This window comes from Scyliorhinus torazame, chromosome 2 (genome assembly GCF_047496885.1).
Source record: "Scyliorhinus torazame isolate Kashiwa2021f chromosome 2, sScyTor2.1, whole genome shotgun sequence".
NCBI lineage: Eukaryota > Metazoa > Chordata > Chondrichthyes > Carcharhiniformes > Scyliorhinidae > Scyliorhinus > Scyliorhinus torazame.
The window spans coordinates 310,701,613-310,845,791 of record NC_092708.1 but is presented as its reverse complement, the minus strand read 5'-3'; positions in this window follow the sequence as shown (position 1 = coordinate 310,845,791).

The window sequence follows — 144,179 nt, the reverse complement described above, 5'->3', positions numbered from 1 at the left end:
GCCACCCTATCCCCATAACCCAGTAACCCCACCCAACACTAAGGGCAATTTTGGACACTAAGGGCAATTTATCATGGCCAATCCACCTAACCTGCACATCTTTGGACTGTGGGAGGAAACCGGAGCACCCGGAGGAAACCCACGCACACACGGGGAGGATATGCAGACCCCGCACAGACAGTGACCCAAGCTGGAATCGAACCTGGGACCCTGGAGCTGTGAAGCAATTGTGCTATCCACAAGGCTACCGTGCTGCCCAAGAATTGCAGTAGAATTTTCTCTTTCGTTTCAGATTTTAGCATCCGCAGTAATTTGCTTTTAAAGAGATTTGTAGTATATATCTGAAACCTATGATGATAAAACATCTGCCTTGCACTGAAGACAGTTCCCCTTTTCTTCTTACTTAGGTTCACCCAAATTGAGCACTGAAACCTTAGGCTCGGATTTCCGAGCCCAGTTGTGGAGGGACCCATTGCAGGAGATCTGATGACCCAGTCGAAAGTCTTCCTGTGGGACCCGCTGATCTGGGCAGTGGGCAGGTTGGAAAACCCAACCTTAAGTTTTATTTCATTCTGTTCCTCCATTTGAATAACTCAATATTAGCGTGTCACAGATGATGCTCAGTAAATTATACCTTCAAGATCTCATGTTGATCTGTTTTTTTCCCCCTGTGATTCTTCTGCAACCAAGAAAACTAGAAACATTTCTTAAATGTCTTTAACAGCCTGGCAAGACATCACCTCTTATGTTTCTGTTGGGTAACATCTTTTAACCTAATTAATAAGCTCCTTGGTACAGTTTGCCTGGTTGTTCCAGATGACATTAATCTTTCAAGAACAGAACTGAGCAGCGGGATATATGTTGATTTTGGACATGCACAAAGATAATCGAGAAACTTTGAACCCTTCACCAACAGCAAGGAGAATTCTGTGATATTGAATTACTGCTGAGCATTCAATATGAATCAATTTTTTAAAAATCTGGAATTAGGTCTAATTGTGACCGTGAACTAAAAACCCATTTGGTTCACGAATGTCCTTCATGGAAGAAAATCTGCTGTTCTTACCCAGTCTGGCCTACACATGACTCCAGACCCACACAGCGATGCGGTTGACTCTTAACTCCTCCTCCTCCCCCCCCCCCCCCCCCCCCCCCACTGAAATTGTCCAGCAAGCCATTCGGTTCAAGAGCAATTAGGGATGGGCAACAAATGCTGGCCCAGCCAGGGCGGCCACATCCCAAGAACACATTTTTAAAAACATATCCCCCCCCCCCCCCGTCGTTTGTTGTTATTTAAGATATTTACTGTGATACTAAAGCAGTCAGTCAAAATATAAATGTTGCATTCTTACTTAGGGACTGTGCCCCAAGATGTATGAGATAATAATTTTCTTTTAGATAGTGTCACCTACATGTCATGATATTCAAACACACACATCATGATGGACACACTAACAGGCAAATCAGAGTACACAACACCACAACCAATCACAGACAAGAACACCAACCACATAAAAAGCACGAGCACGACACCTGGTGGTCAGTAGGTCTGGAGAGAAGGGAACAAGAAAGAGCTGTTAAAACATCACAAGCAGGGAACCCCCACGTGCAGAGTGCAAAGACCAAACTGTAAATAGTAAGTTTAAATAAAATAGCGTTGTACCATATGCAACCGTGTTGGCTCATCTGTGTGTCAGAACACCCAACACCACATGGTACAGGAGTGGATCGATACCTGCCTACTAACCTGCCATTCTGGACATGGACCACACCGACAAACCGCAGCCGATGCAAGTCGCGGGGAACCTAGGTACCAACTGGAAGCTCTACAGGCAGCGATTTGACCTGTACATCCGTGCCACCGAAAAACAGAATGCCTCGGATGACACGAAGATTGCAATGCTCCTCTTCTACGCAGGTCAGCACGCCACCAACGTCTTCAACTCACTGGTGTTCGAAGAAGGCGAAAACCAAGCCAAATATGACACGGTCATCCTCAAACTGGACCAGCACTTTCAAGTTGAAGTAAATGAAAGTTTTGAAAGATACCTCTTTCAGCAATGCCTGCAAGGTAAGGAGGAGCTTTTTCAACCCTTCTTGACGCACCTCCGGATTCTAGCGCAGTCCTGCGGTTACGGCACCACCACAGAGTCCATGATCAGGGACCAGATTGTTTTTGGCGTTGCCTCTAGTGGCCTACGCCAGCAGCTTCTTAAAATGAAAAGCCTCACCTTAGCGTCTGCTGTGGAAGCCTGTGTCCTCCACGAAAATGCTACCTGCCGTTTTGCCCGATTTCAGGCGTCCGAGTTGGCACGGAGGGGGTCCCCAGCCGTCGAATCGGCAAGCCAGGCCGCCCACGACGTCGAACGCATCCAGGCCGTCGATTACTTCCCGACCCACGGCCCGGACGACAGCGGCCGCTTCCCGCGCTTTTCGCGGTCTCCCGCGCAGGTGCGCGCCAAAAATAACGGCCACAACGAGGGACGCACTGCGCAGGCGCGCCCACCGCAAGATCGCACTGCGCATGCGCAGTGGCGCAACGAACGCCGTGACGTCATGACGTGCGGCAATTGTGGAGCTCTACATTTAAAAGGGCAATGTCCTGCAAAAAACCGACAGTGCCTCAGATGTGGCAAGATGGGCCACTACGCAGCCCACTGTCGTTCGGCTCAACCCATGGATCCGGCGCATCCTCGACAATCTCGCAGACAAGTCAGGACCGTCCAGCCCACGCATCAAGACTTCCAGTTAAGTGATGCAGATGACCAGGATGCCTTCCGCGTTTCCGTCATTGATGTCAACAAGGTCAATGCCATCAATCCAGCCGATGAGTGGTGTGCCACCCTGACGGTCAACCGATCGCGCGTCGCCTTCCGTCTGGACACCGGCGCATCCGCCAACCTGATTGCTTACTCTGCAGTCCAGGCCATGAAGGTCAAACCACCCATCACGCCATCCCGGCTCAAGATGGTTGACTATAACGGGAACGTCATCCCGTCCATAGGATCTTGCCAGCTACAGGTGACTCACAAGATGTACACGGCCACACTCCCCTTCGAAGTTGTCGGCTCATCAAAGGACTCGTTACTGGGCGCACAGGCGTGTAAGGTCCTTCACCTGGTACAGCGCATTATGTCTCTCTCTCCAGATGAGATATCCGACTTCCCGGATGCTGAGTGCCACGCAAATCTCCATTCCCTCCTTGCTCACAACCAGGAGGTTTTTGAAGGCCTGGGGACATTGCCATACACGTACAAGATTCGACTCAGACCGGACGCCATCCCTGTCGTTCACGCACCTCGCAGGGTTCCTGCGCCACTCAAAGACCGCCTCAAGGCACAACTGCAGATTCTTCAGGACCAAGGGGTCCTATCCAGGGTCACGGAGCCCACGCCATGGGTCAGCTCCATGGTCTGTGTAAAGAAGCCCTCTGGCGAGCTCCGTATATGTATAGATCCTAAAGATCTGAATAACAACATCATGCGGGAACACTATCCCATCCCGAAACGAGAAGACCTCACCAGCGAGATGGCGCGAGCCAAAATATTCACTAAATTGGATGCGTCCAAAGGATTCTGGCAGATCCAACTGGACCCGGCCAGCCGAAGACTATGCACATTCAACACCCCTTTTGGCAGATTCTGCTACAACCGGATGCCATTCGGCATCATTTCAGCATCTGAAGTTTTCCACCGCATTATGGAGCAGATGATGGAAGGCATCGAAGGGGTACGTGTATATGTGGACGACATCATCATTTGGTCCACCACTCCGCAGGAACACATGCATCGTCTACGACGTGTCTTTACCCGCATACGACAAAATGGCCTGCGTCTCAACCGTGCGAAGTGTGCCTTCGGCCAGACGGAGCTGAAATTCCTCGGGGACCACATCTCAAGGTCAGGGGTCCGTCCCGATGCAGACAAGGTTAGCGCCATCACAGCCATGCCACGACCGGCTGACAAGAAGGCTGTCTTAAGATTCCTGGGCATGGTCAACTTCCTTGGGAAGTTCATTCCCAACCTGGCTTCTCATACAACAAATATGCGCCATCTCGTAAAAAAATCGACAGAATTCAACTGGCACCAATCGCATCAGCGGGAATGGGAGGAGCTCAAGCACAAACTGGTCACGGCACCAGTGCTGGCCTTCTTTGACACGACTCGCCCTACAAAGATCTCAACAGACGCCAGCCAATCTGGTATTGGAGCGGTACTCCTGCAAAAAGACAGCACGTCGTCATGGGCCCCGGTTGCATATGCCTCACGAGCCATGACCCCTACCGAACAGCGCTACGCGCAAATCGAAAAAGAATGCCTGGGCTTGTTAACTGGACTGGACAAGTTCCACGACTATGTGTATGGCCTGCCACGATTTACGGTCGAAACTGACCACCGCCCCCTGGTCAACATCATTAACAAAGACCTGAACGACATGACTCCTCGCCTCCAGCGCATCTTACTTAAACTCAGGAGGTACGATTTTGAACTGATCTACACTCCGGGGAAGGAGCTCATCGTGGCGGACACTCTTTCCCCGAGCAGTGAGCACACCACCAGATGCGGAGGGGTTCGTGCGTCAAATTGAGGCACACGTAACTCTGACAGCAGCAAATCTGCCAGCTGATGATCCTAGTCTGGCCCACATACGCGCAGAGACGGCGACTGACCCCCTTCTGCAGCGAGTGATGCGCTACATGACGGAAGGGTGGCTAAAAGGGCAGTGCCCCCAGTTTTATAATGTGCGAGATGATCTCACCAACATAGACGGGGTCCTTATGAAATCACACAGGATCGTTATTCCGCACAGCGTGCGCCAGATGATTCTTCATCAACTACACGAAGGCCACTTGGGCGTCGAAAAATGCAGACGAAGGGCCCGGGAGGCGGTATATTGGCCGGGTATTAATGAAGACATAGCCAACATGGTGCTCAACTGCACAACCTGTCAGAGGTTTCAGCCGGCGCAACCTCCGGAAACACTTCTACCACACGAGATGGTGACGTCCCCCTGGGCGAAGGTGGGTGTTGACCTATTTCACGCGCTCGGCAGAGATTACATCGTTATTATAGACTACTTCTCAAACTACCCGGAAGTCATGCCTCTCCATGATCTGACGTCGTCCGCAGTCATTGGGGCCTGCAAGGAAACATTTGCTCGCTATGGCATTCCAAGGACTGTCATGTCAGACAATGGACCCTGTTTCGCCAGCCGTGAATGGTCGTCCTTTGCCGCAGCATATGGTTTCACTCATGTGACATCCAGCCCTCTGCATCCACAATCGAACGGGAAGGCTGAAAAGGGTGTCCACATCGCCAAGCGGCTCCTGTGCAAGGCGGCTGCTGCCGGATCGGACTTTAACCTTGCCTTGCTGGCCTATCGATCGGCCCCGCTATCCACGGGTCTCTCGCCAGCGCAGCTACTAATGGGTCGCTCCCTCAGGACGACGGTACCTTCCATCCTGGCACCAACAACAGACCATGAGGCGGTTCTTCGGAACATGCAACTGCAGCGTGATCGCCAGAAAAGTCGGTACGACACACGAGCGACGGACCTGCCCCCCCTGTCCTCCGGAGACAAAGTACGCGTCCATCAACCGTATGGTGGCTGGTCAGCACCGGCCGAAGTCCTCCGACAAGTGGCTCCCCGCTCGTTCCTGGTTCGCATGCCGGATGGTTCCGTGCGTCGCCGCAATCGGCGCGCCCTTCGCCGACTTCCACTCTCACAGCCACACAGTACGCACACGCCAGATCCTCAACAGGCTTCCGAGGATGACTTTGTGGAGCTGCCGCACATCACGCCCTTTCCATCGCCACCCATGGCCATGCCTGCACAGCAGCCGGTGGTTCTTGATCCACCCTTGAGGCGGCCAACCCGAACTCGTCGCAAGCCCATTAGACTGGACTTATAATACCGTTCATATGTTTAACAAGTTGCACAATTTTACCTGATAACCTGTTGTTGTTTATCGTTCCAGATGTCGTCTGACTGGACAACTGTTCAAGTTTTTTTTTTTTTTTTTTCTTCTTCTCTCGTTAGCATTTATGTTATGTTATGTTATGGTACAACTTGGTTCATGTGACGCACCCGACATCGCCCCATGTACATAGTTCCGTCATATGCATATGCTGCACACGACACACACACACTCTTAGATGCACTCACGACACGATCATATTTATTACCACGTAGGCACATATCTTTGTAAAAAGGGGGGATGTCATGATATTCAAACACACACATCATGATGGACACACTAACAGGCAAATCAGAGTACACAACACCACAACCAATCACAGACAAGAACACCAACCACATAAAAAGCACGAGCACGACACCTGGTGGTCAGTAGGTCTGGGGAGAAGGGAACAAGAAAGAGCTGTTAAAACATCACAAGCAGGGAACCCCCACGTGCAGAGTGCAAAGACCAAACTGTAAATAGTAAGTTTAAATAAAATAGCGTTGTACCATATGCAACCGTGTTGGCTCATCTATGTGTCAGAACACCCAACACCACACTACATTCACAAAATCATTATCAGCACATCTCACATGGTCACTCATCCATAATATATTCGGGGTAATTTAAACCTTTTCAGTGGGTACGCTGAGTTTCTGAGACATTCAAAATAATATACATGGGGAACCACAATATTGTTTTTTTTAAGGCAACACGACACTGTCAAGATAATTAGAAGTGGGAGGAACACTATTTTAGGTTTGAAATTATGACAATGAAAAATCTATTCCATTGACCCAAGGTGACTTGGGTCGAGGACACCTGTAAAGCTAAACTGAAAAATTGTGCATATCATCAGCGCAATCTTTTGTGAGATGTAAACAATGAACTTCAACGTAATAATTTAACAAGTATGACATTATTAATTAAGCTTAAATAATGGAGATTCAAAACAAAGATGCTTTACTGTTGGGATAGCCCATAGGTCCAAAAAAAACAAGCTCAATGCATTACCAAATGATCAGGAAAATCAGCAAAAATCATGAGTGTTGTAAGCAGCTTCTATTCTGCTTTTATAAATAATCTTACCTTCACAATTCTCTGGCTCTGAGGGGCTCCCTGCTCAGTAGTAATTGAAAGTAATCACAGAATTCTCCTTGCTGTTGATGATGAGTTCAAAAGTTTCTCTATTATCTTTGTGCACGTCGTTAACATCAAGATCAACACATATCCCGCTGCTCAGTTCTGTTCTCGAAAGATAAATGCCATCTGGAACAACCAGGAAAACTGTACCAAGGAGCTTATTAATTAGGTTAAAATATGTTACCTAACAGAAACATAAGAGGTGATAGCCTGCCAGGCTGTGAAAGGCATTTATGAAATGTTTCTAGTTTTCTTGGTTGCAGAAGAAAGATGGGGGAAAGAACAGATGAACATGAGATCCTGATAATATAATTCAATGAGTATCATCTGGGACACTATAATATTGAGTTATTGTTCAAATGGAAGAACAGAATGAGATAAAACTTAAGGTGAGATTTTCCAGCCCTGCTCATTGCCCACATCAGCGGGTTCCACAGGAAGACTGGGTCATCAGATCTCCTGCAACAGGTCCCTCCACAACTGGGCTCGGAAATCCCAGCCTAAAGTTTCAGTGCTCAATTTGGGTGAAACTGAGTAAGAAGAAGAGAGAAACTGTCTCCAGTCCAAGGCAGATGTTTTATCGTCATAGATTACAGCTAAGTACTGAAATTCTATTTCAGCTTTCAGGTATAGTTATCTCTTTCTGTTTAGTTAAGTCATCAGGTTTTATTAAGTGGTTAACAGTTGAAATCATTTCATTTTATTGCTTTCCTGACAGTTCTAATGGATAAAATTCTCAAGTAGAAGATAGCACTGAGATTATCACGATATTTTCATTCTATGGGTGGCCACTGGTGACATACTTTCATGCAGGTACTCATTCAGATGAATGTATACAAGGATATATTTGTTTATATCTGTTGTGTATCAGAGTAACACGATTGCTGGTGTAATGTCAATGTGTTATGTAATGTCGGCATTGGAGCATTTCACATGCTTTTGTGGCATTCAACATTGTACCCTGTTTGAGCAGCACCTTGTAAATAAACCCCTTGCATTGTGTCATACAACCTCGACATGTGCCATCTTCCATTCTTTTTCTTTGCAGTTGCAACAAAGAACATAACAATCTCTATGAGAATGAACTAGGCCTAGTGGTACAAAGGGATGGATAGTGTGCAGATCAGAGGCCTGGCCTGACAGACAAAGCTTCAGTGATTTGTACATAGTCACCTGAACAGCACCTTCTTATTCTAAATTAGGTCTGCAAACTCATCTCCATTGTAGTGCGAGCTGTGGTCATAATGCAAAACTGGTCAGTCGGTATGCTAAACTAGCCAGAGTGGGGAACAATGTCAATGGGAAAAGGAAAGTGGGAGTGTGGGATTTATCTTGCAGTAGCCTCTGGCATTGCTGTGAAATTAGGAGATGTAATCCCATTCCTCCTGCCTCCACACCAAAGTTAATGAAAAACAGAAACTTAATTGATCTTCACTATCTTCAAGTTGTCTCTTGTAGACTCAAAGAAACCGAATAAAACATGCAATGCGTATGTTCTACCTAGCTTTTGTTCAGTTGACATCAAGATGCTGTTACTTGTGATAAAGCCCAGATTAATTTAGTGAAGGGCTTTAACAGCTCAACCCAGCTCAGCTTCCTGGACAGACATCGGCTCCTGACATTACCTGAGCCTGAAAGAAGCTGTATGTGATTAAAGTTTCCATTTTTATTCTTGAGTATTATTGATTTCTTGACCATTTCTGTAGCCTTTGGCCCTGCTGACCACATAATTTTCCTCCAAACGTTCTCCTCCGCCGTCCAGCTGTGTGAGACTAAACTCGCTGGTTCAATGATTATCATGTAATCAGAGCCAGAAAAAGCCTGTATTAAATTCTCTTGCCCTACCTACATTAGAACCTCAGGAGTTCTGCAAGGATCGAGCCTTGACTCCCCTCCTCGTTCCCATCTACATGCTGCCCTTCAGCGACATCATCCAAAAACATGTCAGGTTCCAACATTCAATTTTGACCTTATCACCACCTCTCTTCCATTGTCTCCTAATGATCAGACAGCTTGTAGGTAAGCAGGAATTCCCAATATTGAATGAGATGAGGAAGTACAAGATCATTGGGCGAGATTTCCAGGGCCAGATAGCCATGGGTTCAAATCCTGCAATGTCCGCTAAATATCACGAGAGGCCGAAAACAGGATTTGCATCGGCGATATTTCAGATAGTAATGTTTCCAGACCCTCCCCGATGACACAATCAGGTTCACATCAAGGAAGGGAGTGAACCCGATTTACATCAATTTGAATCCATTATGATATACTGAGTGAGAATAACGATGCATCCTCACACTTCATTGAATCTCCCCACCCACCCGACGTGATGTCACACGGGCATGAATTACTGCTGACTTTTAATAAGGGAAATCAGGTTCCATGATCTCCAAGAGGGAGGAAGGAGTTGAGCACCACTGCCTCCATCTAATACCAGGGAGTCCAAGCGGACAGAGCTCGTTCCACAGAGGGGTGAGGGGGGTTCAATCGGAATGAGGTTGTGGATGATGTGGAGGATCCTGAATCCTGCTTCCTGGTTTTTCTTTTTAAGTTCTTGGGGTATGAGCTGGCCACATGTACAGCCCACATGGCATGAGGGGGTAGGGTCTGATGAGAGTGAAGGATGTGGGCCTAAAGGGCTGTGTGACTGAAACCCAGAAAGTGGTTCCCAGTCTGGGGAGGGGGTGTGTGGCAAAAAAATATGGAATGTTTGTCCAGGAGTCTTAAATATAAAGGCCTGACAGGAATGAGGTCTCGGAAGTATGCAGCCTGAGTGAGAAGGGTGCCAATTAGCTTTGCATATCCCTGAAGCAGAAAGTAATTGTGCCCTCTAATATTCCTTAGACTCATATTTGTCAAACTAATTGGCCATCAAGAGTTAACCTTTACCAATGTCAGCTGCCCACAGTCTCAAAGTCAAGGAATGGGCTGAAAACTCATGGTTCAAGGAAAAATGCTTCGGTACACATGATATTTGCTTATGTACTGGACCCCAGCACCTGCCATTGAGGATCCACTGGTCCCAAATGTGGACATCACTGTACAGTGAACCCTGCTCATGAGGGATGGGTGACCATTGTAATCTCCAGTCAAATATTGAGAAAAAGGGAGGGGAGAATCAGATAGGAGGATAAACCATTTCTGATAAAGCCAGTCATGTGATGGAGATTGGAGGGCACCTGTGATATGAGTGAGTATTAGGCATCGAGTAAGTTGTGTGTCTGGCTGCTTCCAGGTCTGGGAGGTCAACGGGTATGAGGAATTGCAGTTGTTAAGCGGAAGCAATCTCAACCTTACTGTGATTCAGCGACACCAACCTGGCTTTCCTCCTTATCACTGTAGTGGAGGAGGCACTCAGGGAACACGCAGCAGCAGCAGACCAGTGGGGCTCAGGGCAGGCCCAGGGACCGGGAGACGCGCCAGCTGAACAGGGAGTGTCATGATATTCAGATAAACATATCATGGTGCAAACACACACACACACTGATGGACAGATCAACAGACCAATCAACACACACGCAGCATCACCGCCAATCACCAGTGAGAGCACACGCACTATAAAACGGGCAACACCACAGTTCCCGCTCATTCCAGCAGGAGACAGTTCAGAGCACAGAGCTCACAGCGCGCCACTCAGACATACACCATGTGCTGAGTGCCTCTCTAAGATAGTGCTAGGGCTGGGTCCACAGGTTAAAGGGTAAAGTATGAACCACAGTCATAAGTTTACAGATGTTGTTATCAAGATTAAGAAAACAGAGTTGTACCATCTACAACCGTGTTGGTTCGTTTGTGTAGCGGAACACCCAACACGACATAGTACCAGGATTGGAACCCAGCAACTGTGAGACCTACCTGCACATCTTCAGGGATCTGCCATCCTGCGCCATGGACACCATCAGCCCGCCACAGCCGCTCCAAATCGCTGGAAATCTCGGCATCAACTGGAAGCTGTTTAAACAGCGCTTCCAGTTCTTCCTAGAAGCCACAGAAAGGGAGAATGCATCCGACACCAGGAAAATCGCCTTCCTCCTCTCCACGGCAGGGCAACACGCCATCCACATCTACAACTCCCTGGTGTTCGCGGAAGGTGAGGACAAGACGAAGTACAAGACGGTCCTTCTAAAACTTGAGCAACACTTCAGCGTCGAGGTGAATGAGAGCTTCGAGAGGTACCTCTTCCAGCAGACCCCAAAATGTTTTTTGACACACCTCCGTATCCTTGCGCAGTCCTGCGGCTATGAGGCCACCTCCGATTCCATGATTCGGGACCAGATAGTTTTTAGGGTCACCTCGGGCACCCTACGCCAACAGCTCCTCAAAATTAAGAGCCTCACCCTAGGCACCGCCATTGAAGCCTGCGTCCTCCATGAAAACGCGACCAGCCGGTACTCCCAATTCCAGGCGGCCGAATCGGCATGGCAGGGGACCTATGAGGCCGGGCGGGTCCAGTCAATCGAGTTCCTCCCGGTCCGCGGCCCGGACGAGGGCGGCCATTTTGTGCGCTTTCCGCAGCCTCCCACGCTTGTACGCGCCAAAAGAGACGTTGACGCAGAGTGACGTGACACGCAGGCGCGCTCTACACAGGACCGAACTGCGCATGCGCGGTGGCGCAACGAACGCCATGACGTCACGACATGCGGCAACTGTGGATCCGCACATTTCAAGTGGCAATGTCCAGCAAAGAATCGACAGTGCCTCCGCTGTGGCAAGATGGGCCACTACGCTGCCTGCTGTCGAGCAGCTCAACCTGCCAATGCTCCCCAATTCCGCCAGCCTCGCAGGGACGTGCGAGCCATTCAGCCTCCATACACCGAGTCATACCCTGACGACGTACAGACCGGTGATACCGACGACCGGGAAGCCTTCCACGTTGCGGTCATTGACAGGAATCAGATGTCCCCAAGTAGGACCCACCAGCCGATGCCAGTGAACAGCGTTAATCCGGGTGATGAATGGTGTGTCACCCTAACGGTCAACCGATCACCAATCACATTCCGTTTAGACACTGGTGTCTCCGCCAACCTTATTGCATGGTCAGCCTTCTACGCCTTGAAGGTAAAACCACCGATTCGGCCATCCCGCTGTCAGATGGTTGATTACAACAAAAATGTTATCCTGGCCATGGGATCCTGCCAGCTCGAGGTTACACACAATGCATACACAGCATCACTGTCCTTTGAGATAGTTGGATCATCAAAGGACTCCCTGCTAGGTGCATAAGTGTGCAAGGTTCTCCACCTCGTTCAGCGGGTACACACTCTGTCTCCAGAAGGCACGTCCGACTTCCCGGATGCAGACTTTAGGGCACAGCTTCAATCGCTCCTCGCCCACAACCAGGAGGCTTTCGAGGGCATGGGCACACTGCCCTACACCTACAGAATACGGCTCAAACCGGACGCCACCCCGGTCATTCACGCACCTCAGAGAGTCCCAGCACCACTCAAAGACCGCCTCAAGCAGCAGCTGCAGGATCTCCAGGACCAAGGAGTGCTTTCCCGGGTCACGGAGCCCACGCCATGGGTCAGCTCCATGGTGTGCGTAAAAAAGCCCTCTGGCGAACTCCAGATCCGCATCGACCCGAAAGACCTGGACAACAACATCATGAGGGAACACTACCCCATACCCAAACGGGAGATCACGAGCGAAATGGCCCGGGCTAAAATTTTCACAAAGCTTGATGCCTCAAAGGGTTTTTGGCAGATTCAACTGGATCTGTCCAGCAGGAAGCTGTGCACCTTCAACACTCCCTTTGGCAGGTACTGCTACAATAGGATGCCGTTTGGCATCATCTCGGCATCCGAGGTGTTTCATCGAATCATGGAACAGATGATGGAGGGCATTGAAAGGGTGCGCGTCTATGTTGATGACGTCATCATCTGGTCCACCACACCGCAGGAGCACATCAGTCGTCTCCAGCGCATCTTTGCTCGGATACGAGAACACGGCCTGCGCTTCAACCGAGCCAAGTGTTCTTTTGGCCAAACTGAGCTAAAGTTTCTGGGGGACCACATATCCCGGTCAGGAGTGCGTCCGGATGCAGACAAAGTGACAGCTATTACAGCCATGCTGCAGCCGGCAGACAAGAAGGCAGTGCTACGCTTTCTCGGGATGGTCAACTTCCTGGGGAAGTTCATTCCCAACCTTGCCTCCCACACAACGGCTCTTCGCCACCTAGTGAAGAAGACTACGGAGTTCCAGTGGCTGCCCGCACACCAGAAAGAATGGGAGGAGCTCAAGATCAAGCTCACCACATCACCGGTATTGGCGTTCTTCGACACTTCTCGAGATACGAAGATCTCGACTGATGCCAGCCAGTCCGGCATTGGGGCGGTACTCCTGCAACGGGACGACACTGCATTATGGGCCCCGGTCGCCTATGCCTCGCGGACCATGATCCCCACAGAACAGCGCTATGCGCAGATCGAGAAGGAGTGCCTGGGTTTGTTAACCGGCATAGATAAGTTCCACGACTACGTGTATGGTCTCCCTCAGTTCACCGTGGAAACTGACCATCGCCCCCTGGTCGGCATCGTACAAAAGGACCTGAATGAGATGACCCGTCGCCTCCAGGGCATTCTGCTCAAGCTCCGGAGGTACGACTTCCAACTGGTCTACACCCCGGGAAAGGACCTCATCATCGCGGATGCCCTGTCCAGAGCAGTGAGCACACCGCCCGAATCGGGGGGGTTTGTATGTCAGGTCGAAGCGCATGTGGCTTTCACTTCGGCCAATCTGCCAGCTAATGATGCAAGTCTGGCCCGTATTCGCCGGGAGACTGCGGCTGACCCCCTTCTACAACGTGTGATGCGCCACATGACGGAAGGGTGGCTCAAAGGACAGTGCCCACAATTCTACAATGTCCGGGACGACTTGGCCGTCATTGACGGTGTCCTCCTAAAGTTGGACCGGATTGTGATTCCACACAGCATGCACAGGCTGGTCCTCGAACAATTACACGAAGGCCATCTCGGGGTCGAGATGTGCAGGCGGAGGGCCCGAGACACTGTATACTGGCTGGGCATCAGCGACGACATTGCCAACATGATGCTCAACTGCCCCACCTGCCAAAGGTTTCAGCCGGTGCAACCCCTTGAGATGCTTCATCCCCATGAGTTGATAATGTCCCCCTGGGCAAAGGTGGGTATGGACCTTTTTCATGCGCTCGGCAGGGACTACGTCATCATAATTGATTATTTTTCAAATTATCCAGGGGTCATACGCCTGCACGATTTGACATCGTCAGCTGTCACCAGGGCATGCAAGGAAACCTTCGCTTGCCATGGCATTCCGCTTACCGTCATGTCGGACAATGGGCCCTGTTTCGCAAGCCAAGAATGGTCTTCTTTTGCCGCTTCGTATGGCTTCACACACGTGACGTCCAGCCCTCTGCATCCCCAGTCAAATGGCAAGGCGGAAAAGGGCATCCATATCGTCAAGCGGCTCCTCTGCAAGGCTGCTGATGCTGGATCGGATTTCTGTTTAGCCCTGCTGGCCTATCGCTCGGCCCCACTGTCCACTGGCCTCTCACCAGCCCAGCTGTTGATGGGTCGCACCCTCAGGACCACTGTACCATCCATTCATGTTCCTAAACCCGGCCATGCTCCAGTACTGCAAAGGATGCGACGGCAGCGTGCTCAGCAGAAGGTGGCACATGACGTCGGGCAACTGATCTTCCTGCCTTGGCGCCTGGAGACAACGTCCGCATCCACCTACCAGAGGGCGGCTGGTCAGCAACTGCCGAAGTTCTCCGCCGCGTGGCTCCCCGCTCGTTCCTGGTTCGCATGCCTGATGGCTCCATTCGCCGACATAATCGGCAGGCTCTTCGGCTGCTTCCGCGCTCGCTACGTGATCATGCACCGGTTCCATGCCCTCCTGTTGTCCCTGATGTCGACTTCGCGGAGCTTCCTGCCACTATGCCTATTCCTCTATCGCCTGTGGCCAGGCCCATTCCTCAGCCGGTGGATCCTCACCCACCCTTGCGGCAGTCAACCCAAATTCGTCGCCCACCTACTAGGCTGGACTTATGAGCCTGTTTGCACATTGGACTCACTAAAGTGTCATGCCACAATGTTAATGTGCTTCTCTTTTTGTCGTTACAGGAGTTTGCTTTCGATGTTTGATGATTGCACTTGTTTTGTTTATGGTACAACCTTGTTGCTATGTTGCACCTGACACCTTCCCATGTATATAGTTTAGCCTCATGTACATGTTGTAGATATTGCACATACATATTCAGCTGCACTCAGTACACACGAATATTTATTACCACATCGGCACATATTCTTGTAAAAAAGGGGATGTCATGATATTCAGATAAACATATCATGGTGCAAACAGACATACACACTGATGGACAGATCAACGGACCAATCAACACACACGCAACATCACAGCCAACCACCAGTGAGAGCACACGTACTATAAAACGGGGAACACCACAGCTTCATTCCAGCAGGAGACAGCTCAGGGCACAGAGCACACAGCGTGCCACTCAGACATACACCATGTGCTGAGTGCCTCTCTAAGATAGTGTTAGGGCTGGGTCCACAGGTTAAAGGGTAAAGTACGAACCACAGTCATAAGTTGACAGATGTTGTTATCAAGAGTAATAAAACAGAGTTGTACCATCTACAACCGTGTTGGTATGTTTGTGTAGAGGAACACCCAACACGACAGGGAGCACAAAGGCGCAGAAGGAAACCGAGGTCATATAGGACCCAAGTTTTCTTGATGGAGATATTATACAACATGTGCTGTAGGAGACTCCACCGGACCAGGGAGGCTGTACAGTACCTGTACCACATTCTTTCCAACTTTGCCCCACTTGGATGCAGAGGACACCCTCTGCCTGTGGCCATGAAGCTCACAGCAGCCTTCAGCTTTTATGCGACCGGAGACTTGTGTGTCATTTCACAGGCATCCATCCATAAGTGCATCCATGAGGTCATGAATCATTCTCTGCAAGGGCCTCGGACTTCATTAATTTTGCCCTGAGCCAGGCCCAGCATGACGAGAGGGCTACTGAATTCGGCACAATAGTTGGTCTGACACAGGCTAACTGATAAAAGACAGAGTTGGGATAAGAGGAGCTTTTTCACAACAGCTAACTGTAACTAATGGAGTAACACAGGGATCAGTGCTGGGACCACAATTATTGACGGTATATATTAACCAGTTGGACAAGGGAAGTGAAATCACCATTGCCAAGTTTGCAGAAGACATAAAAATAGGTGGGAAGTAAAATGGTGAGGATGACACAGAGGCGCGGTTTTCCCACCATGTTGTGGTTACCGCTAATCTCAGTGCATTGGCAGAAGCTCAAATCAGGCTTCACACCGGGTGCAAAATGACGCACGAGGCACCAACCTGCGGTGCCCGGCGTGATCTGGATTACGCCCTAGCTGACCATGATCCAGATATTCATATTTAAATGATCCATTAGGATAACCACATTCTCCCAGTTCCCGGGAGTCCCCAGCTGCGCTGGTGGTGCCTCGACTGGGCGTCAGTGAGTATTGATCTCCTCAAGCGGAGACCAGGCATCATGACAACTCCTAGGGTCTCAGAGGCCATTGGAGCCCCTTGGTTATGGGAGGCAGGGCAATACCTTGCTTGGGTATTGGCACTCAAGCAATACCCATCTCTTGTGATGGGCCGACCAAGGCTTCAGAACTTCTGGGTCTCTGGACCAACTGCATCGGGAAGGTGATGGACATGTTCCAAAAATGAACGCTCTCTGACAATCATAGGAAAAATCCAGACCTCAAGTCCTACACCATACAGAGCTGACAGTATAGAATGGAGTTCTATTGTGGGGAATCCGTATGTTTATTCCTCCATGCTTGCATTGTACAGTCCCTGACCCACTGAATGAGGGACATCCTATTGGTGGTTAGGATTAGACGCTCAAATTGAAGAGAAAGTTGGGAAATGTCAGTCTTGTGCAAAATTCAGGAACACTCCACTATGAAACATTACACCCATGGGAATGGCTGCCACAAAACTGGTAGAAAATTTGCATTGATTATGCTGGTCCACTGGAGGGTCACTTGCTCTTGGGGTTTGTGGATGCGCACTCAAAATGGCCCCAAGTTGCAATAATGAATCAACGATGACTGAGCAAGCCATTGAGAATTTGTACAATCTGGAACACCAGAGCAGATTGTCAGTGAAAATGGCACTCGATTTACGTTGAAGAAGTTTGAGGACTACTTGGTGGGGAACGGTATGCACCACATCAAGTCAGCTCCATATTATCCAGCAACAAATGGATTGGCTGAACATTGTGCGCAATCATTAAAGTATTCTATCAAAGCATCAAAGGACTAGGGGACTTTAGCAGAAGAATAAACAAATTCCAATTGTCTTATCGGAGCACAGCACATACTACTATGCAATGTTCACCGACAATGCTGTTGTTCAAGAAGAAACTAAAAACACAGTTTGATTTGTTAATTCCACCTGATACTTCAGAAGTTGTCAAATTAAAACAACAAGCAATAATTGTTATGGGGAGGCAAAACTCTAAAAAGCAAGTATTCAACCAGGGAGTGTGTGTGTTAGCAGACATGCACCATGAACAAGAAACGGGGTAGCACTTATGATCCTAGCAAAGACAGGTCCAATATCATACAACGTACAAACAGATGATGAAAGAATTTGGCAACATTAAGCTGATCAGTTACTTGTTTCATGAAGTGAGTTTGCACAAACTTCTCAAGAGGTTCCGCCTTTGGAAAATCTAGAAAGCAAGGTTTGCAATGGAGACCAGAGATAGTGACGAGTTGGGTTTCTGTTTCTGAGAACTTTTCAATGCCTATCATGACAGATACTGAAATACCGACTCAAGAATTGCCATCGACAGAAAGGAATGAGGACACTTCTGAGGCCTCAAGCAGCCAAATATATGTGTAGAAATAACATCAAGGGTTGTATAAATGTTATTCATAAAGGCGGAGGGTTGTTATGTACCTAGGAATACATTCCTGCTGCTTATGCTCAACATGATGTGTAGTGATATTAGCAGAGTTTTTGTGCAGGCTTTGGGTGGGTCACCATCTTTGATTGTCAGAACAACATCCTTAATAAGCATCTCATTGTGTTTTACAAGAATCCAAAGTGTGGGTACATCCATACCTTTTGTCTTTGCGGCAACAACAACATAGAAAAATTAGGCAAGACAAAGAACTGCTGTTACTTTAATGAAGATACACCAGGTGACTCCAGAACACTTCCACTCTGAGGTGGAGATCTAAAAGAAAGGTCCCAAAACAGCCTTCTTTCTGAAAACAAAGGCTATTCCGGCTTGACTGGATGGCTGCTTCAAATTCACAATTTTCTCACCTTCTCTCAGCACAGATTTGGTCTCAAGACATTTTACCCCATGCCTCAACTCAGTTGAGCATATTTCCTTAAGTATCCCTTTTTTTCCGTTTCATCTCAGAATCCACTGTCCTCAAACACCTCTTTGAACTCAACTTTTTCAAACATAATAATTTTTCATGTTTTCCTATTGCTTCCATTTTTGGGTCAACACAATTTAATATAGCTTCCTTTGATAACTTCTGAAACCTTTGTTGTAAAAGTCCATTGTCACTTCAGAACTTCCATTTGAAATTCAAAGCTGAAAAATCAAGTCTCTACATATCTCATAATACAAATTTAAAAATAAATCTATTTTTATATAATAATAATCTTTATTATTGTCACAAGTAGGCTTACATTAACACTGCAATGAAGTTACTGTAAAACGCTCCTAGTTGCCACATTCCGGCGCATGTTCGGGTGCACAGAGGGAGAATTCAGAATGTCCAAATTACCTAACAGCACGTCTTTTGGGAATTTACTTGTGAATCCTTTCACCATAATCTCTCATTACAAATACATGGACCTAACACCTTCACTCTGTTATCTCTTACTGCCCACAGAGAATCTGTCTCTATGAACTGTCCTCCAGTTTCATTAATCATGTTCACAAAGAGATACACACACATTTCTTTACAGAACACCACCATATTCCAAAAAATATTCAAACATACATCCATCATTACAATGCTCATATGTTTGATTCCTGAACCTGGAATACATAAATAGAAAAAGAAATAATCTGGAATATTGTATCTGAAAATAATGATCTCTCCTGCTGACACAAAGTCTGACAAAGCTGAGGAAGCAATTAATTGATTCATGGGAAATTGGTGGAATAAACGTCTCTTTCACCCAAGGCTGGTCTTGCTTGAGCAACGTAGAGGTGAGGCCGGTGCTTGTACATAGATACAGAGATACATAGAAGATCAGGAGGAGGCCTTTTGGCCCTTCGAGCCTGCTCTGCCATTCATCATAATCATGGCTGATCACCCAACTCAATAGCTTAATCTTGCTTTCTCCCCAATAAATCATAGAATGCGATGTACAGCCTCTTTGTTTGGAATGTTCTCTGAAAAAATACTTGATTTTGAGATATTGCCCAATCCGAATGAGAAAATCAGAAAAATAAAACCATGGATAAAATATTGTGTGGGATTTTCCTCTCCATTTGTAGAGTGTTCTGCAGCAGCCAAAAGCATCTCACCAATAGCCGGTGGTGGAACGTTCTGGTCCTGCCGTTACCAATGGGGTTACCCATTGAGCGCACTCCTCTTCACCGAGAAGCCCACGGGAGGGGTGCGCTGTTGGTGAGATCCCACCAGTGTGAATGGCCAAAAAATCCTGCCCAAGATAACCAAACGTAGTACAATAGCATAATGGATGTTTACTGCTGCGTTGCCAAAAGAAGATCATGTAAGACAAGCACTTCTTGTCAACTGAAGAAATATGGCATGAATTTCAGCGGGGGTTTGGAAAATTCCTGACTCAGCCCACCCACCTCAAGGGAAATTGCGTGTAAAGGTGATACCTTCAGTACTGGGGTGCGGTTATGGGTTGCGTTCGAGCCAGCCAACATGAGAAAATGTTTGGAGACAGCCAGAGGGGGTGCCAGGTGCCAAGACAAGCTGTTTCAAAGGCCCACCTCAGCACTTGGTCCCAGTTAAAATAAAAACGCAAAGGCACTCTGGACCTCACCCTTCATAGCTCCTCACACATTCCCCAAGACCCTTTCATGCCACTTCATGCTCCCATACCCGGCTTTGACCCCCATCCACCCCACATGATCCCACTTGCCCCCTATAGCAAGCTATGGCACACCCTTCACCTCCCCATGGTCCACATACCCCCAATTCCAAGTTATACCACTCCACCCATACCCATGGCGCCTTGTACCCAATATGTCAAGCTCTGGTACTCCACTCAACCTTATGGTTCCTCATACCCCTTGTGGAAATCAATGGCACCACATCCATCTGCCCATGCCTCATCATACCTACTTTGACAAGCTACGGTACACCATCCACCCGCTGTGTCCTAATACCCCCTGTACCATATGGAATGCCATAGCTTGGCCATGGGGGTGAGTAGGGGGCCTTATCTTGGCATGGGGACAGAAAGTGGACCGTTGAAACATCACCTTTGAAAGGCTCTCCTTGTGCAGACTAGAGTTCATGCCTCCTCTGGGGGGTCTGTGAACCGTGACTCTTAAAAAACCTGACCTGACCAGTCGATTTCAGCGGGAGCAGTGGGCAAGTGATTTCTGGGAGGTAAGTGTATCCTTTAAAAACTCTTACCTTCACAGGAGCAGGCCAGTCGATTTCAGCGGGAGCGGTGGGCAAGTGATTTCTGGGAGGTAAGTGTATCCTTTAAAAACTCTTACCTTCACAGGAGCAGGCCAGTCGATTTCAGCGGGAGCGGTGGGCAAGTGATTTCTGGGAGGTAAGTGTATCCTTTTAAAAAAAACACTTCTTTTCTGTTTTATTTTTTTCGACCCACGGACTTCTGGGAAGACCCCCCCCCCCCAACCAATAAATTCTGGTGGAGAGGAAACCCGAGACACTACACGTGTAGTGTCTCCTACCCGCACTCCTCCTCTAACTTAATAATAAGACCCATTGGTGTGAGGTAAGTGCCATATTATATTATTATTATATTATATTATTAGCATTGTGCGGGTCAAGGTTCGGAGGTGGAGGAGCAGTCTCTGTCAGGGAGAGAACCTGAGAACATCTAAGACACTCAGAAGGTAAGAAGGTAATTAAGTGATTTTTACTCATTTTTACTTTTATACCTTTTTCAAATTGTGTGTGTCGGGGGAAACTGAAGTGACATCACAGAAAAGCTGTGACCTGAGTGGCTGGTTGGGAATCTACACTTAATTAAAAAAATTAAGCATTGGTAACTAATTAAACATAATTACTTAATTATAATTTAGAGGGGTATCTGAGCCAGAGATCGGAGAGTACTATATTTAGCTTTAGAAATCTAGTGCTAGGGAACAGGTAGTTAGCAGTAACTTTGAAATTAAAAAAAATATATATATTAAAAAAAAATTGACGCAATGTCAGTTAGAGGGGTGCAGTGCTCTGACTGTGAGATGTAGCAGGTCCGGGAGGCTTCCAGCGTCCCGGATGGCTTCATCTGCAGAAAGTGCACCCAACTGGAGCTCCTCACAGACCGCATGGTTCGGTTGGAGCAGCAATTGGATGCACTTAGGTGCATACAGGTGGCGGAAAGCGTCATAGATCACAGTTATGTAAATGTGGTCACACCCAAGGTGCAGGCAGAGAAATGGGTGACCACCAGAAAGGGCAGGCAGTCAGTGCAGGAATCCCCTGTGGTTGTCCCCCTCTCGAACAGGTATACCCCTTTGGATACTGTCGGGGGGGGTAGCCTATCAGGGGAAAACAGCAGCAGCCAGAGCAGTGGCACCACGGCTGGCTCTGATGTTCAGAAGGGAGGGTCAAAGTGCAGAAGAGCAATAGCAATAGGGGACTCTATAGTCAGGGGCACAGATAGGCGCTTCTGTGGACGTGAAAGAGACTCCAGGATGGTATGTTGCCTCCCTGGTGCCAGGGTCCAGGATGTCTCCGAGCGGGTAGAGGGCATCCTGAAGGGGGAGGGCAAACAGGCAGAGGTCGTTGTACATATTGGTACTAACGACATAGGCAGGAAGGGGCATGAGGTCCTGCAGCAGGAGTTCAGGGAGCTAGGAGAAAGTTAAAAGACAGGACCTCTAGGGTTGTACTCTCAGGATTACTCCCTGTGCCACGTGCCAGTGAGGCTAGAAATAGGAAGATAGAGCAGCTAAACACGTGGCTAAACAGCTGTGTAAGAGGGAGGGTTTCCGTTATCTGGACCACTGGGAGCTCTTCCGGGGCAGGTGTGACCTATATAAGAAGGACGGGTTGCATCTAAACCGGAGAGGAAAAATATCCTGGCCGCGAGGTTTGCTAGTGTCACACGGGAGGGTTTAAACTAGTATGGCAAGGGGGTGGGCACGGGAGCAATAGGTCAGAAGGTGAGAGCATTGAGGGAGAACTAGGGAATAGGGACAGTGGGGCTCTGAGGCAGAGCAGACAGGGAGAAGTTGCTGAACACAGTGGGTCTGGTGGCCTGAAGTGCATATGTTTTAATGCAAGAAGTATTACGGGTAAGGCAGATGAACTTAGAGCTTGGATTAGTACTTGGAACTATGATGTTGTTGCCATTACAGAGACCTGGTTGAGGGAAGGGCAGGATTGGCAGCTAAACGTTCCAGGATTTAGATGTTTCAGGCGGGATAGAGGGGGATGTAAAAGGGGAGGCGGAGTTGCGCTACTGGTTCGGGAGAATATCACAGCTGTACTGCGGGAGGACACCTCAGAGGGCAGTGAGGCTATATGGGTAGAGATCAGGAATAAGAAGGGTGCAGTCACAATGTTGGGGGTTTACTACAGGCCTCCCAACAGCCAACGGGAGATAGAGGAGCAGATAGGTAGACAGATTTTGGAAAAGAGTAAAAACAACAGGGTTGTGGTGATGGGAGACTTCAACTTCCCCAATATTGACTGGGACTCACTTAGTGCCAGGGGCTTAGACGGGGCGGAGTTTGTAAGGAGCATCCAGGAGGGCTTCTTAAAACAATATGTAGACAGTCCAACTAGGGAAGGGGCTGTACTGGACCTGGTATTGGGGAATGAGCCCGGCCAGGTGGTAGATGTTTCAATAGGGGAGCATTTCGGTAACAGTGACCACAATTCAGTAAGTTTTAAAGTACTGGTGGACAAGGATAAGAGTGGTCCTAGGATGAATGTGCTAAATTGGGGGAAGGCTAATTATAACAATATTAGGTGGGAACTGAAGAACATAGATTGGGGGCGGATGTTTGAGGGCAAATCAACATCTGACATGTGGGAGGTTTTCAAATGTCAGTTGAAAGGAATTCAGGACCGGCATGTCCCTGTGAGGAAGAAGGATAAATACGGCAATTTTCGGGAACCTTGGATAACGAGAGATATTGTAGGCCTCGTCAAAAAGAAAAAGGAGGCATTTGTCAGGGCTAAAAGGCTAGGAACAGAGAAAGCCTGCGTGGAATAGAAGGAAAGTAGGAAGGAACTTAAGCAAGGAGTCAGGAGGGCTAGAAGGGGTCACGAAAAGTCATTGGCAAATAGGGTTAAGGAAAATCCCAAGGCTTTTTACACGTACATAAAAAGCAAGAGGGTAGCCAGGGAAAGGGTTGGCCCACTGAAGGATAGGCAAGGGAATCTATGTGTGGAGCCAGAGGAAATGGGCGAGGTACTAAATGAATACTTTGCATCAGTATTCACCAAAGAGAAGAAATTGGTAGATGTTGAGTCTGGAGAAGGGTGTGTAGATAGCCTGGGTCACATTGAGATCCAAAAAGACGAGGTGTTGGGTGTCTTAAAAAATATTAAGGTAGATAAGTCACCAGGGCCTGATGGGATCTACCCCAGAATACTGAAGGAGGCTGGAGAGGAAATTGCTGAGACCTTGACAGAAATCTTTGGATCCTCACTGTCTTCAGGGGATGTCCCGGAGGACTGGGGAATAGCCAATGTTGTTCCTCTGTTTAAGAAGAGTAGCAAGGATAATCCAGGGAACTACAGGCCGGTGAGCCTTACTTCAGTGGTAGGGAAATTACTGGAGAGAATTCTTCGAGACAGGATCTACTCCCATTTGGAAGCAAATGGACGTATTAGTGAGAGGCAGCATGGTTTTGTGAAGGGGAGGTCGTGTCTCACTAACTTGATAGAGTTTTTCGAGGAGGTCACTAAGATGGTGGATGCAGGTAGGGCAGTGGATGTTGTCTATATGGACTTCAGTAAGGCCTTTGACAAGGTCCCTCATGGTAGACTAGTACAAAAGGTGAAGTCACACGGGATCAGGGGTGAGCTGGCAAGGTGGATACAGAACTGGCTAGGTCATAGAAGGCAGAGAGTAGCAATGGAAGGATGCTTTTCTAATTGGAGGGCTGTGACCAGTGGTGTTCCACAGGGATCAGCGCTGGGACCTTTGCTCTTTGTAGTATATATAAATGATTTGGAGGAAAATGTAACTGGTCTGATTAATAAGTTTGCAGACGACACAAAGGTTGGTGGAATTGCGGATAGCGATGAGGACTGTCAGAGGATACAGCAGGATTTAGATTGTTTGGAGACTTGGGCGGCGAGATGGCAGATGGAGTTTAATCCGGACAAATGTGAGGTAATGCATTTTGGAAGGTCTAATGCAGGTCGGGAATATACAGTGAATGGTAGAACCCTCAAGAGTATTGAAAGTCAAAGAGATCTAGGAGTACAGGTCCACAGGTCATTGAAAGGGGCAACACAGATGGAGAAGGTAGTCAAGAAGGCATACGGCATGCTTGCCTTCATTGGCCGGGGCATTGAGTATAAGAATTGGCAAGTCATGTTGCAGCTGGATAGAACCTTAGTTGGGCCACACTTGGAGTATAGTGTTCAATTCTGGTCGCCACACTACCAGAAGGACGTGGAGGCTTTAGATAGGGTGCAGAAGAGATTTACCAGAATGTTGCCTGGTATGGAGGGCATTAGCTATGAGGAGCGGTTGAATAAACCTGGTTTGTTCTCACTGGAACGAAGGAGGTTGAGGGGAGACCTGATAGAGGTCTATAAAATTATGAGGGGCATAGACAGAGTGGATAGTCAGAGGCTTTTCCCCAGGGTAGAGGGGTCAATTACTAGGGGGCATAGGTTTAAGGTGAGAGGGGCAAGGTTTAGAGTAGATGTACGAGGCAAGTTTTTTACGCAGAGGGTAGTGGGTGCCTGGAACTCGCTACCGGAGGAGGTGGTGGAAGCAGGGACGATAGTGACATTTAAGGGGCATCTTGACAAATACATGAATAGGATGAGAATAGAGGGATACGGACCCAGGAAGTGTAGAAGATTGTAGTTTAGTCGGGCAGCATGGTCGGCACGGGCTTGGAGGGCCGAAGGGCCTGTTCCTGTGCTGTACATTTCTTTGTTCTTTGTTCTGATCCCATGTAAATTGGGATAGGACATGCCGATCTCCTCATTAGAGACAGCCGTGTTTGGAGTGCTGGGTGCACGCTTTTGACAGGAACCAGTCTTTAATTGCACTCCCACAAATCAGACAGCCTGAGAATGTTGTCAGCAATCTCGGAATCGGGGCCTGCCTGTCATTTTGAAATGGTGGTCCTTTTTAAAGCCACCTCGGCTCGGCAAAAAGCCATCCCACATTACTGAAAATAAGATTATCAGCATATCACTGCAAATTGAAAGGATGTGTTCTCAGGACACACCCACCTACAATAAGTCTGTTGCTTTCAAAAAGAGATAACTAGTTGCATTCTCAACTTTGACTTGATAATCCCCAGAACAATCACCTGTGTATGTGAACAGCTTTAGAAGAACAGAGTACAATACCTGACAGATGGCTGGATGCAACTTAAACGGTCTATGAGAAATTATTATTTTTTAAATCACAGTATTGGGAAGAGCAAAGTAGCGTCACTGAAAAATGTTGAGTCAGCAATTATGATGGCAATGACTTTTTTGATCATTCTGTTCGGAGGAAAAAAACGGACTGGATTATTCGGTCCACGAGCCATGTTTTCCGCCTGTTGAGGCATGTCAGAAACGAGGGGCTGGATTCTCAGATTCTGCGGCTATGTCCGCAAGATCCGTCTGGTCTTACAACCAAAAAGTCGGCGCCCCCTCACCGATGCTTCGCCCAGTGGGGGGCTAGCAGCCACGCCAAATAAAGTCCCCGGCATTACCTGCCAATAGGGACGCAGAATTGCTGGGTCCGTGACCGCGCATGCGCATGGTGACAGCCTGCCAGAAACTGTTCCCCTATAACCCCCTCGCCACACCTGGACTACCCCACCAGCCTCTCCTGTTGTGTTACTGGGTTGAAGTAATATATGTCGTTACTGGTTGCTGATGATCCTGAAGAATACGCGAGTCTTCGGTGTAAAGCAAACAAATTTAGTAAGTAACGATAAAACTAATAAATCAGTTTGACACTCTACTGAACCATCTCTAGAAATAAAGTAATGAAATATAACTACATAAATTCTGTCTGAACTACACGTGCTGTCTAAGCTGTGATCTATCTATACTACTCTACTGCTGTCTAGCTACTCCTGTGTGGAAAGAGACCAAGATCCTCTGGGAGCTAGTATGTATAGTGGGATCTTGTGATGCCTTCTAGTGGTAGTGCCAGAGCTAAATGTTGTGATTAACCCTTTAGTTACATATCATTACACCCACAGCCCCCACCGAAGCCACTCTTGCTTGTGGAATGGCTCCCCCCCCCCCCCCCCCCCCCCCCCCCCCCAGTGGCGGCGCTGCTCACAGTCCATAGCCACCACGTGATGTCCCCGAAAGGTTTGAGGACACGCGCCCCATGCATTTGGGTCTCGGCCCATCGGGGCGGAACATCGGGGTGATGTCCTCGAGTACGCCATTTTCGAGGGGCGGAGCATCGGAAAAACAGCGCCACCCCCAATTCTGGCATAAAAATGGATTCTCTGGCCGATCGCTGAACGCGATTCCGGCGTCGGCGATCGGAGAATTCCGCCCGCCATCTCTGAACGATGCAACCTGAGTAAGAAGGGTACCTATTAGGTCTGCCTCTGCTCTTAACAGAGAGCAATTGTGCCCTCTAACATTCCAGGTACTCATGCTTGTCAAACTAATTGACTATCAAGAGTTAACCCTTAACAATGTCAGCTGCCCACAGGTTCAAACTCAAGGGATGGGATGAATGCTCTGGGTTCAAGGCTCAATGCTTGGGTACCTGGAATCGAGAGACAATGGGCTTGCTTATATGTCGGATCCCAACGACTGCCAGTGAGGATTAATTCACTCCCAAAGTAGACACCACTGTGTCCTTTTGGGATGTGCGAGCATGTAAGCCTCCTGACAGAACCCACAGTGATACAGAGAAAAAGGGAGGGGGGAATGAGATGTGAGGCGAAAGGCAACCCTGTCTAGATGAGGGAATAGGCTGAGACCAGTCATGCTAAGGAGATTGGAGGGTACATGAGCGGTAGCTGCGGACATGTTGTGGGACTGGATGCTTCCAAGTCCAGGAAGCCAATGGGTCAGGGGAGGTACTGATGTTATGTGGCTGTGGCACCAACCAGACTGTCTCTCCCCTTTTATCTCTCTCTCCTCTCTCTTTTTCTCTCTCTCTCTTTCATTCCCCCGCAGTGTATCGAGCGATATTAGTATGGAGCCAATGGAGTTGGCTATTCTTCTTATCACTGTGCTGGAGGAACACAGACTGAAGAAGCAATGAGCAGCAGCACCCAGGGAGGACCCAGCAGCAGGAGGCAAGGAGGGCACAGAGCAAGCTTAAGGGCCAGAGGCTGCACCAGTCATACAGGGGCTCGAAGGCAAAGACCAAGGTGTGCAGGATCCGAATGTCCTCCATGGAGCTATCGGACATCATGTGCTATAGGAGACTCCACCTCACCAGGGAGACTGTGCAGTACTTGTGCCACATCCCTGTAGAGCTGGCGCCATGTGACGATGGAGGACACCTGTTCACTGTGGCCGCGGAGTTTTATGCAACCCTCAATTTTTATGCAATAGGGCAGTTCCTAGACTCCACGGGTGAACAGTGCGGCATCTCACAGGCATCTACCCATAAGTGTTGGGACGGCACGGTGGCATAGTGGTTAGCACTGCTGCCTCACAGCACCGAGGACATTATCACCATGTTTGCCTGAGTCTCACCCCCACAAACCAAAGATGTGCAAAATAGGTGCATTGGTCATACTAAATTGCCTTAATTGAAAAAATGAATTAAGCGCTCTAAATTTATAAAAGAAAAAAAATCTTTCCGTAAGTACATCCATGAGGTCACGGATGCAATCTATGCAAGGGCTTTGAACTTTATTTATTTTGACCTGGACCAATTCAGCAAGATGAATGTCTTCCAGATTCAGCACCATAGCTGGTCACCACAGGTGCAGGGGGCGACCAACTGCGCCCATGTCACTCTTGGTACCCCGTGGCATCAGGGAGTCCTCTTCATGAAGAGTAAATGGTTCCACTCGCTCAATGTTCATCTGATGACTGACTACCAGATGAGGTTCATGCACATGTGTGCATGTTTTCCAGGGAGCGTGCATGAGAGCAACATTCTCAGCCATTCACAAATACCTGGAATTTTCGAGGGACACTCCAGGCTGCAGAGATGGCTCATTTGACACAAGGCTATCGCTGAGGTTTTGGCTGATGATACCAATGCCGAGCCTAGAGACTGAGACAGAAACCCAACACAACGAGGTTCACAGTCCCATCTGTGTTAGAGCAATGCCTCGGGCTCCTCACAATGTGCTTCCACTGCCTCAACAGGTCCAATGGAGCCATTCAGTACAGTCCCAGAGGGCCCATGCATCATGGTGGTCTGCTGTGCCCTACATAATCTGGCTGAGCTGCAGGGCGACGATCTTGCTGAAGAAGATTTGGAGGAGGGTCACATTTCCTCAGATGAGCAGGAAGTCCTGCAGGGAGCAGATAGGAAGCCGATGATGTGCTGGAGGCCAGGCAGAGGAGAGGGGACTCCTGGACTGGGCAGGGGGACTAGGGACACCCCCATTGATTCCCGCTCATGCAGTAAGACCAGCATGTTGTCTGACAACTCAACAACGCCCCCCCCCCCCCCCGCCCCCCACTCCTCCTCTTCAACTTCAGAGATAGTCAGGTAACAACATCAGACACAGAGGTTTTGACCGTGGGGAATGGGAAATTACACCTCAGATGAACAATGGACTCCAAAACATGTTCAATTTCATATACTGCGCAAACTGATGATGAACGAATTTGGCATCGACACGCTGACCAATTATTGTGGAATATGTTATGACAGCATTATCCACACAATCAGAGACAATTCCTGAGTTGGTTTCATCAGATATAACGCTGACCAGAGTACAGGACAACACTTCCAGTACTCGACAAGCCAAGTTCCTGAATGTCGGGTTCTGCCAAAATGAGACAGACATCCACCCAAGAGACTGTCTCACTAATGTATCCGTAACATAACAATGTTAGTTATGGCAATTATGTATTGGATCTGTATTAAAATGTTTGATTGAGTAAAAATGCCGGGGACACTAAAGCAATAAAGAGGGAGGGGTGTTTTGTATCAGAGTAACACCATTGGCTGGTGTAATGTCATGTGTTACACAACGATGCCATTGGAGCATTTTGCAGGCTTTTCTGGAGTTCACCACCATACCCTGTTTGAGCAGCATCTTGCACTATGTTATATGAACTCAACGTGCACTGCCTCTGATTTTTCTCTCTTTGCGATAACACAATCAAAATCAGAGATCCTCAGTCGGCCACAATTAGATGAGTGCAGATATCCACTATTCTGTGTACACGTCCTGCAACAGTTTGCCAACACTGTACCTTCAAGCATCTTTGAGTTACTCCTCAGTACATGGACCACTTTAAGTGTGGCCAGAGCCCTTTAAAGACTTCTGGAAGTGAATATCCTGATCTGTGCCCTCGCTGTGCTGCCTATTCATCATCCAGTAAGTGCTGGAGAATCAGGATATTTTTCTGATCTTTCTTCAGTCAGAGGCAGATTCTCAGCATGGCAGGTGCACTGAGTGCTCAAAGAGAAGCGATTTCTTTGTCATTGTTGGCTGCCCCTCAATTTGCGGATGATGTCCATAAGACCATAAGACCGTAAGGCATAGGAGCAGAGTTCGGCCACTCGGCCCATCGAGTCTGCTCCGCCATTCAATCATGGATGATATTTTTCTCATCCGCATTCTCCTGCCTTCTCCCCATAACCCCTGATCCCCTTATTAATCAAAAACCTATCTATCTCTGTCTTAAAGACACTCAGTGATTTGGCCTCCACAGCCTTCTGCGGGCGGCAAACAGTTCCACAGATTCACCACTCTCTGGCTGAAGAAATTCTCTGTTTTAAAGGATCGTCCCTACTCAGTGTCATAGGTTTCTGCCATGGATTTTCATACAGGCCAACTCTTAACTCACAGATCTTTGGGCATGTGGGGCAGGAGGTAGCAGAATCAGGAGCGCACAAATTGCTTCATGGATTCATAGAATTTACAGTGCAGAAGGAGGCCATTCGGCCCATCGATTCTGCACCGGCTCTTGAAAAGAGCACCCTACCCAAGGTCCACACCTCCAGCCTATCCCCATAACCCAGTAACCCCACCCAACACTAAGGGCAATTTTGGACACTAAGGGCAATTTATCATGGCCAATCCACCTAACCTGCACATCTTTGGACTGTGGGAGGAAACCGGAGCACCCGGAGGAAACCCACGCACACACGGGGAGGGTGTGCAGACTCATCACAGACAGTGCCAAGCCGGAATCGAACCTGGGACCCTGGAGCTGTGAAGCAATTGTGCTATCCACAATGCTACCGTGCTGCCGTGCTTCCTTTCCTTCCTCTGCTGTCACTCTACCTCATCATTAGGACAGTGTGACTCAGGGAATGATGTAGCTTGGGAGACAAATTGTCCCCATTTTGAATGATTGGTAGCAAGTTCCACCTAGTCATCAATGCCAATGCTTCTGTGCTTAAAGGAGAACTTCAGATTGTCTTGGAAATATTTTGTCTGTCCGCTCCTGGAACATTGGTCACTTGAGAGTTGACAAAATAGGACCAGGAGATGGAGATGATTTGGTATCCATTCCATTGAAATTGATTTTTCAGGAGTTTTTGCCTGAATGCTTGTGGGACTGGCATCAAGAAGGACACGAGCATTTGTTTGATAGTCCTACCATTGAACCCGGAATATGCAGCAGAGGCATTGTTGATGGAGGTTCTCTATGCGTCACTGAAACACAATGTAGGACTGTGGGATGACAACTGCCCCGTACACTAGGCCTTTCATGGACTTATGAAGATCTTTGTTGTGATACAATTGCAATTGTCTCGAGTGGACGATCTAAAAAAGTCACCTTCAAAATCCAAAATGATGTCAGACAATGCTGCGTGTTAGCTCTCATAGTATGTAGAATCTTCTTGACAGTGGCTATTCCACTTCCCTCTGGTGTCAGTGTTAAATACTGCCAAGCTGGAAAACTTTTTAACCTCCGTCGTCTCTGAGCCAAAACTTAACAGGCCATCATATATATACATTGATCTACAGTCTGTGGATGACTGTGCAACCTTTGCCCACTTTGCATCTGATTTGCAACCTAATTTCGATGTCTTCAATTCTGCATCTAAATATCTTGGCCTGCCTTTGAATGTTTCCAAAACAAAACTCATATACCGACCCACACCTTGTCAGCCAAATATTGCCCCCCCCCACCTTTATATTGAAGGAAAGAAAGACTCTGGTACATCATAGAATCGTATACAGTGCAGAAGGTAGCCATTCAGCCCTTTAAGTCTGCAACAGCCCACTGAAAGAGCACTCCACCCAAACCCACTCCGCTGCCCTATTCCAATAACCACTTAGCCTAATACACACATCTTTGGACACTTCAGGGCAATTTAGCAAGACCAAACCATCTAACCACATCTTTGTTCAACACTTCCCATACCTTGGCAGCCAACACTCTCAAAAAGCCCACCATTAACAAGGAGATAAAACATATGATCAGCTCAGTCTTCGACAAACTATGGCAGCGATCCCTTCATCAATGCAATGAAAATTGCACCCTCCTCCATAATCCACGCTCAGATCTTTGAGAGCAGCAATCATCGCCGGATGCTGCTTCCCATTTCTTGCTGGCTCTTCCACGTCCAGCTTTCCCTGAAAGGTGGAGCACATAATTTCTCGGAGAACTCCACTGCAGCACAGTAGAGTCGGGAGAAGACAGGACTCATCCGTACCACAGATGAGATGAGATGAGCACTTGAAACACCTTAGCATACAAAACCACAGACCAAGTCTGGAAAATGGGATCAGAACAGATAGGTGACTGATGGCCAGCACAGACACAATGGAACAAAGGGCCTCTTTCTGGACAGCACAACTCTATGTCCTCCATTTTCAAAGGATTTACTGTGCAGAAGGAGGTCATTTGGCCCATCGAGTCTGCACCGGCTCTTGGAAAGAGCACCCCACTTAAGCCCACGCTTCCAACCTAACCCTGTAACCCAGCAACCCCACCAAACCTTTTTGGACACTCAGGGCAATTTAGCCTAGCCAATCCACCTAACCTGCACACCTTTGGACTGTGGGAGGAAATCGGAGCACCCGGAGGAAACCCACGCACACACGGGGAGAACGTGCAGACTCCGCACAGACAGTGACCCAAGCCGGGAATTGAACCTGGGACCCTGGAGCTGTGAAGCAACTGTGGTAACCACTGTGCTATCGTGCTGCCCACTACAGCATCAGCTGCTGTATAGTCAGTTTAAAAGTTCTGTTTGAATGTTGAATGTGGATGGATGGATGGATGGATGGTTGGATGGACGGACGGAAGGACGGAATATGATTCTATGGTATTCATTTGACTAGCATTTCAGACTGCATGTAGCCTAGCATTTTGTAGAGATGCAAAGTGGTTTTCAGTTGTGCATCAATTCAGAAGGAGCTGTATGGTTCAGGAATCAGGTCCTGTTACAATATCGCCTCAGATTAAAGCAAAATAATATCAAAGTCATTTCACACTACTCAGGCAGCACGACCTGTGGAATACAGAGTTCTCCAGTTTATGCAGCACAGAAACAGTTCCAGTAGACCAAAGAGCCCAGGCCTACATTTATACTCCACTTGAGTCTCCTCTCATTCTTCCTCATCTAACTCGATCAGCATCACTCTCCATTCCTTTCTCCCTCATCTAGCTTCACCTTAATTGACCTATACTATTGCCCTCAACTATTCCCTATTCCTGTCATAACAGGTTCTACTTTCTCATTCCTCCCCGAGTAAAGACATTTCTTCTGAATTCTGGATTTAATTTCTTGCTGGTTTTCTTATATTTATAGTTTCTGGCTTTTTGCTTCACCACAGTGGAAACATTCTCTCTGTGCAAACTCTGTCAAACTCTCAGAATTTTACAGACCTCTATTAGGTCACACCCCACCCCAACCCTTCAAGTGTAAAGAGACACAGCCTTTCCTTTCCAGTATAACCTTGGGTGGCCAATACCAATCTTGTAAATCTTTCTTGTACCCTCTCTAATGCATCATGGCCGGAATTCTCTGGCCGTTCATTGGCGATGGGATTCTCTGGTCCTGCCATCAGCAGGTTTCCTGGTGGCGTGGGGTGACTTCAATGAGAATTCCCATTGACAGCGACGAGAGCAGAGAATCCCCGCCAGCTAACGGTGTGCCGCCTCCCGTTGCCGAGAAATACCCGACTGGAAGGCCGGAGAATCCCGTCTCATATCTTTTTGTAAAGAGAAACCTAAACACTTCATATTACTCCAAGTGTCGCCGAACCAAGGTTCGAGACAAGTTTACCATAACATCTCTATTTTTCATAATCCTCATCTGATAAAAAGCTAGGTTTTGAAAAGTGTTTATAAAATCCATTGATTTTCCAAACATTTGATAAAAGCTTTTTATTGAATATGTTTAATATTCTTAGAACCAGATGCGTCTGCATTTCCTTCTGACACTGACAGTAATTGGAGGGGGACAGGAGATTTGCATTCATTTCTTGTGACCTCTGGATTGCATATACTGTATAACTCTGACCATTGTGTTTGATGCGCTTCAGCATCAGATTGGTCATGAAATATAACTGCAGCCTTTGATCGTAGCAGCAGCTATGTAAGCAGTATACATTTGCCACACAAACAGTGGAAAATTTGCCATATTCATGCTCCTAGCATGTATCCCTGGCACATATCATGGGCGTCATTCTCCGACCCCCCGCCGGGTCGGAGAATGGCCGTTGGCCGCCGTGAATCCCGCCCCCGCCCCCGCCGAAGTCTCCGGTACCAGAGATTGGGCGGGGGCGGGAATCGGGCCGCGCCGGTTGGCGGGACCCCCCGCTCAATTCTCCGGCCCGGATGGGCCGAAGTCCCAACCAGAAATTGCCTGTCCCGCCGGCGTAAATCAAAGCTGGTATTTACCGGCGGGACCAGGCGGCGTGGGCAGGCTCCGGGGTCCTGCGGGGTGGGCGCGGGGCGATCTGACCCCGGGGGTGCCCCCACGGTGGCCTGGCCCGCGATCGGGGCCCACCGATCCGCGGGCGGGCCTGTGCCGTGGAATCACTCTTTCCCTTCCGCCTCCGCCACGGCCTCCACCATGGCGGAGGCGGAAGAGACACTCCCCACTGCGCATGCGCGGGAAACTGTCGGCGGCCGCTGACGCTCCCGCGTATGCGCCGCATTTCCGCGCCAGCTGGCGGGGCAACAAACGCCATTTCCGCCAGCTGGCGGGGCAACAAACGCCATTTCCGCCAGTTGGCGGGGCGGAAATCCCTCCGGCGCCGTCCTAGCCCCTCAATGTTGGGGCTCGGCCCCCAAAGATGCGGAGCATTCCGCACCTTTGGGCCGGCACGATGCCCGTCTGATTGGCGCCGTTTTTGGCGCCAGTCGGCGGACATCGCGCTGTTGGGGGAGAATTTCGCCCCATGAAATTAGATGCTGACAGATTCTGATTTTCCACCCACTAAAATGAAAGAATTGAAAATTGTAACTGGTTGATTGCCTGATATGTGTTCTTGACATCAATGGACATGTGTTGAGAGAACTTAAGGAGAACTTTTCCCCAAGGATCTCTTCTATATGTACTATGGCCAGAATCCTGATGCTCAGGAACAAAAAGGGTACATCACATTGCTTGCTGTAATTTACAGATCACCAACTAGTGAGAAGGATGTAGAAGAAGAAATCTGAGGGAAATTACAGGGAAATAATGTGCAACCATTATAGAGCAGTTATGATGGGGGACTTTAATTACCCGAATGTAGGCTGGGACAGTGGTCGTGTAAAGGATGGAGAGGGGCAAATGTCCTTAGATTGAGTTCTGGAAAACTTTTTACAGCAGTATGTTTCTAGCCCAATTAGAAAGGATATACTGATGGGCCTGGATCATGGAACTGAGGTGGGTCAAATAGATCAAGGGTCAGTGGGGGAACATTTAGGAAAAAGTGATCATTGTCTTGAAAGGTTTAGGATGATGACAGAAAACGATAATGGGTAATCCAGAGTAAAAATAATTAACTGATGGAGAACCGATTTCAATTGGGCATTAACGGATCTGGGCTGGTTAAACTGGAATGAAAGGTTGGTAGGATAGGTGAGAGCTGGACAGTGGCCAGCTTCCAAACAGTCAAGGCATGATTCCCTTAAAAAAGAATGGTAGGCCAAACAAATCCAGAGCTCCCTGAATGGAAAAGGAGCTAAGATGAGGAAGAAAACATATGCTTATGACAGTTTCAGGTTGACAATATAATTGAGGACCAGGAGGAATACAGAAGACTCAGAGGAGACGTGAACAAGCACACCAGAGAAACAAAGATGATTTATGAGAAAAGATTGACATTCAGCACAAAGGAAAATCACAAAGTCTTATACAGGCAGAGGAATAGTAAAAGGATGGCAAAAGGAGGAGTGAGGCAGATTCGGGATCAACAAGGGAATTTATGCATGGAGGCTGTGGACATGGCTGAGGTATGAAATGAATACTCGCATCCATCTTTACCAAGGAGATAGATCCTACTAGTGTAGCCATCTAAGATGGCCACCTGCAAAGGACCATGGGAATTATGGCCAACCCAGGACTCAGACAGATACAGAACCTACGTGTATCTGAAACACAGGTAACCAGACCTGATCGAAACCCCCACTCGTTTGTATTTTAATGGCCCATTTTCCCTGGACAATAGAACTCCAATCAAGCAACGACTGATCGGCCCCACTTCCCTTACTCAGAAAGCCCAACTGCCAAGGTCAATGACCGCTAAGGACCCTCCCAGCCACGAAGGCACCCGCCCCTTTATTGGCCAAAATCGAAGACAGTGATCAGAGCCCTGTCGAACTATTGGGTCCAAGGTTAAGGACCACCCCAAAGAGCGTGAAATCCCAGAGGGATAAAAGAGAGCACAGTCATGTATTCTGTCTGTTTTGGATCCGGCCTGTGCCAACCCAATCGTAGCAGGAACAGCCAGTCAACGATTGCTGCCTGACAGATGAGCCCAGCAGAGACAGAGCCACTTTCTTCGAACCAGCCAAGTGAAATCCAGATAAAGGCCTTATCCATTTGCACAGTGCCGGTCGCCCTGAAGTTAAGTATAGGTTATTGTTGCTGATAGGTGTAGTTTAACTTGTAGTAGATATTGTGTTTGCAAGTCGAGATAACTTTTGTGTATGTAAATAAATCGTCTTTTGAACTAACTAACTGGTTGTGTGGTCATTTGATCGATATAAGGGAAGGCTTGTGGTTCACCAACATTATTAATAGAACAACATTATTGGCGACCTCTAACGGGACTCGATTAGAAGTGACTTTGTCACTCTGAAAGAACCCACAAACTTTGAATCCAATTGCGAGAAAGAGAAAGAACCACAAGTGCAAGTCCCGTATCGACCAAATAACCAAATTTCGGAAGTGTGTACGAACCCCCATGTGTACCTAACAGGAAGAGTAAGGTAAACTCATTAGAATTGTGTACAACTATCAAGGGATTGTGAGCCGGAAAATAGTTTAAACCATACCCTCTGTTCAAATCGCCGCCTGATTCCCCTGTCCCAAATTAAAAGCAGAGAAAGAGATAAGCGAAGTAATGGCTACTAAAGCAATGGAAATATTGATGAATCCACAGGAACTCGAGGTCGCAGCGACCAACAGAGCAGAGGAATGCCCCATATGGGAGGAAGAGTTAAGGAAATACTTAAAGGGGAAAGGATGGCCCCTATGGTCGAATTTTTGCACTCGTAATGAGTCAGTTCCAGGAAAGATAGGACAAACTTGGTGGGAGAACCTAAGCGAGGTCAACAAGAAAAATGTAGGGAAAGTCAGAAAGCCGATGGCAATAGTGTCCTGTTTGGCACAGAGGAGGTGTGTAGACGCTCCATAGGCTGAGAAGGAAGAAAAGAACGAGGGAAACAATAACGAAACCGAAAAGATAATTGAGCAACTCCGGGAACAGTTAGCAGCTAAGGATAAGGAAATGGCCAATGTAAAACATGCACATCAATCTTGTCTAGTTCACCTTAGTAGCTTCCAGACCCAGTACGATAAAACCTACCAAGATGCACAGCGCGCAGTCCTGGTAAGAGAGGAAACAGAACAACAGGTCACCCAGCTAACTAGCAAAGGCGCAGATTTAAAAGTAGCTTTGAGAGCGCTCCACAGCTCCACTAAGGAACAGAGGCAGAGTACTGTTGACCATGCTAAATGCCAACAGAGGATAGAAAAGTTACAGTCACTACTCTCAGTACAGAATGGCTTCAGGTACACTTTCGGGCAGGATTTAGATGAGGAAGATGCTCCCGATTGGCAAGAGTTAAACAAATGCGCCCAAAGATACGTAGAGGACATGGGAAATCAAAATCGAGCCCCACATGCCCAAAAAGAAAAGCACCTGCAGCACCGAATGCACAGGCAGCACACACCCCCACTCACAATTCGAACCCCATGAATCCGGTTACCACACAACGCAAGTCATCGGATCAGTATGAGCCTGATATCGTTTACACCACCCCACTATCCATAACCCAATTAAGAGAAGCTTGCACGAAAATTAGTCCATTCCAGCTCACCGCAGACCCACACAGCCTCTTTGAGGAGGCGAGCTAACACAAAGTTATGTACAGCCTAGATGAGAGGGAGGAAGTAAAGCTAGTAGTTATGAGCCTTAGCCAGTCCATAAGCTCAGCTTTGCCAGAACCCCAAAATGTAGCAGGAGGAACCCTACAGGAAATGAAAACAGCCATATTAGATGCCATCGGGTATAACAAAGGAGAATCAGTCGAGGGTTTTCATCACTGCAGGCAAAAGAAGGGAGAACATCTGACCGCATTTTCTGGTTGCCTATGGATTCAATTCACGGCAGTCTATGGACAATTGAACCACGCACACCTAAATGAGGAGGACACCACGCACCTTAGTCTCGCGTGCCACAGACGCAGGTTAAAAGGCTTGTGTAAACTACGACCCCGCAGACCACAAACACAATGAAGTTTGGGTATTGAAACGACTTTCTAGAGCATGGAAACAAACTCTACACCGACAGACAGATCAGGACGAGATAGAAGCAAACATGCACCCAGTTAGGACAAGCCAGGACACAGCATGGATAAACGAGGATAGACACAAGGACAGCACCCCAGAGCACAGACACCATGAGGTTGTTACAATTGCGGCCACATGGGACATTACTCCCGTGATTGCCGACAAAACCCCCCCGAACCAGCAACGATACCAACCACCAAACCCCCCACCTAGGAACAATATTAGGCCCATGCATAATGTTAGCCCGTTCAGACGACTTAGCATTTAACTCCACAAATTGACGGTTTTGGGCTCCCCAACCTAGGTCTGTGACACACTCTGGGACAAATCAGGCAGACCAGTAGTTACAGGCACAGTCCGGGGACATACAGTCAATTTCCTTTGGGACACAGGAGGATCGCGCACCACCTTAAACTTCTCCACCATGTTTCAACAGGACAAATGGCCCACCACAGACACCGTCACCCTGAGTGGATTCACAGGCCAAATACAACAAGGATATATCACAGCTCCCGTACCCATTCAGATAGGGAACATTAGCATCAAACACCCCGTCGTTTTAGTTGACTTACCCCAAACCGCAGAGCACATTTTAGGCATTGATTTTATGAGCTCCCAAAACCTTTTGTTTGACCCAGTAAACAAATGTGTCTGGCGAATGGCTTAAACAGCTAGGGCTCCCGCTACGCTCACAGTAGGGGATTATGAAAACAGGATTTGCTCAGTAGGGGACTATTGGTATAATCCGCAAACAATTAGTGCAGACCAGATGATTAGAGAGGTCCTCAGGAATCACAAAGCTTTGTTTGCACAACACAAACATGACTGTGGGAAGATCCCATGTACTGTAAAGATTTCAGGTCTCGTCCAAAGCCGCAAAAGCAATACGGTTTCCCACAGCAAGCCGAGGGTGAGATTTTGAAGGTTATTAGCTTGTTCGACCAAGTAGTTATTCGACCTGTTGCGTCCACAAATAATGCCCTAATTTAGCCCGTAAAAAAGCCTGATGGTTCATGAAGACTAACGATCGACTACCGAGAACTTAATAAGGTAACCCCTTTAGCAGCCCCCACTGTTGCCACGCGTCCCGCAACCATGCTCAAACAGGGAGTACAAGCCAAATATTTCACAGTGCTGGACATCAGCAATGGCTTTTGGTCCATCCCATTAGACAGGGCCTGCCAGTATAAGTTTGCATTACGTTTCAAGGGCAGCAGTACCCGTGGCCATGCCTCCCACAAGGATTCCATAACTCCCCCTCCATTTTCCACTGACAATTGGCCAACGGACTTTCTAAATTTTCCCGACCCGAATGCCTACTACAATATGTAGACGATCTGCTCTTGCAAATGGATACAAAAGAGGAAAATGTAGGGCTCTTGTCGGAATTACTAGGCCTACTGCAATCAATCGGATGTAAGGTACACCCCAAAAAGGCCCAAATTTTAAAGGAAAAAGTTCTTTATTTAGGCACCATCATTACCCATGGGAAGAGAGAAATTGAGCAAAAGCGGATCGAGTCAATTGTTAAATTGCCCCTGCCCGAGAATGTCACTGCACACCGTTCATTTCTAGGTTTGGTAGGATATTACAGAAATTATATAGATGGTTTTGCCACCAAAGCAGCCCCACTCCCAGAGCTCCTTAAAAAGAACGCCCCATGGGAATGGCTTCCACAGCACACAGGCGCCATTGATGATTTAAAACGTGCCCTCGGCACAGCCCCCGCTTTACAATTACAGACCCTGACTTGCCCTATGCCATCGAAGTAGCAACCATCGACTGAACCCTATCAGCAGTACTCATGGAAGAATGACACGATCACTTAGGATCCGTAGCCTATGCCTCAAGAAGATTAGACCCATTGGGCAAGGATTCTCAGCCTGCGAACGGCACTTGCTTGCAGTCTTTTGGGCAGAACAGTACTTTGCATACATCACAGGCCTCAACCCAGTAATGATCTTGACCGAGCACACCCCACGCGACGATTACTAGACGGTAGATTAAAGGACGGTTCAGTCAGCCAAATCAGAGCAGCTCACTGGACACTACTGTTACAAGGACATTACGGTAAAACACACCAAAACCCACACATTTCTGGCCAATAATCTCCAATATGCAGGGACCCCACATGAGTGCCAGATCATAGCACCCAACACCACACAGGACCCTTCATCCCAAAGTCACGACACCCATGAGCAGGCAGTAAGCCACAGGATTCCCAAACTACAGGGAATACTTAAAAAATTTATGTAGATGGTTCTTCCACAGTCAAAAATGGGGTTAGAATTACTGGTTGCGGAATTTACGTGGCAGACGCGAAGGGACGCCCACTAGAAGAGATCTCTTTGAAAATTCCCCCCCACCTAGGTTCACAAGCAGAACTCGCAGCCATAGCCTATGTAATTCAGCACCCCGACTCTTTTCCAACCCCCGCAGACATACACTCAGACAGCCTGTATGTGTGCAACAGCTTAACAGAATTCCTGCCCTGGTGGGAATCTCAAAGTTTTGTTTCAGCCGATGGAAAACCCCTATATTCTGCCCCGTTGTTAAAGCACATTCTCAAGACAGCCTCAGATCGCACATAAAGTATTATTAGAGTAAGAAGTCATCATCGCTCCTCCCCACCCGGGAATGTTAAGGCAGACGCCTTAGCCAAAGCAGGATCACACCATGGTCACTTCTGGCAGCCACCCGAAAGCAAACCGATACATCAGTCCAGGTTTCCCAGACCAATATTGAGGATCTATCTCAAGCCCAAAAAGCAGACAACACCCTCAATCAATCAGGTTTTTTGACGGCACCTTCCCAGCCCCCTATTATAAATGGAAGGACGCACTGACTGTACAGGACAGCATAGTTTTAAAAAACGGAATCTATGTGGTCCCCATCCAGGACAGAAACCAGCTCATTGACCAATTTCAGGACGGACACGGACATCAGGGGACAGACAATACCATTGCCTATTTAAGACCTTTGTGTTGGTGGCCCGATTTAAAAAGCGATGTAACCCATTATGTCGAGAATTGCCTTATCTGTGTTCAAAACAATCCTGAACATTACTCAAAGAAAGGACAATTACGTCACACCCGACCTGTGAATGGCCCTTGGACAAATTTGCAACTCGATTACATTGGCCCCCTTTCAGAAACGGTTTCAAGTACGTGCTGGTTGTAATCGACACCTTCACTAAATGTGTAGAAGCATTTCCCTCACGGACAAACACAGCAAAGGCCACCGCTAAAATTTTGACCCAACAGATATTCACACGCTGGGGTCTCCTCCGCAGCATTGAACCAGACCAAGGTTCCCACTTCACCGGCAGAGTCATGCAAAATGTTTTAACAATTTTGGGGATCAGGCAGAAATTCCAAATCGCATATCACCCCCAATCCAGTGTCATTGTCGAGAGAATGAATCGAACTCTAAAAGCAACCATTAGGAAGGTGGTGCAACAGGACAATACCACGTGGGACACCGTCCTCCCATTTGCTCTCATGTTTATTCGGGACACCGTTTCCAGTTCAACAGGTTTCATCCCCCACACTTTCATGACCGGACGGCCCATGAAGTGCATTGAATATTTATTAGGCCTCGATCTGGCAAGCCCTACAGTAACCGCCCTCACCGACGAAAAAGCAGTCCAACAGGTTACAGATAGCATTAAAGTGGCACAACTCGCTGCAGCTGTCCGCTTAGGCGCTAGAAGGAAGCAAAGTAAAGCCTGCTTTGACAAAACCGTCCACCCCGTAGAGTACACAGTCGGTCAGCAAGTAATGGTTTCACTTTACAACCCCAGTTCTTTCCTCTCCCCCAAATTTGCAGGACCCTACTCCATTTCTGCCAAAGTGAGCCCCTCCATGTACAAGGTAATGTACCCCAATGATAAAACTGGTTGGTTCCACAGCAACCAACTCAAAGTCTACGGATCACAATGTAGCCACTCCCACCACATCTCTCTGGCAATAGGAGACGATCACGCCCCGCCCATCGACAATCTAATCCGACCCCTACGCCAACCCTCCCCCAGCCATGCCGGCATTTAACCCTTGTCCACGCCCACAGACCCGAATTTGTCTCCGCCACAGGTACAGACTTTCACTTTGAACTTGACTCCGACGACAGCGAGAGCCTCCCGGATTTGATTACAATCCCTGAACACTGGCACAATCTCGCTGCCCTCAGTCACCCCAGCCCCCGGAACCACGACTTAGATATTTTTGACCCCCTATATGCCCTCCCACAGCCACAGCCACAGCCACTGCCTGACCACAGTAACTTGCCCTCCACTCCCACTGCCCCTACGCCTCACGACAAACAAGCCCCTCTTTGGCACCACGACAACTCTTGCATGACTAGTAAGGCACGATGATTCGGATTATCCAACAGCCCACGTGGTCAAGGCACAGAAACGAGTCTGGCAACCGGGAGATGGTGATGATTCAGATACTGACTCTCGTTTCGGTAATGCTTTTACAACACTGTTTGGTACAGAACCCTGAGGTGTCCAGATGATGAGAAAGAGACACCGCCTAAGTATTAAGGTATCCAAAGTTCTGATGGAGCCTGCCCTCCTTTTTCCTTCTTCTTTTTTCTACTACATGGTTTTAATTCATGTCGCCCGACACACAATTACTCTTCTGATTCAAGGGTACGATACCCAATGTTAGCTATAGGCACAAGTTTGTTGAGAAACAGATCACTGTTCTCCCAGTCTTTATGACAAGTTTCCACATGACTATAAACTCTTACCGTCTACCCAAGTCACCCAGGTAGGGAGTAACGGCACTGATCCCCGCCCTACCTAAGGACCCCAAACTTATCAGGTCAGTTAAGTGCGGGTAGTGGAGCAACGGCACTAACCCCTGCCCTACCTGGGGATTCCACCCATACATATCCCGCAGCGGCCCACACGCACCTCATGTTCCCTTCACTTCATACGCTCTGGAATGGTTCTCTATACTCTGCATTGCCTTTGGCAGGCCTTAGTTTCACCTTCTCTACTCTCTCTTTGGTTGTGGTATAAAGAATGCATTTTGCCACGTTCCGTACGCTCACCCCTTCTTTTCTTCACCTCCCACGGCCCCCTGGTTGCTCCCCACCTGCTGTTTACACATATGACACAATTGGTTGCTATATTGGCTGCTACACGCGAACTACCTCTGAACCCTGGGACGAATCTCTATAAAGCTGGCCGCCCTGAAATTCGTCTGGTTAAGATAAGCCTCAACCACCACTGGTTGCAAGTAAAGAAAAGACTGGTAGAAGAAATTGTCCGCCCACTCCCCGCATCGACCACAAGCTGCGAGAGTCTCTGTACTAAACATTTTTGCATTTCTTGTCTCTCCAAAATGGTATTTCGAAAAAAAAAATGAGGGAGTCATACATGGTGACAACCATAACGGGTAATTGGAGTAAGGAGAGAAAGACTAATAAAATGAGATATTAACCAAAGATAATAACAGATACTATGCTTGCACCCCCAGGATTACCCGGAATACAGAAAGCACAGGATGAAGCAAGGACTGCTGACATGCATTTGGATCATCGCTGGACTCCTGTAACTGCGCGCGCAATGGACTGTTTTAACAAACCCCACACCAGACCCGAACACAACCACACAACAGGCCACCACCAGCCCGGACACTACACCACACATAAAAACAGACATCGAAATCCCCACTTGGTGCGAAAACATTGCCAAATGGAACCCCCTTTCATACATAGTAGAGGCCCTTCTAGTAATTGCAAAAATCTGCAGTGTCATTCAGATACTTCTACTCCATAAATGGTGAGCAAAAGCCTCTCGCTCCCTGATATATACAGTCCGATCCCCCTTCTTTGGAATTCAACAAAATTAAACTCATGTCACAATCGCTGCTAAAAATAAACCATGTACCTCATTAACTTTATTATGATTGAGTAGAAATGTGATGCTGCTGTTTTAAATTTTGTACTGTATATAAGTTCTTTGATATTCACCGGCAGCATGGGAGAAGCTTAGATAGTGTCAGCTAGAGATCAACTGTGCGGATAAATTAAGTGTTTTATAGTGACCAGAATTAGAGTAACCATTCGAGATGAATTAATTTATGAATGTATTAATGAAATATTAGGTAAATGTCCCAAACCATAAGATAGAGTAGAGTAGAACCTTGCCTTGACCAAGGGTAACCGGGCCACCAAGGATGAACAGGGATCAATAGTGTGATCCACCACGCTTTGCATTCAGGATCAAGAGGACGGAATGTAGCCATCTAAGATGACCACTTGGAAAGGACCATGGGAATTATGGCTAACAAGGCACCCGCCCCTTTATTGGCCAAAATCGAAGACAGTAATCAGAGCCTTGTCGGACTATTGGGTCCAAGGTTAAGGATCGCCCCAAAGAGCGCAAAATCCCAGAGGGATAAAAGAGAGCACAGCCATGTGTTGTGTCTCTTTGGGATCCGGCCTGTGCCAACCCAATCGTTGCAGGAACAGCCAGCAAAGTTCAAGATGAACGATCGCTACCTGATGGATGAGCCCAGCAGAGACAGAGCCACTTTCTTCGAACCAGCCAAGTCAAATCCAGATAAAGGCCTTATCCATTTGCACAGTGCCGGTCGCCCTGAAGTTAAGTATAGGTTATTGTTGCTGATAGGTGTAGTTTAACTTGTAGTAGATATTGTGTTTGCATGTCGAGATAACTCTTGTGTATGTAAATAAACCATCTTTTGAACTAACTAACTGGTTGTGTGGTCATTTGATCGATATAAGGGAAGGCTTGTGGTTCACCAACATTATTAATAGAGCAACACCAGGACATGGTGACAGATGAGGAAACCCTAGAAGGGTTAAAACTTGATGATGAGAAAGTCTTGAGTAGACTGTTGGTACTTTAAGTTGACAAAGCACCGGGATGAGATGCATTCAAGGATATTGAAGGAAGTGATAATCAAAATTGCAGGTGAGCAGGCCATAATCTTCCAGTTATCTCTATGCGGAGGTGCCAGAGTATTGCAGAATTGCAAATGGTACACCCTATTTCAAAAAAGGTTACAAGGTTAGTCCCACCAATTACCGACCTGTCAGTTTAATATCAGTGGTGGGCAAACATCTTTAAACAATTATTCAGGATAGAATTAGCAGTAACATGGAAAAATGTGGGGTGACTAGGAAGAGGCAACATGGATTTTTAAAGGCGAAATTGTGTTTAGCTAATTTGCTAGGAATTTTTGAGGAAGTAAGAGAAATGGCCGATGAGGATAATGCTGTTGATATGATGTACATGGACTTTCAAAAGACATTCGATGCTGTGTCACACAATAGGCTTATGAGAAAGGTTACAGCTCATGGAATAATGGACAGTAGCAACACAGATGCAAAATTGGCTGAAAAATAGGAAGCAGAGAGTAACGGTCAATGAATATTATTCGGGCTGGCAGAAGTTTTGTAGTAGTGTTCCCCAGGGATCAGTATTGGAACACTTGTTGGGCGGGATTCGCTCGGCCCAGGTTGGACAGAGAATCACCGGGATGGGCGGGAATCGTGCAATGTCTGCCGATTCTCCGGAGAGGGGAGAATCGGCGATATTGGCGTCAGCGCGGTTTACGTGGCACCAGTCGGGGGCCGCTCTATCCCCCCCTCCGCCCGCCCCCCCCCGCCCCCTCCCCCCCACCCCCCCACCCCCCCTCCCCCCCACCCGCCCCCCCGCCCCCTCCCCCCACCCCCCCCACCCCCCCCCACCCCCCCTCCCCCCCACCCCCTCCCCCCTCCCCCCCACCCCCTCCTCTCCCCCCCCACCCCCTCCCCCCGGCGATTCTCAGCCCGGGATGGCCAAGCAGAAAAAGCCGAGTCCTGCCGGCGCCGTTCACACCTGGCCTTACCCGGCGGGACCTTGGCGTGCATGCACCCAGAGATGGCCTGGTGGGGGGGGGGAGGGGGGTCCGACCCCGGGGCCCCCCCCCCCGCTGTGGCCTGGCCCGCGATCGGGGCTTACCGATCGGCAGGCCGTCCTCTCGGGCTGGGGGCCTCTTTTGTTCCGTGCCGACCCCTGTAGCCCTACGCCATGTTCCATTGGGGCCAACGAGGAGAAGGGAGCCACTGTGCATGTGCACATTGGCGCCGGTCCCACTGCGTGTGCGCGCATTGGCGCTGGTCTCACTGCACATGCGCAGACCTGCGGCACCCATCTGATGCCGAGTTCGGCAGCTGGAGCGGCGTGAGTCAGAATCGCTGCTCCTGAGGCCATGTTGACGTCGTCGAGAAACGCGAAGGCATTTACAACGGCGTCAACACTTAGCGAATCCCGCCTGTTTTTCCTGATATATATTAACAATCTAGGTTTAGGTGTGACAATTTCAAAGTTTGCAGATGACACAAAACTTGGGAGTACTGTAAACTGTGAAGAGGACAGTGTAGAACTTCAAAAGGATATAGACTCGTAGGTGGATTGGACATATAGGTGGCAGATGATGTTCAATATGGAGAACTGTGAGGTGATGCATTTTGGTAGGGAGAACAGGGAGAAACAATATAAAATGAGGGGTAAAATTCTTCAGGGGTGCAGGAGTATAGGAACCTGGGTGTACATGTGCATAAATCATTGAAGATGGCAGGACAGGTGGAGAGAACAGTAAATAAAGCATATGGTACTCTGGGCTTTCCTAATAGGGGCAAAGAGTACGCGAGCAAGGAGGTTATACTGAACTCATACAAAATACCAGTTAGACCTCAACTGGAATACTGTATATAGTTCTCGGTGCCCCATTGTAGGAAGGATGTGAACACATTGGAGAGAGTGTAGAAGAGGTTTACAAGACTGGTTCAAGGGATGAGAACCTTCAATTATGAGGATAGAGTGGAGAGGTTGGAACTGTTCTAGTTGGAGAGAAGAAGGCGAAAAGGAGATGTGATAGAGATTTTTTAAATCATGAAGAGACTGGACAAAGAGGGAGAAACTGTGCCTGCGCATAACAGGATCAAGAAAGAGAAATTGAAAGTGATTTACAAAAGAAGCAAATGTGATGTTAGAAGAAACGTTTTAATGCAACAAGTGGTTTGGGTCTGGAATGCATTGCTTGGAAGTGTGGAAGAGGCATTAAAGAGGGCATTAGATGATTATTGAATAGAAACAATGTGCAGAGGTATAGGGAAATGTAGGAGAATGGCACTAAGTCCCAGTACCATTTTGAGAACTGGTGCAGACATGGTGGGCCAACTGTCCTCCTTCTGTGCTGTAACAATTCTGTTATTCTGTGGCGGGGAGTCTTGCCTGCTGGCTGGAGAGCTGGTGAGTGACTCATATTTACTCTTTTCGGAAACACCCATTGAATCATTGCAAATTAGACTGTGGCGATGCCACCGGTGGGCCCATTCCCTGGAATCATGACCATGGGGTTAGACGTCCCACCTGTTCTGTTCTGTGACTTTGTCTTTGCAATGATTCTGCAGAACTGCTGGTGACTTAACTAGAATGATGATTTATTGGTGTACTCGTAGTAAGATGACAATCAGAATGCTATACAGACCAAGTTACTGATTGCGTTACATCGACTCGTCTGGAACTACCATTATGTGCGACTGTCTTGCTGTACGCCATACAACTTTCTGCCGATAGCCGGATGTTGCATGATGGATGTCTGACGCCACCAGCTGGTGGGAGGTTGCGTTGCTGAGTGCATGCAAAATTATTCACAAGCATATCGCCACAGCACCCAGCGAGAGCTGCAGTCAAATTAGAGGCCGGCAGCTCTTGCGCTCAACAGTGCCACTGAGGAGACCATGGCTGCTGCTGGAAAGACAGCCTCCTCACACTCCCAGGATCGTGGAGGACCCAGGATACATGTATGCATTATGGGGGGGGGGGGGGGGGGGGGGGGGGGGGGGGGGGGCGGGGGGGGGGGGGGCGGTCAGGGCATTTCAGAGGGTTTGAGTTGCAGCTAGAATGGGGCAGGAGAAGCTTGGAAGCAAAGGCACTCAGCGGGCTCCCCATTCAAACGTGCAGTCCCTCAATTGGGCACCGATTCCCCCGAGGTGAAAAGTGGCCTGCACAAATTTGTACATGGCAACTGGTCTGCCTATAACTGGGTTAATCCCAGCAGTGGAAGGATGAGCCCCTCAAATTGCCATTAATTGGCCATTAACTGGTAGCAGGGCAGGAAGGTCAATCATGGGCCTTTTTGTCCAAAGCTTAATGCTGGCAGAGATGGGAAGGTGACAGGGTTTATGTAGGCCACCACCTCGTCTAAGTAAATGCACTTCCTACCTTCAACCTTGCCATGGGAGAGTGCATAAAAGTCTGTCCCTTATAGCACTCTTATGGTGCCTCAACACTTGGGGACAATTTTAACGTAAATCGATAGTCAGGAACTGATGACTTCAGCAAAATGTTGGCTTTACAACTCCCCTGATCCTACTTCCATTGAGGTCAATGGACATTATTATTGTATGGGTTCTAAAACTGCCATTCCACATGATCCCATGGGTTTGTTGCCCAGTGAGTTCAATTAAGTTTGCCCTATAAGTCAGGCAGTGTGGACTTATCGTACAAGCATTCAAACAAAAATCGAAATTTATTACGAATCATATTTAACAGTTTCACCAAATCCGTAAGACAGACTTCATCGGAATTTGCTCGTTCCCTGATGTCTTTATAAATAAATGATTTTAAAACTTACCGTGAAGCTGAAGAAACAAAGTACAGTTACTTTAAGTTTATAGAAGCCACAGAACTCCAATGCTGTTACATGGTGGATCTGGCAGTAACACTGATGTGTGCTGACAGCTTTATAAAATAAGGCCAAATCAATGACATCTCAGGAGAGTCAATATGAGGTCTAGTTCTTCTGACAGTCTGTTAACTTAAATTTTTTTTTGCAATTCAACACGTTTGTATAAATGGTGCTTTTGTGCTGAAGCAACTAAAATCTAATGAAATGTTCAGAATATTTGCACATACTGCCATAATCCATTTCTGTTCAGCTCATTAAATTAGGGCAGGGAGACCATGTTGAATTTATAATATTTATTCCATTACAGTTTTTCTTTTACAGACATGGGGCGCGATCAAATGAAAAAAAGAGTCCAGGTGGGTCGAGTCGAGTCGTTCGCGGCACGACCCTGCTATCGAACGATATGCTGTTATTTTTGGGGGAATGCCCCACCGAGACTGGACTCAGTCTCATTTCCTGTACGGAGGATCTCTGCTCGTCAGTGTAGAAAAAGATCGGCGTGCCATTTTCCAGAGCCGCAACTCACCGATCGAGGGGGAGCCTCTAGCCCCCCCCCGGACCCCACCTCATATGGGCAGGGTGTTCCCCGGGCCTGATTCCTGGTATGGGCAAAATGCCACCTGGAAACCCTAGCACTGCCAGCCTGGAACCCTGGCAGGGTCCCTGCTAGGTTGGCAGTGCACCTAGTCACCCTGACAATGCCAGGGCAGCATCCGGGTGGCACTGCCCGGATGCCTTGGTGGCATCAGCACTGCCAGGGTGCCACCCTACCCAGAGGCCTACCACCTAGGGGGCTCCAATCACGTGGGAAACCTCCCCAATGCCATTCCGCCTGGTTTTCATTTGTGGGGACCAGCGTTAAATGGTGCCTGGCTGAAAGTCTGTTTGACGAGGCCGGTAGATCACGGTCACTGGCTAGACCTGGCATTGGCATATAGTAAAGTGAGCAGTTAAGCTCACTTAAATATGCAAGTCTGGATAGCACCCACAGTGGGATTGTAGCATCTCACGAGATCTCATTGGATCTCGTGAGGGGTAACGACCGTCGGGAATCCCGGAAGATGCCTCTCGCTGGATCTACAAGCCGAGTTGCGTTGTTTTTCCTGGGTTTGTGTGGTGAATGTTAGGAAAAGGGGCAAGTAAAGGAAACCATTAAGATAAAAGCAAATTACTGCAGATGCTGGAATCTGAAACAAAAACAGAAAATGCTGGACCATGCAGCCGCTGGGGAGAGAGAATGGAGCGAACATTTCGAGTCTGGATGACTTGTTTGTTTCAATTCATGGAAGGATGGTTTAGGGGCTGGTTTAGCACAGTGTGCTAAATAGCTTGCTTGTAATGCAGAACAAGGCAGCAGCGCGAGTTCAATTCCCGTAACAGCCTCCCCGGGCAGGGGCCGGAATGTGGCGACTCGGGGTTTTTCACAGTAACTTCATTGAAGCCTACTTGTGACAATAAATGATTATTATTATGGAATGTTTGGCTGAGTTCCTGCATGGGCTGCAAATTGCCTGATTTTCCATAACGCAGCCTGCTGAACCAATATCCCTGAGCTGATAGATGTATTTCAGGACTTGTCAGTGTGATATCATCACATACAATAGTGAAATCAAAATATCCTCCATAATTATGTTTCAATTTGTTACCAGGTGGTAATATGAATTTTTTTTAAAATGCATTCAGTGGTTGGAAATATGAACCAAAGACACATAATTATTGCAACTTTTGCAACATCCTAATCTTGTGAATTAATGATATTGAAAAAAATTATTGACTGTGTTACACAAAAAACATGAAGGCAGGGTATAGGGCAGATCTGGTAACTTCTCTGCCCAGAATAATCATTCAATAATTAGACCAGACCTATTCCTTCTGTATCTTTATAGAGTCACAAAATATCAGCACAGACCAGATTTGATTCCATAGTCTCAGTGCAGAAAATGTGGGCAATGCTTTCCAACATGTCAGTGGGCAATGCTCTCCAACACAGATATTCAATGATACAGAATTTGCCCTCCTGATATGTAATAGCTGCTCATATTGATTCACTCCACGAAGCAACACTTCTGATCGTCTGAGGAAGGTGATCCCGTTTGGCGAATTTTGTCTTGTCAAAGCTCTGGTGAAAATAATCTTTTCAGACTGGACCATTTGGTATCAGGCAATCATGATGACAGAGCCGGTGCAGACTCGATGGGCCGAATGGCCTCCTTCTGCACTGTAAATTCTATGAAATCTATGAGTTCCGCGTGGCATTATGTGATTGGGATACCACATCACCATATGATCATGGATTGTGTTCACCGTATTTAATCTTTTCCTTTTCCCCTAAAATCTGCAGCTAAGTTAAACATACTCACTGAGCTGCTTTCATTAACATGAGATATATACAGTTCCTACAGCTCAGGAGACATTGCATTCCACAAAATGACTGCACCTACCTCTCCTTATCCAATCGCTGACATGCAGCTCCCGGCTGTCAAATAAAATGGCGTAACTGTACTGCAGCTGAAATCAAATTTTAAAAGATATTTGTTTCTTCTGTGTTTGTGTAAGTCACAGGTCTGACTATAGTTGCTCTCTCGCCAAGGAAAGAAATATGATATAAAGTCAAGGATGCAGAAAAATGTAATAACTAGTTCTACTCATAATTAAAAAATATTTGTCCAGCTTAATAGCACAGAGAAATTGCTGTGTGATGCATTCGTTTTATGCAGTGCAAAAATGGTGCAAAGCATACCAATTCAGCAATGTGTTCAATCTGCACAGGCAGTGCTCCTATCATCAAATTTGTGGAGACCATACTTTGTTAGGTCCCTTAAATATGTTACTGAGGGATGACAGATGCTGAAAGACTGCTTTATAACATAATTTATCAATGTGGCCGACTATTCTCAGGATTCTGCAGCAGCCCTTGCTGTCGCCAACAAAGGTGTCAGGCTTTTGTTTAACTAGATTTTATATGGAGCCAGAGAAGCAAATCCACTGTCCCGCCATCTCCACCCCCGAAACTCCCACCAATCAACACATCTTCACTCATTCTGTTACCCAACTTAACTGTATCAGCCACATAAATAATACAAGAGCAGATCAGAGGGCTGGATATTCAATGGTGAGTGACTCACCTCACTTCCCATAGCCTGTCCTAGGCACACGTCAAGAGTGGGATGGAATACTCCCCAGTTGCCTGGATGAGCGCGGCTCTAACAACCTTTAAGAAGCTTGACACCATCCAAAAAAGAGCAACCAAAAACAGAAAATACTGGACAATCTCAGCAGGGTTGACAACATCTGTGGAGAGAGAAGGGAGCTAACATTTTGAGTCTGGATAACTTTTTGTCAAAGCTGGATAGAACTGGAAATAGGGTAAGATTTATACTGTTGTGGGGGAGGGGGGGGCGGCATGCATGGAGCAGTGGGGCTAGATAGAGGACCAGTGATATGTACAGATTGACAAAGGTGTCATGGATAGAGAGACAATGAAAATGTGAATGGTGGTGATCAAGGCTAAGAAGGGTGCACATTAAGATATTAGAATATGTTAATGGAAGAACAAAGGTAAGCAGTATGTCAAAGAACAACTAGCAACAGGGAATAAAAAAGAGCGATGTTGGCTCCCCCCCCCATCCACCTCCTTAAACATTAACTCCCTCCCGCACTGACACTCAATGGCTGCAGTGTGCACCATCTACAAGATATACTGCAGCAAATTATCAAGCCTCCTTTAAAAGAGCCTCGCAAACCAATTACCTCTGCCACCTACAAAGACAATTGGGCGGGATTCTCCGACCCCCGCCGGGTCGGAGAATCGCCGGGGGCGGTGTGAATCCCTCCCCCGAATTCTCCGGCACCGAAAATTCGGCTGGTGGGAGAATCGCGCCGCGCCGGTCGGCGGGCACTCCCCCCTGGCGATTCTCTGGCCCGTGATGGGCCAAAGTCCCGCTGCTGTCATGCCAGTCCCGCCGATGTGAAGTCCTTTCGGCCCGGCTGGAATGGTGCCAAAGGCCTTTCCCGCCGGCTAGCAGCGTGCCAACCACTCCGGCGCGGGGCTAGCCCCTCATGGTGAGGGCTTGGCCCCTAAAGGTGCGGATTTCTCCGCACCTTTGGGGCGGCCCAACGCCGGAGTGGTTCACGCCACTCCATCCTGCCGGGACCCCCGCCCCGCTGGGTAGGGGAGAATCCCGCCCCAGGGCAGCGCATGCATGGGGACACCAACATCATCAAGTTCCCCTCTTGTTGGCACTGTTGGAGTACATTTAACACATGGGAATATAGTGGTTAAATAAGCCAACTCACCACCACCTTCTCAAGTGCAATAGTATCTGATAATAAATGCTGACATTTATCTGTGGCAGCTACATCCCATGAAAGATTAAATTTTTAAAAATACAAAATGTACCCATACTACCCCTCCACACTTTTGGAACTTTATCTCTCCCTTGGTATGAGCTGACCGTGTAGGTTAACCACAAACATGTGGAGGAGGCACAAAACCTTGGACCTCTTAACAGATGCATGCAGATTGTGCAATGCCGAGTCTAGGCTTGAATGCTTGCCGGGATTCATTTCTATTCAGTTACAGCTTCCTCTTTTCTTGTAATAACTCCTAGCTGAATATAATTGTATTTTGGATGGATAAAGTTAGTGTGCATGTCTCAAAATTTCAATGTGAATCCTGAAGGTGCTGATTTCAATCTGAAATGAAATTCACTGGGAGTCAAGTACCTGCCAATATTGTTGACCAAGTGGCTATTATGCTTGTGAAAATCCTGAATGTGGCAGGCTGTATGTCTCCCGGAGTCTGATCCATGTTATCACACACTAACACTCACAGCAGATATTACCAAAATGGGAGCCCAAGCTACATTTTCCCTCCATATATTGTATTTGACATCTATTTCAACCATATAGCTAAAGGTGTTTAAGTCTGAAAGTTCCAAGTTTACTAGTAGAACATTGATTTGGGATACTATTGATTTTTATCTGAGAAATTGGGTCATCCCCCACACCACCTTCCAAATGTAACTTCTTTGGAGAACATGGCAACACCTTACAAACCTTTGTATGATGAACTGTGATTTTCAGGGGAAATTTGGCCACCATATAGGTGGGGGGAAGGAAAGTGATCTGGGGCGTCATTCTCCGCTGGCGGGAGTCTCCGTTTTGCCGGCGCCTGGGGGTTTCCCGACGGCGTGGGGCTGCCCCACAATGGGAAACCCCATTGACCGGCCGGTGTAACGGAGCATCTCGCCGGCGGGTCGGGGCAAAAATGTGGCGCGGCGGGATGGAGAATTTCGCTCATGATATTAGCATCTACTGTTTCAGTTGAATGAATAGCAGTGCGGTTTTCTTTTGCTGTAATTGTCGTGGCCCCAAAATTCTGAATTGTGGGCCTGGACTTTCATCCCTGAGGCGGGTAGGGGGAGTTGGGGAAATTCCCACCTCGGGCCCTCATACCTCACAACACCTTCATCCTCCAAACACTCCCCATGCATGCATAATGAGGCTTGGCTAAGAACAAACAGTTATTGTAATACAAGAACACGTGCTCCCCAGGGAAAACATTGTTTGATTGACGGCTCAGGCTCTCTGACTTGGCAGTCAATTCCACAATGTTCATTTACGCAAGTGGCTTCAAGATTTCGCAGTTTCTGTTTTTTGTAACTTCAAAGGGCCTTAATGATTGAAACCTTTATTAGCTTGACATCCATACAGTTCTTTTCAAGCATAGCAGACAGTTATCAATGGATTATTCTTTTTAAAAGCTTTTTTTTATACATACAACTCTTAACCACGGTGTTCACTGATTCTAGAACGTGTACAGTGGCTTGATGGGCATGGAAGTGCCATCACTTATCTTAGTGCCACGAGGGGCTTGGGTGGGGTGATGAAAGTGCAAATCTTACCATGGGGGGCATGAGGGGACATAGGGGAAGAGCAGAACTTGGCATAGAGTGCTTGAGGGGCATAAGATGTGGGTGCAAGGGCTCAACACAGGGCTCATGACTCCTCTGAGGGGACATGAATCACAATTCTTTAAAAACCTTGGCAGACACCATGAATTTTACAGAGGAGAAGGCCTTGTCTATCCCCACAATAGAGCTGGCCAGGTCGGGAGTGTTGGATGCAAGGTTTTCCAGCAACAAGCTGACCATCATGCAATGATATATAGAATATAATTTGTGTGTAATTTAACAACCGAACTGTAAGTAAAGTTAGTTGCCCAATGCATAGGCTGAGATTCTAGCATCTGGCCACTATGTGGCATGACGACAGGAGACCATTTCTGGAACACACGAGGTGTGCAGCAGAACGTGGATAGCAGGCGTAGAGCCCAGTCGCATATCGAGTAGCTCCTTAGTCAATAGTAATTAATACTAGTTAATCATAATTACTTGTATTTAGCCATCGCATTCAACTCTATTTATCGTTCACATACTTTAGTGAACCTTTACAGTGTTTAGTTAGTTAATAAATAGTTTTGTTCTTTAATAAAGCCGTATGTCCTCTAATTGATTCAAGCATGAAGACATGCCAACCGTGAACATAGAGAACATTACCCATAAGTTTTTAAGTGATCCCGAGTCACTCTGACTCTGTGAAAATCTAGGCTATGAAATCTGCTGCTCGAAGTGTGTTAAAATCAGACTTAACTTACCCATTTCCAGGGAAACTGATTCTCTTGAAAATTACACTCGATTGCGTAGTGGGGAAGAGGTGGCTGAGGTATTAGGGGGTGAGTAGATGGGTTTGGACGTGGGCTTGCTGATGAGTGAATGAGTGAGTGCATGATGAGTGAATAATGTGTAAATGAGTGGGTTTGTGGATTGATGAGTGAGTGGGTGAGTGAATGCGTGGGGTAACTGTGTGAGTTAAGTGAATGGAGGAGTGGGTAGGTTAGTTGGTGGGCGGGTGAATGACTGAGTAGTCAGGTCAGGATGTGTTAATTTAGTTAGTTTCTGAGGATAGTCTGGTGGGAGAGTATAATTCAGTGATTAGCCATTGTAACTGAACTGAACTGAACTGAACACCACAACTGACCTCCCATCACCCCCAACCAATCTGATGACCATCCTCCCCGATGTGACTTCTTCCCCACCTGACCACCAGCCTACCTAACCCAACAACCACTCCCAACCTAACACAACTGCTTCTGACCCGAATCCCCCAAACTACCTATGATGAGGCCTCATGTGGCGCTCCTGAGCACCTCTTCCTCCTCGGCTTGTTGAGTGGCTGGCTCTTCATCCTGGGCTGCTGCCTCCTGTTCCTCTGGGACACACTCAGCCCCTGCACGCTCCGCTGCTGCAGCTTCCTCCTCGAGCAGCTCCAGTTCGTACAGCCGCAGGGCATCCCCCAGGACTGCGGCGAATAGCAGGGAGGCCATCATTGCTGGTTGAAGTCCAATATCCATTGTCTGCAGGGGGTAAAATGCTGACATGTTAGCATGGTGCATATCCCCATGCCTAACCTGGCCCAATGGGCTGCATGGTGTCCCGGTTGGCCTGTTCCGCCCCCACAATTCCCCCCCCCTCACATTCCCGTGCACCTGGCCCGTGGGTACCCGGCTCCGTGGGGGTCTCTGGCCCTGACGCCTGTCCCTACTGCCAGGAGTACCATTGGCCGGCACTGCTCATGCTAGCAGCATGCTATAGCACCCCTGTAGGGGCTAAGTGGACATTGCCCTTGCGGGGGCCATCTGATGACCTCCGGCGGGTGGTGGTCCGGTGAAAGGGGGATATGACAGAGGTTGGTGTGCGGGGGTGGGGGCACTCATATCGCCGGTATCACTCTGCAGAACCAGGGGCCAAGGTGGGTGGTCAGTAGGGTGCGCAGCAAGCTGGCTGCCTTGTAGGCCGTGGCAATGGCTGTCTGTGCCTGGGCACTGCCCCAGTCCTGTGGGGGAGGGGCATCCCGGTCCCATGGCCCTTCCCGCTATCCCCTCCATCAGCCACTGCCCTGTCAGGGCCCCACCTCCACCCCAGCCAGTCCGGCTCAGCAGCCACAGTCGCTCCTCTCCGTGCCCTATGCCCTCTTTCCCCTCATCAGCCATGATGCCAGTTTCACGATTTTTAAAAGCACAAGTGAACTGCGCTGTCAGGAATCGCAGAGACCCCAGAGAATACCGGGCCAGGCCTGCTAATGATATGCAAAAAGTGTTTATTGTACATGCGTTCCGGACCGCATTGACACCGCTGTCAAGGTGACGGAGGATTGCGATTTGGCATTGGCATCAAATCAGCGCCCGCCGCGATTTCGGCATCGGAACCTATTCTCTGCCGAATCGATTCCGGCATCAGCCAAAGGAGAATCCTGCCCAATATTTCTGCCAGAAAGGGGTGTAAGCGTCCCGCAGTAGCCTGAATCAGTCTGCTCAGAGTATGAATGCTAATATCCACGGAACACATGTAAAGCTGTGTATCCTGAACAGGAGGTCATTCTATTGATGCAGCAGTTGCTGGAAAGGAGTACTGCTGCGCATCAGAAGCCAGCCTGAAGTCCAACCCAAGACTGTGGAGGTAACTGAGGAGGGTGAGGGTACAGAGTGGTCAATCATCTCAGCTCCTGGACATCACTGCAGGAGTTCCTCAGGGTAGTGTCCTAGGTCCAACCATTTTCAGGTGCTTCATCAATGACCTGCCTTCCATTCTAAGGTCAGAAGTGGGGATGTTTGCGAATGACTGAACAATTTTCAGCGCCATTCGTGACTCCTCACATAATGAATCAGTCCATGTCCAAATACAGCAAGACCTGGATAATAGCCAGGCTTGGGCTGACAAGTGGCAAGTTACACAAGTGCATACAAGTGCCAGGCAATGGCCAGCTCCTACAAGAGAGGATCTAACCATCGCCTTTTAACATTCAATGGCATTACCATCGCTGAATCCCCACAATCAACATCCTGGGGGTTACCATTGATCAGCAACTGAACTGGAATAGCCATATTAATATTGTGGCGACCAGGGCAGGTCAAAAGCTAGAAATCATACAGCGAGTAACTCACCTCCTGACCCCCCCCAAAGCCTGTCTCCCAAGGCATAAGTCAGTAGTTTAGTGGAATACTTTCCACTTGCCTGGATGAGTGCAGCTCCAACAACACTCAAGAAGCTCGTCACCATCCAGGACAAAGCAGCCCACTTGATTGCTCCTCCTTCCACAAACATTCTCTCCCTCCACCACCGACAAACAGTGGCAGCCATGTGTACCATCACCAAGATGCACTGCAGTAACTCACCAGGGTTCCTCAGACAGCACCTTCTAAACCCACGACCACTACCATCTAGAAGGACAAGAGCAGCAGATACCTGGGAACCCCACCACACTGTGGTCACTCCAGGTCACTCACCACATTGACTTGGAAATACATCACTGCTTCTTTATTGTCGCTGGGTGAAAATCCTGGAACTTCCTCCCTAACAGCATTGTGAGTGTACCTACACCTGAAGGACTGCAGCGGTTCAAGAAGGCAACTCACCACCTCCTGCTGAAGAGAAACTAGGGATGGGCAATAAATGCTTGTCTAGCCAACAAATGCCACATCCGTAAATGAATTAAAACATTTTTAAAATCCTCCTCTTCCTCCATATCCTCAGTCCCCCTGCCAAACCCTTGTCTACTGCATATGTACCAGTTACCATGACTGCCCATGCAGAAGCTGCAGTCTGAAGGAGGTCCCCAACGGGTGCCTGCAAAATTAAGCAGGCCACCATGTTCCTCATTGCTGTTTGCCTCCACCTCCTCCGAGGCAACATATGTGGCAATTGTAAGTGTGTGAGAGCCAAGGGTGCTTTCTCATCTGGGCCACAAATGGGTTCACTTTGGTTACACTTTTCACATTGTACACATCACATGAATATATTTACTCACACTTGTACATGACACTGTGTGTGTTTGTGCAGAGATCTCAGAAAGTATGGTAACATTAATCATAGAATTTACAGAGCAGAAGGAAGCCATTCGGCCCATCGAGTCCGCACTGGCTCTTGGAAAGAGCACCCTACCCAAGGTCAACACCTCTACCCTATCCCCATAACCCAGCAACCCCACCCAACACTAAGGGCAATTTTGGACACTAAGGGCAATTTATCATGGCCAATCCACCTAACCTGCACATCTTTGGACTGTGGGAGGAAACCAGAGCACCCGGAGGAAACCCACGCACACACGGGGAGGATGTGCAGACTCCGCACAGACAGTGACCCAAGCTGGAATCAAACCTGGGACCCTGGAGCTGTGAAGCAATTGTGCTATCCACAATGCTACCGTGCTGCCCCGAATGGGTCAGTAACAATGAGGGAAGCATGCTGAGGTCCATCTTGATGTGCTATCAGCAGGATCATGGTTGTTGGCTGATGTATGAGACTTGAGAGTTTGTCTTACTTTTCTATCTCTTAAGATTCCAGTGTTTGAAGGCTCAAACACTGGGCGTATCCTCCTATCTTTCATTGTCCATCCAAGCTCAACTTTAAGGGAGGCTCAATGACTAGACTCCATGGCAGAGCCTGGACAGAAGGTTCATCTCAAGTATGAGTGCTGGGTGCAAAACATCCATCTGCACTGCAGTGTTACACATTGGCCAAAGTGTACGCATCGCAGTTCAAGAGGTCACGTATCGTCAACAGAACATTGGTCGTCTGCTATGCTCATTGCTTTGGCTATATTTACTTTCCAGGGATCACAGTATATGCTTTGTATGGTTAGCAGAGGTATATGAACGCTGAAATGTTGCTCGTAACATCCAGATCAGGAACTAAACCATTTTCCGTAATGGATAGTGCATAAATTCTTTCAAAGCGCTGTTGTTGCACAATTATGGGCTACCCGTACATGAGATGCCTGATCTTCATGAAGGCTTTGACATACAATCCTTTTAGCATGTCTAGGGTTTGAATCCTGACATTGTGTCCCTTTCAGCATTGTGGGAATGGTTTGATTATGGGCAATTTGGCAGCACGAGCCCCTCATTTACAGTCATTGGTGTTCATGTGTGATAGAGTCACAGTTTTAGCTGCCAGTTGAATGCATGTACTTGAGAGGTAAAAATTATTAAAAGTATCTTGACTGTGGGAATCCAGACACTGTATCAGTCATTGTATCACATAATGAATTAGCCATTGTATTCCAGTGTATTCAACAACTAAGAATATATCAACTAATCAATTACAGCAAGGTCTCAGGGCCGAGCTGTGAAACCTGGAAAGTGTGAGAAACATATCCAGTGTTTTTTATGATGCACGCCCGCAGACACTGAGCTATTTTTGATAGGTACCAGTCAATCTTAAGTAATGGCCAATGTTTGATTAATAAATCATCTTCTAAGTAACAGACATTCATTTGAACAAACCAGGAGGTCTCAGCTGAGAATTTGAAACCAATGAGAGTAAATGAGGGGCTAAACCAGATAAGAATTCCCGTAAAAGTAGGGAATTCTACTTGTGGTTTATGTTCCCAAATTCCTGAATTCTTGAATCATCTTTCTGTTTATTTGTGTTAAAGTGATTTCTTTATGTTTAATGATTTTTGGCCTTTTTATGATTTGTTTGAAATTTTCTTTCTAGGTTTTGATTCAGGTTTTTTTCAAGTGTATTCAAGGGAATAATTAGCAATAAAGTATTTTTTGACCCCTCCAATCAACCAAACTATCGACTCTTATTAGAAAGTAAAATAAGAGCCCCAATAATTTGCATGAGGGGCCAGGTTGTGGATGGCTTATTATCATGTTTGTTTGCATATAGTGCTCATGGTTGCGATAGTGAGGGTTTCAGACATATGAATGTGACTGAGCCCGACACATTGATGTTGGATTCTCTCTTGTGGGGGGTGGGCAGTCCCTTGAGTAATTGTGGAGTCAATGCAGGGTCTTTAGGTGGAAGGATGTCACCAGGGACTGGTTGATGACAATCTGAGTACATTGTGAGAATCCAATTTGAACAAGGGCCTATCTGGGGATGATCCACTCCTGCACAGTCAGCCTTGACTACATGGCCACAACGTCTAGCTGCTCTGCCATTGGTGGCCTCCTCATCCTCATCCATTACGTCAAAATGGATGGCAGGTTCCGCCTCATCTTCCGAATGTAGGAGCTCCGCCCATGGCCTCACTGTTACCGATTTGTAGGCCCCTCTGCTGCACTATATTACCATTCTTGATACCTTTGCTGGGGATTATTACAGAGCTCCACCTGACTGATTGAGGCACCCGAAGCACATCTTTAAAATGCCAAGTGTCTGTTTGATGTTACTCCTGCTGATGGTATGTGTCTTGTTGTAGTTGCTCTCTGCCTCAGGTTATGGGCTCCCAAAGCAGGGCATTATCCAGGTTTTTATGGAGTAGCCCTTTTCCTGTAGAGATCAATCAGGGATCCATGAGTGTTGCTGAAATAGCTAAGTGAACTCTTCAGTATGAAGGAGTCATGGCCGCTGCCAGGGAACCTTGCACACACATGAAGGGAGACCGTGGTGGTCGCAAATAACCTGGACGTTGACTGAGTGGAAAGACTTCCAATTTACAAAGGTGTTGACATTATGAGTTGGAATCTTTATGACAGTGTGGGTGCAATCAATAATGCCTTGTACCTGAGGAAAGCCTGCCAATTGTGCAAAGGCCTTGGTTCTCTGCATCTGAGATGTCAAATCTATAGGAAAATTAATAAGATCATCCACACGAGTAACCAGGGCAAAAATGCAGCTGTGTGCTAGGACAGTGACATACCAGACAGATCAGAGAATCATAGAACCATAGAATCCTACAGTGCAGGATGAGGCCATTCGGTCCATTGAGTCTGCATCGACCCTTCGAGAGACGACCCTACCTAGGCCCAATCCGCCACCCTATTCCTACAACTCTACCCTAAGGGGCAATTTAGCATGGTCAATCCACCTAGCCTGCACATCTTTGGAATGTGGGAGGAAACCGGAGCACTCGGAGGAAACTCACGCAGACATTGAGAGAATGTACAAACTCCACACAGCAGTTACCCGAGGTTGGGATTGATCCCAGGTCCCTGACGCTGTGAAATAGCAATGCTTACCACTGTGCCACCGTGCTGCCCAGCTCCTGATGATCCCTTGAAAGATCATGAGGGATAGAAGCTGAGAGTAATGATTATCTTCATAACCCATTGGCATGGGGGGTCAATGGATGGTGATTCGAGTTACTGCTGGAGCATGCAACGTATATCTGTCATCACCTCAAGACTTCACTTCGGTCGCCGTCGAAACTGGTTCCCTGTCATGTGGAGGCATGAAGGCCTGTACATCCTTCCCATAGAGTAGTACCTGATTGTCCTGTATCTCCTTCTCCTCCTTCCTGGTTTGTGGGCAGCAATCTCTTCCTCCTGACCTTCTGTCTTCCCTCTGGCCTCCTGCTGCTCACAGTGACTACCTTCAGTGGTCTTTAGGTCCAATTTCTCTGTTCCTTTACGCACTTCTCAAGCACAAAGATCTTCCTGGCACCTGGGTGCACAAGTCTGTAGTGGAAAATATAATTGCCTTGTGAACCAGGAGCCCCATCCTCCTCCTTCCTTATGGTATGGAAAAAGCAATAGAATTTGTTTGAACATAGAACATAGAAAATACAGCACAGAACAGGCCTTTCGGCCCACGATGTTGTGCCGAACCTTTGTCCTAGATTTATCATAGATTATCATTGAATTTACAGTGCAGAAGGAGGCCATTCGGCCCTTTGAGTCTGCACCGGCTCTTGGAAAGAGCACCCTACCCAAACTCAACACCTCCACCCAACACCAAGGGCAATTTGGACATTAAGGGCAATTTATCATTGGCCAATTCACCTAACCCGCACATCTTTGGACTGTGGGAGGAAACCGGAGCACCCGGAGGAAACCCATGCAGACATGGGGAGGACGTGCAGACTCCACACAGACAGTGACCCAAGCCGGAATCGAACCTGGGACCCTGGAGCTGTGAAGCAATTGTGCTATCCACAATGCTACCGTGCTGCCCTTGAGAACAAATAAATCTACACTATATCATTTTACCGTAATCCATGTCCCTATCCAATAGCTGCTTGAAGGTCCCTAATGTTTCCGACTCAACTACTTCCACAGGCAGTGCATTCCATGCCCCCACTACTCTCTGGGTAAAGAACCTACCTCTATACCTCCTATACCTTCCACCTTTCACCTTAAATTTATGTCCCCTTGTAATGGTTTGTTCCACCAGGGGAAAAAGTCTCTGACTGTCTACTCTATCTATTCCCCTGATCATCTGCTGCCACTTTGGGGGCTGTGAATAAAATATTTAGGTAAATTCCACAGGGCAGAGGTACTATACCTTTACAAAGGGCCTGGCTATCTCACTCCTGCTGTGCGCTACCCAAACTGATGATTGAGTGTTAAAATCAGGGCCAGTATAAATGAAATATATTTACTTGGTGGAATGTATTTGTAGACTTAATAATTGACAGAGTCAAAATTCCATAAGCAAGATATGAAACAGCAATGAAGCTAAAAAAAATAATAGGACTGACATCAAGGAATAACACAGTTTCAGAATGTTGGGGGCGATTCTCCGATATGGAGGCCAAGTGTTCGAGCCGTTGTGAACGCCGTCGTGTTTCACGATGACGCGAACAGGGCCCGGGCACAACCTATTCTGGCCCCCACAGGGCCACGCCATCCTGCGCATGCGGGGGAACGTCTTACGCATGCCGGCCCCTCACCAACATGGGGTCACGCGGGGAAGGAGGTAGGCCCCGGGGGGGGGAGAGGCCGGACCGCCGATCGGTGGGCCCCAATCGCGGGCCATACCCCATCGGAGGCCACCCTGGTGAAGGAGCCCCCTCCCTCCCCCACAGGCCGCCCCCCCCAGCGTTCCCGCAGAGTTCTCGCCGGCAGCGATCAGGGGTGGATGGCACCGGCGGGAACCTGTCGTATCGTAGCAGCCGCGTGGCCGGTTCTCCGAGCGGCCCGGTGCGAATCGCGCGCCGCTGGTTTCCGGGGGGTGGGAGAATCACGTGCGGGGGTCAGGGCGGCGTGGCGCGATTCGCGCGGTGCCCCAGCGATTCTCCCACCCGGCGTGGGGGTGGGGAATAGCGCCCGTTGTTTTCTGCACTTTGACAAGCAACAGATCTTTTGAGATGGACAGTCAAATTTGTCTAATTTGTAGATTTCTGAGATGAAATACTGCATGTAGAAAGTGCAAGGTCTAATTTTCTCAGCGAGTCCACAGTCTTACCAAGTGCTGGGGTTATCGACTCAGGACATGAAAAGTGATCAAAGGAATATTAATAAGCCATTAACCACGTGTAAGATTCAAAGGATCTGACTCTGTACAGTTCATTCCTGATTTTCCAACCAATCAACTTTAGCCTAGGCTAATTCCATCCTCCATTTTGAACTTCAGTATTAGAGCAGTTTTCACTTTAACTCTAATTTAAAAATGAAACTGTGCATGGCATCACTTAAATGGAAAAAAAAATGTTTGGCCTGTCGTAAATAAAATAATAGGCATAATGGGTGGGATTCTCCGAGCCCCGCACCAGGCCGGAGAATTGCCACAACCGCACCACGCCGCCCCGACGCCAGCACACGCTTCTCCGAGGAGTGGAGAATCGGCGCCATTTGCGTTTGGTGCGGCGCTGGTCGCGGGCCGCTGTCCGCAGCCTGGCCGCCGATTCTCTGGCCTTGATGGGCCGAGCGGCCGCGCGGAAACGCCAGAGTCCCGCCGGAGCTGTCCATACCTGCTCGCAGCCGGCGGGAACTGTGCGCGCAGGGTCAGGGGTGGCCTGTGGTGGGGTGGGGGGGGGGGGTGGGGGGGGGGGTGGCTCCTTCACCGGGCGGGGCCTCCCATGGGGCCTGGCCCGCGATCGGGGCTCACCGAACGTCGGCCAGCCTCTCCAGCCCCAGCCCTATTCTGTTACGCCGCCGGCCCCTGCACCCCCACGCCATGTTGCATCGGGGCCGGCACGTTGAGGAAGTCCCCCGCGCACTCGCGGGTTGGCGCGGCCCAACTGCGCATGCGCGGGTTGGCGCCCTGCTGGCGGCGGGAAGGGAGGCTGGAGCATCGTGAACCGCTCCAGCAGAGTGCTGGCCCCCTGTGGGGGCATGAATCGGTAGTGCCCGCGCCTGTTTCGCGCCGTCGTGAAACACAGCGGTGTTCACGGCGGCACAGACACTCTGCCTCCATTTCGGAGAATCCCGCCTTACATTCCTGGAACCGTGTCAGTAACGATTGAATTTGAATTATGCTGTTCCAAATGCAGTGACAAATCATTCTGTCTTGTTATGCTTGTGGACTAATTTAACCCAGTTGTCTTAGGCAGGCCTTTGCCTCCAGCCACTAATCAAACATTTCCTGAAGGAACATTTCTATCATTGTTATTCAAGAATTCAAATTCATATTTGGGTGACTTACCCTGACACAGCTTGCAGCCTCAGGCGTATACAGGTTGACATCACTGTGTGAATGTTTATTTGTTACTCCATGCCTCCACCCTCTTTCGTTACAGAAATTCGGAATGTAATGGGTAGTATTAACGCTGCTTGCAGGGCATTTATTTAAATTAAGGAATTTGTTTAATCACATCACCAAATGTGTTGCCCTACAACCCATGGAATCCAAAAACCTTCAGAATAGACTATGAGGATGTGATCAAAGCACTTTCAGATTTTTCTGAACTATTCCTATTTCTTGTACTCTCAATTTTTCCTTCCTGTCTCAGCTACTTTAACAACATAGGAACCACTTACAGCTGTTTGTGATCCCTTTCCCTCAGAACAGTGTCACTTTTTGGATCTTATGTCTGCCATCAGTCTAGAGTTGTCATCACTCGCGGAGCTGTCTGGTCTGTGAAACCCTTCTGCTAACATTCGGAGTCTGAAAATACTTCTGCACGCAACTCATTTATTTGCAGCTGCCTTGTGCAGCCTTTGTGAAGACATTCAGGAGCTGATGTTCATCTGTCACCGAGCCTTCTTTTCTCCACTATTCACTTGTTTGAGTTTCTCTTGGACATCATTATAGGAAGCGCATTAAATACAGTACAAGATGGCCAGCTGCTCTTACATATCATGAAAATGCAACTACTACTGCCACCAATTGCCCATAAGTGTCTACAGATTCGGACCTACAGCCTCTTCATGGGGAGATCTGCACACTCAAGATTCTTACAATCATTAAATCATTAAAGCGCTTCAATAACCACAATAACTTCAGTAACACACATCTTTAATTGGTATACAATTAAAGTGGGAAAGGGTAAAGCACACATCCCCTGCATGAATGAAGAAGGATGATTTAATTTATTTACTCATTTAAAAGGGGTAGATAAATCGATGGCCAGTGCCAGTTGCTGGTGAGCCATAAAGAGAAGGGAAGATCAAAAAAGAAAAGATGAAGGCAAAAACAAGAAAGGACTATTAAATATTGGCAGAAGAAAATTCCTGAGTAGGATTTAATTCTGTTTGATTTAAGCTGTCATGCAAGCTGTGGCAGCACTTAGGCAGAAGATAAAAATTAAATTAAACAGTGCATTGCTTTCTAGTCCTCAATGCCTACCACAAAATAAAATGGTTGTTATGCCTCATTTGTTCCTTTTTAATCCATCAGCCACTCCTGTTTTTATTTACCCTCTACTTGCTTCGGAGCTCTTTTCTCAAGTGATAACATCTTCCTACTTTCTCCAAGGACACCATTTATGTCAATAGGAGCTCTCATCAATCAATTCTCTCTTTATCCAAACTATGACACAGTTCTTTTCTCATTGGCAAACCTCCCCATGTTGACCATCCAAATGGTGGTATCTTTTCCAACATAAACATTGATTTGAAAGATTTGTATTTTTACTCTGAAGACAGATGATCGAATTAACAAAGCACAAATATATATTGCATTGTACATCTTGTAGGTGAGGTACATTTCATAAAAAATTAAATAGACATACCTGCAATGTCCGATACTCCTGTAGGTGGTGCTGCAGTAGACATGCTTTTTTAAAAATTCAGTGTATCCAATTAATTTTTTCCAATTAAGGGGTAATTTAGTGTGGCCAATCCGCCTACCCTGCACATCTTTTGGGTTGTGGGGGTGAAACCCACACAAACACAGAGAGAATGCGCAAACTCCACACGGACAGTGACCCAGAGCCAGGATCGAACCTGGGAACTCGGCGCCGTGAGGCAGCAATGCTAACTACTGTGCCACCGTGTTGCGCTGCAGTAGACATGCTTGATGTTAAAAGTGTAACGGAAGTGGTTAGCATTGTTGCCCCGTGGCGCCGAGTTCCCAGGTTCGATCCTGGCTCTGGGTCACTGTCCGTGTGGAGTTTGCACATTCTCCCTGTGTTTGCGTGGGTTTCGCCCCCACAACCCAAAGATGTGCAGGGTAGGTGGATTGGCCACGCTAAATTGCCCCTTAATTGGAAAAAATGAACTGGGCACTCTAAATTTATTTTTTTAAAGTGTAACGGAAGAGCTGCTAATTGATGCTGAGAATGTTTTACTCTGACTGGATGGTATGGATTTTTGAGCTCTACAAATTTTAAAGTTTGTTCAAGTGAGGGTGAAGGGAAAGGGAGTGAGACTGGCATCAAAATGAGGAGTATTAGAGAAAAAGATTTTGAGTGGGGGTGAGTGACAGAAACAAGTAATGGCTGGAATTCTCCAGTCTTCAGGATTCACTTTTCCCACTGGCAGCACACCCACACCCGTGAGGTTCCCGATGGGGTTGTGTGGTTACAATGGGAAAATCCCATTGACAAGTGGCGGGAAGGTGGAATCGCGCCAGCAGCGAATGGTGCGCGGTCGAGAAACATGCAGATGGGGAGCTGGAGAATCTCGCCCAGTGTATTTTTTATTTGATGTTATTAAAATTTTCATCAAGGTAAGTTCAATTTTGATGCGAACGAATTAACTCCAGCACAGCAACTTTATTCAAGTGTTGAAAAAGAAATTCTGAAACAAGGGCGACATTCTCCGACCCCCCGCCGGGTCGGAGAATCGCCGGGGGCTGGCGTGAATCCCACCCCCGCCGGTTGCCGAAGTCTCCGGCACCGGATATTCGGCGGGGGCGGGAATCGCGCCGCGCCGGTTGGCGGGCCCCCCGCTCGATTCTCCGGCCCTGATGGGCCGAAGTCCCGCCGATAAATTGCCTGTCCCGCACGCATAAATTAAATCACCTACCTTACCGGTGGGACAAGGCGGCGTGGGCGGGCTCCGGGGTCCTGGGGGGGGCGCGGGGCGATCTGACCCCAGGCGGTGCCCCCACGGTGGCCTGGCCCGCGATCGGGGCCCACCGATCCGCGGGCGGGCCTGTGCCGTGGGGGCACTCTTTCCCTTCCGTCTCCGCCACGGTCTCCACCATGGCGGAGGTGGAAGAGACTCCCCCCACTGCGCATGCGTGGGAAACTGTCAGCGGCCGCTGACGCTCCCGCGCATGCGCTGCCCCGAGTTGCCATTTCTGCGTCAGCTGGCGGGGCAACAAAGGCCGTTTCCGCCAGCTGGCGAGGCGGAAATTCCTCCGGCGTCGGCCTAGCCCCTCAATGTTGGGGCTTGGCCCCCAAAGATGCGGAGCATTCCGCACCTTTGGGGCGGCGCGATGCCCGTCTGATTGGCGCCGGTTTGGGCGCCAGTCGGCGGACATCGCGCCGTTTCGGGAGAATTTCGCTCCAAATTTCAAAAGCTGCACTGAAGTTAAATTGACTGTTCAGTTAAAATTCGAGAGGCTGCCAATATGTGAAGTAATGAGGGAAACATATTGTACTAATTAATATATCTGTTGTAGCTTTGACTTTGCATTCTCTGAATTTCAGAAATAGCATTAAGCTGATGGAGACAGGGGGCAAAATTCTCCCGAAACGGTGCGATGTCCGCCGACTGGCGCCCAAACCGGCTCCAATCAGACGGGCATCGCGCCGCCCCAAAGGTGCGGAATTCTCTGCATCTTTGGGGGCCGAGCCCCAACATTGAGGGGCTAGGCCGATGCCGGAGGAATTTCCGCCCCGCCAGCTGGCAGAAACGGCCTTTGTTGCCCCGCCAGCTGGCGCAGAAATGACATCTCGGGGCGGCGCATGCGCGGGAGCGTCAGCGGCCGCTGACAGTTTCCCATGCATGCACAGTGGAGGGAGTCTCTTCCACCTCCGCCATGGTGGAGACCGTGGCGGAGGCGGAAGGGAAAGAGTGCCCCCACGGCACAGGCCCGCCCGCGGATCGGTGGGCCCCGATCGCGGGCCAGGCCACCGTGGGGGCACCCCCCGGGGTCAGATCGCCCCGCGCCCCCCCCAGGACCCCGGAGCCCGCCCGCGCCGCCTTGTCCCGCCGGTAAGGTAGGTGATTTAATTTACGCCGGCGGGACAGGCAATTTATCGGCGGGACTTCGGCCCATCCGGGCCGGAGAATCGAACGGGGGGGCCCGCCAACCAGCGCGGCGCGATTCCCGCCACCGCCGAATATCCGGTGCCGGAGACTTTGGCAACCGGCGGGGGCGGGATTCACGCCAGCCCCCGGCGATTCTCCGACCCGGCGGGGGATCGGAGAATGTCGCCCAGGGAGACTTTCGCAAAGGGAGGGAAAAGAAATAAGAGAATAAGAGAGATATATGTCAAAATTATTTCAAGTTTAACATCTGTTGAATTTTGAAATCAGCTAATTATCCTCCGATGTTTTGCTGACAATTGGAAAATGTAATTGGTCATTATTTGCTTTTACTGTCAATCTATTCTAAACTTCCATTAGTTTAGGGGGAATTAAAATGCCGTAATGTCCATATTTGCTTGAGATCAGGGATATATCTTTGATTACAGATATTTATTTTCAGTTGGATGGAAAGTTCCACACTCAATGTTTCCAATATTTTCTGCAAAGTCCAGCAGCTACATTTTTTGTTTTGCTTTTTGGATTTTCCTTTCCTGTAAAATAAAAATTCTAGCAGCACCCAAACAATTATCAACAAACAGTAGTTTAGCAAAGTATTTGATTTTGATTTTACATGATGAGTAAAATATATCTGACCCAAAGCTTTTGGCTTCAAAACCGCATACCATTGCAATCCAGCTGCATGACTGTCCCAGCAAACTATCAGCTCTCAGGTGAAGTTACACGCCTGAAAAGTTGCTCACTTTTTCTCTTTATAGGTGCTGACTGGTCTTGCGGTACTTCCAATGTTTTCCATTGTGATTTTGTTATATGTACAGAGTTGGTTAGCCCAGTTGACTGGACGGCTGTTTCCTGAAAGTGAAAGTGAAAATCGTTTATTGTCACAAGTAGGCTTACATTAACACTGCAATGAAGTTACTGTGAAAAGCCCCTAGTCACCACATTCCGGCACCTGTTCGGGTACACAGAGGGAGAATTCAGAATTCGCAGCTGGTATGGGAATTGAACCCGCACTGCTGGCCTTGTTCTTCATCACAAACCAGCTGTCTAGCCCACTGAGCTAAACCAGCCCTAAACACATACAATAATGTGAAAGAAACTCTATTGAAGTCAACCCTACCTTTTATTTTATTGTGACAAGCAGAAATTAGTTTTCTCTCTGTATCCAATCAGCTCCATTTAATATCTTAGAAGATTTGACAAAACCAGTCCTCAAACTTCTCAATTCCTGGGAGTACAACCATAGTTTGTGTAATCTCTCTTTGTAATTTAACCCTTGGAGTCCAGATGCTATTCTGGTAAAGCTACATTGCAGTCCCTCCAAGTCCATGATATCCATCCTTTATTTTGTTTATAACTTTAGAGTACCCAATTATGTCTTTTTCAATTGAGGGGCAATTTAACGTGGCCAATCCACCTAACCTGCACATCATTTGGGTTGTGGGGGTGTGCTCCACACAGACACAGGGAAAATGTGCAAACTCCACACGGACAGTGACCTGGGGCCGGGATTCAAGCCGCGTGCTCAGCGCTGTGAAACAGCAGTTCTAACCACTGCACCACTATGTCGCCCGAAAGATATCCATCCTAAAGTGTGATGCCAAACCCTACTCACAGTGCTCCACTTGGTGAAATTAGTGTCTCGCCTAACCTCTGCATCCCTGTATTTTGAGTCCTTCAAATATAAAGACCAGCATTCCATGGACATTTCTGATTATTTTATCTACCTGGTCATGATGCTGTAGTGATATATCAATCATTGTCTGCTGGTGCTTCACCCTGAGCCATTTTATTGACAATTTTTGTCAGTGCTGGAAGTTGCCTGTGAAGGAAACTTTAAATTATAAGGAATCTTAACCTGTTGAACTACGCCAAGTTTGGGGGAAACTTAGTTGATGAATCAAGTCCTGGCGCAATACGACAAGTCACTCAGGGTGAGGATGAGGAGGCTCGTCTTAATTCTACCTCTGTGGGAACAAGAATTGTACCTGCAGAGGTCAACTGAGCTAACTGGCCTATCTCTCTATACACACACACCTTTCTAATCTACCATCTAAGTCATTAATAAATACAGTGAATAGTGACACAAACATAGATACTTGTGAGACACCACTACTTACATCCTGCCCATCATTTGTGCTGTCTGTATCTTGCGCTCAGCTACTTTCCTAACCATGACAATAATTTGCCTTCAATTCCAGGAGTTTCAACTTTAGCTAACAGTCTCCTTTTGACGTTGCTTTATTATTCATTCATGAGATGTGAGGATTGCTGTTAAGATCTGCATTTGCTGCTCTTCCCCAATCACCCTTGAGGAGGTGCTGACAAGCTGCCTTCTTTGGCCACTGCAGTCAAAGTGTTGGGTACACCCCCAATACTGCTCGGGGTGGGGGGGGGGGGATACCCAGCTATTTGGTTCAATGACAGTGCAGGGAATACACTGTTCCCATGCATCCGTTGCCCTTACACTGTGAAATACCCTCAATTACGACTCAGGAGAGAAGATTGATAATTCAAAGGCTTTAATTACCAGAGAACCAGACAGCTGCTGAGAAGTGTGCTCACTGCACGCTGCCCACTGAACGTAACCTTATGAAATGAAATGAAATGAAAATCGCTTATTGTCACAAGTAGGCTTCAAATGAAGTTACTGTGAAAAGTCCCGAGTCGCCACATTCCGCCGCCTGTTTGAGGAGGCTGTTACGGGAATCGAACCGTGCTGCTGGCCTGCCTTGTGCTTTCAAAGCCAGCGATTTAGCCCTGTGCTAAACATCCCCTTGGGGGCGGAGTCCCCCAGGGTCCCAAACCCGGTCTTAAAGGGGCCTACGCATTAAAGGTACATGTGTATACAGATATCATTCATCACACGTTCGTGTAGGTGGAGAGTTCAATCCTCCACCTCAGAATTTTATCATTCTTTATTTTGCCCCGTTGTGCGTTATCGAACATAAAAGCAACCGACCATTGGTCGGTGACGAGGGCGAACCTCCAACCGGCTAGGTAGTCCCTCCAGTGCCGCACGGTCTCCACTATGGCTTGTGCCTCCTTCTCGACTGCAGAGTGTCAAATTTCCGAGGCGGTGAGGGTTCGGGAGAAGAACGCTACTGGTTTGCCTGTGAAGGAAACTTTAAATTATAAGGAATCTTAACCTGTTGAACTACGCCAAGTTTGGGGGAAACTTAGTTGATGAATCAAGTCCTGGCGCAATACGACAAGTTGTAAGATTTGTACTATTTGTAGACTGTGTTAAGTTAGTTGATTCCTTGTATTATTCGACTGTGTATAGTTGAAGGAATTTATATCATCTCTGCTATTCGGTTATCAGTAGCACTTTGCGAATACTGGAACTCAGCAGAAATTTGCAGTATAAACTCCTCAGGTGCCAAAAAGAATTGTTTTATTTGTAGTCGCTTGATTACAATTTGAAAGTCATTTAAAAGGCAATTCGTAGACAATTCGAAGCTTTCAGAGAATTACAGACATTATCTTTCTTTGCTTAGGCAGACAGCTCGAAAGTAACTTTTTAAAGGTCAAAGTCTGGCAATGAAACATGAAGAGAGAGAGAAAGCTAATCTTCAGCTAAACTCAAACTCAAAGTCAAAAGTGGACTAACATCACTGACACAGACTGTTAAACTGACAACCCCCAAAAGACATAAACTAAAATGGAGACTAGAATCAAAGGCAAAAACTGACTAAACTAACAGAAAGACAAAACTTAAGACATCTCCTCAACACACACAATTCAAAGTCAAAAGTGGACTAACATCACTGACACAGACTGTTAAACTGACAACCCCCAAAAGACATAAACTAAAATGGAGACTAGAATCAAAGGCAAAAACTGACTAAACTAACAGAAAGACAAAACTTAAGACATCTCCTCAATACACACACCCCCAAAGACAATACACTACAGACAACACACTTTCAAAGACAATAAAACCACAGACAACACACAAAAAACTAAACCTAACCTACAAAGACAATACTCACAAAGACAACAAAACCCAACCTAACCTAAAATGGCCGGGAGAAACTTTTCAGTTATACACTTTCATATCTGTCTTAAGTCATCTAATTACACCCCAATATAATCCTAATTGGTTTGGGTTAGACTCAAACACATTTGATTTGATGGCAAGCCGTCCATCTTCAATGTGCAACATCAGCTTTTTTGGCCCAGCTGTTATCTGCATTGTGAACAATGTTGCTGTGTATTCAGTCCCTGTCCTTGACAATTAGCACAAGCAGTGTCAAATTATCTTGCTGTTTTAATGTCACACTGTCTTTGAAAATATGCATTTGCCAGAACAACGGACTTCAGTAAAAGTGAATTATGCTGTATAAATGGGTATTAAAAACTGGGGCTCAACATTTATGCTTAAACAGCTATCTTTTACCTATACTAGTTGTATTCGAAATACCTGGCTTCTACAGCCTGCCTGGTTGAGGGTAGCAGCCAGGGCAACATCTGATGCGTCACTTTCTACCTGGAAGGGAATGGCTTTGTCCACCGCGTGCATGGCGGCCTTGATGATATCGGCCTTGATACGACTGAAGGCCGACTGAGCCTCAGCCGTCAGGGGAAAAACCGTGGTCTTAATGAGTGGTTGGGCTTTGTCCGCATATCCGGGGACCCACTGGGCATAATAGGAAAAGAGCCCCCGGCACCGTTTGAGTGCATTGAGGCTACGGGGGAGGGAAATTTCCTTAAGGGGGCGCATGCAGTCGGGGTCTGGGCCTAGGACCCTGTTTTCCACGACGTAGCCGAGGATGGCTAACCCGGTTGTGTGGTACACGCATTTCTCTTTGTTGTATGTCAGATTGAGGGCCCGGGCGGTCTGGAGGAACTTCCTCAGGTTTGCGTCATGGTCCTGCTGGTCATGGCCGCAGATGGTGACGTTGTCCAAGTACGGGTATGTAGCCTGTAAGCCGTACTAGTCCAACATTTGATGCATCGCCCTTTGGAAAACGGAGATTCCGTTTGTGACGCCAAAAGGGACCCTGAGGAAGTGGAAGAGCCGACCGGCTGCTTCAAAGGCCCTATAGGGGCGGTTCTCTGGGCGGATAGGGAGTTGATGATAGGCAGATTTTAGGTCGACCGTGGAGAATATTCGAAACTGTGCGATTTGGTTCACCATTTCTGCTATGCGGGGAAGTGGGAATGCATCAAGTTGCTTAAAGCGATTTATGGTCTGACTATAGTCCACCATCATACGTTGTTTTTCTCTGGAGCGGACTACCAGTACTTGTGCCCTCCAAGGGCTATTGCTAGCCTCTATAACCCCTTCTTTTAGTAGCCGCTGAACCTCTGACTTAATGAAAGTCATGTCTTGGGCACTGTACCGCCGACTCCTGGTGGCGACGAGCCTACAATCGGGAGTGAGGTTCGCGAAGAGGGAGGGTGGTGCAACTTTGAATGTCGCCAGGCTACATACCGTGAGTGGGGGCAGGGGTCCGCCGAACTTCAGTGTCAGGCTTCAGTGGCTGCACTGAAAGTCCAGACCGAGCAGCAGGGGGGCGCAGAGGTGAGGGAGGACATAAAGTTTAAAATGGGCGTATTTGCCGCCTTGAATAGCGAGGTTCGCGACACAATACCCCGTGATTTGGACCGAATGAGACCCAGATGCGAGGACAATAGTCTGGGAGGCGGGATAGGTGTGCAGGGAGCAGCACCTTACTGTGTCTGGGTGGATAAAACTCTCCGTACTCCCGGAGTCAAAAAGGCACGGGGTGTCGTGGCTGTTGATTTGAACCTGCATCATTGAGTTTTGCAGGTGCTTCGGCCGAGATTGATCGAGCGTGATCACTCCTAGTTGCGGGCAGTCAGAGTCCTCGGTTGAATCGGACTCGCAAAATGGCCACCATCGTCGGTCGCACGTGTTGGGTTTTGAAGATGGCCGCCGCCAAGCTGGCCGCCCCCATGACTCACACGAGGCCGATGATGCGTCGGAGGTAGGCATGTCCAGCCGCCGCACGGCCGCGTTGCTGGGCCTGTGGTCCCGGGAGTTCGACTTCTGGGCTCGATGAGACTATTGTTTCTGGCCTTTGGGCCCAGCCAGGCAGATCTTTGCGAAGTGCCCCTTCTTTCCGCATTCATTGCAGATAGCGGAGCGGGCCGGGCAACGTTGCGTGAGTGCTGGCCTTGCCCACAGAAATAGCATGGAGGGCCCCCGGTGTGAGTGAGTCGCCGCGCGGCGCAGGCCTGTAGCGTGGCCGAGTCTGGAGGGGATCGAGAGGGGTTCGCAAGGTGCGCGGAGTACATGCGTATATTATGGTGGGCTACCTCCAGAGAAGAGGCTAGCGTTACCGTGCTATGGAGGTCCTTAGCTCCATCTTCTAGGAGCCGCTGCCGTATGTACGTGGGTCGGATACCGGACACGAAAGCATCACGAATATATAAGTTCATGTGGACTTCTGCCGTCACCTCTTTATGGTCGCAGTTCCTGGCGAGCGCGGTGAGTCTCTCCAAGTATTCGTCTAGCGTTTCCCCGGAGCGCTGGTGGCAGGTCGAGAGCAAATGTCTGGCGTGTACCTCGTTTATCGGCTTTACGAAGAGCGTCTATAGGATTTTGACCGCCGTTTCGTACAACGTAGCTTTCTCGATCACGGAGGATAGTCGGTGGCCCGCCCGGGCGTGTAGTAAGCTCAGCTTGCGAGGTCCGTCAACTTCAGTCTCTGAGGAATTCAGATAGGCCTCAAAGCACCGGAGCCAGTATTTAAAAATTTCAGTGGCCTCCAGTGACCGAGCATCCAAATTGAGCTTCTCCGGCTTTCGACCACTGTCCACCTTGACGTAATCTGGTAATTAAATTGAGATACCCTCAATTACGACTCAGGAGAGAAGATTGATAATTCAAAGGCTTTAATTACCAGAGAACCAGACAGCTGCCGAGAAGTGTGCTCACTGCACGCTGCCCACTGAACGTAACCTTATATACAGTTCCCTGGGGGCGGAGTCCCCCAGGGTTCCAAACCTGGTCTTCAAGGGTCCTACGCATTAAAGGTACATGTGTATACAGATATCATTCATCACACGCTGATAGGCGGTGGAGGTTGCAGGTTCGAAAGGTGCTGTCAAAGGAGACTTGGAGAGTTGCTGTAATATATTAGGCACATGGGATGTGACAAACCTTGTTGAATCTGATGAAGTGGTAGATAATGATCAGCACATCTTTTCATTTAGACAGTATAACATGAGGCATTGTCATTTGGTCCATAGTCCAAGAGATAATGTAGCGGGTGGGTGAGTAGAGACGAGTGCTAATTAAGCTATTAATGTGAGAAACACTGTATGAATTGATTCTGGGAGAGAGGTGAGGCAGAATTCCTCCTGCTCATGCTTGGATACAAGGAATCAGCTGGGTGCAGCCCATAAAGGAAAATCAGCTCCGTTTTGTTCGTGATATAATCCTCCAGTCTGATTTTCCTTTATGCCCCAGCATATTAAGGAGAAAATTTGCCCCATACCATTAAGGTTAGGATGCAATTGTTCTCTCACATCACACCTGAGATTCAAGAATTGTTTTTATTATTTCTGGCCTAGTAAGCTGTTAACCAAGCCAGTCCTCACTCTTTGGATTCCATACAATGTATATTCTTTGTGCGTATTACTCTTTCTACACCATTGAATGCAATTGTTTATTTTTGAGGATGGCAAAATCTTCATTACAATTGGAAAAACCCCAGCACACAAAATGAATTATCTTAACTTTAAGTGGCGCATCAAACCATGATGCGGTACAAATATATTTTTCTTTTCACGTTGTTTGTATTCTACACCCAAATGTCATTAACATACGTACAAGAATGGCTTATGTTTGAAGGCAACCTCAGACAAACACAGTTTCAGACAGACTTCTGTTTACCAGCAGGCTAGCATGGGTACTTGGCCAGGAATACAGGTTAAAAATAACTGGGATGTGAAGTGTATTTGCTAATGCAAGAGAACACCTCCATTTTCTCATTAGTTCATTTGCATTCAGTTAAAAAATCTCCTCCACCAACAATAACCATTTCATGGCTGAACTTATCCAGTTAATTTTGTGGCAATGAAACAAGATCAGCAATTAACATGGAACCTATCACAGCATGAAATGCAAACATCTCTCTTTTCCAAGTGAGTAAGACAGCGGGCGGGAATTAGCAGGCCCATGAGCTGAGGGCAAAAATCCCGCAATGGCCGCTAAGTCTCACGAGAGCCCAACAACAGGATTTGCGGCGGCGCGATTTCGAAACGCGATCTTCCCGCGTGTCCTCCAATGGCGTGCTCAGGATCATGCCCAGGAAGGGAAAAAACCTGTTTTGGATCAATTCGATTCTACCTAGCATGGTTAACGTCGCATCTTCAGACCTCATTGAATCTTTCCACCCGTCGAGCAGGAAATCACACGGGCGCGAAGTACTACAACATTTTTTAAAATGGGAACCAGGCACCATGACCTCCAAGAGAGATGAAGGAGGTGAGCACCACTGTTTCCACATAGCACCAGGGAGTCCAACTGGATAGAGCCTTCTGGTCAGCTCCAGAGAAGGGGAGGGGGGGGCTCGGGGGTGTCCGAGGGTTTGGGGGTTTGCCGGGATGAGAGTCACGGCTGGTGTGGACAGTCCTGAAGTCTGCTGTGCGTGTTGCTCAAATGTTCTTAAAAGGCTGTGTTCGTCTTCTGTCTGTGTCATTGTGGTATGGATTGGCTACAGCTGCGGGCAAATGGGACATGGGGTGGGGTGTGATGAGAGCCAAGGAGGTGGGCCGAATAGGGTGGGTGGATGAGATGCTGCAACAGAAAGCAATTGTGCTCTCTAACATTCCTGAGACTTGTGCTCATCAAATTAATTGACCATCAAGAGTTAATCCTCAACAATGTCAGCTGCCCACTGTCTCAAAGTCAAGGAATGGAATGTATCCTTAGGGTTCAGGGCTAACCGCTTGGGTATATGGGATGAAGAGGGTCCTGGGATCAAGAGGCACTGGGCATGCTTGTGGGACAGACCTCAACGCCTGGCAGTGAGCATCCATTAGCCCCCCATCACCGTCCAGTTCACCCTGCCCCTTCGGGATCTGCAACCATATCAACCTCCTGTCAAAACCCCCAATGCTATTGAGAATAAGGGAGGGAAGAACCAGATGGGAGGCAAGGGCATTGGCCAGGGTCAGTCATGCAATGGTGATGGTAAGGCACCTGAGCTGTGCATGAGCGGTAGCTGACAGATAATGGGCAGGATTCTCCGACCCCGCGCTGGGACGGAGAATTGGCGGGTGGAGCGCGAATCCCGCGATGCCGCTCCGATGCCGGTCCGCCGATTCTCTGGTCGCCGGAGAGTCAATGTCATTGGCGCCAGCGCGATCGGCGCGGCACAGTCAGGGGCTACCGATCAGTGGGCGGGCTTATCCTGTTGGGGGCCTATGTTCCTCTGCGTCGAGCCCCTGTATGTCTCCCCCATGTTGCGTCGGGGCCGGCACGGAAAAGGCGACCCACGCGCATGCTCGAACTCGTGCCGGCCGTGGCACGCATGCGTGAACTCACGCCGGTCATGGCGCACTTGTGTGAACCTGCAGCGCCCGTGCTGACGCCCAGATCGGCAGCTAGAGCAGCGTGAGGCTCTCCAGTGCCGTGTTGGCCCCCTGTGCTGCACAGGATCGCTGATCCAAGAGGCCAGATGACGCCGTCGTAAAACGCTCCGGCGTTTATGATGGCGTCAACACTTAGCCCCAGGAGCAGAGAATTCCGCCCAGGATGTGAGGCTGACTGCTTCCAGGTCTTGGAGGTCAATGGGTAAGGGGAGGTACTGATGTTAATGGCTGCAACACCAACCTGACTGTCTGTCTATCTGTCTATCCGTCTCTCTCTCTCTCTCTCTCTCTCTTTCTCATCCCTTGCAGGTAATCGAGCAATATTCATGTGGAGTTCCTATTCTCTTATCACAGCCCTGTAGGACCACAGATTCCAGTAGCAATGAGTGACGACAGCCAGGGAAGAGCCAACAGCAGGAGACCAGTGGGCCATAGGGCTGATTAAGGGTCTGGAGGCTGCACCAACCATACAGGGGACACAAAGGTGCAGAAAGCTACCAAGGATGTACAGGACCCAAGTGTCTTTCAAGGACAACATAGCTGTAGGAAACACCATCACACCAGAGAGACTGCAATATCCCTGCCATATCCTTTTGAAATTTGCGCCATGTGTAGTAGTACAGGAGGGAGGGCTGCGCATTCCTGGATCATTGGGACTGGTTTTGAGGGAGATGGAACCTACAGATTGAACGACAATAGACCCATTACCGATGACCTTGGAAGGCAATTTGCTAGAGTTATTGAGGAGGACTTAAATTAACTTGAATGAGGGATGTGAACTAGGATAAAGCATTTGAAAGAAGGAGCAAGGTTCATGAAGGAATGGGAGGGTTAAGTAGCATTGGAGTAAGAAATGATCAGGTAATATATGGGGTCAGGCTAAGCAGGAATTAAATCATTTCTAAATTATGTTTATCATGCATTTGTGTAAACACTCAAAGCATGGTATATAAAGTTGATGAACTGTAGGTGTTGTGGCAATTATAGAGACTTGGCTCAGTAAAGGGCAGGACTGGATACTAAATACTCACAGATTGATCGGAGAGAAAAGAAAGGAGGAAGGAGGCAGTGTTGATTAAGGAGAATATTATAGTACTTGAGAGAAAGGATATCCTGAAACAGCCGGCATCAGAATCAATTTGGTTCAAGTTAAGAAAGAATAGAGGTGATATTATCTGAACTCCTGAATTCCATAGGCTATTAACTTGGGGCTGGTTTAGCTCACTGGGCTAAATTGCTGGCTTTTAAAGCAGACCAAGGTAGGCCAGCAGCACGGTTCAATTCCCCTACTTCAATTGCCGTACCAGCCTCCCCGAACAGGCGCCGGAATGTGGCGACTAGCGGCTTTTCACAATAACTTCATTGAAGCCTACTTGTGACAATAAGCGATTTTCATTTTCATTTCATTTCACTCGTGGAAAAGATGATGAACAAATTTTCTGGGAAACACAGCGATGCAAAGACTAGAGCAGTGAGAATGGGCACTTCAAATGTCCTAAGATAGTCTGGGATAGTAAAATTGTAAAGGACAGCGAGGGAAAGAGTTTCTGAAGTGTGTTCAGGAGAATTTCCATGATCAGTATATTTCCAGCACAAAGAGGAAGGAGGGAACGGTGAATCTGTTTCTGGAAAATGAACTGGGTCAAATGTCAGCAGAGGAACATTTAGAGAACAGTGATTATAGTATCATAGTATTTAGATTCACTGTGGAAAAGGACAAGAAGCAAGCAAAGGTAAAAATATTTAATTGGTGGAGGGACAATTTCAATATTGTAAGAACAGATCTCTCCGAGGTGAAATTAAATCAGGAATTGACAGACCAAACTATTACTGAACAATGGGCTGCCTTTAAAGAGGAGATGCTTTGGGTATATTTGAGATATGTTTCCCCAAGGGTTGCCCACATCTGATGAATAATTTTTTTAAAGCCTAAGCTCATTAAAACGGGGAGAAGAGTGTCAACTTGCCAGAGATCCCTGGATGACGAATGTGATAGAGAGTAAGTTGTAGCATAAAATTGAGCCCCAATCTCTATTATAAAGCTTAGGATCCTGTATGTCTTCTTAACCACATATTTTAACTTGCCCTGCCACCTTCAGTCATTTATACACTACCGGAGTCTCTTTGTTCCTGTAACCCTTTAGAACCCCGTATCTGTAAAGGAGTAACATCAGAAGCATATATGATGCTGATCTAATATTGATGTCAGATCACATGACTGAGAAGCAAGAGAGATTGGGGAGGAGGAGATGTTCCAACCTTGTGTCCAAGTGTGCAAGTACTTGCTGTAAATAGAGGGTCATGCTTTGAAAAAACTGTAAACTTGAACAGCATATTTTGGGACAACATACAACGCTTAAGACCTCCTCTAAACCCAACCACAATGAAACATGGTGGCAGTGAGTAAAAGATATAGGAGAGCTTAAAAAGAAGATACGGAGTTGGCAAGAAAAGTGATCCTCGAAGGAGGGGAAAAAAAAAAGTCTTGCTAAGATGTCAGAACATCGCAGGAGCAGCAGATAGAAACTGAGACACAGACCAGAGACCTGACAGCAGTGAGCACAGGCCTGGGGCAGCAAGCAGCAGCACAGAAGCAGAAACATTCCAGGCCTCAGCAGAAGCCTGGAATCCACATAACCTCTCCCAGGACCATTTCAGAGTGCGGAAAGATCACAACAGACTCAGAACTGGGACAACTGGAGTAAATTCTTTCCAGGGTACAGAACCGCTTCAGGATTACACAAAAATAGCAGAAATATCATGTCAGTACATTACTTTATGCAGTAGGTTCTATCACTGATGACATCATAGCAAGAAAGGTAGTTGGTGGGACTTCAACTTCAAATGAAGAAGTCTTGCATGCTTTCAATTCTTACCTCAGCGTCCATTCGAATTCAATTATTGAGAGGGTTAAATTCAATAAAAGAAAGCAAAGACCAAGTGAAAACATGGATTCGTAAATCAAGGATCTCTATAGGTCAGCAGGGAAGTGCAATTATGAAATCTAAAAGGGTGAGCTGATTTATGACAGAATGGTAGTCGGGGTCCCAGATGATGTATTAACAGATCACATGCTGACAAGAGAGGATTTAACACTCGTGAAAACAGCGCAGATTACAAGGCAAACAGAACCCGGAGCACAGAACCCGGAGCACAGAATTGAACATTTGTACACAGGGAAGGAGAGTACCTGTGGAGAAAATCGAGTGAGATCATTCAATTTGCAGATAATAAAAGATAAAGCATGTCAAAGGGGATGCGGTGACATAGTGATGTTGTCACTGGACTAGAAACCCAGAGACGCAGGGCAATGCTCTGGGGATTTGTGTTCGAATTCCGCCACGGCAGATGGTAAAATGTGAACTCAATAAAAATCTGGAAGTCGAATGATGACTATTATCGATTGTCAGAAAATCCATCCAGTTCGCTAATGTCCTTTAGGCAAGGAAATCTGTTTTCCTTGTTGGTCTGACGTACATGTGACTCCAGACATACAGCAATATGGTTGATTCTTAAAATGCTCTCTGAAATGGTCAAACAAGTTACCCGATGGACAATAATTACTGACCCAGCCAGTCATACCCACATCCCGTGAATTAATTTTTTAAAAGTCTAAGCCCGATAAAACAGGGAAAAGTGTGCTATTAGCCATTTTAAAATGTTTGTAGTGTGGCAGGAACAAGCTACACAAGTGAGAAGAATGTTGAGGAGGGGTGGGAGGAAGAGTGCCAGAACTGTGGGAAAGGAAGCCATTTCAAAGCGTTTTGTCACTCAAAAATGCTGACAACCTGTAAAAAGAGGGAGAACATTTTAAATCAGAGCCATGTACAAACATGGAAGAAGCAGAAGCAAAAGAACCTTCCTGGGAGTGGTAAATGATACTGAAAACAAGTATTAGAGCATTAAACTCAAAGAAGACACCCCACAGAGTGTAAAACTAGACACAGGAGCAGGGGTTACTGTTTTATCCGATTAAGTCAAATGGCTCAAACAGATTATACTACAAGCCTAATCTATAAAATTACATAACCTTGGTGGGACAACTGTAAAAGTGAAAGGCCAACTGACGGCAAAGGTAAAACGTAAAGATTGAGAAATGTTCAAACCTCTATATCATTCAAAATCACGAGTGTTCGTGACTAATCGAAAGGCATACCTAAAACTGAAATTAATTTATAAAGTGGATGAACTTGCTGATGAGAACTACAATAGTACACTTCAAAGTGAATTTCCAAAGTTGTTTATAGACCGAGGGAAGTTAAAGACTGAATAGTGTATCACCATATGAGCTGATGCTGAACCAATCAATCTCTTTACACTGAGCAAAGTCCCTTACCCACTCTTGGACAAAGTCAAGGGTACAACTGAAAAGATGCAGCAGCAAGGGGTTATCTCACTGATCACCATGCCAACAAACGGTGTTCAGGGATGGTTATGGTTCCAAAGCCAAATAGTCCTATAAAGATCTGACTGGATTTAATGAAACTAAACAAATCAACAGAACGTGAGGACCGCCCAAGAACTCAGTGGATGAGTGTTTTGTCAAACTAGTCAAGCGTTCGAAAGACGATAAGCAGTCAAAAGATAGCTCGCAGAAAAGATAAGAGGAGCAGTCACAAATTGCATGAAAAACAAAAAAGAGGAAGAGAAGGAGAGTGAGGGATACCGTGAGTCCCACTGAGGAAACCAAGAAAGAAGACATCGGCATTGCGGCTGACAGGTCGGAAACCACACACCAGCACAGCAGCAGCAAGCATCATGACAAAACACAGCAATGCAGCATCCAAAAGCTTTGAGTAAAGAAATGGACGAAGCTGAAGAGACAGGGATCATCATAGATCATAGAATTTACAGTGCAGAAGGAGGCCATTCGGCCCATCGAGTCCACACCGGCTCTTGGAAAGAGCACCCTACCCAAGGTCAACACCTCCACCCTATCCCCATAACCCAGTAACCCCACCCAACACTAAGGGCAATTTTGGACACTAAGGGCAATTTATCATGGCCAATCCACCTAACCTGCACATCTTTGGACTGTGGGAGGAAACCGGAGCACCCGGAGGAAACCCACGCACACACAGGGAGGATGTGCAGACTCCGCACAGACAGTGACCCAAGCCGGAATCGAACCTGGGACCCTGGAGCTGTGAAGCAATTGTGCTAACCACCATGCTACCGTGCTGCCCCACGTGGTCAACAAGAATACCGGGTTTCAAGGCGCATCGCCTAACAAGGCTAAAGCACAAAAGAGCAGCACGGAAACCAGTCTTCCAGAAAGCTGACAAGACCTCAGACGATCAGCGGTGTGATCCTTTCGGAAGTGCACAATGAGCTCTGCACAAAGAACACTAGTAGTAGATATTTCTTGTAAATTAAAGCACAATCAAATCAATATATCATGTAGACTAAAGTTCAGTTAAATCTGTACATACACATGCCACATGTGTTGAAAGATTATACAAAGGGTGTTTCTGTATTTCACTGTTGAGATCTCCAAAGGAAGGGTGATGTGGTGATATGTCTGTGAATAAGATTGTATGCAGTTATCAATGCAACCTTCTATCAGCCGGTGGCGTCAGACCTTGGTCATGTGATGTGGCAGATTCACCAGTTGGTAGTAAGGCATACACTAAGGCAGTCGCACATAGGTGGTTCCAGAGCAACTTAGTCTTTATAGTATTCTGTATGTTATCCTTCCACATGTTAATCAATAAAACATCATTCTAAGTAAGTCATCAGCAGTTCTGTGAGCATCATTGCAACAGCAAGGCAATGTGGACCATTGCAGACCTGATATAATGGTTGCAGCTGGTCCATGCTGATAATTATAACCTCCATTAATCCCAAGGCTGGCCTTCCAAAAGTCTATTCTGGACAAAGAACAGAATCCTGCAGACAGAGCCACTGATATTGGACTTGGATTCACTGGACACTCCACTCACATGATTTACAGCAATAACATCTTTGATTTCGTGAGGGGAAGTAAGGAGGTTAACGTTTGAAACTGAATGAGACTCTGAGTTATACTGAATGGCAGCATGTGCATCTTGTTGGTTGGAGCATTTACTCCTGCACTGCCCTGGCCCATTCTATCCTGCACTCCTCTGTCCTACAGTGATGTCATTGGCTGATTTTTCCATCTTGTTGCTCATCAGTAAGTTCCATGCTTGCTCACCTCAAAACACACATCACAATATTGACCATCTTTACTGTCATCCTAACAAGAGGTAAGCCTGGATTTCAGCAATTATTCATACAAGCATGTTTTTACAAATTAAAAAAAACTAAAGCAGTGATCAATTTATATGTATTTATGGCTTGCACGTTTGCGTTCTGTGGGGAGAGGAAGAGCGGGTCAGGAGGGGTGCAATGTCACACGGAGGTGGCCAGAAATGGAGGTGAGCGCAGGGCCTCGCAAAATGTAAATCCATCTCTGCATGGGAGGAGTAATATGCCATATGGACGACATACTTATACATGGCTCATTGAGAGAAGATTATGATCGCAAAGTAAGAGCAGTCCAAACACTTCATAAAAAACGAGTTTGCCAAGACTATGATCATGTTTCTAGCTTACACATTATAAGCCACTGAAATCACAGTCGATCAACAAAAACTGAAAATAATCAGAGACGGTCCACACCCCAGGAACAAAACCGAAGTTCAAAGATTTCTCTGGATAGTCAACCAAATTCACAAGTTCTTCGTAAATTTGGCCGAGGTCCACAAGCTCTTGAGACAGCTGTTGAAATAGGGTCAACAGTGGTGCTGGAATGTGGATCAGCAAATGCTTTCAAAAACAAGGATTCACCAATTTTTAATCTCTTCTGTCATTTTCCACATTACTACCCCGAATTATGGACTAATTTTAAACAAGATAATAGTTATACAGAGAACATTACAGGTTGATATTCTTCAAAGACTTCACCAAGGTCATCTCGGAATAGCAGCAGATGCATTGCCAACAGGTCTGGGGGAAGTTTTATTTCAAGTGCAGAGCGACAGCAAGTATAGACCAGTCTATGATGCCACTAGATCCAGAAGAGAGGCAGAACGATGATACATCATGATAGAAAAAGAAGTATTGACGGCAACATGGGTATGCAAACAATTTTAAAACTTTGTTGTGGGATAGCACATCAGAAGCCACTAGTCACCCTTCTGAGCATGAAAGAAATTGCAAAGATGCCACCTTGAAACCAATGGTTCAGACTAAGATTGATGCAATCTGATTCATCACAGAGTATGTGCAAGAGAAGCATCAAACAATAGTAGACCGATTGCCACGCATGCTACCAGAAGGAATCGAGCAAGAGGATTTACACTTCATCACAACTTAGCACTTAGCAGCTACTGCAAGGAGGTTGCAGAAAATAAAGCAATCCCAGCAATGAAATGAAGAATGTCTCCAAGTCTAAGAATATTGTCCGGAAGGATGGCCAGATTATATCCTCACTAACCCGATACTGTGGAGGTACTTTAAACAGCACAAGCACCTCACAATCATTGACGGATGACTAAGTTTCAACAAGATAATAGTTATACTGAGAACATTTTAGGTTGATATTCTTCAAAGACTTCACCAAGGTCATCTTGGAAAAGCAAAATGTTGTGCAAGAGCACAACAATCAGTCACTTGCTGTAGAAAGAATGATTTCGTAACTGTCTTACCTTTGTTGATAACAATCAAGAACAGAAAGAACCACAGCAACCGACTATTCTTTCATCAAGTCTGTGGGGGTGTCTGGGAATGGACTTATTTGAAATTAAGAGTAAATCCTTCTTTATTGTCATTGATTGCACATAAACACAGCAAAAGTAGTCATTCAATCTCTCAAGAGAATTTATGTTGCACATGGCACCCGGGACATCGTAGCGTCTGACAATGGAACACAATTTGCTAATGAGCTATTCCAGAAATTCACAACCGTAACCAATTCACCTTTCTATTCTCAGGTGAATGGAGAAGCTGAAACAGGAGTACACAGTGTGAAAGATATATTGAAGAAAATCATAAACCTAAATCCAGATCTTCTGAGTTATCAAACCTCACCACTACAAAACAGTTTCTCATCATCAGGGTTAATCATTGATAAGCGATTGAAAACAGCTTCTATCTCCAGTACAAAAACCCAAACCCAAAAGCACCATGAGGGGGTAAAACTGCATGAGAAGGAACAGAGAAGAAACCAGGCTCAGATCTCTAATCACAACCATAGTGCATGCTCATTACCAATGCTGACGTCCGGGGGAGACAATGGGTCTGAGACCTTCAGAAGGAAATCACAATCTTTGAAAAAACTCCCAATCAATATAGTATAGGATTGAGACAGCCCATTGTATCATAAACCACAGAAATTTAATATCCTTGGAGAGAAAGCAAATAGAAACTTGAGCTTATTACTCAGCTCCTGATGAAAAGGAAAGTCTTACTACAATCTCCCAGAATAAGATCACTCACACCAACAGAAGGGAGGGTATGAAATACCCTTGACATCAAAAGGAGATCAGAACAAGATCAGGGAAATTGGTTAAGGCACCTCAGAAACTAACTCTCTGGAGTCGGAATCTTCAGGAGTAGTTGCATGATGATGTACGAATAATAGGGATAAAAACTGGGGGGGATGGAGAGTAAAACGTTAACATCAGAAGCATGCATCATGTTGATGTAATAATGATGTCAGATTATGGCAACACGGTGGCACAATCATTAACACAGCTGCCTCAGAGTGCCAAAGACCCGAGTTCAATTCTGACCTCGGGTGACTGGGTGGAGTCTTTGCCCCGTGTCTGCATGGGTTTACTCCGGAAGCTCCGGTTTCCACCCACAGTCCAAAGATGTGCAGGTTAGGTGGATTGGACATGCTAAATTGCCCCTTAGGATGGGTTACAAGAATAGTGTGGGGGATTGAGCCTAGATAGGGTGGCCAAAGGTCGGTGCAGACTTGATGGGCTGAATGGTTTCCTTTTGCACTTTTGGGATTTTATGATTCTATGATCACATGACTGGGAATAAGCAAGTTGGAAGGAAAAAACACCAATCTCATGTCGAGGTCCAAGTGTGTAAATATTTGCTGTAAATAAAGAGAAATTGTCTTAAGAATCTATAAAGAATAGAGAATTCCCTAAACCCTCCAGGCTCATAAAGCACCACAAAACAGTACCCTTCAGTTTATATTGGCTATCTTTATTCTTCCTACCAAAATGGACATTCACGAAAGGGCTGAATTCCAGAGGTGAGGGTGACCACCCTTGGTATCAAGGCAACATTTCACTGAGTGTTGACAGCAAGGAGGCCGAGGAGATTTGAAATCAATGGGAATCAAGGTGAAACCTCTCCACTGATTTGAGTCATAGCTATCATAAGGAAGATTGTTGTGATTGAGGTCACTCACCTCAGTTCAAAGATATAGCTGCAGGAGTCCCTCAGGGTGGTGCACTAGGCCCAACCATCTTCAGCAGCTTCATTATTGACCCTGTCTCCAACATAAGGTCAGATGTTCACTGATGATTGAATGGAGTTAGCACAAAAGCAACAGGACAGTGTTTGTGTTTTGGTTATAAAGAGGATTTATCATTTTGCAGGAAAGTGTCACAGGAATATTGGCACCTTTTGTAAATATGATTACAAGCAAATAGTCAATAGTTCACCATGTGAGGATATAATAATGTCACCTATTATAATGTCTGGGTCATTAAAATGATCTTTTATAGCACATTCCTCCTTCAGGGGAAAAGCACACTGCAGTAGATAGGGAGCTGCCATGGGTTCTTGTGAGTTATGACTTCATGCTTGTGGAACAATTGCTGTATCTCACTGTCACCAGCAAAATGTCCTTTGCGTAGTCCCTTGTGAGTGCAACCAAACGGTAGAAATGTTTTATTTATCCTGGCTTACAATTCTCCCTGGCTGCACATCATATATAATCTCAAGTGTTTTCTATTGAGGCAATTCTTTTTTTTTGCCGAAAGTCACAACAGAATAGTTAAAAAAAGTTAGTGAAAATAAGACATTAAATCAAATGAGCCTCCAACAGCATAAATTGCAGTGGATAGGTCACACTGTGTTTTCTGCAGTGTGAGGACCAAGGACACTGGTCTCATCCATTTGATAAATAATAAGTTGCACTATACCTGCCTGAGTATTTTATCATGTAAGTGACTCAACACTGTTCGAAGTACCCAAAAATGTAGACTGAAAGATGTACTTTACAGAGGTCTTGTCAAGTGGATTTTCATACAATTTAAATAACCCTGTTTCATAATTCAAAACAATCTTAAAAAGTACAGTAGCACACATATTAGATTTGTATAGCCTCAGCATTAACCAGGAGCAGGAATCAGGAGGGCAGTAAATGAGGTGGGCACCTCAACTGCCTCCCCTCCTCGCCAAATTCAACACTGAGTCCCAGACAATTATAATTCACGAGCTTCGCCTACTTCTCTCAGTCAGCTGACTCCCAGAAAATGGGCAGAAATTGAACTTCCATTGGTAGGTGGGTGTGTATTTTTGGGCAGTACCACAGATAAGTCACAGGGAGGAGGTTTTTAGGATGAATGTCATTGGAGGGTGAGGGAAGAGCCCAGGCCTAATCTACCCTTGCTGGGTCCGGAGAAGTATGCTTACTCCCCCAACCCCAAAATGATAGTAGCCAATAAAATTTTACTTGAATGGCTCCATTGGCCTAGACTCCTGTTCACCAGTTGGGTTTCCACACTCAGGCAATAGTTAAAATTGCAGTTGGGCCTCAGTGATATTACTGGGACTTAATCTGCATGCCTGGAAAGTGTAGAAGTTTCTGGATTGTTGTTAGACTGATGACAATGGACAGAACAAGAAAAAGGGTTTCTTCGACAATCTTAGCAGCTTTTTAAAAATAAAGTTAGTGTACCCAATTCATTTTTCCAATTAAGGGGCAATTTAGCGTGGCCAATCCACCTACCCTGCATATCATTGGGTTGTGGGGGTGAAACCCATGCAAACACAGGGAGAATGTGCAAACTCCTCACGGACAGTGACCCAGAGCCGACATCGAACCTGGGACCTTGGTGCTGTGAGGCAGCAATACTAACCACTGCGCCACCGTGTTGCCCTAGCTTAGCAGCTTTTAATTGTTGTGTGTCTGCCTGTGCTGGGAGAGGACTCACACACAAAAGGCACATCACTTCCTGTGTGCACACCATTCCGATATAAACGTGACTACCCAGTCTACATCTTCCCCGTTTTAGTTTGGATAACCGATACTTCAGACGTATGACAATGCAGGGCATGTTTTTTTAAAAATAATTTAGAGTACCCATTTCATTTTTTCCAATGAAGGGCCAATTTAGCATGGCCAATCCACCTAGCTTGCACATTTTTGGGTTGTGGGGACGAAACCCACAGAAACACGAGGAGAATGTGCAAACTCCACACGGACAGTGACCCAGAGCTGGGATTGAACCTGGGACCTTGGTGCTGTGAGGCAGCAATACTAACCACTGCGCCACCGTGTTGCCCTATTTTAGCAGCTTTTACATGCTGTTTGTCTGCCTGTGCTGGGGGAGGACTCACACACAAAAGGCACATCACTTCCTGTTTCCACACCATTCCGATATAAACGTGACTACCCAGTCTACATCTTCCCCGTTTTAGTTTGGATAACCGATACTACAAACGTATGACAATGCAGGGCATGTTTTTTTTTATAATTTAGAGTACCCAATTCATTTTTTCCAATGAAGGGGCAATTTAGCATGGCCAATCCACCTAGCTTGCACATTTTTGGGTTGTGGGGGCGAAACCCACGGAAACACGAGGAGAATGTGCAAATTCCACACGGACAGTGACCCAGAGCCGGGATCGAACCTGGGACCTCGGCACCGTGTGGCTGCATACTAACCCACTGTGCCACCGTGCTGCCCGATGCAGGGCATGGTTAGCACAGCTGCCTCACGGCGCTGAGGTCCCAGGTTCGATTCTGGCTCTGGGTCACTGTCCGTGTGGAGTTTGCACATTCTCCCCGTGTCTGCGTGGGTTTCGCCCCACAACCCAAAAATTCGCAGAGTAGGTGGATTGGCCACACTAAATTGCCCCTTAATTGGAAAAAATAATTGGGTAATCTAAATGTATTTTTTTTAAATGACAATGCAGGGCAGCAGTGACAGCTTCTGAACTATTTACAATATACAGAGCGCAAACGTGGGCAAACCCAGAACATAAACTATTTGTAATATGCAGAGCACTGACTTGGGCTGCTACAACTGGTGCATAGCCTAGCGAGTCTCTTCCACTTGCTTTGTAATAAATGCAGTCCATATGTGGACTAAAGCAGTACATAGTCCTTTAACTATGAATTTGACCTGCTCAGGTGCCCTGAGCTTGTGATTATGCCATTTGGCTGATCTTGGGATGCCCTTGGGTTGTTGATGTCAGGGTGGATGACAACAGGCATCCTTGTGGTATGCCCAGTGGCCACAGGGCTTGTTTCATTGGCCTCGGGAAGGACTTCCATTTCCAATGGTGAAGACCTGGTGCATTGGACTCCACAGTGGTTGGTGGTGCTTATTTGGCTACCTGCGACAGGTAACGCTGATTCATGAAGTAGAGAGCACTGTCCGAGGCAACCACATAGCTTTTTGGTTGTGGGGCATGTCTGTGTACCACTGCCAGTTTGTTGTAGCCTTGTGTAGTTTGGATTCAGACCATTTGGCCTGGTTCTAGAGTTCAGAGTCTGTGGGCGTTGAGGTCATTGTACCTTTTACCTCTTTGAGGTTGGCACACAAATTTGTCTCCACTTTTAGTTGCAGAAGTGCCTTGGCAACAGGGCTCAAGTTTCTGGTATGCCTGGAGAACATTCTCTGTGATGGCTGAGGCAGGCCATGTCTCGGCACGTTTTGCAGGTTGAGTAGGTTATTGCAGACATATTTGTCAAGGAGGTGCTTTGCTGAATGAATAGTCCGTTCTGCCAGGTTGTGGGTAAAGGAGCTACTTGTGATGTGCTCAAAGCCATGGGGGTTGCTATGTGTGGCAATGTATCTCTTCAGCTTGCCAATGTCTGTGTTGCTTTTCAGATTTGGCAGATCGTCGATTTCAAACCAACCAGAGTACAAGTCAACCAGGACCAAGTGCTGTTTTGCGTTCCATTCGTGTATGTCTGTTGCCGTGAGCAACCTTGGGAGGCCTGGGACCTCACCTGGTGCAGTTGTTAATTGGTTTGATGAGGCTTGAGCGCTTTGCATTGCGCACATCTGGATACTTCCCTCTACATGTATGCAGATATGGATGGCCAGTACAAGGACCCCTTTGCCCACACGTTGTTGTTTCCAACCCTGGGTGGAGTTGCCTTTCATAATGGCATCATGGAACTGCCTGCACCTGAGGTGCTCCTGTAGGGCAACTTTGAATTTGTCCATTCCACGGGACAACAATTCTTGAATGATCATGATGTCAATGTCCTCCTCACAAACTGCCTAATCAGTGGTGGGTAGGAAGGTTCTGGAAAGGGCATCAGCCAGACACAGTTCCTTACCAAATTTGCAGAGGACCTTTAGGTTGTACCGCTGTAGCTTGAGCATCATATAATGCAGGTATAGTAATGCAGTATGAAAAGGATTTTTGAGAATAGTTATGAGCAGCCGGTGATCAGTTTCAACACTGGCAGTGTAGTCATAGATGAAGTCATGAAATTTCTGACAAGCTAAGATAAGGGCATGGAGTTCCTTCTCAATCTGGGGAGAAGGAGTTTCAGTGTCAGTGAGGGCCTTGATGCGAAGGCAGGTATACTATTCTGGATACAGACTGCCAAGCCTATGCTGGGAGTCATCTGCTGATAGGATTGAAGATGGTCGAAGATTGAAGTATTGTAACACCGGAGGTGTTGAGGGTGCCTACTTGAGCTTGTTGGACACAGCAGTGTGTAGTGCTCCTGTAAACACCATTCAGCATCTTGGTGGACGAGCTGACGAAGGGGTCTGGCACCTCACTATAGCAGAGAATGAACATGGATAAATAATTCATCATACCAAGGAAGCACTGCAAAGCGTGCTTGCCCTCGGGAATGGACATCTCTCATATAGCCGCTGTCTTGTCTGGATCTGGCTTCACGCCATTGACTGTGAACGGACGATCTACATAAGGAACCTGGTTGACCCTGAATCTGTGTTTAGCAGGGTTGAGTGGTAACTGTATAGTCCTGATTCTGTTGAGCACCAAACGCAAATGTGCATCCTGTTCTTGCATTGCACGACCCCAGGCCAGGATGTCATCGACGACGATTTTGCAGGGTTGTCCATAGACCATTGGAAGACCTCACTGCCAGTGGTGGTTCCAAAGGGCACGTGGAGGAATCAGTATCTGCCTACCGGAGACATGAACGTGTTGAGCTTCATCCAGCAGGATTTGCAAAACATGCATTTCGCATCCAAGATGCTGAAAACCTCAGCATTGGGCACAACGCTATGACCTGTTTAACTGTCCTAATGCGATGATGAGGTCTCAGCAGTGCCTTATTTAGGTGAACTAGGTTGATGCAGATTTATTTATTGTAATCATCGTTGCTGAAACCCACTCTGTGGCCTAGTCTATGGGTGCTACGACACCCAGCTTTGTCATCGATCCAGTTTTTTCAAGACTTTCTGTTTCATCGCATGGGGCACATTTCTTGGTGCACAGACAGCAGGCATTATCGAGTCATCCAGCCTCATATGATATGGGAGAAATAGGTTCCCAATAATATCACAGTGGCACAATGGTTAGTACTGCTGCCTCACAGCACCAGGGACCTGGATTCAATTCCGGCCTCGGGTGACTGTCTGTGTGGAGTTTGAACTTTCTCTCCATGTCTGTGTGGGTTTCCTCCGGGTGCTCCGGTTTCCTCCCACAGTCCAAAGATGTGCAGGTTAGGTGGATTGACCATGCTAAATTGTCCCTTAGTGTCCAGTTTGTTGGGTGGGGTTGTGGGAATGGGTTGGAGAATGGACTTGGGTAGGGTGCTCTTTTAAAGGGCCAGTGTAGACCCGATGGGCTGAGTGGTCTCCTTCTGCACTGTTGCGATTCTATGATCAGATTTTGTATTCTAGCATCTCTGGGGCCTGGTACATCCGGGCCAAGGTGGATTAGCCCCAGTACGATGCTGTCCTCTAGACCCACCAGCGGCTTTATGTCTTGGTCGACCACATGAAACTGGAAGTTATTCTACCTACATTGGAGAGTAGCCACACCTTCTGCATGGATGTTTGTCTGCCATAAGCCACAGGATTTACCTTGGTGGTGGAATTTGGTGCAGCATATGGGTCCATTTCCCGTCGCAGCTGCTTGGGCAAGGCATTGCACTGCTCTCCAGTGTCGATCTTGACGTTGAGTTTTGAATTGCTGTAGGCGATGTTTGACACAGCGAAGATTTCACCTTTCCCGGTGATGGACTCGACACTCTCGCAATAGAGTGTTTTGAGATGCTGAATGCTCTGGCTCATTCAGCCTGTCCATGCTTGAACCCTGGAGGAGTAACTGGCTGCGCTATGGCGAGTGGCAGAAACAGGTTGCCGTGACTTGGACCTGCAGCATTTGGCAAAGTGATTCCACTTACCACAGTTGTTACAATATTGATTTGTTGCGAAGCACAAACTTCTGTTCTGTGGGTGATAGCTACTGCAGAGCAAGACGAGTTCTGTACCTCTAAAGCTCCTGTTTCCTGCCTTAACTCTTTAGTGCTTCTTTCCGACTGTTCATTGAGCATGTATATGTTGATGGCAGATTCTAGTTTTAGATTTTTCTCTCGAAGCAATTGTTCAGCACGATATCGCAATAGATACCATAGACAATGCGATCTCTCACAAGTTTGTCGGTGAGGGTGCTCAATACACACTTTTTGACAGGAATTTCTGGAGTCATTGAGTTTTGTTTAGTGATGTTAAAAAACATACCTGTCCAAATGGATACTTTCACCGGCATGCATATCTGTTCAAATTTCTTCAACAATACCTCCGGGCCTCTTTCTCTTCCAACCCTTAGAAGACAAAGGATTCAAATTTTATGGCTGCCTCAGGGCCCCCTGTAGCCACCTAAAATGGCTGATTCCCTATTAATTTGGTCAAAACCCGATTTAAAATGGCTAACCGAAAAGGCTGATGGGAAAAGCAGGCAACAGGACACTAACGGACAGCTTCAGGCAGAATATCATATTCGGCTCTGGGGAAGTCGGCCCAGATCGATACTCAGGACTAATAACAGCCCATCAACCCAGACATCTGCAGTTATACTCAGGACTATTAGCAGCCCATCAACCCAGACATCTGCAGTTTAATCGGCTATCCCCGGGAACAATTGCAACATATTAGCAATTGAATACCGGGCCAGACCTGTCGGCGCCTGCAGTGGCCGAAACAAAGGCAGGTGAACGACCACCCCCCGTGTAGCGCACAAAGACCCCCGAGAGACGAATAGAGGTGAAGTCGATGAGGCTTTATTAAGCGTGACTTGTTCCCCGCAGTTCAGTAACAGACTGGCCTGCGGGGGAGAACTCCTGGTTCTTATACTCCGCCTCCAGGGCGGAGCTAGAGGTCAACAGCCAACCAGGACCCGGGATCTGTCAGCCAATGACATCACGGCTTCACAGTCCCACATGACCCCTAATGCACACTACCACATTCACCCCTTGTTAAAAATGAACCCGGCGAGGTGGTGCTTCGCATGGTGGTAGAGGTTTACAAGGCTGGTCCTGGGAGGAAAAACTTTTGCATGTCATCACAGTATGTACAGGGTATTTTTTTGTTTTGAACTATTTACAGTAGTCGTAAGAGGGAAAAAGGTAAAAAAATTCTCGTTAAAGTCCACAACATTCTAGTGTTACACCGATGCCACAAGTCAGTCGGGCGGTCTGGTCGTCCTTGTCGATCGCCTCAGCCCTGGTGGTGGTGGTGTTTATTCCAGTGTTGTCGCCTCCGGGAGCTTTACGGTTTCTGCTTCAGCTTCACTTCTGGTCGGACCTGGGAGGAGGACCGATCCTCCCGGGAAGGGGGCTGTCGCGGGGTGCGCCGGTGGCAGGGAGGGGGTGATAGGTGTCGGGGGGGTGTGCGTGTTGCCGGCGGGCGCCAGATCTCGCAGGGAGACCGTGTCCTGTCGGCCGTCGGGGTACTCCACGTAGGCGTACTGCGGGTTCGCGTGGAGGAGGTGAACCCTCTCGACCAAAGGGTCCGACTTGTGCGCCTGCACATGTTTCCGGAGCAAGATGGGTCCTGGGGCCGCCAGCCAGGTCGGCAGCGACGTTCCAGAGGAGGACTTCCTGGGGAAGACAAGGAGGCACTCATGAGGCGTTTGGTTAGTAGTGGTACACAGTAGCGACCGGATGGAGTGGAGGGCGTCCGGGAGGACCTCCTGCCACCGTGAAACTGGGAGATCCCTGGACTGTAGGGCCAGTAGGACGGTCTTCCAGACCGTGCCGTTCTTCGTCGCTACTTGCCCGTTCCCCCGGGGGTTGTAGCTGGTCGTCCTGCTTGAGGCTATACCCTTGCTGAGCAGGAACTGGCGCAGCTCGTCACTCATGAAGGAGGACCCCCTGTCGCTATGGGCGTATGCGGGGCAACCGAACAGTGTGAATATGGTGTTAAAGGCATTAATGACTGTGGCCGCTGTCATGTCAGAGCAGGGGATGGCGAAGGGGAAACGGGAGTACTCGTCCACCACGTTCAGGAAGTATGTGTTGCGGTCGGTGGAGGGGAGGGGCCCTTTGAAATCCAGACTGAGGCGTTCAAAGGGACGGGAAGCCTTGATCAGGTGCGCTCTATCTGGCCTGAAAAAGTGCGGTTTGCACTCTGCGCAGATGTGGCACTTCCTGGTGACTGTACGGACCTCCTCCACAGAGTAGGGGAGGTTGCGGGACTTTATAAAATGGTAGAACCGAGTGACCCCCGGGTGGCAGAGGTCCTCGTGGAGGGCTTGGAGACGGTCTATTTGTGTGTTGGCACATGTGCCGCGGGATAGGGCATCGGACGGCTCGTTCAGCTTTCCGGGACATAGAACATAGAACATAGAACATAGAAAATACAGCACAGAACAGGCCCTTCGGCCCACGATGTTGTGCCGAACCTTTGTCCTAGATTAATCATAGATTATCATTGAATTTACAGTGCAGAAGGAGGCCATTCGGCCCTTTGAGTCTGCACCGGCTCTTGGAAAGAGCACCCTACCCAAACTCAACACCTTCACCCAACACCAAGGGCAATTTGGACATTAAGGACAATTTATCATTGGCCAATTCACCTAACCTGCACATCTTTGGATTGTGGGAGGAAACCGGAGCACCCGGAGGAAACCCACGCAGACACGGGGAGGACGTGCAGACTCCGCACAGTCAGTGACCCAAGCCGGAATCGAACCTGGGACCCTGGAGCTGTGAAGCAATTGTGCTATCCACAATGCTACCGTGCTGCCCTTGAGAACAAATAAATCTACACTATATCATTTAACCGTAATCCATGTACCTATCCAATAGCTGCTTGAAGGTCCCTAATGTTTCCGACTCAACTACTTCCACAGGCAGTGCATTCCATGCCCCCACTACTCTCTGGGTAAAGAACCTACCTCTGATATCCCTCCTATATCTTCCACCTTTCACCTTAAATTTATGTCCCTTTGTGATGGTTTGTTCCACCCGGGGAAAAAGTCTCTGACTGTCTACTCTATCTATTCCCCTGATCATCTTATAAACCTCTATCAAGTCGCCCCTCATCCTTCTCCGTTCTAATGAGAAAAGGCCTAGCACCCTCAACCTTTCCTCGTAAGACCTACTCTCCATTCCAGGCAACATCCTGGTAAATCTTCTTTGCACCTTTTCCAAAGCTTCCACATCCTTCCCAAAATGAGGCGACCAGAACTGTACACAGTACTCCAAATGTGGCCTTACCAAAGTTTTGTACAGCTGCATCATCACCTCACGGCTCTTAAATTCAATCCCTCTGTTAATGAACGCGAGCACACCATAGGCCTTCTTCACAGCTCTATCCACTTGAGTGGCAACTTTCAAAGATGTATGAACATAGACCCCAAGATCTCTCTGCTCCTCCACATTGCCAAGAACTCTACCGTTAACCCTGTATTCCGCATTCATATTTGTCCTTCCAAAATGGACAACCTCACACTTTTCAGGGTTAAACTCCATCTGCCACTTCTCAGCCCAGCTCTGCATCCTATCTATGTCTCTTTGCAGCCGACAACAGCCCTCCTTACTTTCCACAACTCCACCAATCTTCGTATCATCTGCAAATTTACTGACCCACCCTTCAACTCCCTCCTCCAAGTCATTAATGAGAATCACAACGGTACAAGATCTCGTAGTTGAAGGTGGAGAGCTCGATCCTCCACCTTAAGATCTTGTCATTTTTAATTTTGCCCCGCTGTGCATTATCGAACATGAAAGCTACCGACCGTTGGTCAGTGAGGAGAGTGAATCTCCTGCCGGCCAGGTAATGCCTCCAATGTCGCACAGCTTCCACTATGGCTTGGGCTTCCTTTTCCACTGAGGAGTGGCGGATTTCTGAGGCGTGGAGGGTTCGGGAGAAGAAGGCCACGGGTCTGCCCGTTTGGTTAAGGGTGGCCGCTAGATCTACATCGGAGGCGTCGCTCTCGACCTGGAAGGGGAGGGACTCGTCGATGGCGCGCATCGTGGCCTTTGCGATATCCGCTTTGATGCGGCTGAAGGCCTGGCAAGCCTCTGTCGACAGAGGGAAGGTCGTGGTCTGTATTAGGGGGCGGGCCTTGTCTGCGTACTGGGGGACCCACTGGGTGTAATATGAAAAGAACTCCAGGCAGCGTTTTAGGGCTTTTGAGCAGTGAGGGAGGGGAAATTCCATGAGGGGGCGCATACGTTCGGGGTCGGGGCCTATTATCCCATTGCGCACTACATATCCCAAAATGGCTAGCCGGTTTGTGCTAAAAACGCACTTGTCCTCGTTGTATGTGAGGTTCAAGGCTTTAGCGGTCTGGAGGAATTTTTGGAGGTTGGCGTCGTGGTCCTGCTGATCGTGGCTGCAGATGGTTACATTGTCGAGATACGGGAACGTGGCCTGCAACCCGTGTTGATCAACCATTCGGTCCATCTCTCGTTGGAAGACCGAGACCCCGTTTGTGACGCCAAATGGGACCCTTAGGAAGTGGTATAATCGCCCGTCTGCCTCGAAGGCTGTGTACTTGCGGTCACTTGGGCGGATGGGGAGCTGATGGTAGGCGGACTTGAGGTCCACGGTGGAGAAGACCTTATATTGGGCAATCCGATTGACCATGTCGGATATGCGGGGGAGAGGGTACGCATCTAGCTGTGTGTACCTGTTGATGGTCTGGCTATAGTCTATGACCATCCTTTGCTTCTCCCCTGTCTTTACTACTACCACCTGTGCTCTCCAGGGACTATTGCTGGCCTGGATTATGCCTTCCTTCAGTAGCCGCTGGACTTCGGACCGAATGAATGTCCGGTCCTGGGCGCTGTACCGTCTGCTCCTAGTGGCGACGGGTTTGCAATCCGGGGTGAGGTTTGCAAACAAGGATGGGGGCTCAACCTTGAGGGTTGCGAGGCTGCAGATAGTGAGTGGGGGTATTGGGCCGCCGAATTGGAAAGTTAGGCTCTGCAGGTTGCACTGGAAGTCTAATCCCAGTAATGTGGGCGCGCAGAGTTGGGGAAGGACGCAGAGCCTGTAGTTTTTAAACTCCCTCCCTTGCACCGTTTGGGTCACTATGCAGTAGCCTTTGATCTGTACGGAGTGGGATCCTGCAGCTAGGGAAATCTTTTGCGCACTGGGACGGATGGTCAAAAAACAACGTCTTACCGTGTCGGGGTGGATGAAGCTTTCTGTGCTCCCGGAGTCGACCAGGCATGATGTCTCGTGCCCGTTGATCAGCACCGTTGTTGTCGTCGTCTGGAGCGTCCGGGGCCGTGCTTGGTCCAGCGTCATTGAGGCCAGACGTGGTCGTAGTGCTTCAGCGTCTTCCTCGAACCCCGTTGAGGCGTCGATGCTGGGGTCCATTGTTGCCGTCCAAGATGGCAGCGGGGGTGAACAAAATGGCCGCCCCCATGCATCGGACATGGCTGGGGGGTCACAAGATGGCGGCGGGGTGGACAAAATGGCCACCCCCATGCGTCGCACAGGGCTGGGGGGTCCCAAGATGGCGGCGCCCCTCCTCCCCTCGTGGTGGCCGGGACCCAAAATGGCGGCGCCTGCGGGTCGCACATGGGGCGCTGGGGGGGTTGGGGAGCGTTTGAAACGTGCAGGACTCCTTGTTCTCCGGGGACAGCGGTGGCCGGGACCCAAAATTGCTGCGTCTGCGGGCCGTACATAGGGCGCTGGGGGGGGGGTTGGGGAGCGTTAGAAACGCGCAGGACTGCTTCTTCTCCTGGGACAGCGGCGACCTCCCGGGACCGGCACACAGCCGCGAAATGGCCCTTTTTTCCCGCAGCTCTTGCAAATTGCTGTGCGGGCCGGGCAGCGCTGCCGGGGGTGTTTCGCCTGGCCGCAGAAATAGCAGCGAGCGCCCCCCGGAACGACTTGGAGTCTGAACCGCGCAAGCCTGTGGGGTGGGGGGGGGGGGTTGTCGCGACGGGGGTCCACGGAGCCCAAGGGGCTGCCGCGCGGTCGTGACCGTCCGCGCGGGCGTTTCGCGCGGCTACATCCATGGAGGCTGCAAGGGCCCGTGCCTCTGAGAGTCCCAGCGACTCTTTTTGCAAAAGTCTTTGGCGGATTTGGGGAGAGTTCATACCTGCCACAAAAGATCGCGCATCAACATGTCCGTGTGTTCAATCGCGTTTACCGGCGGGCAGCTGCAGGCCCGTCCCAAAATTAGCAGCGCGGCGTAGAATTCGTCCAGCGATTCTCCGGGACTTTGCCGTCTCATTGCAAGTTGGTAGCGTGCGTAGATCTGGTTCACTGGGCGAACATAGATGTTCCTTAGTGCTGCGAACGCCGTCTGGAAATCCTCTGCGTCTTCAATGAGAGGGAAAATTTCCGGGCTTACCCTCGAGTGCAGGACCTGTAGTTTCTGGTCTTCTGTGACCCGGCCGGGGGCCGTTCTGAGGTAGGCCTCGAAACAAGTCTGCCAGTGTTTGAAAACTGCTGCTGAGTTCACTGCGTGGGGGCTGATCCTCAGGCATTCCGGGATGATCCTGAGCTCCATAGTCCTTTAAGCACGCTTAATAAATTGTAGCGCACAAAGACTCACGAGAGACGAATAGAGATGAAGTCGATGAGGCTTTATTAAGCGTGACTTGTTCCCCGCAGTTCAGTAACTGACTGGCCTGCGGGGGAGAACTCCTGGTTCTTATACTCCGCCTTCAGGGCGGAGCTAGAGGTCAACAGCCAACCAGGACCTGGGATCTGTCAGCCAATGACGTCACGGCTTCACAGTCCCACATGACCCCTAATGCATACTACCACACCCCGATCGAGGAATCGCCCCGTTATTGGACGTATCGAACCCAGTGATTGGGAACAAGTCCAATCACTTGGGACTCAGGGTCAAGGGCTGCCCCGAGAGGCGGGAAGCTCCTGGGCCCTATAAAGTGAGGGGCCAAGTTCAGATCTCTCTCTCTCTCCCTTCTTTGCCTGCTCGAGACCTTCGCAAGAACATCAACCAGCAACTGTAAGTTTGAATCCAGCGATCGCTATCTGATAAAGACTCCTAGCCATCGACCTGTATCAGCCTTTTGAATCCCACGGGCCAGATCCGATTCGATAAGCCATTCGTTTCCCTGACCTGGTGGGCTCTTCCTAAAGTTAAGTGTTGGCCAGTAGTGATAGGTTTTTATATAGATAGTAGGATTATTGTGTAAACATTACTTGTTGTATATAATAAATGACCGTTGATTTCAATCTTACTAAGCGGTGTGCTGACTTATTAATCATAACTTGAGCTTGAACCACGTGGCGGTATCAGAAAGATACCTGGCGACTCGTGAGCAAAGGTGACGTAATTAGAACTAAATAAACTAAGGCTAAAAAGAGCAACACCCCTAAGTTTAACGGTGTGTATGCTTGTACATCTTCTGATTTATCAGAGAGGCTGGCACCACAGTGCCTTCTTTGTCAAATTTAGTCCAGTTATCCACAACATTTTTATCGAAGGTGAGCGGGTCAATGCTGTGAAGTCTCTGTGCCATCTCCGCCAGTTCCTGACACCAGTTTGAAGTTGCTGGGTTTTGTGGACTGACAACAAGAGACTAACAAGCAGAAAGGTTGATTCAACAATCTTAGCAGCTCTTACATGCTGCGTGCCTGCCCATGCTGAGGGAGAACTCCCGTGCTACTGACACATCACTCCCTGTGCCCACGTCATTCTGATGTACACGTGACCACCTGGTCTACAGACGCTGCCAACTTGAGGCACTTGTCAAGATTAAACGAAAAAAGCAAAACACTGCAGATACTGGGAATTGGAAATAGCGCTGCTGCCTCACAGCTCCAAGGATCTGAGTTCAATTCCAACCTTGGGTGTCTGTGACTGTGGGGTTTGCATGTTCTCCCTGTGTCTGCTTGTGTTTCCTCTGGGTGTTCTGTTTTCCTTCCATGGTCCAAAGATGTGTAGGCTAAATGGATTGGCAATTTAGCATGGCCAATCCACCTAACCTGCGCATCTTTGGATTGTGAGAGGAAACCCATTGTAGCGCACAAAGACTCCCGAGAGACGAATAGAGGTGAAGTCGATGAGGCTTTATTAAGCGTGACTTGTTCCCCGCAGTTCAGTAACAGACTGGCCTGCGGGGGAGAACTCCTGGTTCTTATACTCCGCCTTCAGGGCGGAGCTAGAGGTCAACAGCCAAACAGGACCTGGGATCTGTCAGCCAATGACATCACGGCTTCACAGTCCCACATGACCCCTAATGCATACTACCACACCCCGATCGAGGAATCGCCCCGTTATTGGACGTATCGAACCCAGTGATTGGGAACAAGTCCAATCACTTGGGACTCAGGGTCAAGGGCTGCCCCGAGAGGCGGCAGAACGTGCAGACTCCGCACAGACAGTGACCCAAGCCAGGAATCGAACCTGGGACCCTGGAGCTGTGAAGCAATTGTGCTAACCACTGTGCTACCCTTATGGGGATACGGGGTTACAGGGATTACGGGGATAGGGCAGGGGAGTGGGCCCAGGTACAGTGCTTTTTCAGAAGATCAGTGCAAATTAGATGGGCTGAACGGCCTCCTTCTAAAGTGTCGGGATTCTATGGACAATGCTGGAAATACTCAGCCGATCTGGCAGAATTTGTGGAAAGAGAAACAGAAGTAATATCTTTCATCAGAATGAAAGACAGTGTGGGATTTTTCAGCCCCACCAACTGCCGGGATTGTCAGATCCCGCCGAAACTCAATGCCGTTTTGGCTGGCTCGTCGCTTCCCCATAGCAGATCCGACCATGAGAGAACCAGAAAATCCCGTCAGAGTAAGTGATCTGACCAATTTTAAATACATGCCCTTTGGTTTTCACCAACCAGGTTGTAGTCAGAAAACTAACAGCATCCTAGATCAAAACAGCATCCTTACCACTCAGCCTCTTACCCAATGTCAATGTGACTGGCACTTTTACAGGAAAAGTGAGTTTGCCAAAGCAAAAGTGACCCCCATAGGGTACATTGTACGACAGGGACGAGTGGTACTCAGAACAGCCAAGGTAAGGGCATTACTAGATTTCCCCAATTCCAAACGCAACAGGTTATGAGGTTCATAGGCATGTGTGGGTTCCAGAGAAATGCTGTACCTAATTTTAGTACCATAGCGGTACGTTTGACTAATGTATTGCAGAACCAAGAAGAAAATGTCCGCAGAATGACAAACAGCTCTTGAGAAATTGAGGGCCATTTTTTTAAGCAAACCAATGTTGGGCTCCCTTGATTTTTCCAAGCCCTTTAACGAGGCTCTAGGTGCCAGTGGCCTGGGGGTGGGAACAGTGTCACTACAGGATGACGAGGCAGTAATAGACTGGGATACTTTTCACATCGACTAAGTCTGTGCCAAAGAAAGTGCTCCACCATTGGGAAGGAAGCCTTGACATTGCTACTAGCCCTTCAGCATTTTGAAGTTTATGTCCGGCATGAAAATAAACAAAGCCTAATCTAAATTGACCATAACCTTCTCGCATTTGTGGAAAAGTTTAAAAATCGGAGCGCAAGATTGTTCTGTTGGAGCTTATTGTTGCAACCTTTCAACATAAAATTGTGCATATTCCTGGAAAAGACAAACATTATTGTGGATGCATTGTCATGCGTTTAAGTGCTGATAAGTGGCCGATGTAAGAATGGGTGGAACTTGTAGTTAGGAAGGAAGGATGAATGGATGTGTGTTTTGTGGTTTGTTTCTCATACCTTGTGGTGAAACATGCTTGCATTGAGATTTCATCCCTCTAAGGGGGGAGGTATGTAAAAGTCCTACCTATGCATTTCCTTTGTTCCCATTTCTTTTATTCTATTTTTATTATTTTGATCCGTGGACCCATAATCAGGATGTGCCTTTAATCAGAAATTTGAAGCAGCCTGCTTGCTAGGACACTGTGTTCCCAGGTTTTGTGGAACCAGCTTTGGAGGGACGCGGTTCGATTGGTTAACTGGCAACAGGTGGGTTGGCCAGGGACAATGTTCTGCCTGCCAATGGTCAATAATTGTTTCCTGTGTGATGCTTTCTGAGAGAACTTGGCAGAAGTGTTTAGATTTTGGAAGAGAAAGGAAAGTTCCATCTCTCTCTCGCCTGCTTGCTGAAGTGAATTAACTGTTCTATTGTTCTCAAAGCAGAGTGCCTGGCACATCCTTTCGTGTGAACCTGAAACGCTGCTGAGTCTGCAGAGGAGGTAAACAACCTTGCCAGAGAAAACCATCTCAAGCCGAGAAGGAAGAGGTACCAAAACGATAGACTGAACTTCAGAAAGACATTGACTGGAAGTCATCCGAGTGCATCAAGGATCCTTATTCTTTTATTTTTATTCATATTTTCTTTCCCTTTGCACAACCCTTTCCCCTCTGTTGTTTGTATGTGTGTGTGTATGTGTGTGTAAGTGTGCGAATGTCAAAAGTGGAATGAGTTAGGAAGGGAGGATTATGAAAGGGGTAATAGATAGTCAGTTACATTTTCTGTCCATTTAATTATAATACTGTACATAATAAAAGGTTACGTGTGTTTTAAAATTACAAACCTGGTGACTGTAGTTTATTGGGCTTAACCAAGGGCTCCAGGTATTTTAAATTAAATCTAATTTTACCTTTGTTTCAACTCTGGTTCACGTGGGGCTGGAATTGGCTGCACACTAACCCAGGGTGTCGTGACAACATATATGTGCGAGTGGGCAGTTATGTAAGAATAGCTTATGCCTGTTCAACTTTAGTGCCACATGGCAATTGAGGCCAAAGTACTTGGAAGTTTGACTTTTATTTGTGCTAAGGTGCAACATGTGTGATAGGGGTGTATGTAGACAGGGGGGGGGGTGGTTAGGTATCATTGACATATCACTAACTCTGCACTTTGTCAATCAGGACAAGCAGCCCCATAATGCCAGGAACAGGAGGAGGGGTTCCTGACCTCAGGCTCCTCATAACAGCTAAGGAAGAGGTGATAAAGATCACTGGGGAAGAGGGCATGTGAGCTCTTGCTCATGTTTTGCTTGTTTGGCTCTTATTCCACAGCATAACCAATCACTATTTGTTGATGTACTATTTGTCAATGTACTCTGTTGATTATTCTTTTGTCTACTATGTAGGCACCATGTACATTTCCTTGGCCACAGAAAAATACTTTTCACTGTACTTCGTTACATGTTGACAATAAATATCAATCAATCAATTCTTGTATGACATACAAAACGCTCAAACTGTGAAGATTCTTAATGTGATTGTTTTTGTTCTCCACTACAGGTCATCACCATCCAAGGATCAGGTGGAAGCTACAGGGGGAACCCAAAGGACCCACCTCTGGGTTGAGAAAGTCAATGTCCCGGAGGATGCACCATCCCATTGCCTCATCTTTAACATCTGCCAGCATAGTTACACCCACAGGTCCGCATGGAGATTGAGCAGCACGATTTTGTGAACAGACCACAGACCCATCCCAGTAGCTGGAGGAGGATGCGACAAGATAAGTCACCCAAGGCTGGAATTGAACTTGGGTCCGTGGTGCTGCGAGGTAGCAGTGTTTACCACTGTGCCATTGTACAACCATAGAGCAGCATGCTTCGAGTTAACTTGGCAAGGGAGGATCGCAGGGGAGGGTCTTCACTCCAGGAAGGTGATGGAAGTCTGCCAATGGAGCAAGGGCCATGAAGATGTGTTAAACTTGTGTAGATTGTCTTCTTCCCTGGGTTGGAGAGTTTCAGCTATGAAGAGAGGCTGGTTAGGCTGGGGTTGTTTTCTTTAGAGCAGTGAAGGCTGAGGGGGGATATAATCGAGGTGTTCAAAATTATGAGGGACATAGGTACGGTAGATAAGAAGGAATTTTCCCCCTGAGTAGAGGGGTCGATGATCAGCAGGCATAGATTTACGGTCAGGGGCAGGAGATTTTGAAGGGATTTGAGAAAAAATGTTTTTGCCCAGTTGGTGTTGGGAATCTGTACCCACTACCTGAACGTGTGGTAGAGGTGGGAGTCCTCACATAATTTAAGAAGCATTTAGTTGAGCCCTTGAAAGGCAATAGCATCCAAGGCTATAGACCAAATGCTGAAAAATGGGATTAGAATAGACACGTGTGTGATGGCTGGCACACCAAAATGGGCGGAAAGGCTTCTTTTTGTGCTGTAAAACTTTATGACTCTATCTAGTTGTCCCTGGCATCTCATTCGTGTCCCTCTATGGTCCTGGCATCCATGAAAGACCCATTTGGATTTATAATCTCCTCATGCTCTGACAAATCCTTGTCCTCTGAGGAGGTTCCTTGTGCTCTTCCCCTTGCAACATATGCCTGTCTTGTAGCACCAATAGACCATTACTATTGCTGACCCTCTGGGGTACGTATTGCAGAGTCCTCATAGACCATCAAGGCAGTGGAAGTACATTTTAAGAAGACTGATACTATGCTCTATGATGACTCTGGCATCATCAGTCACATCCACAGGGGATACCTTTCTCATCAAGGAGACATCCATCAATCTGGGCTGGGATTTCAAAAATCTCCGGGCGCCATGAACTGTGCAATAGGTCTACATTGTGATGGCTACTTGGAAAAATGAGCACAGCCCTGCATTATCTTTCTGCTGTGGTTGCACACCAGTGAAACTCTTTGGGATTCATAAATGCAGCTGGCATCTTCCAGGGAGCTTTTACAGCCACAAGTGCAGTTGATGAAACATGCCCTCAAGGAAGCTCAACGATGATATTGAATGCCGCTGGTCTTGCAGCCTAGCTGTCTTCATCAGTGGTGAAGTGAATAAACTCATTGACATAGCTAAATAGATTAATGGTCACCTTTATGTGCCTTTTTGTGGAAGCCTGGAGATGCCATGTATGTCACCCGTCACAAATTTATAGGTGCAGGGAGTCAGCATGGTAGCACAGTTGTTAGCACTGTTGCTTCACAGCACCAGGGTCTGTTGTTCCATCCCTGGCTTGGGTCACTGTCTCTGTGGAGTCTGCACTTTCTCCCCGTGTCTGCCTGGGTTTCCTCTGGGTGCTCCGGTTTCCTCCCACAAGTCCCGAAACACGTGCTGTTAGGTGAATTGGACATTCTGAATTCTCCCTCTCTGTCCCTGAACAGGCGCCGGAATATGGTGACTCGGGGCTCTTCACTGTAACTTCATTGCAGTGTTAATGTAAACCTAATTGTGACAATAGAGATAAAGATTAGAAACAGATTATTATGAAGATTAAGATTATGAACAGTCTAGAAACCACACCTGGCAAATAAATTGAGCGCCACTCTAACCTTGAGGACCTTGGATTCCCATCAACTCCATGTGACTAGAGGTTTACTGAACAACCCAGTACATACTGGTGACCATTACCCCGGACAGCCTCAGACATCTCTGACATCACCTCCCTAACATCTGGAAGAAGTTCATTCTTGTCCGCTGGATGTGTTGATGCACTAGTACCTGTCTTTGCCGATGCTTTCCCTTCGCCTACTTCAATCTAATTTAAATGCAAAAAATCTGTGTTTGATATGAGATCTAAAATTATGGTGTGCATGACATTTCAGACCTGTTCTTGTAGCTTCTACTCTCCTGTTACCCTCATGCTTGCCCCCAATTTCTTTGACCTATGCAACAAAACGTTTCCTCTTCTCTCTGTTGCCCATGAACCTCTCCTCATTACCCTGCACCTTCTTATCTTTTCCCTGCATATTCTATTGCTTCCCCTGTGCAAACACCCATAACCCTGACCCCGAGCCTTCCCCTTACCCTCCTCAATGCCTTTGACAGCTCTCATGAGCCATCTCATGGGATGCTGCAATACCTGACAATGACGCTGGACCTGCCCCCATACCAAATAAAATACCCCCCTTTGACTGTGACTGTTCCCTTTGCCACCCAGTACCCTCAATTCGATCCTCAGGAACCCGCCTACATTGACAGCACCATTTAGGCCTTTAGGCCCATAAACCATCTTTCAATCTATCAACCATAATTCTCGATTTTCTATCTCGTAACCAATTTTACATCAATGCTGCTCCTGCCTCTTTTATTCCATAAGCTTCAATTTTACAAACAAGCATAATATATGGCTTTCAAATGGTGTTAATTGAGCATTTGATAGATGAGGAGATTCCCCGCTGGGTCACTGTCTGTGCGGAGTTTGCACGTTCTCCCCGTGTGTGCGTGGGTTTCCTCCGGGTGCTCCGGTTTCCTCCCACAGTCCAAAGACGTGCAGGTTAGGTGGATTGGCCATGCTAAATTACCCGTAGTGTCCATAAGGGTTGGGAGGGGTTATTGGGTTGCGGGGATAAGGTGGAAGTGAGGGATTAATGTGGGTCGGTGCAGACTCGATGGGCCGAATGGCCTCCTTCTGCACTGTATGTTCTATGTAATCTATGTAAAAAGTGTAATCCCATTTTTTTTCAGTGTGGCAAGAGACCAGAGACAGAGGCCTCTATTTTCAGGGCCCCTTCGCTACGGGCGCAAATCCGGTAATGGCTGCTAATTCACACGAGACACCAAAAACAGCACCGGCGAGAACTCCGAACACAGTCTTCCCGTCCCTACCCGCTGATGCAATCATGTTCACACCCAGAAAAGGTGAAAACCTGATTTGAATGCATTGCAATATCATCGGCGAGGTCAAATTCAGATGTTCCGGCCTCATTGAATCATCCCGTCCACCAATGTGATGTCACGCGGGCGCAAATTACTAGTGTCCTTAAAAAATGGAGACCAGGTGCAATGGACTCAGAGAGGGAGGAAGGATGTGAGAACCAAGGTTCATTAGGGGAAAGTATCCTCTGGCCAGCTGCAGACGGAGAGTCATTCAAGGCGCTGAGATTTGGTGGGGTGAGTTTGTGTTTGAGAGGGCTGGTCATGGGTCTTCCCCTGATGGGGGTTGCAGTTGGTGTGTGTTGCCATGAAGACTGCTGTGTGTCTGTTTTGAAACACCTTCGCAGCACAGAGATATTCTTCAATCCGTCAGTTTTAAAAGCACTTCGCAGCCCAGACTGAATCAAAAGGCTTTTTGTTTAAACAGCTGCTGACTGCCCTGAGAGATTGTAGAGCAAGGCTTGGTATCTGAAAACCTTCTTTACTGCCACTTCAGCCTGCAGTGTGCCAATGAAGTGAGAATGAGCTCACAGATAGCAATTGCTAATGGCCTGGGGGTGTGGGTTGATAGGAAATTGGGGTTTGTTCTGTGGGAGGAAGGGAGTGAGGAGACTGAAGGTTGCCATCCCAACAGGCTAGCTGGGTGAGGCCCTGAGAGATAAAGCAGAACAATAATGATCTGGCTGTGAGGGGGTGGGGTGAGCTGTTGCACATTTATTCAGAGATATTGCTGTGGCTCTCCAGGATTCTTAAGTGTAAAATCATGATAGCAATTAGATCATGGGATGAAAAAGCCTAAGTATGAAAGGTGTGCCTATTAGTGTTGCCTTTCTGTGCCTCAGAGAATGGTTGTGCCCTGCAACAGTCCTGAGAGTCGTGCTCTTACAACAAATTGGCCATCATCAGCTGACAATGTCAGCTGCCCACAGTCTCAAAGTTAATGAGAGAGGCTGTGTCAAGGGATTAAGATCAGGTGCAAGGCATCAGGAGGGATAGTGTCGAGCCTCACAGCTTCGACCATCCAAATGTCCTGGGAGATCCAATAGCCTTCAAGGTTCACATGGGTGTTCAGTAGATTCTGTACATGATGGATGGGCAGCCATTGAAGCTGCCAGAGACCCCAGTGCTGTTGATATTATGGGAGGGAATGACCATGCGTGAGCTCATAGGTGACACTGAAGGGGTGAGGGCAGTGGCCAATCAAACAATGATATTAGATGGGTCGCAGACATTTGAGTTAGCGCTGGCCACCGCAGATGGTAGTGATTGACAGCTTCCAGGACCAGGGGGACAAGGGATGGTGGGATGGCTGGAGGGTATTGGGATGAAACATATACATGACTGTCTTTCTCTCATCCCTCCCAGGCTGCCGATTTGTGTTGGGATGGAGCCAATGGATTGGCAATCATTCTCATTACAGTGCTGGAGAAGGACAAACTCTACCGGCTCAGGGATGCACAACCCACGGGAGACCCAGCACCAGGAGGCCAGGGGGCCATTCGGCAGGTTCATGGTCCGGCCACCCATCAGGTCAAAGACGGGGCTCAAAGCCATCGGCGAAGGAGGCCTAAGGTTTGCAGGACACATGTTTCCTCCATTGAACTGTCATATACTATGTGCCACAGGAGACTGCGCCTCAACAAGGAAACCAGTGCAGCACCTGTGCCACATTTTAGCGAGCCTCATGCCACATGGAGGAGGAGGGCATGCGCTCCCTGTGGCCGTGAAGGTCAAGGCAGCCCTGAACATTTATGCGACTGGTTCATTCCGGGGCTCAATTGGTGGCCTCAGTGGAATATGCCAGTCATCATTCCACAAACACATCTGTGAGGTCACGGATACTATGTATGCCCGGGCCTTAAATTATGTAAACTTTGACCTCAACCAGGTCCATCTGGATTAGAGGGCTGCGGGATTTGCATCCATCATTGGACTGCCACAGGCCCAGTGGGCCATCGATGGGATACATGTGGCCCCAGGGAGTCCGCTTTATCAATCGCAAAGGGTTCCACTCGTTAATGTACAGCTAGTGTGCGATCCCCACACGAACATTATGCACGTCTGTGCACGCTTCCTTGGGAGTGTGCATAACAGCTTCATTCTTGGGTACTCACAGATACCAGGGGTCTTTGAGGACCACCCCAAGCTGCCAGCGTGGCTCATGGGGGACAAGGGGTGCTCGTTGTGGTCTTGGCTGACGTTGCCAGAGCAGAGGCCTAAGACTGAAGAGGAGTCCCGTTACAATGAGGCTCACAGTGTCATACAGTCAGTTACCAAGCGGTGCATTAGTGTTCTGAAGATGCACTTCTGCTGCCTCGACCAGTCCAATGGGGCTCTTCAGTGAAGGCCCCGCAGGATCTGCCGCATTGTCGTGGTGTGCTCTGTTCTCCACAATTTGGAGAAGCAGCAGGGCAACATAATGGAGGAGGACGAGAAGGAATGGGTCGCTTCCTCTGATGAAGAGGAACACCAGCAGGGAGTGGAAAGAGAGCCAGAGGAGGACCTGGAGGAAGGAGGACAGGCGGCAGCCAGGGTGCGGATGGCCAGAAGGACCAGGTTTGGCCTAAGTGCATCCAGGGTCTCCAATTAGGAGGCTCGTTGTCCAGCACCACTCCCCATGAAAGGTTCATTGATGTCTGAACAGGGTGCTGGGCCTGGGTTTTCCATGTACTGGGATCCCTTGTCAAGGCAGCAGGGCGATGACAACCTGCAGTGAAGAAAGCTGTGAAACACCTCAGATGCTGCTTATGCCTGACTCCAGCCTGCCTGCTGACTGCGCACTGACTCCAAGTCTCATGTCGGAGTGAGGTTCAAGGGCCCCATTCTTTTGTCCTACAGCTCCATAGGAGGAAAGGGGGCAAGGTGAAGGGTTGATTGAGTGATGGTATCGTCATTCCAGGATGTCTGTCACTGTGTGTTTCATTGGGTCCCATTGGCATTACTTGGAGGGCCTGTACGAGAAGCTCAGTTCAGATGGGGTGATGACCTTTCCCTGTGGGAGAGGGGGAAAAGAAAGTAGGCGTGAAGGCTTTGAAAAGTAATATTTTTAATTAGGTTCCATTCTGTATTTAACATTTATTTGCAATCCAATTGAATGCCACAAGCCATTTAAATCCTATTGCATCACGTGGAACAGCCGTGGCAGCATGGTAGCACAAGTGGATAGCACAGTGGCTTCACAGCACCAGGTTCCCAGGTTTGATTCCACGCTGGGTCACTGTCTGTGCAGAGTCTGCACGTTCTCCCTGTGTCTGCGTGGGTTTCCTCGGGGTACTCTGGTTTCCTCCCACAGTCAAAGACGTGCAGGTTAGGCGGATTGGCCATGCTAAATTGCCCTTATTGACCAAAAAGGTTAGGAGGGATTATTGGGTTACGGGGATAGGGTGGAAGTGAGGGCTTAAGTGGGTCGGTGCAGACTCGATGGGCCAAATGGCCTCCTTCTGCACTGGTATGTTCTATGTTCTATTACCTCAAGCCCTGATCAGGTACCATCAATGCTGAGGCGGATTCTTCACATCAGCTGGGAGGACAGGCATACTTTTATCAGTGTCCTTGATAGAGCCAAGAGCACCAGCTTCAAGGCCATAACCATCCAACATTAAAACCGCTGGGCTGGCCATATGCTTAAGATGCCCGAGTCCCGCCTGCCAAAACAAATATTCTTTGCCCAACTCCAGGAAGGCTCCCGAACAAGAGGAGGACAAAGAAAGCACTTCAAAGACACCTTTAAGGCTTAACTCAAGGAATGCAACATAGAGTCAACGCCTGGGAGACCTTTGCTCAGAAGAAACCTACTTGGAGTGTTGATTCCCAAATTTCTTTCTCTGTCAGTCTGGCCTCAATAAAAGTTGAGATGGATTCGCACGTAAAAAGAAGTTATTTATTTAGCTTGCAAGCTTGATTCATTTCATAGAAATATAAGAGACATCCAGTTTCCTATATCCCAGAAAGCGAATGAACAAAGAAACAAAGGGATCTCTGCAAATCAATTCAAATGGTATCAAGTTTCACATACTCGACGCCCATAGGTCAGCCTATATCCCTCCTGACCTGTTTGATCTATTCTGATTGGCTCACTTCCAATCCCTTTCTCTGGCCCCTATCAATGCAGCATCACTCTCATAGACACACCTCTTCCTGCTTTTTCCATGCGGTCTCAAATCCCTTTCTCCCTAACTGCCAGAATCAAAGTGGCTTATTTCTACATTACATTAACTAGTATCTCTAAAGTAACTATTTTATATCACATTCATCATTCCCCCCTTTTATCATTCCATGATAACCGAACTATCCAATCCATAGCCACGGTTCCTCATCTAAAAGATCCGTCGCTGCATTTCCAATTCCTGTCTTAGCCCCCCTTCATCTGCCTCACCCTCATGGATTTTAACAGTTAAATTTTTTTTCGGTGATTGGGGCGGTGATCTGATCCAGTGCACCCCGCATTCTACCCATCACACATTTAAGGATGGCCAGGCCCACAAAGATGCAGCCGATAGCTACCACTAGATACATGGCCATATTTATCAACCAGTCCTTCCATCCTCCAAATCCCCAGTTACCCCAAGAGCCAGGACCCTGCATCCCGTCCAAGTGATCCCGTATGCGATCCATAAATTTAGTAATGTTAGCGGTCAAGTCCTGAACTCCCATGATACACTTGCCCTGTACTATGGCGCATACCCCACCCTCACGGGCCAGAAGATAGTCAAGAGCATACCGGTTCTGCATTGCAAACAACCGTAGCTGAGACAACTCCTTGGTTATTGCCCCGAGGGCTCCCAAGGTTTACTACCCGGGTTTTCCTCAGTTTGGCCTTTAACTAACTTAAGTGTATCTCCCGGTAACCTACGTTCTAGCTGTACTTCCCTTCTCATACGCCCCGTCCTCTCTCTAGTCCCTTTCTCTTTCTCATAGCCTCTTCCTACACTCTTCTGACAGCCTGATTTTACCTTTATTGTACCACTCTTAACACATCCAAAATCAAATTTACATGTATTCCAAAAACAAGGCAATGTCCATATAATGTTCCCTTCCTATCGCCGGGACCGGTGCAACTGCTTCATGACTCCTGCATTCTCCTTAACTTTGATGACCTTCCATGAGTCGATACCATGTCCTCGTATATGGGGGCAGCGAAGAACATCACCTTTGCATAGGTGATGTATCCTTGTAGATTGGTTGGGGCTACACAGATACATAATATTCCCCTTTTCCATGTCCATCGCCAATAACACGCCAAGCGAAGTGAGGCCAAATATCAGACAGACGATGCGTAGCCACTCCATCATGCTCCACACCTGTAAAATAGCACTGGAGAAGGGAGGCAGGTTAGTATCCGACCTTTTACAGTAGTGGAGATGGACTCAATTTACAGTGATGTAGGTGGACCCAAGCACTTCGCCCCTCCACTTTAACTGCTGTGGGGGTGGTAAGGAGAACTTGGAAGGGCCCGTCCCATCGCGGCTCCGACCCCTTCCTAGTCCAATTTTTGACCATGACATAACTACCGGGCTGGACTGAAAGTGAGCTAGGTACTGGGGCAATGGCTGGTGAGCCGCGCGGACTTGGCCATGGAGTTCCTTGAGCACTTGCGTAAGGGCTAGAACATAGGCGGTAATTTCTTCAGTCATCTAATGAAACTGAACCAGTCTGGGAACCTGCAGGCTCCAGGGAGTTCTAAGAGGCCTGCCATAAAGAATCTCGGCGGGAGAGAGCCGGGCCGGTCCCGCAGGTGTAACCCGCAGCTGGAAGAGGGCAACGGGGAGCAACTTAAGCCATGTCAGTCCCGTGTCTGCACTTAATTTAGCCAATTTAGTTTTGAGGGTCTGATTGTGTCTCTCAACCAACCCGGCCGCCTGCGGTCTGTAAGCACAGTGTAACTGCTGGCGTATGCCCAACTGGGAGCAAAACTCCTTGTTAATTTGTCCAATAAAATGAGGCCCATTATCAGAACTTAACTGAGCTGGTATACCGTACCGGGGAGTGATTTCCCTCATCAAGACTTTAACCACAGTAGCAGCTTTATTATCGATAGTCGGATACGCCTCGACCCATCTGCTGAACACATCCACAATGACCAAAACATATTTGTAACATTGACACCTTTCCAACTCAATGTAATCCATTTGGAGCGTCTCAAAGGGACCACTGGGCAACGGGGTTTGCCCCTTCCCACAAGGGATACCTTTTCCGGTGTTATATTGCTGACAAATCAAACACCGATTACTGATACTTTGGGCCAACCCCTGCATTTTAGGGTGCCACCAAGTGTCCAGCAACAAATCACTAGTCCCTCGAGCCCCACAATGAGTTGCAAAGTGTACACATTCAATGACCCATAAAGCCAGCACATCAGACATACAAGTCTGATGTGCAGGCGTGGTCCATAAAGAGGAAACAGAATCATATGTACAACCTAACCGTTTCCACATTTGTTTATCACTCTCAGGAGCGTCCTCCTGTAACCTTATGACGTCTTGGATGGTTGGCATTGACTTGTCAGAAGCAGACATATTTATAGTAGATCGTTTAATCTGACTTAACATCTTAGGCACCATCACTTGCTGAATTTGCGCGGCTGTCCGCGCTGCACAATCTGCTCGTTCATTACCAACGTCAACTGGGGTTGTACCATTCGTGTGGGCAGCGCATTTAATAACGGAAATCTGCGCGGGCATAAGGAGGGCCTGCAGTAGGTCATTAACTAAACCCCGGTGGGATATTTGACCACACATAATCATGTCAGGTTGTTCTGACGAAATGTCACTCAAATCGCCCCTTATTGTGGTAGTTTCCTGAATCAAGGCTAAACAGTCGTGGCCAGGTGCGTCTTCATGGACAGGGGGACCACTAAGAAAACAGGCTGGATTGATAGTGGTACAGTATTTAAATGTCAGACGTGGATTGTTCAAAAGGTATATCTCATACCTATTCTGACGAGCTGCGGTAAGATGCTGAGTCTGCAGTTGCCTCAGTAGTGCGATGACCGAGTGGGAGCTATACACCGTAATATCCTGTTGGAGGGTGAGAGCATGTAACGGCTATGCGATGGCATTGATTGAACGTAAATCCTGTACTAATCGGTACTGGTCTGGTTGGTTGGTTTAGGCACAGCAAGTATGGGGGTGTTACATTCTGATTGGCAAGGGACCAAAATACCCTGTTTCAACAGCTCTTGAATTAATTTATCTATTGATGGAGCAGCTTGAGATTTCAGGGGGTATTGTCGAATGGAAGGTAGCTTTACATGATCCTTAATCATCACCTTAATAGGTGTAACATTTGTCTTTCCCACTTGTGATGGGTATTCCGCCCAGACCTGTGGATTGACATATTCCAACACATCATGTCCCCTGTGATGCTGCAGTCGAGTGTTAATCGTTTCAGGGACCTCAAAATATTTTATGGTAGTGCCGTCCGGCATGACTTGAAGTGCGTAGTCTGTTGGATCCGAATGATCCACTGCCCTCCTGACCATTCGCCCCATATCCCTGGCATGGTACTGGTCATGGACCTGACGTGTAATATGAGGGCTTACCGAAGCTGACTGTGGCCATAAATGTGGTGATATTGTAACAAAATCGGCTGTACCTTCTTTTCCCGTGACTGTGGCTGTAACCTTGACTGGCCATTCGGTCTCAAGTAATGGCCGGTATTTGTCCTCCAACTCCCAGTTTCGTCCAGTTCTGTCATAGACCAGGGTAACGTGATGCAGTGACTGTTCAACGTCTAACGTCCACCACTGGGGGGTGATAGAAATATAGCACTGTTGTCTCATCCTCCTCTTCGCTGATCCACCCACCCAAAGTCACTATATTGGAGCTCCTGCTGGTAAACTACCATTTCTGCCTGCTTGTTGGGGTCGCAGATCATCCTTTTTCATTACATACTCAGTCTTAACCTTTGTAACTGAGCCTCCTTCTTGGCCTACACCCTCCTTCCAGTAAAATCTGACTGCCCTTGCCAAATGGGAAGGGTCGTTCTCTGTCCAATTCATGTTATTACATTTCACAGCAGTAACCACAGAAGGTGGTAGGCAATGCATTAACAGAGCACAGTATTGAGGGGAATTCTGACCATTTTGATACAGCAAATCGCCTGACTGCCCCCGGTAGATTTCATTAAAACGCTTCAGAAATTCCTCTGGCTCTTCAATCTTCCTAGGTTTTAGGTCTAAGATAACAGAAAGATTTATGGGCCTTTGAAATGTGCTATTCAACGCATTCAAGATCTGTGTCCTTCTTTTCTCTATTTGCTCTCTTTTTTTTTGAAACTTAAAACTGTTTGAAAATTCAAATTGAATTACTGCAACTTGCAAGCTTAGCTCTGATCTCAACTCAGAACTAAATTTACAATTTGCTTAACACAAACTTGTATAACATTTACAACTTAATTATTTCTTTATCTTAACAATTTTTCTTTTAACAAGTTTTTTTTTCTTTTACATACACATAAGTATTAGCAAAATCAACTATCATCTCCAGATTGACACTTTTTAAAATGGTGTCCATGATCTTCTTTAAGTTTCTATTAATCTCCAGATAAAATGAGATAAACCTTATTTCAAGTAAGTAAAACTTAAGATTCTGGCAATTTCAATCAATTGCTTTCGAAAATAATAACTTTTATCAAAGAGGTGGAGAAACCCACTGGTTTCCTTTAATTAATTCAAAACGTAACTTTGCTGGTGTTCACTGACTCAAAGGAAAGGTATCCGATTACACTACGGCTGCTGCTGTTATCTCAAAGCCTGAGTGAGAAGCACTGTCTGTTTTCAACTTCGCCTGCTGCTGTTAACCCTTTGAGAGACTTCTGCTTCAACCAATATGCAGCATTCCTCACAATCTCAACTAGACCTCGGAACTGCGTTTTCCGCCAATACAGTCCAAGGAGACAATTTTAGCTTAATCAACTATATATTTAAAACACTCACACATAGAGTTGAACCATCTTCAGATTTAAAAACAGTTATACTGGACTGAACCTTCATTAATGAAGTCACATCAGCCCCTGAACCCATATAATAGACTGAACCTTCATTAATGAAGTCACATCAGCCTCTGAACCCATATAATAGACTGAACCTTCATTAATGAAGTCACATCAGCCTCTGAACCCTTATACTTGGAATTGAATCATCATTTGAGATGTCCCATCAACCCAAAACCCTAACCCAAGCCGAAACAACAATATGAAATCCCATCAATTAAATTGCTAATCCCCAGACTGACCTGTGATTTCGTCGAGGCGGTCTTTCTGTGCCAACCGCGAGTGACCAGACTAATCAGACGATAAGAAGAGGGGAACAATCAATGCGCGGTCGTTTTCCAGTTCTACATTGAGGGCCCTTTGTTCCCCATCCTCCTGTTCATAATCAGTCTAATTCTGATTTCGCAGTTGGATCAGGATCGCCCTGAGAAATCCCGGTTTTCGGCACCAAATGTTGATTCCCAAATGTCTTTCTCTGTCAGTCTGGCCTCAATAAAAGTTGAGATGGATTCGCACGTAAAAAGAAGTTATTTATTTAGCTTGCAAGCTTGATTCATTTCATAGAAATATAAGAGACATCCAGTTTCCTATATCCCAGAAAGCGAATGAACAAAGAAACAAAGGGATCTCTGCAAATCAATTCAAATGGTATCAAGTTTCACATACTCGACGCCCATAGGTCAGCCTATATCCCTCCTGACCTGCTTGATCTATTCTGATTGGCTCACTTCCAATCCTTTTCTCTGGCCCCTATCAATGCAGCATCACTCTCATAGACACACCTCTTCCTGCTTTTTCCATGCGGTCTCAAATCCCTTTCTCCCTAACTGCCAGAATCAAAGTGGCTTATTTCTACATTACATTAACTAGTATCTCTAAAGTAACTATTTTATATCACATTCGTCAGGAGGAGCCTGCTGATTGAAGAGACACAATTCTATGAGAACACCTGATGGCAAGAAGAGGCCCAGAAAAGGAGCCTGAGAAAGGAACAGCGGCAATCCAAGTCCATGGACCAATCCCACCTCCCAGAGATACCTACCAAGTGTTCAGTCTGAGAGGCGACTCTAGGATATAATAATATAATAGTCGCTTATTGTCACAAGTAGGCTTCAGTGAAGTTACTGTGAAAAGCCCCAAGTCGCCACATTCTGGCGCCTGTTCGGGGAGGCCGGTACGGGCTCATCAGCCAAGCAAGGATCCACAGAACCCATGACCAGTAAAACAGAGTTTCGTAGGTGGACAATCATACTCGTTAGTGAGTGATAGCCGAAAAAGAAGTCATTTGCAGGCATGGTCGCACAGTGGTTAGCACCGTTGCTTCACCGCGTCAGAGCCCCGGGTTCGATTCCCGCTTCTCTGGGTCACTGTCTGTGCGGAGTCTGCACATTCTTCCCGCGTCTGCGTGGGTTTCCTCCGGGTGCTCCAGTTTCCTTCCGCAAGTTCTGAAAGACGTGCTTGTTAGGTGAATTGGACATTCTGAATTCTCCCTGTGTACCCGAACAGGCACTAGGCCTGTGTGGCGACTAGGGAATTTTCACAGGAACTTCATTGCAGTGTTAATGTAAGCCTACCTGTGAAAATGATAAAGATTATTAAGATTATTATTATTAATCCAAAACGTTCTTCAATTATTTGTTTTATTTAACAACAAGTATGAGGGTGAAGCTTTGAAAGCTGAATAACTTTGCAATGGGACGCACTGCACCTCCAGCTACTTCCAGTGTAGCCCATGAGGTGCCCGATGCTGAGAAGGGCTCTGGTGCGGGTGTCGCCTATGCGCACCAGAAGCACATGAAGTGGTCCTAATGTGACATTGGTCAGACCGAGGCAGCGATTTGACTCCGACTTCCAAATTTGGAACACAAAGTTCCATTGGATGAATGATTTTGTCACTTATCAAGAAACAAGCATTAAGCTGCAAGGGGGAGCCAACATTAGAATTGCATTAAGGGTATGGCACACAACATATAGGTAAGATCATTTTCAATAATCTCTGCTATTGCAAAGTCTCTGGCAGTATACTGGATTATTTTACGATTTGGCAGAGTGCTGCTACATCCTAAAAGGGAAAGCAAATTATTTGATGACCTGTCCACATAAAGGAGGAGGCCAGCAGTGACAGTGCCTCTGGGTCCGCAACATTGAAGAGTGTCTGACAGGCTATTATAATTCAGCATCTAAGTGTGCATACCCACCAGCAGTGTGCTGTGTGATATTCCATCAAGACCCCCTGTAACTGGATTGGTCTGTAACCTTGCTCTCTGGTTAGCTGGTTCAAAAACTATCCTTTCCCCAGCTGTGACTGCTATAGCACACTCACAGCCAATGTCTCACCACGTGCAGATTCCAACTCGATGATAGCCTTTTAAGGAATGCCAGTGTCCGTATCTGAGCTGGTGACAGAATGTCAGATCATGTTTCGGAGCCTCTTCATCACCTCAATGAGGCAGATTATCAAAATTGCGGCCTCTCATCAGAAGATGAATGTATCCTCATAGTCATTGTCCTCGAAACATCCTCGTCTGCTATTCAGTGTCTCGAATTCCACTTTGTGTTGTCATCAACAGATAAGTGTTAGTACTGAGAAACCACTTGATCTGCTTTGTCCTGATACAGATGATGAGAGTTTGTGGTTGAGATTTGGGCATTTGATGCGAACCCAGACACTAATGTCAGATCACGGCTCTTTTGACTGTGTTCGCTTGTTAAAGTATGCTTTTGCTTTACATTGTCACTTTACGATTTATTTTGCTTTCAGTCTGACATCCTTGTTGGCTGGTTTAGCTCAGTGGGCTAGACAGCTGGTTTGTGATGCAGAACAAGGCCAGCAGCGCGGGTTCAATTCCCGTACCAGCTTACCCGAACAGGCACCAGAATGTCGTGACGAGGGGCTTTTCACAGTAACTTCATACTTGTGACAATAAAAGGTTATTATTATTATTGTTGGACAGCATTAAGGATAGCCAGCAGTATGAGAGCTACGACCGACCTTAAGTTTTGCCTCTGTCTTTCCGGTGAGTGAGGGTTGAGTGGATCGATATGTATGAAGTATGAATGGATTGTTTAAACATTTAAATATTTTACTTTCTGACAGACTAGCTGTCCTTGATCACCCTGTGCGTTCATTCAATGCCACTATTGAATGTCAGGTCATGGTAAATCCCGTTACTTACTTGGAACTCTATGAACTGACTGGAAATAAACTGCAGTCCATTGTCTGTAGTGATAGCCCCAGTAAACACCATTTTATAAATAACTTGTCTGTAATGTCAATGACTGAAATGGTGATTAATGGAATTTGTTATGGTGAATACCGCTCCTGGTGGGTGAAACACTGCTTTTTCCATCCAGTACCACACTTTTCCAAAATATGGGAAAATTGCACCCTATGTTGCAACACTTCCAGGATATATGCTCAAGCTTCACTTGTGATTCAACTGCCATCAAACAAAGGGAGCTTGTTGCATACTCTCCAGTGCAGAACCACTTCTTCTTTTTATTTGACAAAGCCATTTTGTTTTTAGACACTGCTTTATTTTTTGCAGTATGCTATCTCTCACTGACTCTGCCTTCAATCCTCTCATATTAGAAGTGGCATGTTGGCACAGTGGTTAGCATGGCTGCTTCACAATGCCAGGGACCCAGTTCGATTCCGACCTCAGGCGACTGTCTGTGTGGAATTTGTACATTCTTCCCGTGTCTGCATGTGTTTCCTCCTGGTGCTCCGGCTTCCTCCCACAAGATGTGCAGGTTAGGTGGATTAGATATGCCATATTATCCCTAGGTGGGGTTACAAGTATAGGGTGAGGGATTGGGCCCAGGTTAAGGTGCTCTTTCAGAGGGTTGGTGTAGACTCTATGGGCCGAATGGCCTCCTTCTGCACTGTAGGAATTCTATGATTCTAAGGTTCAAGGTTGCTTGCAAAATCACAGTGCTCAGGTAGTCTTCAATGTTACAAGTCGCTTTTCCCTGACTAACGCTGTCTGCAATAGCAACATGGCTAAGCATGCTAGCTACTCAACTGAGTGAATCGATGAGATACATCTTTACAAACTTGTACTGATGACGATGACCTGACCATGAGTAGCTGTGTGGAGGTTGATGACCTGACCCGGAGGTTGTTAACAATGGAATCTGCACTTGATGATTGGTATGGCGAGTGATCATTTTACCATTGAGCTTCATTTGCCAACATTAACAAGTGTCGGTGCAGACTAACGCTTCCAATTCTCCAGTAGAGTATTGCATTCAGTTTATGACAACAGACATGATGTGTGGGCAATTAGTCATCCGGTTCCTTTGATGATATGAGAGAGTACAAATCCAACTGCATTTTCTGATACATCCGTTGTGACAAACATTTCTGCATGTGGGTTAAAATGTGTGAAGACTTATGGAGATTACTACCTTCTCCTTTAACCTGTCAACCATTGTTTGCTGAGTGGTTATCCATTCCTATTGTGCATCTTTGTGCAGTAGTGTTTGAAGACGCTCCACAGTTTGTACATATTTAGTGTCATGTGAGAGTACTTTTAAGACATGGATATTTAAGTAATGTACCTTTAAGAAAACAGTGATGTCAGAGAGTGGGTGGGGCTGAGCTCAGGTCAGCCATTTTGCAGTTTTGTTTTGCAGTTTTAAAAACAGCATGTGTGTGTCTGTGTTTGCAGTGAGCTGAATCTCTGCCATGAAAGACTATCTCTGGATCATTTGGGTGATTTAAACTTATAATAGTGAAGCCTTTAACCTGATGTGATTTTGTTTAAAGGTGTTAAGTCTCTTGGAAGTTTGAAGGAACATTTTAAGGAATTATTTACTGTTGCAATATTTTCTGAGTTATCTTTGAAGTAAGGGGTGTTAAGAGAGACAATGTTTATTTAAGATGTTAAGTTGAGTTCATGGAATAAACAGTGTTTTGTGTTTAAAAACCCACGTGTCCATAATTGTAATCCCACACCGAGGGAAAAAGCCATGTGCTAGGAAAAGCAACAAATCCATTAAAGGGAGAGGTTGGTTGAACTCCATGATAAATTTTAGGGTTCTGAAAGCGCCTCGCCCATAACAATTGGGGGCTCGAGGGGATAAAAGTCTATCTATTGGATTGGCTTTTGTGAACTTAAAGACAGTGAAGGATTGTTGCTTTTCCGGTGTGGTATTTTAGTGTAAGTGGGGAGAGTGTTGTGAACAATGGCTCTTTCAGAGGCTCCGAAGTTTATGGGGGTGGAGAATGTTACACGTAGTACTTTACGGACAGAAACAAAAAGCAGACTGTTAGATTTGGCAAGAACATTGCAGTTAACATTACCTGACAAAATGCGAAAAGGTGAGGTAATTATGGCGGTGGTTAAGCATTTAAAGTTGCCTGAGATAGAGTTTGACTCATTGGAAATGGCAAAAATTCAGTTGCAAATTAAACAAATGGAACATGAGAAAGAATTAAAGCTGCTGGCATACGAGAGTGAGAGAGAGGAAAAAGAAAGAGAGAGAGAGGAAAAAGAAAGCGAAAGAGAGCGAGAGGAAAAAGAAAGAGAAAACGAGAGAGAGGAAAAAGAAAAGGAGAGAGAAGAAAGGAGAAAAGAAAGAATAGCGCGAGCAGAACAAAAAGAAAAAGAAAGGGAGATACAGGTCAGGGAAAAAAGATAAAGAGAGGGAGTTTGAACTTCAGAAAATGGCTATGAAACATGACAATCAGTTAAAATTGGCAGACGTAAAGGGAAACGTACAGTTGGATGATAGTGATGAGGATAGTGAGAAAGAGCGTCACAGTCGAAGGCTTGGTGGGAATCTATTTAAATATGTCCAAGCATTGCCAAGGTTTGACGAGAAGGAAGTGGAAGCCTTTTTCATTTCATTTGAGAAGGTAGCTAAACAAATGAAATGGCCACAGGACATGTGGGTGTTACTGATTCAAACAAAGCTTGTAGGTAGAGCTAGTGGAGTGTTTGCATCACTACCGGAAGAGGCATCTGGAACATATGAGCAGGTGAAGAAATCCATCTTAAGTGCATATGAGCTAGTGCCTGAAGCTTACAGACAAAGGTTTCGGAATTTAAGGCAAGAATTTGGTCAAACATACATGGAGTTTGAAAGGCTCAAACAGAGTAAATTTGATAGGTGGATAAGGGCTTTGAAAATAGACCAGACGTATGAAGCTCTCAGAGAAATTAGACTTTTGGAGGAGTTTAAAAATTCAATTCCAGATGTAGTGAGAACTCATGTGGAAGAACAGAGGGTTAAAACTGCGAGATTAGCAGCGGAAATGGCAGATGATTATGAATTAGTTCATAAATCATTGATTGGTTTCCGACATCAGTTTCAGCCGGTGAGGGATAGAAACTGGGGAGATGAGAAATACTCAAGTGGTAAAGGTAAAGGTGATCTGATGGGAGACAATAAAGAGAGTGTACCTCAGATTTAAAAAGAAATTCAGGAGGGTGGAAAAGAAATGAAAAGTTTCAGATGTTTTCACTGTAATAAATTAGGCCATGTAAAGTCACAGTGTTAGTGGTTGAAGAAAAGCAATGGGAAGGCTGATGTGGTAAAACAGGATAAGACAGTGGGGTTTGTTAGAGTGGTAAAGGAAAGCCCAAGAGAAGCGAAGGAGGTGCAAACGATTGTACAGCCTGTTCAAGGAGTAATTGTTAGGAAGGTGCCAGATGTATTTAAATAATTTACTTGTGTGGGTAAAGTTTACTCATGTGTATCAGGAGGAGCAGGTAGAGAAGTCACAATTTTAAGAGATACAGGGGCTAGTCAATCTTTAATTGTAAGAGATGAGGAATTATGTAGTTTGGGAAGAATGTTGCCAGAAAAGGTGGTGATATGTGGAATTCACGGTGAGAGGAGTAGCGCTCCATTATCTAGGGTAAGTTTGGAAAGTCCAGTGAAGAGTGGTGAAGTGGTAGTATGAGTAATAGATAAACTATCTTGTCCAGGAATACAGTTTATCTTGGGTAATTATATAGCTGGATCGCAGGTGGGAGTTATGCCTACTGTGGTTGATAAGCCATTGGAAAATCATTCAACTGTAGTGTTGAAGGACGAATATCCTGGGATTTTTCCGGATTGTGTATTAACAAGGTTGCAAAGTCACAGGTTAAGACAAGAGGAGAAATCAAAGAAGGAAGATGAAGTTGAAATGCAATTATCAGAAACGATTTTTGATCAGATGGTTGAAAAAGAACAAGAACAGGTGGAGGATGAGGCGGATATTTTTAGTTCAGGAAAATTGGCGGAGTTACAACAGAAGAATGTAGAAATAAAACGGATATATCAGAAAGCATATACAGAAGAGGAATCTGAGAGTATACCAGAGTGTTATTACCATAAAAGTGATGTCTTGATGAGAAAATGGAGACCTGTACATATGCAGGCGGATGAAAAGTGGGCAGAAGTTCATCAAGTAGTATTGCTGGTAGGGTATAGAAAGGAGGTGTTGCGAGTTGCCCATGAGGTACCAGTGGGAGGTCATTTGCGAATAAGGAAAATTCAAGCTAAAATCCAGAAACATTTTTATTGGCCTGGACTACATAAAGATGTAGTTACATTTTGTCAATCATGTCACACATGTCAAGTGATAGGGAAACTCAAGCAGTGATAAAACCAGCGCCCTTAATACCCATTCCAGCATTTGAGGAACCTTTTACAAGGGTCCTAATCGATTGTGTAGGACCGCTTCCTAAAACAAAAAGTGAGAATCAATATCTTTTGACTGTAATGGATGTGTCTACTAGGTTTCCATTGGCCATTCCGGTACGTAATATTACAGCTAAAAAGATTGTGGAGGAGTTACTTCAATTCTTTACTAGAGAGGGACTACCCACAGAAATTCAATTGGGTCAAGGATCAAATTTTACTTCAAAGTTATTCAAAGAAGTTATGGATAGCTTCGGAATAAAACACTTTAAATCAACTGAGTACCATCCAGAAGGGGAGCATAGAAAGGTGGCATCAGACATTAAAGACAATGTTGAGGGCGTATTGTCAAGGTTATCCAGAGGATTGGGATAAAGGAATCCCATTTGTATTGTTTGCAATTAGGGATGCACCTGATGAGTCTACCAAATTTAGTCCTTTTGAACTAATTTTTGGTCATGAGGTAAGAGGACCACTTAAATTGATCAAGGAAAAATTGGTGGGTGAGAAATCGGAAATTACACTATCGGATTACGTGTCAAATTTTAGGGAACGATTAAATAGAGCAGGTGAATTGGCTAGACAACATTTGAAAGTTGCACAAAATGTGATGAAACGGGTAGCGGACAAGAAATCCAAAGTTTGTAGTTTTGCCAGTGGGGATAAAGTTTTAGTGTTGTTACCAGTGGTAGGGGATTCCTTAAAAGCTAGGTTTTGTGGACCGTATCAGATTGAAAGGAAATTAAGTGAGGTGAAATATGTGGTAAAAACACCAGATAGAAGGAAGACTCACCGAGTGTGTCATGTGAATAGGTTTAAAAGGTACTTTGAAAGGGAACGAGAGAAAAAGGAGGAGGTTTTAAGGATTCTAACTCAAAGTGACAAACCAAATCCAGATGACTGTGACTTTGACATACCTAAAATTAAATTGGAAAATTAGGATGTTCTTAAAAATTGGGATGAGTTGTTAAGTTACCTTCCAGAGGAAAAACGAACTGACCTGAAAGAGTTATTGTTATCACATGGGCAAGTTTGTAGAGATAAATTGGGAAGTACTAAATTGGCTATACATGATGTAGATGTGGGAAATGCTGTTCCTATCAAACAACATCCATATAGACTTAATCCTTTAAAATTGGCACAGGTTAACAGAGAGATTGAAAGTATGCTGAAGAATGGCATAATTGAAGTGGGTTGCAGCCAATGGAGCTCACACATAGTGATGGTACCTAAACCAGACGGTACCCAACGGTTGTGTGTGGACTATCAAAAGGTGAATGCAGTTACAAGAACGGACTCTTATCCTATCCCACGTTTGGAGGATTGCATTGAGAAGGTGGGACAATCCACTTTTATTTCCAAATTGGATTTACTGAAAGGTTACTGGCAAGTACCTTAATCTGAAAGGGCAAAGGAAATTTCAGCTTTTGTGACTCCAGATGGTATATTCCAGTTCAAAGTTATGCCATTTGGCATGAGAAATGCCCAGCAACATTTCAACGGTTAACTAATACAGTTGTTTCAGGATTTCCCAATCGACGATCTGGTAGTTTTCAGCCAGTCATGGAAAAAACATTTAAAACATCGGAGGGAGTTATTCGATCATCTTCAGGAGGCGGGTTTGGTGATAAACATAGCCAAAAGTGAGTTTGGAAAAGCCCAAGTCACTTTCCTTGGCCATACAATTGGACAGGGTCGATTGCTCCCACGGGATGTGAAAACGTAGGTTAATGGGGAGTTTCTGATACCCTCGACACGACGGGAAATAATGCGATTTCTTGGTATGAGTGGATTTCACCGGAAATTTGTCCCAAATTTTAGCAGTGTGGTCGCTCCACTGACGGACTTGTTCAAGAAGTGTAACAAATTCCAGTGGACAGTGGAGTGTCAACAGGCATTTGACGGCCTGAGGGTTGTGTTAACCACTGCTCCTGTGTTAGTCATCCCAGATTATACCAAATCCTTCAAAGTGGCTGTGGATGCGAGCAATGTGGGTGTAGGTGCGGTTCTTCTACAAGACGACGACAAAGGGCTAGAATGGCCTGTTGGTTATATTTCAAAGAAATTGAATTCTCTCCAGAAAAAGTATTCAACGATTGAGAAGGAGACTTTGAGTTTGGTGCTGGCTTTGCAACATTTTCACATTTATGTGACCAGCAATCCATCTGACACCATTATATATACGGATCATAATCCTTTGACATTTTTGGAGCAATTCCGGAAACCAATGCAAGGCTGTTTCGCTGGAGTTTGTTGTAACCGCCATTTCATTTAAAAATAGTACATGTAGCAGGACGGGAAAATGTGATAGCCGATGCTTTGTGACGAATGTGATCAATTGAGAAGGATTTTGGTTGGAGGAAGAAGAACAAAGAAACATGGATTATATTATTATACCTGTTTTCATGTGTTATTTTTTTTTTAAACGAAAAGGTATATTTACTGTGTACATTTCTTAGTGGATGGTGCAAAAGTGAAAAATGAAACCATTATGAAGTTGATGGGTTTTTTTTCTTGGGGTGAAGTGTCATGTGAGAGTACTTTTAAGACATGGATGTTTAAGCAATGTACCTTTAAGAAAACAGTGATGTCAGAGAGTGGGTGGGGCTGAGCTCAGGTCAGCCATTTTTTGCAGTTTTGTTTTGCAGTTCTAAAAACAGCTTGTGTGTGTCTGTGTTTTGCAGTGAGCTGTGATGTCTGCCATGAAAGACTATCTTTGGATCATTTGGGTGATTTAAACTTATAATAGTGAAGCCTTTAACCTGATGTGATTTTGCTTAAAGGTGTTAAGTCTCTTGGAAGTTTGAAGGAACATTTTAAGGAATTATTTACTGTTGCAATATTTTCTGAGTTATCTTTGAAGTAAGGGGTGTTAAAAGAGACAATGTTTATTTATGATGTTAAGTTGAGTTCATGGAATAAACAGTGTTTTGTGTTTAAAAACCCACGTGTCCATAATTGTAATCCCACACCAAGGGAAAAAGCCATGTGCTAGGAAAAGCAACAAATCCATTAAAGGGAGAGGTTGGTTGAACTCCATGATACATTTTGGGGTTCTGAAAAGCCTCGCCCATAACATTTAGGAAAACATTTATGATAAAAGGTGTTAGTATTAAGAACAATGCCAGGGTAAGAAGCATATTAATGGCTCTGACACTGTCATATATAAGCTTTACTCTAGCTGCTGTCACTCTGTACCCTAGAAAGCCAATCTTTTTAAAAATAAATTGAGAGTACCCAATTCATTTTTTCTTTTAAGAGGCAATTTAGTGTGGCCAATCTACCTACCCTGCACATCCTTGGGTTTCCCTATGCAAGCACGGGGAAAATGTGCAAACGCCACATGGACAGTGACCCAGAGCCAGGATCGAACCTGGGACCTTGGTGCCATGAGGCAGCAGTGCTAACCACTGCACCACTGTGCTGCCCAAGAAAGCCAAGCTTGAGTGTAATAATATGTGTTTCTCCTGGTTTAGCATTAAATTTTGCCGTGTGAATTGAATGCGGACCACTGATCATATTCTGCTTTACGCTTTCCATGGACAACAATATTGTCAAGTTGTTAAACATTCCCTCAATGTCTGACAAGACTAAAGAAACAATCTTCTGGAGTTCGCCAAGTGCTGAACTTAATCCATAGGGCATTCTGCTGCACGGAAACACAGCTCGGGAAGTAACAAAAGCTGTAAGATTGACTTTGCTCTGCTAGTGGTGGCTGAAGGTATTTCCATTGCATGCTGAGATTCGTGAAGACTGTGGAGTGATGAAATGATGCCGATTGTCCTTGGCTAATAGAAAGTCGATACTTGTCTGGAATGATTGCTTTGTCGGCCACCTAAATGTTGATGCATTATCTGGGTTCCAAGTCCATGGCATTGAATTACTTCATTCAGTGATACAATTTGCTTCAAGTAATTTCACCTCCTGTGAAATTTCAGCACGGATTGCCAATGGCAACCATCTCAAATTTTGTGACATTGGTGGAAGAATTGGTGTGTCAAGGCGAGAAGTGTGACAGTACCCTTTAATATCCCCAAATCCAGTAAATAAAGAAGATTACTGTTGTACATAACCCATGTCATTGATTACATTAATGTGCATTCCAGTAGGGGTCTCCATGTTTGAAGCTAAGCTTATTGAAGAGGTTTATCCCATAAGGCTTCTGAGAATGTGAACTTGTTTATGTCAAAGGTTTTGCAGCACACTGGAGCTGTGATCATTCCTAAAACTAGAATAATCAAATCTTCATAAACTTGGAGAGTGTCTGTCAAAGAAGTGAATGAAAGTTATGAAAAATGATGATGGTAGAGTTTATTGCTCAATATGGAAGCTTTCATGGCCACATCGATAAGGACCGGCACTGAAATGGCTGTGATCACCACTCTGTAGTCCTAAACACATGCCATATTTCACTCAGGGATGCAGCGCTCCATTTGTCAAAATGATGAAGTCTTCTTCTTGATGAACTGCACAACCTTCCACAGTGATTCATCTTGAAGAATGAATTATATTTTTTCTCTTGATATGGACACGGTGTTGTACATCATTGAGCACCTCCACAATTTAGGCCACAATTTATTTTTGAGGGTAACTGACCATGATGGTTCCCCACGGTAGGCTATTGCAAAAAATACGGAGGCTGGGGATTGAGGGTGATTTAGAGATGTGGATCAGAAATTGGCTAGCTGAAAGAAGACAGAGGGTGGTGGTTGATGGGAAATGTTCAGAATGGAGTACAGTCACAAGTGGAGTACCACAAGGATCTGTTCTGGGGCCGTTGCTGTTTGTCATTTTTATCAATGACCTAGAGGAAGGCACAGAAGGGTGGGTGAGTAAATTTGCAGATGATACTAAAGTCGGTGGTGTTGTCGATAGTGTGGAAGGATGTAGCAGGTTACAGAGGGATATAGATAAGCTGCAGAGCTGGGCTGAGAGGTGGCAAATGGAGTTTAATGTAGAGAAGTGTGAGGTGATTCACTTTGGAAGGAATAACAGGAATGCGGAATATTTGGCTCATGGTAAAGTTCTTGAAAGTGTGGCTGAGCAGAGGGATCTAGGTGTCCATGTACATAGATCCCTGAAAGTTGCCACCCAGGTTGATAGGGTTGTGAAGAAGGCCTATGGAGTGTTGGCCTTTATTGGTAGAGGGATTGAGTTCCGGAGTCGAGAGGTCATGTTGCAGCTGTACAGAACTCTGGTCCGGCCGCATTTGGAGTATTGCGTACAGTTCTGGTCACCGCATTATAGGAAGGACGTGGAGGCTTTGGAGCGGGTGCAGAGGAGATTTACCAGGATGTTGCCTGGTATGGAGGGAAAATCTTATGAGGAAAGGCTGACGGACTTGAGGTTGTTTTCGTTGGAGAGAAGAAGGTTAAGAGGAGACTTAATAGAGGCATACAAAATGATCAGGGGGTTGGATAGGGTGGACAGTGAGAGCCTTCTCCCGCGGATGGATATGGCTGGCACGAGGGGACATAACTTTAAACTGAGGGGTAATAGATATAGGACAGAGGTCAGAGGTAGGTTCTTTACGCAAAGAGTAGTGAGGCCGTGGAATGCCCTACCTGCTACAGTAGTGAACTCGCCAACATTGAGGGCATTTAAAAGTTTATTGGATAAACATATGGATGATAATGGCATAGTGTAGGTTAGATGGCTTTTGTTTCGGTGCAACATCGTGGGCCGAAGGGCCTGTACTGCGCTGTATTGTTCTATGTTCTATGTTCTATGTTCTATGTGTTGATAAGACAGCTGTGGGCGCTTTGTCCATTACCCTTGAACATGAGCTGGTTGGGTAAGCTGTGTCTGTGACCCTGAATTTGATGGTGCATTTCTTCAAATCCAAGATGGTGGATTTGATTTGGCCTGCCATGGTCATGGCATTTCTTTCAAAATTTTATCATCACCCTCAGGAGCAGATATTCCTTAATCCATGAATTGAAGGTTTTCAATGAGTTGGTCACACATTAGTTTGCCGGTAAGTGTGTAAATGTCCATGTCGATGTCAACTGCCACAAAACCGCCACTTATGGGTTCTCAATTTGCTGAACACCTCTGGTGGAATGTGTATCAAAGAACAAAGACATTTTTTCATTCAAACACCACACTTGAGCCAAAGTATTTCTTGAGAGCACAGTATCAAATATGGATGTATCTTCTCAAAGCTGCTCGAATATTTGTTCGCCTTCAGTTCCAAGGTAATGCTTGAGTGCCATTCTTGCAATGGATCTCCTCGTGAAGAAAGGAATGATGCTGGAGGCGGTAAAGTTAAATTATTTGTCATCTTTGTCACCAGTTTTTATGTTATGGGCCTCAGAGATGTGCAGATTGAACACACACCAGTTTCCATTTGTGAACATGAGCTTTCACTCAAATGTTTTAAAATGTTTGCAGCCTGTGATGAATGTAGAAATTTCAGATGCATTGTATTATAGTTATTTGATGCAGCAAGGGTTAAAAGCCTGGGTTAGAGTGTGTGTGACTGCTGCAGTCATGTTATAAAATAATCTTAGTTTGAAAGGTTGGGAGCCAGGGGTGTAATTAGGGCATCGTAAAAAGCTCGGGCTATTGGAATTTTGACTATATTAACGAGGTTCCCTGTGGAGTTAATTAGGTTTCAGTTTGGTAAGATCATGTAGTTACTGGATGGAGCTAAGTTATCAGGCATATTGCAGAAAGCAGATCAGTGGTGGTCTAGATGAAGCTGTGAACAGAAGTTAAGCAGTTTGTCCTCACTGCAGTGCAGGCACAGATACGTCTGTAGACAGATTACCAGCCTTTCCTGGAAGTTCAGAATGGCCTGATTAGCAGGTGAGCAGAAACAAGTAGAAACAGCTTCTGAAAGAGATTATGCATGTTTCTGTCAGGGTTCAGGTCTTTTCATAAAGCAGCATCAAAGATCTTTCTTTCTCAAAGTACAGAATCCTGACATTGCTTTAATCAGGCATTCCTGAGTGCTAATGGTATTTAAAGTGGATTGAGAGCAGAGATGTTTTTTCTTATTGTTTGAGTGGGGTAAAGATTGCAATTAAAGGTTACTGTGCCACTGCATTGCTTAAGGAGTAATTGTAAGTTATTTTCTTATGTGATGTTAAAGCTATCTTAATACTGTGTTCGTAATAAAGTTTGCTTAAATCTATCATATCTCTATTTTTCGAGACGTCACCCCAGGGGTGAGGTATCCTTTCCTCACAGTCTTACAAAATTAAAATAATATTGGGGTTTCTGTCCAGTACCTAGCCCCTGCTGGGATCTGGTTTGAGATCATAATAAGTCTCATGCTTCACTGCTTGGTTTCTTTCAGTTTTTGTACCCACATCCACATGCTTGACAGAGCATAGCAAGCAGTCAAGACACATACAATCAAACACCGAAACATTTAACACAACAATACAACCATCCTCAATGTTAACAGCGATGCTGAATGTTGCAGTTCCATCACAGCCAATCCCATGATGCAGAGAATCATCTCCTCCATATGGTTCATGAGATTTTCACAGTAACTTAATTGCAGTGGCCTACTTGTAACAATAATAAAGATAATAATAATAAAGATGTCAGTGTTCTTCTTCCCTGTCAGTTTTGCTCTGTTCCATTGCATTTTGTGCTATCCTGGTCTGCAAAAGCAGGGGAAGAACACCAGTGATTGTCTTGTAATGTTTGGGTGAGTTCCTTGTCACTGCTGAACAGCTGGAGGTATGCAGAAGCAGAACAAGCTGGGGGTAAGCCTGGTATTTAGGAATATGTGTGAGAATGAGGTGGATTATATTAGGCATGAGTCCTGAGTGCCAGAGGCTGCTGTTGGGAGAGTGTAGAGGGTGTGGTGCATTGAGCATGGTAAGAGGTAGGTAGTGTGATGGAAGAATGTAATGTGAAGATACCTCAATGACCATTACCACTTGTGTGAGGTCATCAAACCTTTTGTGCCACTGCTACCACATTCCTGGCTGCAGGAATTGACCTCCGTGACCACCATCTCCCAATCCCTTCTCAAGAAGGTCCTTGACAGCCCGCTGCCTGACAATGTTAGAAATGCAGGACCTTTAAGAGTAAACCGGGTCTTGCTTCTGTGTGAACTTAGAGCACGCGATGCTCATTGAATCTTATACTTAAGAGTTGGCATTTTTCACAGTTTGGGTCGCTTCTGGATGAGGAGAGGATCCAGAAGGGATGAGTGGAAACTCGTATTTGTATTGAACACAAGTATTACAATAAAACAGTTGTGATTCACCAGAGCATCTTCTGCTGCCTAATTTGGTAAATGGATATTATAGAATCATAGAATCCCGACAGTGCAGAAGGAGGCCATTTGGCCCATCGAGTCTATACTGACACTTCAAAAGTGCACCCCACCTAGACCGACTCCCCCGCCCTATACGTATAACCCCATCTAACCTTCGGACACTAAGGGGCAATTTAGCATGGCCAATCCACCTAACCTGCACATCTTTGGACTGTGGGAGGAAACCGGGGCACCCGGGGAAAACCCACACGGACACGTGAGAAAGTGCGAACTCCTCTCAGTCACCCAAGATCGCAATTGAACCCGGCTCCCTGATGCTGTGAGGCAGCAGTGCTAACTACAGTGCCACCATGCAGCCCATTCTCACATGTAAAGCATTACCGCTCCCCCCCTCCCCGCCCCTCCCCCTCTCCTACCCTACCCCGGGTAACATGGCATCGCACCTCCTGTTCATTTCAGCCACCAAGGCCTCCATTGTGACTTCCATGAGCTTGGAGCCCTTTCTCTGTCCTGCTGTGTGATTTTCCTTGTTTACAATTGCAGCAGTCATATTCAGTAGCAATCTCCCATATTGAGTGCAGCTCCTGTGCAAGAGCAACTGTTCAAGAGCAGAAGGCTGGTCACGCCATATGCTGAGTGCAGAGGCAGCCAGCAGTGTGGAACCCCTTGACCCAATCAGCTAAAATTAGGTAGCAACACCAAATTTGCCTTTTGCCTCCCTCCACCAGAACCAGGAACCAATGTGGACAGTCATGAATCACACCCGTTGCATCCCCCAAAAAATGGTTTCAATCAAATTCTAGTCCTAGACCTTAACCCACAGTTCATTTTTAAAATATCATTGTTAATTAGCAGTTAGCTGCTAAATTTTACAATCGTGCAACATTTCAGCCCAGTTTATAAGCGTTGATTATATTCTATTTTTGTTGCAACTGAGTTAAATGGAGTGTGATATAAATATTTGTAAATTAGTTCATTTTAATTTACAGACTTCCCTATTAGCTTTCTTTTCAAATTGATTCTACACTTATCAGTATTCAGCATCACCATTATGTCAGACTTTTTAGCAAAAACACAGATTTGAATGTTTGAAAATATGTACATATTTGCATGTATATGAATGATCATTTTTTCCCCTGATTTTCACTGAAGGCAGAGGTAGTCAAGCAAATGATTATAGCTTGAGGCATTAACCTCTGCCACAGTAGATCAGTTCACACATGGTTCTCATATTGTATAATAAGGATGACATGTATCCGCAAGGGTGCACAGTTGAGATGACAAACTTGTGGCACACCCTCAGGTTAACAGCAAGGCCGAGATAGAACAGTAGTAGGAGGAACCGCATAAGTATGTCGGAAATATTTACAGAATGGGAATCTCAGGAAAACATCTGGCAATTATTACTAAAATATTTCGTACAAAAACATGGCTGTTCAGTGGAGAAAATCAGCTACATTTATTGAACATTGAACATAACCTACGGAGACAGCTGCGTAAAATTTCCATAGGCCACGTGCCATCTCTGAAAGGCACTTTTAAAAAAATGTTTCTTCAGAGCTCAAAGGAACAGGAGCCATTCTCTGAAACCCAAACTTGGGCTTCCCCTGTGCTGTCCTTACTTCTCTGCTCCAAGTGCATTTGGAAGCCCCATCTCCCAAACCCTTCTGCAAACTAATCTGACTCTCATTCCCATGGACTTGCAGCAGTGGCAAATTCACCAACTCTTGCCTACCGCCACATTATTAACACTGGGTATTGTCATGTGAGTGTCCCTTTAAGAAAGGTTTGGTCTTACCACATGATCTGTAGCACGGCTTCAGTGATGTCATTTGTAGGTGGAGCTGGGCTGTGTCTGTCAGGTGAGAGGGGGTTTAGTGTTTGGGTTTCAGTTTCATTTTGTTGCTCTGGACCGCAGAAGAGAAGCAATGTTTCCCTGTTTTCATTTTAAATCTGTTCCAGGGAACTGAAGGCATGTTGGGTGTGGAAAACTGATATGGTAACTTTAAAGATAGAGTTGCTTGCCGGAAGCAGTTTTGAATCTGCTGGTTGGAACTGGTGAACTTCATAATACACTTTGGAGTTTCTAAGCCCTGGCCCATAACAGCTACTTTGTGGGTGTCAGTCAGGCTTAACACTTACAATGGACTTGGGAGGTAAAATGGCTTAGACCTCAAGCCAACCCATAACAGGTGAATAACAGAGCCTGGACGCACTGCTTAGGGAATTGATGTTTGGCATATTCCAAGTAATTTGCATTAGGAGTGGTGTGCTTGGGAATTATGGTCAGAAATCCAGGCCTGGGAAGGTTCATTTATGCTCATGTTATTTTTATATTTAAAGTCGGAGATAGAACACGTCCAGGGAGCTACAAACCAGTTGGCTTAGTGTCAGTGGTGGAGAAAACAAATAAATCTTACTTCAAGATGTTATAGAAAAGGATCCAGAAACCTAGGGTGAAATTCTCTATTTCAGAGAAGATGGGTGGGCACGATCTTCCCAAAAGGGAACAAAGTCCCCTAGCGAGCACGTTTAGCTCCGTGTTTCCTGGCACTCACAGTGTCGAGAAACACCTGACTATTCAACGCGGCTCGCCTTGAATAAGAGGCCTGGAAGGGGAATCTGTGGCTGAGGCCACACATCGCCTGTTTTGTAAAGTGGGGAGCTCCGCTCGCCGGAACTCTCCATTTTGAGCGAGAGATCGAGATGTCATTTTAAAATGGCGTCCCAATCTCCAATGCCCCCAAGAGAATCTCTGACCTCCCACCCAGCCAGAATGCAATATGGGAGGTTGCCCGGCCCACTCGCACCTCTCCCAACACCCATGCAGGACAACCCCGGCCCAATTGCGCACGCGCAGAAAATGCCAGCTTGGCAGCGCCAACCTGACAATGCCCATACCAGCAGGCAGTGCCAACTGGACATCTTGGCAATGCCAAGCTGACACACAGGTGGTATTGCTAAGGTGCCAGGCTGGCACTACCAGGGTACCCAGCTGGCATGAGCAATGCCACAGCACCACCTTGCTGAAAGGGCACGGAGCTGATGGTCTCTGATCCCATTGGAGATGCCCACGAGTGCGATTTCTGTCAGGTCCCCGTTTGTGGGGACCAGTGCTGAACAGCGTTTGGCCGAGGTCTCTGAGGTGAAAGGTTTGAATCCCAAAGCCTCAGGCTACCTGCTTCACTCTAATGTGCAGATTTTCCAAAAAGTGATTCACCTCACTACATGTCGTGAGATTGCATTGAATCTCACGAGGTGTTGCGAGCCGGGTAGATCCCGGGAGCAGAGACACTTGGCTTTCAACGGCGTTGTGGCAAGCTGCTTTTCTGGCGCAGCGTGGCTGTAACTTTATGCCCTAAAAATTGATGCAGGTGCCGGAGTGATTCAACAACAATTAATGGGCTAGCACCAGCACCACATGGAACATGAGCGATTCCAATGAAAAATGGTGTCTGATTCGCTGGGGCCAGAATTGACAGTCGAGATGCTGACGAGCTGCAGCCACAGCTGCATATTAACACTCTACTCCCCACACACACACACTCATTCCAGTCACCAAGGTGGCAGCATAGAGAGCGACACCCGGTTTGAAGATGCGGAGATGGAGGCTGTTGCTGACTTTTGGTTGGTTCATTGGCTTTGTTTTATAACCTTTGTTCTCGAGTCGCCAGGTATCTTTATGATACCGCCACGAGGTTCACGTTCACGTAATGATCAATAACTCAATACACCGATTAGTAAGATTCAAATCAAAGCACATTTATTATACACAGTAATCACTACTCATGCATAAATTCTACTTCTAAGCTACTTCTACAACTAACAGGCCTATACTTAGCTTTGGACTGACCCACCAGGTCAGGGGAACAAATGGCCTTTCGTTCGGGTTCTGAGTCTGCGGGATTCGAAGTTGGTACGGATTGGTAGCTAGGAGCGCCTATCTCGTAGCGAGCGTTGACTTAAGACTCATTGGATATCGGTGGCAGCTGCACCGGTCACTGTCAAGGGTTAGTTCGCGTTGCTGAGTGACCCGGTCAAGAAGAACGATTTGAACTTGGGGGCTTAATTTTATAGTCCCCAGGGGCTTCCCGCCTTTCGGGGTGGACCCTGTACCTAGTTCCAAATGATTGGACTTCATTCCAATTGCTTGGTTCGATTTCTCCAATACTGGAGCGGTTCCCTGATCGATGGGCGGTCTTGAGGTGTCCGTTAACCTCTTTTGTGTTGGCTCCTGCTGGCGCCGGGGAGTCTGGCTTGGTTTTGTTTAACCCAAATGTTTTGATTGTTCCCGGGGATCGCTCATTAGTATGTAGATGGCTGCTACATTATTATGCTGATGGTCGCTGATATCGATGCTGTCTGGGCTTTTGCAGAGTTTAATACACAGTAACTTGCACCTGCTAGTTTCTGCCTGTGTTGGCTGAATTTCCCTTCAGCCTTTGCTATTCTCCATTTTAAATCGGGACTTGGCCAACCCAGGTGGCTACAAGACCTTGCTGGACGCCGTGGAGGAGAGGTAGGCTACCCTGCACCCTGGGGTGGGAAGGAGGCTGCCACCTGTCGAAGTATACTGGGCCTGAACGGAGGTGGCAGACATACATGAGTGCCATGGGCCCCACTGAAAGGACCAGACAGCATTGCCCGCAAAAAGCCGCATGGCCTTCTCAAGGCGGCCAGGGTGAACAGGCAGCCCTGTGCACAACACTAACCCATGTCCCACACACCCGTAAACCCGTTCCATCACCCGGAGAGCGACTGAACCCCACCTGCTGGCAGTGTGTGTGCTCCCCACCCTGCACCACATTCCAGCACCCATACCGGCTCCATGGCAGAGTGCACTGGCCATGAAGGCCACCAGCTACCCTCCACATGTGCGGCCCGCGTCTAACTGCCTTGCCCTTTCTGTCTCCACTCCCCCCCCGCCCCCCCACTCCCCCACCACCTCCCCAGAAGAAGGCCTACCTGCCGGGAGAGAGCAAAGACCGGAGGCGGACCACGGATCTGCGGCACTTCACCGCAATGGAGAGCGGGCACTGGACCTGGCCAGTGGGCCTGGAGAGAGAGGGCTGTCCCCGAATCGGAATTCGGCAACGGTCGAGCAAGTGGGACACCACTGAGTTGCAGTTCCCATGGCATCATCTCCCCCCCCCTCAACACACCCTCACCACCTTCATACCCCACCACCCCCTCAAACTCCCCACAAACCCCCATCACCACCCACCACACCCAAGCCACCAAACCCCCTCACCACCCCCACACCACCGAACATACCAACCCCTCGATCCAATCATGTGTCATGCCATGTGTTTTTCAGGATCACCTGGCAATGAGGCGGGCGAGTCCCCGCCCCCGACCACAATCCCAAGCGGATAGCAGCGAGGAACAGGAAATGGACAGTGATGAGAGTCCTTGATCTGCATCCGAGACACTCTCGAGCACCAGTCCGGGAACGACACTGACTTCCCATCACAACAGTCTCCAACACCCTCCACCATCCCAAAGACGCTCACCTCGGGTTGGGCACTTTAGGAAAGAGGCTCCTGGGGCACTATCTGGTGTGTGCCACACACACATTCTGTGGTACATCAAGGTAGAGGGAACAATCCCCAAGGGGGCGGACGGTCGGAGGGCATCCCGACCCAGCGACCAGCTGCCGTCCAGATGGGTTTTGGGCTTCTGGAAGGGGCAATCCCATCAATAGTGGAGATGCAGTCGCAGAGCCTGGGACTGCATGAGGGGTTTTCAACAATCATCCAGCACCTGCAGGTGCATTTGAAGGAATCTAACCACTTGCAGGGGCACGGGTCGCTGCTGGCAGCGGGCCTCCAGGACTTGCAGCACCAGGTGGCATGGGAGCCTCAGGGGTTAGTTCCACTTGCATCCCAGTCTCAAGGAGTAGCCCAGGGGCCATCAGGCACCCCATGGGAGGAGGAAGTGACAGCACCTCAGACTACCCACCCCCCCCCGTCCCTGACGCATGTGATGGGCAGCGGGCAGAACAGGGCAGCACCACACCACCTGGGATGCCCAAGCACCTTCCAGGCCCAGTCACTTAGGAAGACAGCCGCCAAAGAAGACCCAGGTCACAGGGTGGGAATTGCAACAGGCCACCTCCAATCCTGATGTATGACCTGGGGATCCACCGTAGTGGAAGGGCCCGTAAGGGCAGAAAGGTAGACAGCAGTTAAGTTGGCACCAGTGCAGGGCACAGTTTAGTGATAGGGGCTAGGGCACAAACTTGTACATAAATATTTCACAATAAACACCTGTTCACAGCTTATCCATCTGCCTCGATGCTCTGGCAGAAGGGTGTGAGGGGTGGCCTGGGCTGGCTGTAGAGGGGGTGCTGGGAGGCAGGGGGTGGGGGGGGGAGGGGGAGATGGGTGGGCATTGGGGGTGGGCTTGGTCCAGGGCCGCCAGTTCAGCCAGTCCTCACCGCCCTGGTGCCCCACCCCCATCCAGCTCGATCCCATACCCCCCTCCCGACCCCCCCCCCCCCCCATCACTGTCTGCACCCCCGCCATGCAGGGATTCGATGCGACCATGTGATGGAATGGCCTGCTCGCATCCAGCTATCACCTGGGTGGACAGTGGAAAATGCTACCGCGGGCACTGATGTGTTGGGTAGGCTGGGTCGATGTGGACTGCACTTGATGCAGTGTAGCGAGAGACAGACCTCCAACACTTGAGAAGATGCAACACGATTTTATTTAACATCTAAACTATTATACATGTTCAACTATGGGTTGACACTATGCTGACTTGACTGGAGATCTGATACTAGCCTAACCAGACTTACTAGCTACCACATGGTGTTTGCACTGGCCAGCTCACTAACTCTGACTGTCTCAGAGGCTGGGTCCCGAGAGAGCGAGAAAACTGGTGCCCTCTGGCTTTATAGTGGTTGTGTCCTGTCTGGTGATTGGCTGCTCTGTTCTGTGTGCTTACTGGTCATCCTGTGTGTCAATCGCTGCCTGTCTGCACTCCATTGTATACATAGATGTATATTATGACATCTCCCCTAATTTTTTTGTTTTTTTGTTCTGTATTGTGTGTGTTGAGATAATAAATATTAAGGTGCATGTGCGTGTGGATGTGTATATGTGCGTGACTATATACAGAATGTGCTAAAATGACCTTATGTACACAGGGAGGTGGCGCTAGTGCAGATATAGGGCAGATGAAACAGTAACAACGATATTTACAGAGGTCAAAACAATAAGGTAACACAGTTGTGCAAAGGTTTAGTCTATAAATTTAGTCTCTGCTGCGGGTGACGAAGTCTGGTTGACCGCCTCAAGGGTGGATCGGGGCTGCCTGCACTTGGATAGGCGGGACCGCCGCCAATGCGCTGTTCGCAGAGGTCAGCAGGATTGCTGGTAAATCGGTGGCCTCGTGGAAGGGCACGTCCGGAGGAAGCATTGTGTGAGGTGGGACATCATGGTTAGGTGGCGGGCGTGGAACTCGGCGCAGCGCCCGTCTATTGCGTCGTAGGAAGAAGCTGTCAGCCATGCGGACGAGGAACGATCTCGGGGCCACTTGCTGGACCACAACAGCTGTGGTGGACCAGCCGCCGTCAGGCAACTGCACACAAACACGATCAGTTGGGACCAGCTCAGGGAGATCCGTGGCATGAGCGTCGTATGCTGATTTCTGTTGGGCCCGAGACTGCTGCATCTTTTGTATGACCGTGAGGTGGTCAAGGTCTGGAACATGGATGGTTGGAACCGTGGTTCGCAGAGTGCGATTCATGAGCATCTGCGCAGGAGCCAACCCAGTGGACAGTGGGGATGCGCTGTATGCCAGCAGCGCCAGGTTGAAGTCAGAGCCTGAGTCTGCAGCCTTGCATTGTAATCTCTTGACGATATGGACTACTTTTTCGGTCTTCCCGTTTGACTGCGGGTAGTGGGGGCTGGAGGTTACGTGACGAAAGTTGTATAGGCGGGCAAAATCAGACCATTCCTGGCTGTAAAAACAAGGACCGTTGTCACTCATCACTGTGAGCGGTATCCCATGCCTGGCAAACGTTTCTTAGCATGCTTTAATCACCGCCTTTGACGTGAGGTTGGACAGTTTCACCACTTCTGGGTAATTGGAGAAGTAGTCGACCAGGAGGACATAATCACGCCCCTTGGCGTGGAAAAGGTCGACACCGACTTTGGACCATGGGGAGGTCACTATCTCATGTTGCTGCAGAGTTTCTTCGGGTTGAGCTGGCTGACATGTGGGGCAGTTGAGGACCGTGTTGGCAACATCCTGGCTGATGCCCGGCCAATAGACTGCCTCTCGAGCTTTGCGTCGACATTTCATGACCCCCAGGTGATCCTCAGGGAGTTGGCCGAGCACCATAGCTCGCATGCTCTGCGGAATCACAATCCTATCGAGCTTCATGAGGATGCCGTCCACCACCGTCAGGTCATCCTTGACGTTGTAAAACTGGGGACACTGTCCCTTCTGCCAGCCATTCGTGAGGTGCTGCATCACACGCTGTAGCAGAGGATCCTTGGCCGTTTCCTCACAAATTTGGATGACTCTCTCATCAGTGGCCGGAAGGTTGGAGGAACACAATTGCACCTGCGCATCGATTTGGCAGACAAAGTCAGTTTGTTCACACGGTGTGGTGATAAACTTGGAAGGGCATCTGCAACAATGAGTTCTTTGCCTGGCGTGTAGACAAGTTCAAAGTCACAGCGGCGTAGCTTGAGAAGGATTCGTTGTAACCGAGGCGTTATGTCATTCAAATCCTTCTGGATTATGTGGACTAATGGCCTTTGGCCCGTCTCAAACGTGAATTTTGGGAGACCATACACATAGTCGTGAAATTTGTCGATTCCCGTTAGGAGGCCCAGGCATTCCTTCTCGATCTGAGCGTACCGTTGCTCAGTGGGCGTCATGGCTCTGGAGGCATACGTAACTGCGGCCCATGAGGAGGAGTCATCCCATTGGAGGACCACCTCCCCAATACCGTCCTGGCTCGCGTCAGTGAATATCTTGGTCTCTTTGGTAGGGTTGTGGTGAGTTTTGCCCTCAACTCACGCCATTCATTCTCATGAGCGGGAAGCCACTGGAATTCCGTCAACTTTTTGACGAGATGGCGGAGGGCTGTGGTGTGTGCCGCCATGTTGGGAATGAACTTCCCGAGGAAGTTGACCATCCCTAGAAAGCGGAGGACCGCCTTCTTGTCCTCTGAGGTCTTCATAACGTTGATCGGCGAGGCCTTGTCAGCATCTGGCCGCACGCCTTGCTGCGAGATGTGGTCACCAAGGAATTTGATATCTGATTGACTGAACGAGCACTTGGCTCTGTTGAGTCGGAGGCCATGCTCATGGATTCTGTGGAATACCTGCTTGAGGCGATCGGTGTGTCCTTGAGGAGTTGTGGACCATATTATGACATCATCAACATACACGCGCACCCCCTCGATACCCTCCATCATCTGTTCCATGACGCGGTGAAATACCTCTGAGGCAGAGGTGATGCCAAAAGGCATCCGGTTGTAGGAGTAGCGACCAAACGGGGTATTGAATGTGCACAGCTTGCGACCGGATGCATCCAGCTGTATTTGTCAGAACCCCTTGGAGGCGTGCAACTTCGTAAAGAGTTTGGCATGAGCCATCTCGCTGGTCAACTCCTCTTGTTTTGGTATCGGGTAATGTTCCCTCATGATGCTGCGGTTTAAATCCTTGGGGTCGATGCAGATTCGAAGCTCCCCTGACGACTTCTTCACACAGACCATGGAGCTGACCCAGTCCGTGGGTTCTGTGACCTTTGATATGATGCCCTGGTCCTGGAGGTCCTGTAACTGCTTGAGGCGGTCTTTGAGGGGTGCCGGCACCCGACGTGGTGCGTGGATCACAGGGGTGGCGTTTGGTTTGAGCAGGATTTTGTATCGGT